General features: G+C 28.2%; 1 protein-coding gene across 2 annotated transcripts; it reads left to right on the top strand.

The window, feature by feature from the left end:
- The first annotated feature begins 36057 nt into the window (after positions 1 to 36057).
- Positions 36058 to 105837, top strand: LOC122512865. 2 transcript variants are annotated; one of them, XM_043628969.1, is made up of 6 exons: positions 36058 to 36363; positions 48096 to 48684; positions 96003 to 96146; positions 99664 to 99995; positions 100566 to 100840; positions 104443 to 105837. In XM_043628969.1, exons 2-6 carry the CDS (start codon positions 48372 to 48374, stop codon positions 105191 to 105193), a joined length of 1815 nt encoding a protein of 604 aa, XP_043484904.1. In that variant the 5' UTR covers positions 36058 to 36363; positions 48096 to 48371; the 3' UTR covers positions 105194 to 105837. The 2 variants fall into 2 exon arrangements, with proteins under 2 accessions (XP_043484904.1, XP_043484903.1); XM_043628968.1 differs by having other exon boundaries at positions 36059 to 36363; positions 104440 to 105837.
- The last annotated feature ends 19744 nt before the right edge of the window (positions 105838 to 125581 follow it).

The raw sequence follows: 125581 nt of genomic DNA on the forward strand, positions 1-125581 counted from the left end.
CTTTCTCGAGGCTATCTCAAGGCTATCTCAATTCTACCTTAAGCCTCACTTTAGGCTCAAGGCTCACTAAAGGCTCAAGACTTTGTTTTTGAAGCTAAAAACTCTTTTAAAACTTGAGACTAAACTTAGACAAAAGGCTCGCTCAAAGCTCACTTAAGGCTCAAAATTTTGATGCTACAAAATTGTCTATAACTTAGAATTTAATTTTTTGACATAAGGCTCGCTTAAGGCTCAAGAGCCACTTAAGGCTCAAGGCTTCTTTGAAACTCAAAACTTGTTTAAAACTTAGGACTAAACTTAACCCTTTCGTGCCCCCGGGGAATCCAGCGGTTGGATTTGCTTCCAAATTGGTACTCGGGGGTTTTCGGGGTCGCTGATTACGAATCCGATAAGAGTTTTAAAAAATAAAAAATGGCGGATCCAATATGGCGGACAAGATTTTTAAAAAATGCTTGAATTTGCTACAATATTGCAACTCGTGGGTTTTTGGGGTCGCTGATTACGAATCCGATGTCAGTTTTTCAAAATTCAAAATGGCGGATCTAATATGGCGGACAAGATTTTAAAAAATTACTTGAATTTGCGTCAATGTTGTTACTTGGCAGTTTTCGGGGTCGCTGATTGCGAATCAGAAGTCAAAATTAAAAATTTTTCAAAAATCAAAATGGCGGATCCAGTATGGCGGACAAGATTTCAAAAAATTGCCTGAATTTGCTTGAATATTGTTAATCGGGGGTTTTCGGGGTCGCTGATTACGAATCCGATGTCAGTTTTTCAAAATTCAAAATGGCTGATCCAATATGGCGGACAAGATTTTAAAAAATTGCTTGAACTTGCGTCAATATTGTTATTTAGGGGTTTTCGGGGTCGCTGATTGCGAATCAGAAGTCAAAATTAAAAAATTTTCAAAAATCCAAATGGCGGATCCAGTATGGCGGACAAGATTTCAAAAAATTTCTAGAATTTGATTCAATATTGTTACTTGGGCGTTTTCGGGTCCGCTGATTACGAATCCGATGTCAGTTCGATACCTCAGTGTGATACAATCCTATCTTCTGGTAATACTTTAAACTGTCGTGATGTATTGTACCGTGCTATCTCTAATTTGACAGATTGTGGTATGAATAAAAAAAATAAATTACGGTACTTAAAATATTGATTGCATTCAAAACAATAATTTTTTTATATTTTAAGAGATACTTTTTATCATAATATATAAAAATTTAGTGTGAATTAATAAAATTCAACCACTTTAATGCATTTAGAAAACAGCTAATACATTAACCCTACTTTTTGACAGCACGATACAAAGTATCACCTGAAGATAGGACTGTACAAAATATTACCAGAAGATAGGACTGTCTTACACTGAAGTATCGAGTTTTTCAAAATCCAAAATGGCGGATCCAATATGGCGGACGAGATTTTCAAAACTTTGTTTGAATTTGCTTTAAAACCGGTACTTGGGGGTTTTAAGGGTCACTGATTACGAATCTAATTTCAGTTTTTTAAAATCAAAATGTCGGATCAAATATAAAAGTTTTTGAGGTCGTTAAGTACGGAGAGAATTTTAGATTCAAATTTTATTAATATTTCAGATCCTAATTTTTATATAAAAAATAAATTATATAAAAAATTTAGAATAAAAATATGATTTGAAATTAGTTACAAAATTATACAAATGAATTTCGATACACCAGAATAGTGTACAATGGTACAAATAAAGAGTTTTATTAAAAATTATGAAAATTAATCTTTTCACTTGGCAATTTTTTGTGGATTTAAAAACATATTTTTTACAAAATTGAGCATGGATTATTTTGTTTCTACTATTTTATCAATAAAACTTAAACTGACATCAGATTCGTAATCAGCGACTCTAAAAACCCGCGAGTAGCAGTCTTGAAGCAAATAGAAGCAATTTTTAGAATCTTGTCCGTCATATTGGATCAGACATTTTCAATTTAAAAATTTTTTAAATCTAACGTCTGATTCGTAATCAGCGACCCTTAAAACCCCCAAGTAACGATATTGACGCAAATTCAAGCAATTTTTTAAAATCTCATCCGCCATATTGGATCCGCCATTTTGAATTTTGTAAAACTGACATCGGATTCGTAATCAGCGACCCCGAAAACCCCCGAGTAACAATATTGAAGCAAATTTACGGAATTTTTTAAAATCTTTTCCGCCATATTGGATCCGCCATTTTTAATTTTTAAAATTTTTTAAATCTGACTTCCGATTTGCAATTAGCGACCCCGAAAACCACCCAAGTAACAATATGGACCCAAATTCAAGCAATTTTTTAAAATCTTGTCCGCCATATTGGATTCGTCATTTTAAATTTTGAAAAACTGACATCGGATTCGTAATCAGTGACCCTGAAAATCCCCGAGTAACAATTTGGAAGCAATTTTGATAAAATTTAAAAATATTTGAAATTTGTTTAAAAATTTGTCAGCCATATTAGATCCACCATTTTGAAATTTTTAAATCTGACTTAAGATTCGTAATCAACGACCCCAAAAACATAAAAAACAAAGTGTTGTTAAAAATTATTCACTAAATGTTAATGAAATGTATAGTTTGTTACATCACTGTTTTTTTAAACAGTCAATGTTTATTCTATTGTTTAAAATAAATATTACAACATTTTGTAATTTACTATTTTTTTAATTGTAGCCACATCCATTCGGAATAGAAAGCAATTTAGTGCAAATTAATTGGTTAATTTTTAAAAGAATTACATAAAATGTTCTAAGTGGTACATATATGTACCGGAGGCACGAAAGGGTTAAAAATAAGGCTCGCTTAGGCTCAAGGCTCACTTAGATATCATGTTTTGTTTGAAGCTAAAAACCCGTCTAAAACTTAAGACATAAGGCTCGATTACGGCTCAAGGCTCACTTAAGGCTCAAGACTTGTTTGAAGCTCAAAACTCGTCTAAAACGTAGGACTGAACATGAGGCTTGCTTAAGGCTCACCTAAGGCTCAACTCTTATTTGACGCTAAAAACTTGTCTAAAACTTAAAACTTAATTTAGGCTTAAGCCTCACTTAAGGCTCAAGGCGCACTTAAGGCTTAAGACTTGTTTGTAGCAAAAAACCCGTCTAAAACTTAAGACATAAGGCTCGATTACGGCTCAAAGCTCACTTAAGGCTCAAGACTTGTTTGAAGCTCAAAACTCGTCTAAAACGTAGGACTGAACATGAGGCTCGCTTAAGGCTCAAGGCTCATCTAAGGCTCAACTCTTATTTGAAGCTAAAAACTTGTCTAAAACTTAAAACTTAATTTAGGCTTAAGCCTCACTTAAGGCTCAAGGCGCACTTAAGGCTTAAGACTTGTTTGTAGCAAAAAACTCGTCTAAAACTTAGGACTTTACTTAGACATAAGGCTCGCTTAAGGCTCAAGGGTCACTAAAGGCTCAAAACTTGTTTGAACCCTTAAGTGACCCTTGAGCCTTAAGCGAGCCTTATGCCTAAGTACAGTCCTAAGTTTTAGACGAGTTTTTAGCTACAAACAAGTCTAAACTAAACTAAAGACAAAAAACTAAACTAAAAAAAACTAAACTTAGACATAAGGTTAGATTAAGGCTCAAGGCTCACTGGAAGCTCAAGACTTGTTTGAAGCTAAAAACTCATCTAAGACTTAAGACTGAACTAAAAGATGAGGCTCGCTTAAGGCTCACTTAAGGCTGAATATTTTTTGGACAAGTTTTTAGCTGCAAACAAGTCTTGAGCCTTAAGTGAGCCTTATTTCTAAGTTTAGTCCTAAGTTTTAGACGAATTCTGAGCTTCAAATAAGTCTTGATCCTTAAGTGAGCCTTAAATGAGCCTTGGGCGACCTTTATGTCTAAGTTCTGTCCAAAGTTTTAGACGAGTTTGAGCCTTAAGTGAGCCATAATTCTTCTTCTTTATTTATTTATTTTAGTTAAAAACACTTATAAAAAACATTTAATTTTGATGACGCTATAAACATTTTATTAAAATTCATCGAAAAAATTCAATTATTTAAAAATTTGTTGTTAAAATTCTTTATGAGTATTCAACTTTAAGAAACATTGAATTATTCAAAAAATTATTTATTTTTGAATTTAAATTATTAAATTCTTGTAGAATTTTCTATTATAAAAAATGATTACCAATTAATTTTAGTTAAAATTTAGATAAAAATTGAATATTACAAGCATTATAACATTAATTTTTAGAAATAATGTAATTTTGAATAGATTTCAAATTGAAATCTTTGAAAATTTAAAATTCTTCGCAAAAATTCAATTATGTTTAAAAGTATAAAAAAAATTCGTCAAAATAACTGCAATTTTTTAATAAAATTGAATTGTAAACAAATGGATTTGAAAATTATCAAAGAACTTTTTCAAAAAATATTTAATAATAATTGATTTAGAGAAAAATATTATTTAAAAATTGTAGAAAATAATAATTAAATTAAAATTATGAAAATAAATATGCAGAATTTACAGTAACAACATTTTTATAATATGAAAAAATAATTATTTTATCACTCTGTCATCTTTAGTAATTATTATAAAAAATAAAAAAATTGATTTAAAAAAGGTTTAAATTTGAAATTTTTGAAAATCTTAATTTCTATGGAAAAATAATAATAATTAAATGTTTATTCAAAAAAGAAGGTATTGATGTTTACGAATAATTTTACAATTAAAGACATTCGTTAGTAAATGTAATAGATCTTTTTTTTGAGTAGCTAATGATGATTAGAGTGAATCAGAATATTCTTTAGGGTCAGAAAAAAAGTCAAAATTTTTTCTTTAAATCAGGGAAAAGTCAGAAAAAATCAAAATTAAATTCAATTAAAAATGGAAAGACTAAGTTTGTCGACGATTATCTCAAAAACCACGAAAAGCTCTTTGGGCAGTGGAAAATTTTCCGAAAATATATTTAAGCTAGAACAAATTGCTCCATATTAGCCCTAGTTTTACTGACACTTGTCCTCGAAAATTAGTTTTGACTATCGAATTATGCAAAAAATAGTCATTCAACGGCAGGACGATTTCAAACCAATGAAACTAGGGCTAAAAGGAGCTTTTGACTCATAATAATAATTCCCTTTGGAAAATTCGCGTCCCCTTACAAAGCTCTTTGTATTTTGCGAGAAAATCATCAACAAACTCAGTTTTAAAGTTTAAATTCTATTCTACTTTTGTTATTTTTAGGTTTTTTTTTATTTTTTGACAAAAACAAACTTTTTCTTTAGTAATTCTTGTTACGGATTAAAAATCGTCATATAAAATTAAGTATTTCAGCTTTTTTGGTTTTTACAAGTGTCATTAAAATCGATTTTCGAGTGACTGTATGAACAAAACTAAGGCTAAGTAGGAGCATTTGACTTGTCATAATAATGTCCTTTGGAAAATTATCGTTTTCTTGTAAAGCTCTTTGAATTTTGGGAGAAAATCATCAACAAACATAGTTTTAAAGATTAAATTCTACTCTAATTTGTTACTTTTATGCTTTTTCCTTTATTTTTTGCCAAAAAGAAACTTTTTCTGTAGTAATTCTTGTTACGGATTAAAAAATGGTCATATAAAATTAAGTATTTGAGCTTTTTAGTTTTTACATGTGTCTTAAAAATCGATTTTCGAGTGACAGTATGAACAAAACTAAGGCTAACTAAGGCTTTTGACTTGTCATAAAAATATCCTTTGGAAAATTGTCGATTCCTTCTAAATCTCTTTGTACTTTAGGAGAAAATCGTCAACAAAGTTAGTTTTGCATATTCAGATTTATTCTACTTTAGTGATTTTTTGTCCTAAAATGAAGTATTTCAGCATTTCTCTCATAACTACTGATTTTCTAGTGACAGTATCAACAAAACTAGGGCTAACTAGGAGATTTTTGTTAATTATTAAAATTTCCTTCAGAATTGAAGCTATTTAGTAAGTTTTGAAATAAATAAACAAAAATTTCTATAATTACGATTCTCATGAAGAAGAAAAAAAAATTGTGGGTGCAAATTATGCATTCTCAACTGTGCCACTGTAACAGAGAAGAAGGAGTGTAAGTACAGTTATAAAAGGGCTCTCTCGCGTGCCGCCGCATTTAACGAACGTTAATAAACATATCTGCAAATCGGTGTCGGCATTTCTTCCGCGTGCGCAAGCATTCGATATATATTTACACGGGTAGTTTATGAGCCTAGGCACGTTCGTTACACTATAATAATCGCCCGCCTAATTATCTCTTCCATTAACCCCAACTGCACTTTGAGTGTGACTCCAATTTATTTCGATTCAGAAGAAAATGTTTGCGATTGTCGCCTCTAGATTTCCATTTTAGATGGGCGGTTTAATTTATACGAAACAGAGTGATAAAATAGTTAATGCCGTGAGAAATTCCTGATGGAAATTCAGTTTAGATGTTGTACGATATTATCGAAAGGTGAAATCAAATGTTAATAAAGAAGAGCTGCTGAAGTTTATTTTTGCATAATGAAAAATTGTTCAATTTACCGAAAATTCGAACTTAAATTATTTAGTTTTGTAGGAGTTCAAGTACAGGATTCGCACTCATCTACTAATATCTACTATTTGGGTACTTTTTTAGATTTCAGCCACATTTCAATTATCTTTATAAATGAAATACAAAACTCTTCGACAAAATTAAATTATTTTCAGGAATTTTAATAAAATTTATTGACAAATTTCAATTCTCATAAAAAAAATATTTAGTTATATAAAAAAAAAACCCTTGTATAATATTGTTATAATTTTTTCTGGTTAATCTCTATACAGTAAAGAAGGGTGAAGGATTATACTTTTTTGCAAAAAAACAAAAAAATTGTACAAAAGGAAGACGAATGAAGAATAATTTAATCGCGTACATGATAAATAAAGTATCGATGAAAAGTAGAAGATGACAGGAGAGGTTGATGCGAAGGAAAGATCATGATTTGAATGCGTGGCAAACGAGATCCCATCCACTGGCTTTTGCACGCATTGATGCCTCCCAACAGCCAGGGGGCATTTCACGCTCAAAGAATCGGATCCGTTAAAGTGATTCGGTCCTAGATAAAGTTTCCTGCCGGCAATGTCGATAATTATCCCGATAGTCAATCGCTCTCTCTCTCGCTCTATTTTTCTCTCTCTTTCCTTCTCGCTTTATCTTTCTTTTTCCCTCTCTTTCTGTATTTTTCTATATATATTTTCCTCAGTTTTCTTCAAATTGAAATTGATTTTAAACTTTAAAACTGAATTTGTTGACGATTTTCTCAAAAAAAATTAAAAGTTTTTTAGGAGGCCGAGAATTCTCCGAAGGATATTTCTGTGACAAGTCAAAAGCTCCTAGTTAGCCCTAGTTTTGTGCATACTGTCACTAGGAAATCGATTTTAATAACACTTGTAAAAACCAAAAAAGCAGAAAAACTTAATTGTAAATGACGATTTTTCAATCCGTAACAAGAATTATTACAAAAAAGTAAAAATGGTCAGTTTTTGGCAAAAAATAAGAGAAAAAACCTAAAAATAACAAAACTAGAATAGAATTTAATCTTTAAAACTGAGTTTGTTGATGATTTTCTCGCAAAATATAAAGAGCTTTGTAAGGGGATGCGAGTTTTCTGAAGGGAATGATTATTGTGAGTCAAAAGCTCCTTTTAGCCCTAGTTTCATTGGCTTGAAATCGTCCTGTCGTTGAATTACTATTTTTTTGCACAATTACGATAGTAAAAACTGATTTTCGAGGACAAGTGTCAATAAAACTAGGGCTAATATAGAGCAATTTTTTCTGGCTTAAATATATTTTCGGAAAATTTTCCAGCTCCCAAAGAGAAATTTGTAGTTTTTAAGATAATCGTCGACAAACTTAGTCTTTCGATTAGTACAACGAAAATTACTACAGAAAACATAAAAGTGGTTTGTTTTTTGCAAAAATAAAAGGAAAGGGCTAAAAATCTTAAAAGTAGAATAAATTTGAATTTTCCAAGTTAACTTTGATGACGATTTTCTCGTAAAATACAAAAAGTTTTACAAGGAATCGACAATTTTCCAAAGGATTTTTTTGTGTCAAGTTAAAAGCTCCTAGTTAGCCCTAGTTTTGTTTTAACTGTCACTCGAAAATCATTAGTAATGACAAAAGAGCTGAAATGCTTCATTTTAGGATAATTCTTTTGACTAGAACGAAAATTACTACAGAAAACATAAAAGTGGTTTGTTTTTTGCAAAAATAAAAGAAAAAGCTGAAAAATCACAAAAGTAGAATAAATCTGAATATGCAAAAGTAACTTTGTTGACGATTTTCTCGTAAAATACAAAGAGCTTTACAAGGAATCGACAATTTGCCAAAGGATATATTTGTGGCAAGTCAAAAGCTCCTAGTCAGCCCCAGTTTTGTTGATACTGTCACTCGAAAATCGATTTTAATAACACTTATAAAAACAAAAAAAGCTGATATTCTTAATTTTATATGACGATTCTTTAATCCATAACAAGAACTTCTACAGAAAAAGTTTGTTTTTGGCACAAATAAAGGTAAAACCTTAAAATAGAAAACTAGAATAGAATTTAATCTTTAAAACTGAGTTTATTGACGATTTTCTCGCAAAATACAAAGAGCTTTGTAAGGGGACGCGAATTTTCTGAAGGAAATTTTTATTATGAGTCGAAAGCTCCTTTTAGCCCTAGTTTCATTGGCTTAAAATCGTCCTGCCGTTGAATTACTATTTTTTTGCCTAATTATGATAGTAAAAACTGATTTTCGAGGACAAGTGTCAGTAAAACTAGGGCTAATATGGAGCATTTTCTTCTGGCTTAAATATATTTTAGGAAAATTTTCCAGCCCCCAAAGAGCCCTTTGTAGTTTTTGAGATAATCGTCGAAAAAATTAATCTTTCGATAAAGTTTTAACTGAAATTTATATTTAAATCCATTTTTATTAAAAAATTTTGCGAGAATTCAATAATTTAAATGCAAAAATAAATAATTTATTGCATAATTGAATGTTTTTTAAAAATTAATTATCATACAGAATTTTAACAACGAATTTTTATATAATTAAATTCTTTCGACGAATTTTAATAAAAATTTTATGAACAATTACATTTTTTAAGAACTTGTTAAAAAATGAAAAACAATTAAAATTCTGCAATGAGTTTTATTACTTATGAAAATAATTGAATTAAATTAATGCAAGGAAATGTATCAAAAAAAACTTGAAAATAATAGTTTAAAAATTGTTCGTGTAGAATTTTATCAAAAATTATTTTTTAAATAATTGAATTCTTCTAGAAAATTTTATTAAAATAATAATTATTGACAATCATTCAATTGAAGAAAATTTTTGAAAATAATTAAAATTTTACCAAGAATTTTATTAAAATTTTTAAAAATAATTGAATTTCAGAGAAGAATTTTGTTACTTTCAAAAATAATTGAAATTTTGACAAGAATTTTTGTTTTAAATTTTTTAACATAATTGAATTTTTTTAATATTTAATTATAATCCAAAATTTTACCTAAACATTTTTTCAAGTCATTTTTTATTAGAAAATTCTACAAGAATTCAGTTATTTAAAAGCAGAAGTAAAAAATTTATTGAATAATTGAATCTTTTCAAAGATGTAATTCTCATAAAGAGTTTTATCGACAAATTATTAAATAATTGAATACCTTCGACAAATTCTAATAAAATTTATAAGAATAATTATATTTTTTGAGAAATTCGATTAAGATTATATTGAAAATAATTGAAATTCTGCGATGAGTTTTATTACTATAAGAAAAATTATTAAATTCCTAAAAAATTACTTCTTATTTATGAAAATAATTAAATCTCTGTAAAAATTCATTATTCATGAAAATAATTAAATTATTGCTAAGAATTTTATTACGTTTGAAAATAATTGAATTGAAAAAATTGAAAAGTTGACTCCTAGCCCTAGTTTCAGCGAGAATTTTTGGTGAAAATCATTATTTAGTTACTAAAATTGACAATTTTAATGCAAAATTGTTATTTTTTGTTAATTTTTGCTAAACTTAACAAAAGTATTAGTGTTTCTATGATTTCAAAACCAAAAAAATATTCTACTAGGACTTTCGCGACGATTTTTGCGAATTTTTTCCGATAAATCTAAGGCTAACTAGAAGCTTTCAATTACTGGGTTAACATAAAATAACAGTAGCTAAATAGCCCTAGTTCCAGTTAAAATTTTTCTCTAAAATCATCAGGAAGTGACTAAAATGTAAAATATTGAGGTAAAAAGCAAATTTCTTTGTAAATTTTTGCAAGTACAATAAATTTAAATTTAAATTTAATGTAAATCGAAACAAAAGTTGACCTCCTAGCCCTAGTTTCAACGAGGATTTTTTGTCAAAATCATCATTCAATTACTAAAATTGCCAATTTTAATATATAAAATTATTATTTTTTGTTAATTATTGCAAAATGAAACAAACGTTTTAGTGTTTCTATAATTTTAAAACCAGAAATATTTTACTAGGTTTTTTGCGACGATTTTTGCAAATTTTTACCGATAAAACTAAGGCTAACTAGGAGCTCTCGATTGCTGGGCTAACAGAAAATTACAGTAGCCAAATAGCCCTAGTTCCAGTTAAAACTTTTCTCTAAAATCATCAAGAAAGAGAGAGGGAGAGTGAAGAATAGAAAAAGATAGGAAAATGGTACACGCCCAGGAAAATATAGAGAGGGACAGAGAGAAAAAAAATTAGAAAGAGAAAAATAAAGAAACAGAGGAAAAGAGAGAGAGAGAAGAGAGTGGAAAATGTAGAGAGAGACAGAGGAAGAGATCGCGATTGGTCGCAAGGGCTGCAAACAGGGGCTGCAGAGAGGGGGATAAAATCGTTTTGTTTTGCAACGGGACACATCACATCGTGAGGACCTTGCGTTAAGTGACCGGACATCGGTCTCGTGATGAAGACATCCTAGTGCACCAAGTGAGTGTGGGTAATTTGCTCGACTTGGCTCTCGACTTGCTAGACCACTTGTTTTGCCAAGTGTGCAAGCAAGATGGAAGAGGAGATTCTTCAAAGAGAATGACACCATCAAAGAAAACCAGACACACACTCAGACCATCGAAGATCGATGGCAATTATGATCTCTGATAATTATAGACGATTAATCAAACTCTAGGCCTGGGGTATTGAGGACTTTTTTTGTTTACCAACTTTCAAATGGAGGATGTGTCCATCTTTTGTCCACTGGAGCAAGTTATTTTTGTTCTGAAAAATGCTAATAATATATAATATTAATTCGACGGTGGCTGGCTTTCTACTGCATTCAACTCGCGTTCAAACAATTAACTTGCCTCGACGATTCTGAAGAGACGGACATCTCTCTTTCTTTCTTTCTTTATCTCTTTGTCTCTCTTTATTGCTCTGAAGGGGATTAGAAACGAGCGGTTAATGAGACTCTTTTTCCCTCGATTCTGGAGAAATCGAGATGAGGAGTTTTGCGAGAAGCTGACGTGCAGGTGTTAAGGTTTTTTGTTACGCTCTTTCGAAGGTTGATACAGTTTGCTATAGTTGTTCGTTATTTTTAAAACCATATTTTCGTTTATTTTCACCTTCCTCCCTTCATTTTTACCTCAATATTTGACATTTCAGTAATTTCTTAATGATTTTAGAGAAAAGTTTTAACTGGAACTAGGGCTATTTGCCTACTGTAATTTTCTGTTATCCCAGCAATTGAAAGCTCCTAGTTAGCCTTAGTTTTATAGAGGAAAATTCGCGAAAATCGTAATTAAAAAAATCGTGAAATAAAATATAAAGACCACAAATTCTAAAAAAAACCTTAAATTTTTTCTATTTTTGACATTAATTTTATTTAAACAACTTAATTCTATTGAAGAACTACCATAAAGTTATTACTTATAAATCAACGAATGAATTCAATTTTATAAAATAAATAAAATTTAATTAATTAAAATAATATTCAATTATTTGCAAAAACTAATAAAATTATTCACATCAATTCAATTATTTTCAAAATTTATTAAAATTATTTGCAAGAATTCAATTAGCTTCAAATATTAATAAAATTCTTCGTAAGAATTAAATTGTATTCAAAAATTTTAATGAAATTCTTCTCAGGAATTCAATTATTTTCAAAAAACAATATAATTCTTCCCAGAAATTCAATTATTTTAAAAAAATTAATAAATACTTCACAGGAATGTAATTTTATAAAAAAATTATTAAAATTCTTAGAAGGAATTCAATTATTTAAAAGTTTGCTTATAGAATTATGTATAAAAAATTAAACTTTAAGAAAAATTCTATTATTTAATAAATTATCTCCATCTGCATTTAAATAATTGAATTCTTGTAGAATTTTCTAGTAAAAATTTTGTTTAAAAATGAATTTTACTTAAAATTTTAGATGATAGTTGGATGTTGGAGAAGTTACTAATAATTGCAATGTTTAGATATAGTTAAATTTTGTAAAGGTGTCAAATTAAAATCTTTGAAAATCTGAATTTTACATACTTTTAATTAAAAATTCTATGGAACTAATTTTTTTCAAAAAGCTTAATCGTAATTTTTGAAAATTATTTCAAGTTTTTATTTTCTAATGTATATTTAATTGAAGAATCCCAAATAATCTTAATTCCTATAGACAAATGATGATTAATATTTATTTAAAAATGAAGTTATTGATGTTTTTGAATAATTTTCCAATTAAAAAAATTCGTAAATAAATGTAATAGTACATTTTTCTGAATATCTAATCATTTTTATAGTGAATCAGAATATTCTTTATTCGGTTAAGGAAAAAGTCAAAATTTTGTCTGGAAATCAGGGAAAAGTCAAGAGAAAACAAAATTAAAATCGATTAAAAATCGAAAAACTATGTTTGTCGACGATTATCTCAAAAACTACAAAGAGATTTTTGGGAGCTGGAAAATTTTCCGAAAATATATTTAAGCTAGAAAAAAATGCTCCATATTAGCCCTAGTTTTATTGACACTTGTCTTCGAAAATCAGTTTTTGCTATCGTAATTATGTAAAAAAATAGTTTTTCAACGGCAGGACGATTTCAAAGCAATGAAACTAGGGCTAAAAAGAGCTTCTGACTCATATTAAAAATTTCCTACAGAAAAGTCGCGTCCTCTTACAAAGCTCTTTGTATTTTGCGAGAAAATCATCAACAAACTCAGTTTTAAAGATTAAAGTTTATTCCAGTTTTGTTATTTTTAGGTTTTTTCCTTTATTTATTGCCAAAAACAAACTTTTTCTGTAGTAATTCTTGTGACGGATTTTCAAGTGACAGTATCAACAAAACTAGGGCTAACTAGGAGCTTTTTGTTAATTATCAAAATTTCCTTTAGAATATCCTTGATTTATTACTTAGCTCTTTGTATTCATTGAGAAAATCACCAAGAAACTTAGTTTTAAAGTTGAAAATCTATTCAAAGTTTTCTCATCTTAGTTTTTGTTTTTATTTTCTCAAAAAATGAAATCTTTTTTGTATTTAACTATAACAGAAATTTTTAATTTTGAATAAGTTAAAGAATTTGTTAAATATTAAAAACTTATTAAAAATATTTAACTATAACTAAAAACTGTAACTAAAGAACTATTATAAGGTAAATTTTCGATAACTCTCAAGAATCACTGTGATAAATGTAGCAATTGTGAGTAATGTCAAAAGAAAATGTCATTTATTTTCAAAGGGAGTTCATTAATAATTTGAAAAATAATATTACACACACGAGTGTAATTTTCAAGTCTCTCTCGAGGTGAAAATAAAGTTTCGAGCACGTTTTGACGCCACACGCCACGAGAGAAGTGAAGCAATTTCAAGCGACAGCATAAATCTTGATCACTATCGGAGATAGGATAAATTGTGTATTATGAAAAGCCAAAGCGACCCATGTATGTTGACCTATTTCAACACAACCCAGAGGAAACAATGCTCTCTCCGCGAGATTCAAATTCAAATCCCACTTTTCTTCATATTCAAATTATTCAAAAAAAGAAGAAGAAGAAGAAAATAATTCCAACGCGAAAAGAATTAAATTCATGAAAAAAATAAAACTAGTAGGAAAAAATAATTGCACTTATTTATCTAGTAATTATGATTTATTATCAAAAACTATTCAATCAAAAAAAAAAAATTTTAAATTAAAAAAAAATTTATTCTTACTCATAAGAAAAATGAAACTAATAGGAAAAAATAGTTGCATTTATTTATCTAATCATGGCAATTATCTAATTGCAGTCGCGAGTATTTTTATGCACATTGGATAAAAAAAATTCCTCGGATTAAATAGAGAATAAATTATAAATTACCCGAGAGATAAAATGTGATGGAAAAAAATATCCAGCGAGAAATACAGATTGAAATTGTGTATATATGACTTATAAAACTATAATGTACTGCCAGCCGGAAATGTTGCAAATAATTCTTCTGTAACGCTATATAATAGAAAATTCCATATTATTCGACTGACCGATTCCTATAAGAGAAAGCATCGTGTAATACGTTACGCATGCTTATAATATTATATTAAATTTTCTCAACTGGTCAATTGCTTTTAGTATAACATAAAGAATATATGTAAAAATTATTAATATAATTTAGATTTTCTTTTTTCAACCAGACGGAAAGAAGGAATTTAATCCGTAGAGGAATTGAAAGTAAATTCAAAAAATCATTTTCCTTGATAAAAATATTTAAAAATTGATTTGTTTACAGATTATGATTTTTACTCAAAAAATTAAACAGTTTCCAAGGAGCTTTAGTATTTTCCTACTGAAAATAACCCCAGGTATTGAAAGCTCTTAGTTAGCCGTAGTTTTACCGGAAAAAATTAGCGAAAATCGTCGTCAAAGTCGCTGCAAGAAGGGCTTCAAAGAAAAATAGGAAAAATTTTTAATGTTTTACAATTTTTCTGAAGAAAAAATATAAGCTGCTTGGAAAAATATTTTTCTTTACAAATTTTGGTAATTTTTACAATTTGTCAAATTTAACCGAAAATATTTGCAATTTTTTATGTCTAGTACAGTTTTATTTCGGAAATATATATTCATTCAACTGTTCAATTGCTTTCAGTTTCATAAGAATGTAAAAATTATGAATATAACTGAATCCTGAAGGAAAGAATTTTAAATCAGAAAAATTGAAACTAAATTTGAAAACTACTATTTTTTAAGAAAATTTGAAAAAAAACGAAATTGTGATTTTCGCCAAGGGAACTAAACAATTTCCAAGGAGCTTCAGTATTTTCCTACTGGAAATAACCCTGAGTATTGAAAGCTCCTAGTTAGCCGTAGTTTCAGCGGAATAAATTCGCGAAAATCGTCGCAAAACTCGTAGCAAGAATGACTTCTTTTAAAAAATTGGAAAATTATACATTTTTATGCAGTTTTTACTAATGTAAAAATGTCTGCTTGGAAAACTGGCAAATCTTGTTCCTAGTAACATCTTTTTGATAAAAAATGTTATAAATAAAATTTCAACTTTTTTTCTATTTGCAAAAATTAACAAAGAAACTTTTTCTCAACACGAAAAGTTTAGTCATTTATTTATTATTTTGAAAATAAATTTTTTCTAAACTTAAGACTAACTGAATATTTTTAGTTTCTAGTTAAATATTTTTGGGAGAAAAAGTCTTAAAAATATTAAAAATTATCATATTTGGAAATATTTATAACAAAATTTCTTTTTTATCTAAAAATTTGATATTTTATCAACTTGTTGAAGATTTTGAGGAAAAATTTAATAAGCATTTATTTTTTTCTTCCTAGTAGAACATTTTTTATTATAAAACCATAGAAACACTAAAATTTTTGTTTCATTTTGCAAATTTAACTAAATATAATAATAATAATTATTATTCTGCATTAAAATTGTCAATTTTAGTAACTAAATGATGATTTTGGCAAACAATTCTTGCTGAAACTAAGGCTAGGAGTCAATTTTTGTATTAAGTTACATTAATTTTGGTAGAAAGTTTATAGAAAAACTTCACAACTTTAAAGTATTTGCAAAAATTTACAAAGAGAAAGATATTTACCACAATACTTGACTATTTAGTAACTTCTTAACGATTTTAAAGAAAAGTTTTAACTGAAACTAAGGCTATTTGGCTACTGTAATTTTCTGTTAGCCCAGCAATGGAAAGCTCCTAGTTAGCCTTAGTTTTGTCGGGAAAAATTCGCAAAAATCGACCCATAAGTTGATGAAAAAACGTTTTTTTAAACTACAAAAAATCAAATTATACACTTTTGTGCAATATTTATAAGAATAAAAAATTCTTACGGGAAAATATTTCTTTCTACAAATTTAGCTAATTTTCGAGCCAATTTAACAAAAAACTATTATTCTAATAAAAAATTCTAATTTTAAAATTAAAATTACCTTGTATAAAAATCCAAGTTTCTTTCATATTCCACCTAAAAAAGGAACTAAAGCAACCGGAAGTAAACTGCAATTCAAGATTAAGAGCGTGGATGTGTATATAAACTATATTGGTTCCCCTCTGAATATATATTTTCTCTCTCGAGGAGAGAAGTTGGAGAACAAGTTTGCTAATTCAATCGAGGAGAATTTAAACAAATATGAAACAGGTTCACCGAAGCATGTAATTTTCGGCGTACTTCCCTTTATTACGCAGAGAAGGTACTTGATTATTCTGTTTCCTTGATGCGTCACGCAAACGCATCTCAACGTTATAAAAATAAAAAAACATCAAAAAAGTAGAAAAAAGAGTCAAGAAAAAACTAGTATAAAAAAAGTGCAGAAAATAAATTAGTCAGAAAAAAATAGTGAACTTCATAGTTTAAGAAGGAAAGAAAAAAGACAAAAATTCGGAATTTTCTTATGAATTCTAAAAATTTAATTTTTTTTAGTACTTTTCATAAAAATCCCTGACTTTGTCTTTAACTTAAAAAAAAAATAAATTTAGGCAAAGAAAAAAATGCGAGAATGTTATTTTTGTTGAAGCTGGAAAAGGATGTAAATTTCTCGAAAGGAAAATGAGAGGAACTTTACTGATAGCAGGTTTATATATTCAATATGTGTACGCAGAATAGGGTTGTGTGGTTATTGCAGCCTTGGGCCTGCCAAGGCACGTAACTCACGCTCGGCGTTCTAAAATACGCGAGGTCAACGCGTACATACACACTAGGATCTAAATTTCTTATGACAGTTTTTACCTCCGCCAACTATTGTTTCAAGAAAAAAAATTTTTTCCCGCCAATAAAAATATTTCTCTCTCTCTCTGTCGAAAAGATAGTTCTTTTTTTCAGTGGAATATGAAGAAAATTTGAATTTTTTTACAATGTAATTTTAATTTTAAAATTCGAATTTTTTATTTGAATTATATTTTTTTTATGAATTTGTCTCAAAAATTAGATGAATTTGTAGAGAAATTTTTTTTCCGAAACGATCTTTTTTTTTATTGTACAAAAGTGTATAATTTTATTCTCTGTAGTTTAAACATTTTTTTCGGTGACTTTCGCGACGATTTTTGCGAATTTTTCCCGATAAGACTAAGGCTAACTAGGAGCTTTCAATTTCTGGGCTGGCAGACAATCACAGTAGCTAAATAGCCCTAGTTCCAGTTAAAACTTTTCTCTAAAATCATCAAGAAGTGACTGAAATATGAAATTTTGAGGTAAAACTCAAATTTTGTTATAAATTTTTTCAGATAACTTAATTTTTAATGTTCTTATGACTTTTTCTTCCAAAAATATTTAACTTGGAACTAAAAACATCCATTTGGTTCTAGTTTTAAGGGGCCGTACACATAATACGTCACGCGATTTTTGACCATTTTAGACCCCCCCTCCCCCCATGTCACACACTGTCCCATACATTAGCGCCATTTTTTCTATAGGTCGTCACAAATGTCTTGACCCCCCCTCCCCCTGTTCGCGTGACGTATTATGTGTACGGCCCCTAAACAAAATTTTTTTTTTAAATTATGAATAAATGACTCAACCTTTGGGGTTGAAAAAAGTTTCTTTGTTAATTTTTGCAAATGCGATAAAAATGTATAATTTTCCATTTTTTTAAAAGTCTTTCTTGCTGTGAGTTTTGCAACGATTTTCGCGAATTGTTCCCGCTAAAACTACGGCTAACTGGAGCTCTAAATACCTTGTGTTATTTCTAACAGGCAAATACTAAAGCTCCTTGGAAATTGTTTACTTCCCTTTGTGAAAATCAGAATTTCGTTTTTTCAAATTTCCTATTATTACATATTAATTTTTTTTCACTATCTTTTCTTTTTTCATAAAGTTGTATTTTTTTCCAAGGACCATATTATTTATAAACGGACATAATAATACAAAAGTTGCGTAAATATCACTTTAAGATTTGAATCTAGAAGTTTTTTTCCATCAATAAATATTCCTGCTCGATATTTTAGCTCTCTTATAAATGTACACCTATATAATAATTCAATAATTTTATCGATCAAACGTTTATAAAGTGACTAGAATTTTTTACCCATTAAATCCGGAAGTGTAATAAATTTTCTCTTTCTCTCTCTCTTTCTCTCTTGTTTTAACTTTCAATTCTATAGCGGTGCGAAGAAGCTTGCGTTTAATTACTACGATTGATTTAAATCCGATCAGAAAAGATTTAAGAGCCTCATCTTTGGTCTCTGGCGAGAAGTTAGGTTTGCATGATGCATTAGTGAGAATAATTTATCAAAAGACGACTGTTTTATTTCCGTCATTCTTTCTTCTTTTTGTTGAGTATTTTCTACTAGTTTTTCTTTACTATTATTTACTAGTTGTTTTTACTGTTATTTACTATTCATACTAATTCCCATTTGCTACTATTTTTTACTAGAATAGTAGTTTTATTATTCAAATTCAAATTCTTCTGAAATTGGTTACATTTTTTTAATAACTATTTAATTAATTATTACAAATAATCGATTTATAGAATCAAGGAAAAAGTGAAAATTTTGTCTGAAAATCAGGGAAAAGTTAGGGAAAAACAAAATTAAAATCGATTAAAAATCGAAAGACTAAGTTTATCGACGATTATCTCAAAAACTACAAAGGGCTCTTTAGGAGCTGGAAAATTTTCCGAAAATATATTTAAGCCAGATAAAAATGCTCCATATTAGCCCTAGTTTTACTGACACTTGTCCTCGAAAATCAGTTTTTATTATCGTAATTAAAAAAAAATAGTTATTCAACGGCGGGACGATTTCAAAGCAATGAAACTAAGGCTAAAAGGAGTGTTTGACTTATAATACAAATTTCCTTCAGAAAATTCTCGCCCCCTTACAAAGCTCTTTGTATTTTGCGAGAAAATCGTCAACAAACTTAGTTTTAAAGATTAAATTTTATTCCAGTTTTGTTATTTTCATGTTTTTTTCTTTTTTTTGCCAAAAACAAACTTTTTCTGTAGTAATTCTTGTTACGGATTAAAAAATCGTCATATATAATTAAGAGTTTCAGCTTTTTTGGTTTTTACAAGTGTTATTAAAATCGATTTTCGAGTGACAGTATGAACAAAACTAGGGCTAACTAGGAGCTTTTGACTTGTCACAAAAATATTGGAAATATTTTTCTTTGGAAAATTTTCGATTCCTTGTAAAGCTCTTTGTATTTTACGAGAAAATCGTTAACAAAGTTAGTTTTGCATATTAAGATTTATTCTACTTTTGTGATTTTTATGCTTTTTCTTTTATTTTTGCAAAAAACAAACCACTTTTATGTTTTCTGTAGTAATTTTCGTTCTAAACAAAAGAATTATCCTAAAATGAAGCATTTCAGCTTTTTTATCATTAGTACTGATTTTCGAGTGACAGTATGAACCAAACTAGGGCTAACTAGGAGCATTTGACTTGACACAAAAGTATCCTTCGGAAAATTGTCGATTTTTTTGTAAAGCTCTTTGTATTTGATGAGAAAATCGTCGACAAAGTTAACTTGGAAAATTCAAATTTATTCTACTTTTAAGATTTTTAGGCCTTTCCTTTTATTTTTGCAAAAAACAAACCACTTTTATGTTTTCTGTAGTAATTTTCGTTGTAGACAAAAATAATTGTCTTAAAATGAAGTATTTTAGCTTTTTTGTCATTACTATTGATTTTCGAGTGACAGTATCAACAAGACTAGGGCTAACTAGGAGCTTTTTGTAAATTATCAAAATTTCCTCCAGAATATTCTTGATTTATTACTTAGCTCTTTGTATTGCTTGAGAAAATCATCAGGAAACTTAGTTTTGTTACAGAGATTTTTGTTACAAAAAAGTTTTGTTATAGAAAAAAGCATATAATGAACAAAATAGGTATATTTTTCATTCGTTAATCATAATTTTTAAAAAATTTTCTAATTTCAACTATTATTTCATTATAAATCATGAAAAAATACCTGTATATTTTCGATTTGTAAAACAATATTTTTTTAAAACGACAAGTACAAATGTAATGTGAAAAACGGACTTTTTGGACGAAATAAGCTAAATTTATTCTACCGCGAAAAAAATTCGTTTCTATTCATAAATAATTTAATTTAGCACCATTCGAATACTCATCAATATGCAAAAAATTGAAAATTGTAGAGTTTCTACACACAATTTTTTTTAATGACTTCATTTATGTGCTTATTTATGGTAAAACTCTTTTTTTCGAATCTATTTGGAAATAGAAATGCAGTTATTAGAATATGAATGTAATTTACGTGGCAGTGAGCGAACATATCTCGTTTAAGACGCCCACAAAATCTATTATATACACATAGTGAAACTTGTGAATGCAGACAGACAGAAACACACACACACACAGACTCACTCGCAAACTGTTTGTATGTATTTGCCAAACGAAAGCGAAATTGCACCACCAGATTGGCTACTGTTGCCTTGCGAAATGCGTTCTACCGGGGCGAGATTTTATGAGATGCAACACGTTGCGTTGCTTTTTGCCTTCAGCAATCGTAAATGCGCGCGAAAACCATCAAAACTCGCACCGATGTTTTAAAACTCTCCCCATCATTTATTTGACACACACACATACACACTTACACACACTGGGCGTTAAATCATTAATATTTATAAAAATAATAATTTATTCTCTTCAATAAATGAACAAAGAAATTTTGAAGGTGCTTTTTTTAAAATACACTCTCTTAATTTGAATCAGTTAAAAATCATGATTTTTACTGACGATCAGTGACTGACTTTTTGCTTCTGAATCAGTTAAAAATAACTGTTTTTCAGTAAAAAAAATAACAGATTTTTAGTAAAAAATAACTGAATTTCCACTATTTTAAATTCGCTAATACTAGAAATCAAAAAACTATTCTCAAAAAATGTTATCAAATTCCTTAAAACGGTTCAATTATTTTCAAAAAATATTCGAAATTCAAGTATTTTCATAAAATTTCGCAACAGAATTCAATTATTTAAAAAAAATTAATGAAATTCATCCAAAATTCAATTATTTTCACAAATAAAATATTTTAAAATATTTTTTAAATACAATTTTACAGTAATTGCTCAAAAAATGTAATTATTCTTAAGAATTTAATTTCAAATCATCGAAAAATTCAATTTAAAAAAAATGTTTTTTAAAAATTTTTTGGAAGAATTGAATTATTTACAAAAATATTAGAATTTTTCACAGAAATTTAATTATTTTCAAAAAGTTTAATAAAATTTTCGAACAAAATCAATTATTTTAAATACAATTCAATTTTTTTGAAAGAATTCAATTATTTATAAAAATAATTTTTTGAAAGAATTCAATTATGTCAAAAAATAACAAAATTATTCCCGAAAATTCAATTATTTTGAGACATTTTAATCAAATTCTTTGCAAAATTCAATTATTTTCATAAATAACAATAATTATTACAAGAATTCAATTATTTTTAAAAATAATAAATTTCTTCTTGAAAGTTCGATTATATTAAAAAATTATAATAAAATCGTTCGCAAGAATTCAATTATTTTCAAAAATAATAAAATTCTTCACAGAAATTCAATTCTTTTTAAACAATTTAATAAAATTTTTAACCATAATTTAATTTTTTTCATAAATAACAAAATTCTTCTCAGGTATTCAATTATTTTAAAAAATGTTTTTTTTAAGGAATAATTCAATTATTTTCAAATATTTTAAATAAAATTGATCGAAAGGAATTAATTATTTTTAATATAATTTCGACTAAATTTTTTGAGATATGTAATTCAATTATTTTATTAGATTTTAATAAAATTCTTTGCAAAATACAATTATTTTCATAAATGACAATAATTATCAAAAGAATTAATTTATTTTTAAAAATAATAAATTTCTTTTTGGAAATTCAATTATTTCAAAAAAATTCTAATAAATTTAATTTTTTTTTTAAATAATAAAATGTTTCACGGAAATTCAATTCTTTTTAAACATTTTAATAAAATTTTTCCCAATAATTAAATTATTTTCATAAATAATAAAATTCTTCTCAGAAATTCAATGATTTTTGAAAATTTTAATCAAATTCTTTCCAAGAATTCAATTATTTACATAAATAATTCTTCGAAGGAATTCAAGTACTAATTTATTAAAGATAAATAACAAAATTATTCCCAAAAATTCAATTTTTTTAAGCATTTCAATAAAATTCTTTGCAAAATTAAATTATTTTTATAAATAACAATATTCATCGCAAGATTTCAATTATTTTTAAAAGAAATAAATTTCTTCTTGGAAATTCAATTATTTAAAAAAATTCTAATAAAATTATCACGAAAATTCAATTTTTTTCTTAAATAATAAAATGCTTTTTAGGAATTCAAATATTTTTAAAAATTATTCTCAAAAATTTTAATAGAATTCTTTGTAAAATTTGATTATTTAAAAAAAATTTTCGCAATTCAATGATTTTAAATATTTACTATTTTAATAAAATTTTCCAAAAGAATTCAATTACTTAAAAAAAATTTTGTAAAAATCTTCTTAAGACTTCAATTCTTTTTATGAATAATAATAATTTCTTAGGAGTTCAATTATTTAAATTAGAATTTGCACTAAAATTAGTCGAAAGATATGAATTATTTAAAATTTTTAATAAAATTCTTCGCAAGAATTAAATAATTTTTATAAATATTTTAATTCTTTGATGAATAATAAAATTCGTTGCAGGTATTTAATTTATTATCAGGATAAGAAAGAAGTAAATATTTTTGATAAAAATTAGGAAAAAAAAGTCAGGAATATAAAATATAGAATAGAATTTTTGTCAGTTTTGTAAAGTGTCTAAAACTATTTTTTTTGTCGTGAAGTTTAATTTTTCGATAGCTACTTTTTTACTACTTCTTTTAATTTGAAAATTAATTATCGAGTGAGAAATCTGTAATCAGGTCAATTTTTTTTTTTTTTTTTTTTTTTTTTTTTTTTTTTGCAAAATATTATTTTGAGTATTGTCTGAAACATTTCTTAAGGAGTCCGCTTGAACCTCTACAAAACTAAATAATTTGGGTTAGATTCAATTATTTTGAGTACTGATTACCATGAAAGTGGAAAATTAATTAAATGTGAGAATCTAAGAATTAAAAAAAAAATCAATAAAAATGGTGGAAATTTAGTTCAATATCGCCGATAAATACCTTTACGTTTATAGATTTGGATTTATTGGAAAAATCTGAGACAGTTTCAATGAGAAATCTCGGGCAGATATAAATTGTTTTTTTCTGCAATTTCATAAAAAAGAAGATATTGAGAGTGCGTTACGAAATCGTGAGATCGTCTCTCGGTTGAATTTAACACGACCTGCATATGCATGTACAAGCTTGGTCAGATGCAACTATATACATATATATACACGATGCGCTGGATTCATCATCGGATTGCTCAACACAAGAGGAACCCAACATGGCCCGAACATGGCCCAGAGAAATTGAGAGTTCAATATTTATGAACGTGGCAGGAAAAGAGAGAAAAAGAGAGAAAAAGAGAGACAGAGAGAAACAGAGACGAGCAAGGAGAACATCGTACAAGGTACTTATAAATACTTTGTCCTCATGCACCTCTCTCGCAAGGACGTTGCAACAAACTTTCGATTTCTACAAAAGAGCACATTTTTCACCCATAACCGCATGCCCCTTTTCCGACGGCGACGATTTATAGCATACGAGGAGCAAAAAAAAAATAAATAAAAAAAAAAATTCAAGTACCAAGTATGGAAAATTTGGTTCTGCATTTCGTCAATAACTCGTTTTGTCTCTTCTTTTTTTTCTCTCCCCTTTCGTTTAAAGGCCGTAAATAATCACATTGACACCTTCCAATATAGAGATTACCAGCGCAGTACTGCACCGAAAAATTGTGTCAAGGATTGTTTTTCTCCCAGGGAAAATAATTTATTTTTCGCGAAAAGTTGACGATGAAACTTGGGTTAAGTAGGATCTTTTGATTTCTTGTGTGATTTTCCACTGAAAACATCTGCCAGTTGTAACTAAAATTTTAGATAAGGTCGAGTTTTTGACTACTAATCTCTAATCTCATTGTAGAAAACATTTAATTTATGGAATTTACTGCTCGTTAGCAAACATTAATCAGAAAAGTATAAAAAAAAACTTAATGACGATTTTGTCGAACACTTTCGTCGACGATTTTCTCAAAGAATACAAAGAGCTACGTAATAAATCAAATGTATTCTGAAGGAAATTTTGATAATTAACAAAAAGCTCCTAGTTAGCCCTAGTTTTGTTGATACTGTCACTCCAAAATCAATAGTAAAGACAAGAAAAGCCAAAATACTTTATAACAGGACGATTTTTTGCCTTCAACAAAAATTACTGCAGAAAAAGTAAGTGGTTTGTTTTTTATAAAAATAAAAAGAAAAGCTTAAAAATCACAAAAGTAGAGTAAAATTTAAATTTTCCAAGTTAACTTTGTTGACGATTTTCTCGTAAAATACAAAGAGCTTTACAAAGAAACAACAATTTTCCAAAGGATTTTTTTGTGACAAGTCAAAAGCTCCTACTTAGCCCTAGTTTTGTTGATACGCTCACTCGAAAATCAGTAGTAAAGACAAAAAAGCTAAAATACTTCATTTTAGGATAATTCTTTTGTTTAGAACAAAAATTACTACAGAAAACATAAAAGTGGTTTGCTTTTTGCAAAAATAAAAGAAAAAACCTAAACATCACAAAAGCAGAATAAATCTGAATATGCAAAACTAACTTTGTTGACAATTTTCTCGTAAAATATAAAGAGCTTTAGAAGGAATCGACAATTTTCCAAAGGATATTTTTGTGACAAGTCAAAAGCTCCTAGTTAGCCCTAGTTTTGTTCATACTCTCACTCGAAAATCAATTTTAATAACATTTGTAAAAACCAAGAAAGCTGAAATACTTAATTTTATATGACAATTTTTTAATCCGTAACAAGAATTACTACAGAAAAAGTTTGTTTTTGGCAAAAAATAAAGGAAAAAACATAAAAATTACAAAACTAGAATAGAATTTAATCTTCAAAAGTGAATTTTTTTCTGGCTTAAATATATTTTCGGAAAATTTTCCTCCTCCCAGAAAGTCCTTTGTAGTTTTTGAGATAATCGTCGATAAACTTAGTCTTTCGATTTTTAATCAATTTTAATTTTGTTTTTCCCTGACTTTTGACTATAAATAAATTTTATTATTTATGGAAATTTATTAAATGTTTGCATAAGATTTTATTAAATTTTTTTTAAATAAACGAATTCTTTTGGTTAATTTTATTAAAATAGTAGATATTGAAAATCATTGAAATAAGGAAAATTTTTGAAAATAATTGAAATTTTGTTAAGAATTTTATTAAAATTTTTGAAAAAAATTGTATTTCGAAGAAAAATTTTATTATTTATAAAGATAATTTGGAATTTTACAAGATTTTTTAAAATTTTGAATATAATTGAACTTGTAACTTCTTCAAAATTATTTTCATCATTTCTATTCAATTATTATTGTCTAGAATTTTAAACTGAAATTCTTCTTTAAATCAATTATTTTTAGTAATTTTTAAAAAATTTCTTTGAGAATTTTCAAATCCATTTGCTTACAATTCAATTTTACGTGAAATTTCGAATTTTGAATTTTGATATTAGCAATTTTTTTTCATTTTTAGTAAAATAATTTTGTTTTCCAACTTATTATTGTTATTATGGGAAGATGGGGCCAAATGATAATCAAATCACATTTTTTATTTAAATTGAATATAATATCCTAATTGTTTGAAAACTATTTTGAATAATATTCTACACGCTCCTCTTTTATATCATTTCGTGTCATCAACTTTTTAAAATTACAATTCTTCAAAGCAAAAAAAAAAAAAGAAAAAAAGAAAAAAAGAAAAGAAAAAGAAGATGAAAAAAAATTTCCCTCTCGAAATATACAATTTCCATTTGAAAAACCGGTTGTTGCGTTTAATTAAAATAATGACAAGATAACTATCACAGCGATATTGTTGCATTTAAAGGAAACTAAATTTAGTTCATATTTGCAATGTTAGTGATAAAGTTTTCTACATGATTACCTTGTTGGTTTTTAGCATCTTGCTTATAATTTAAAACCAGGTGCAATTTCAGTTATAACAAAGTCATTGCTGCAATGAAGTCAAGTTTTTACTCCGATTGTCAATTTTCATTTTATGCAAAACTCTCTCACTCTTTCTCTTGTGTTTTTCCTTTTTGTCAAGTATAAAACACGTTTTTATATTTATTATGAAAAATAAAGAAAGCAAAAGAAAAAAGAAGAAGAAAAAAAAATAGAAAAAGTAAAATTCCTTTTAAAATAAATTATCTTGAAAAATAATCAGTTTTCCATAAATATATTCGAAATGGTGTTAAAAGATTCACAAAAGCAAAAGAGAGAATGAAGAAAAATAAGAAATGGAATAAAATAACGCGAAGTTATTGAATCGTCTGTGTTTGTGAAATTGAGTATAAAATAAAACGTACGTTCTTCTTCTTCTCTGCATAATTTATTATTTTTTTATTATTAATTATTTACAATTTATTTATTTATTCTTCACTTTAATTATGTTTTTATTTATTTTTTTATTTATTTCTTACTAAACGAAACTAAATTTAATTAAATAAATTTACTTATTTATTAATTTTTTTTAATTTACGATTTATTTATTATTCGACTCTGCATTATAATTTTGTATTCAATATTTGTTTATACTATTTTATTTCAATTCGATAAAACCAATTGAATTTTATTAAATATTAAATTTAACCCAAAAATGTGATTTTTACTCTTTTTCTTTTATAAATCTTGATTTTATCCTAATTTCTTTATTAAAATTAGGGCAAACATGGAGCTTTCGATCACCAAGTTTAATATCATTGAGAAAATTATTTTGTTCCTTCAATATCATTCCCTGTTTTTTGTAAAATTGTCATTAAATATGAATTTTGACCTAAAAATGTGATTTTTAGCCTTTTTTCTTAATAAATCTTGATTAGCACCTAATTTATTAATTAAAACTAAGGCTAGCATGGAGCTTCCGATTACCAAGCTTATTATGATTGAGAAAATTCTTCAGCTCCTGCAATATCTTCCTCTACTTTTCGCAAAATCATCATGAAATATGAATTTTAACCCAAAATTGTGATTTTTACTTTTTTCCTACTTTCGCTTAATTTCCTTACGATCAGAAAGCTTAATTTCTTTGTGAAAATTATCCTGCTCCTTTAATATCATTTCCTATTTTTTGCAAAATTGGCATGAAATATGAATTTTGACGTAAAAATGTGATTTTTAGCTTTTTTTCTTAATAAATCTCGATTTTCGCCTAATTTCTCTATTAAAACTAGGGCTAATGTGGAGCTTTCGATCACAAAGCTTAATACCATTTAGAAAATTCTTCAGCTCCTGCAATATCTTCCCCTACTTTTCGCAAAATCATCATGAAATATGAATTTTGACCTAAAAATGTCATTTTTAGCCTTTTTTCTTGAATAAATCTCAATTTTCGGCTAATTTCTCCATTTAAACTACGGCTAACATAGAGCTTTCCATCAGCAAGCTTAATTTCTTTGAGAAAATTCTTAATTTATTTTATTTTTTACTTTATTTTATTTTTTTATTTATTTCTTTTTTATTAAACGAAACTAAATTTAATTAAATAAATATACTTATTATTTATTAATTTATTTTCCTTATTTACTATTTATTTATTATTCAATTTTGCTTTATAATTTTTTGTATTCAATATTTGCTTATACTATTTTATTTCAATTCGATAAAACCAATGGAATTTGATTCGTGCAGTTTTTCTGAGAAACTTCTCTCTTTTCTTTTCGCCTCCTTAGACAAATACAATTCCATGTACGAATCGATTATAAAGGCTGAAAAAAAAGAAAAGAACAATATTGCATCAAAAACCTTTAGAGAGACAAAATGACGAGATTTTTTGTAATTTACGATAATGATGATGATGATTTTGAAATCAATTTGCCGTTTAATGTCGTTTTTATTTTATATAAACAATTATTTTTTCTTTATCAATTATTCTTATAAATATATTTTCAAGAAATAAATTTTATTTTCAAGGTTAATGTCATTATTGTAATATTAAAAAGTCATTATTTATAAAGTTATTATTATTATTATTATTATTATTACTATTATTATTACTATTGCAATTTCATCATTTTTATATTCACCGGCTTTTATGATTCGACATGAAATCATTTCCATAATCACAGACTCGCTTTGGTTTTTCTTTATTTATTAACTTATTAAATAAAGATTCAATTTTTTTTCTATTTTTATTTTTTAATTTCTATTTTATATTTCAGTTTCAATTTTAAATAATTTTTTCATTAAAAATAATTAGTAATTACAAAATTGGTAAAAAATTAGTAATTAGGTAATTAATAATTAAATATCTAGTAATTAAAATTATTTTGTAGTTAATAATTAAACAGCTAGTAATTAGAAATTAAACAAATAGTAATTAAAAATTAAATAATTAGTAATTAAGTAAATAGTAATTAAATATTTAGTAATTAGTAATTAAGCAACTAGTAATTAAGTATTTAGTAATTAAAAATTAAATAATTAGTAATTAAGTAAATAGTAATTAAATATTTAGTAATTAATTAAATTTAGTAATCAATTAATTAGTAATTAGTAATTAAATATTTAGTAATTAGTAATTACAAAATAATTTATTTTAATTTGAAAATCAGATTAAGATTAGCTAATTTCCATTATCTAATTTAAATAATTCCGATTAATTTTCAAGAAAGCCGAGTGTTTTTACCCTTAACATGAAAACACGCACACATGAATTACAAAAAAAACAATATATCCGGCGTGTGTGCATTTTAGAGAGACCCACGTGATTGAAATAGGAACTTTCACATTCTTTTTCAGCGCGTCGGCATTAGCTAATAATTAGACTGAGATGCAGGAATATTAATGTCAGTATTTAGTAAAAATGTTGCCACGAGTGTCATTGTCTTCGTAGTATAATTGCAAGTTTTCCGTTTACCATTATATTGACTTGAAACGATATAATTAAGGTAAAAAGAGAGAAAAAAACTATTGTCCTACGCTTAAGAACGCATTATACAGTCTTTTAATCGTTATACCTTGTCTTTTTAATATCTCAGGTCAAGGATCATGATGAAAGAAAAAAAAACAAAAAAAGTGTCCTTCCAAAGCTATAAGTATATTAAAAACCTGATTTTTATATTTCTTTACTCTTGTCGCTTCAATTTATGCTCTATTTTAACTGTAAACGGATTAAATTTTAATTCAGTTGAGACTTTTTTTCTGAATTACTTTTTTTAATAAGTATTTTAATCTAAGTTTATTAAACAAAACCGCTAAAAATCAAATTTTTGGGATAAATTTCAAATATTATGTCGATTTTGCGAAAAGCGAGGAGAGATATTGAAGGAGCTAAACAATTTTCTCATTGATATTAAGCTCGGTTATCAAAAGCTCCATATTAGCCTTAGTTTTAACAGAGAAATTAAACAAAAATCGATATTAATTTTAAAAACAGCTATAAATCACGTTTTTGGGTCAAATTTCACATTTTATGATGATTATGCGAAAAGAAAGAAGAGATATTGAAGGAGCTAAAGAGTCTTTTTAATGATACTAATCTTTGCAATCGAAAGCTTCATGTTTGCCCTAGTTTTAATGGAAAAATAAAGCGAAAATCAAGATTTATTAACAAAAATGGCTAAAAATCACATTTTTAGATCAAAATTCATATTTTATGACGATTTTGCAAAAAGTAGGAAAAGATATTCAAGGAGATGAAAAATTTTCTCAAAAAAATTAAGCTTGGCAATCGAAAGCCCCATGTTAACCCAAATTTTAGGGGAGAAATTAAACGAAAATCGAAATTTGTTAATAGAATACTGCTGAAAATAATTGTCTAGCGTCATATTTTACGTTCTTTTCAAGATTGAAACAAATAAAAAACAATTTTTTTAAGATTTGAAGAATTTTTTTTGGAAAAATTAATTGCTTGAAAGCTCCATTCAAGAAAATGGATAAAAATCACATTTTTGGGTCAAATTTCACATTTTATGGCAATTTTGTAAGAAATAGGAAAAAATTTTGATGAATATAAAGAAATTTCTTAAAGGTAATATGTTTTATAATAAAGAGCTCCATGTTAGCCTTAGTTTTAAAGGGGAAATTCAGCGAAAGTAGAAAAAAGTAAAAATCACAATTTTGGGTTAAATTTCAAATTTTATGTCGATTTTGCGAAAAGCAAGGAGAGATATTGAAGAAGCTAAAGAATTTCCTCAATCATAATAAGCTTGGTAATCGGAAGTTCCATGTTAGCCTTAGTTTCAATTAAGAAATTAAGCGAAAATCGAAATTTATTGAAGAAAAAGGCTAAAAATCACAGTTTTAGATCAAAATTCATATTTTACGACGATTTTGCGTAAAGCAAGGAGAGATACTGAAGGAGCTGAAGAATTTTCTTAAAGAAATTAAGCTTGGTAATCGAAGGCTCCATGTTAGCCTTCGTTTAAATTAAGAAATTAAGCGAAAATCGAAATTTATTGAAGAAAAAGGCTAACAATCACAGTTTTAGGTCAAAATTTATATTTTACGACGATTTTGCGTAAAGCAAGGAGAGATATTGAAGGAGCTAAAGAATTTTCTTAATCATAATAAGCTTGGTAATCGGAAGCTCCATGTTAGCCTTAGTTTGAATTAAGAAATTAAGCAAAAATCGAAATTTTTTGAAGAAAAAGGCTAAAAATCACAGTTTTAGGTAAAAATTCATATTTAACGACGATTTTGCGTAAAGCAAGGAGAGATACTGAAGGAGCTGAAGAATTTTCTTAAAGAAATTAAGCTTGGTAATCGAAGGTTCCATGTTAGCCTTAGTTTTAATGGAGAAATTTAAGCGAAAATCGAGATTTATTAATAAAAAAAGATAAAATATCACTTTTTAGGGTCAAATTTTAAATTCCTTTTAATTGTCAAAGAAATAGAAAATAATGTTGAGGGGATTGAAGAATTTTTTTAGAGAAAATATGTTTGTTGATTAAAAGTCTCCTTTTAACTTTAGTTTAGTAAGTATTTGGCAAAAATTAATTAATTGTCTTGTAAAATTGATAACTTGGTAACATTATTGAATTATTTGATAAAATTAATTAATTACATAGTAGAATTAATAATTTTTGTAAAAATAATTAATTATTTAGAGGAAGGTAGTCAAGGTTCAACCTTAATGATAGTTAGATTATTATTATTATTACAATAATTTGACGATATTCTTGTTCTAATAAAAGATACATAAAAAATAAAAATTTGTAGAAGAAAAAAATTTTTTTTTTCAAAATTTAATTCTTCAAGATTTCTCTATGTATAATTAGAAAAGAAAAATCGATTGATAGGTAGAATTAATTTGTAATTGGTAAAACTACAGTTATTATCTCGTTCTATAATCAGAAACAGTAATTCTCTTACAATAAAAACACGAGAATGTTGATTGGTATTATTGCTATTATTAACACACAATATTCTATTAATGTTTCTTTAACGGAAGCTGCGCATTTTAACGACAGGTATCGATAATTTGTCGCATTAATTTTTAAATTATAGATTCAAATCATTTTCTATAATACATCCATCATTATACAAACAAATTTTTATTATTGTTATTATTATTATCATTAATTATTGGTTAGGAAAATTATTTTATTACCTGGGAAATGTAATTATTATTAATTAGCCATCTAGAAAATTAGTAAATTAATTAATATTTAGAAAAAAAGTGGGAAAATTATTACTTAATGGAGGCAAGAAATTGGAAAATTAATTATTAATTAGGAAAATTAGTATTAAAACTATTTATTTATTAAGAAAATTATTTAGGGAAATGTTTATTAATTTTAATTGTAAAATTTATTAGCTAATTAATTATTCATTGGGAAAATTATAAGCTAATTAATTATCAATTAGGAAAATTATTGGCTAACTAATTAAAAAAATTATTAACTGATTAATTAATAATTAAAAAAATTATTAATATTATTAGCGAACATTATTTAGTAAAATATTAATTAATTAACGAAAATTAATTATCAAAGTTTTGTATCAATTGAGGAAAATTAAATAAAAAACTATTAAATAATTAGCGAGATTAATTAACAAACTATTAATAATTTAGCGAAAATTAATTAGCAAATTATAAATCAATTAGCCAAATTTAATTAGGAAATTAGTAATTAATTATTTTTAATTAAAAAATTAAAAATGTTGTGAAACTGGAAAGAATAATAATTATTAACATCGTCTATAAAATAATTGTTTAGTGGACAATTAATAACGCAAACAATTTAAGATTCTCCATTCTAAACATAAACAATAACAATTACAAAATGATAATTGTGTTATATCATTGCAGGCATTATGTTACATAACAATAGCCTTGGATTAATGATCATCACCGTCATTGTATATGGAACTATGCATTCTCCTCGAAACAGAAATGTAAAAATAATCTTCATAAAAATGGATTTTATTTATGTTTCATTTATGTTTTCTTATTTTTATTTAATTATAATTGCAAACACTATTCATTAGCTGTATTAACATTGTCTAGGTGGGAAATTGAAAAATTTAAATAAAATTAATATTTTACTTTTATTATTTGAGTAATTTTAATTTTATGAGGGGAAACATAGTTAATATATGTTTCTCTAATATTAATAACAATAATAATAATAATAATTAAAAAAGTTAAATTAACTTACAAAAAACGAAAAAATAATTTTTAAGATTTTACGTTTAGCCCTTTGCCATAAGTAAATCTAGATTTTCGCTTAATTTCTCTATGAAAATTAGGGCTAACATGGAGCTTTCGATTACCAAGCTTGTCGTGATTGAAAAAAATTTTCAGCTCCTTCAATATCTTTTCCTACTTTTCGCAAATCGTCGTGAAATGTGAAATTTGACATAAAAATGTGATTTTTAGCCTTTTTCTTGAATAAATTTTGATTTTCGCTTAATTTCTCCATAAAAACTACGGCTAACATGGAGCTTTCAATTACCAAGCCTTATACAATTCAGAAAATTCTTCAGCTCCTGAAATATCTTCACTTACATTTCGCAAAATCATCGTAAAATTTTTAATTTGACACAAAAATCTGATTTTTAACCTTTTCCTTGAATAAATCTCAATTTTCGCTTAATTTCTTAATGAAAACTAAGGCTAGCATGGTGCTTTTGATCAACAATCTTATTTTCTGTAAGAAAATTTTCCAAATCCTTAAAAAAAATTTTACGTTTCTTTCAAAACTAACAAGAACGTAAAATTTGACACTTAAAAGTGACTTTCAGCTTAATTTCTTCATTAAAACTAGGGCTAACTTAAAGCTTTCGATGACCAAGCTTATTATGATTGAGAAAATTCTTCAGCATCTTCAATACCTTTTTCTACTCTTCGCAAAATCGTCGTAAAATGTGACATTACACGCAAAATTGTGTTTATAACTATTTTTCTTCAATAAATTTCGATTTTTGGTAAATTTCTCTATTAAAACTAAGGCTAACATGGAGATGTCGATTATCAAGCTTAATACTATTCAGAAAATTCTTCAGCTTCTGCAATATCTTCGTCTAATTTTCGCAAAATCGTCGAAAATTTTGAATTTTCCCACAAAAATCTGATTTTTAACCTTTCTTTTGAATAATTCACGATTTTCGATTAATTTCTCCATTAAATCTAAGGCTAACATAAAGCTTTCGATTACGAAGCTGATTATCATTGAGAAAAATTCTCAGATTCCTTAAAATTCTTTAAAATCATTCACGATTTTTTGAAAATTGCAGTAAAAAGTGAAATTCGACCCAAAAATGTGATTTTTAGTCATTTTCTTGAATAAATCTTAACTTTTGCTTAATAACTCCTTGTAAACTAAGGCTAGCATGAAGCTTTCAATTAACAATTTTATTTTCTCTATGAAAATTCTTCAAATCGTTAAAACTTATTTTCTACTTTTTTTCTTAAATTGAAAATAACGTAAAATTCTACACTAAAAAATCGTTTTCAGCCCTTTTATACTGATAAATTTTGATTTTTACTCAATGTCTCTATTAAAACTAGGGCTAACGTGGAGCTTTTTATAACCAGACTTGTTATCTTTCTTGTTATCTTTATAAAATTTTTCAGATTTTTTAAAATCTTTTCCTAATTCTTGCAAAATCGACATAAAATTTCCAATTTGACCAAAAATTCTCCTACAAAACACGAACTAAAATGGAGCTATCGACCACCAAGGTTAATTTATTTGAGAAAATTCTTCAGCTCCTTCAATATCTCTCCTTGCTTTTCGCAAAATCGACATTAAATTTAAAATTTAACCCAAAAATATGATTTTCAGTTTTTTTCTTTTATAAATCTCGACTTTCCTCTAATTTCTTCATTAAAACTAAGGTTAACATGGAGCTTTCGATCGCTAAGCTTAGTTTCTTTAAGAAAATTTTTCAGCTCCTTTAATACCTCTCCTTGCTTTTCGCAAAATCGACATTAAATTTGAAATTGAATCCAAAAATGTGATTTTTAGTCTTTTTCTTTTATAAATCTGGATTTTCGGTTAATTTCTTCATTAAAACTACGGCTAACATGGAGCTTTCGATCGCTAAGCTTAGTTTCTTTAAGAAAATTTTTCAGCTCCTTTAATACCTCTCCTTGCTTTTCGCAAAATTGACATTAAATTTGAAATTTATCCCAAAAATGTGATTTTTACTCTTTTTCTTTTATAAATCTGGATTTTCGGTTAATTTCTCCATTAAAACTACGGCTAACATGGAGCTTTCGATCGTCAAGTTTAGTTTCTTTGTGAAAATGCTTTAATTCCCCCCAGATCTTTTCCTTTTTTTCGCAAAATCGACATAAAAAATGAATTATAATAATAAAAAGTACCGTTTTTCTCTCTTTCTTTCTATTTCCAAGAATTTTTTTTCCAATTTTGTTTTCATTCTTTACAATTGAATAAGAAAATGATTATTTCCTCTTATCTAACACATTATAATTACTGAAACGAGAGTGAAATAATTTCAATTATTCAAGATTTCACACGAAGAATTTGAGAATTTTTTGAACGAGAGAAACAAGTGCGAGAATAATAGTGCTGTGTGTTCATCATGAGAAAAATAACAATAACAATAACAATGATGATGAAATAATAATGAAAATGAAAATTTAGAAGAGAATGAATCTTGTCGCGAGAGAAACTGATATAGTTTTATATTCGTATATTAGATTAGGGGGAGGGGGGAGAGAGAGAAAATCGGCTGAGTGTACTCTCTCGCATCTACGATTGTGTGTGGTTAGTCCGGTCAGTCTCACGATCTCGACCGAAGAGTCGAGTCGTTTCTTACGACGCGCTATACGTGAATTATTTTACATACATACAAATACACACACACATATATATCTATATATATATATATAATAAAAATAAACAACCACTTTATGAATCATATTTTTTTCCATCTAAAATTTTTTTTCACATTTATAAATTGTAAAACAAGAATGTAAAAATTATGCAAAAACAATTATAATTTTTTTTTACTTACACATTTAAAAAAAATTATTGAAAGACAATTATAATATTTTTACTTCGAAATTGAAAAAAAAATTCTGTTGACATTATAATAAATTTTGCTCCTATATTTATTGCTTTTAATTAATTTTTTTTGTTTATTTATTTTTATTTGACAAAGGATTAAAAAAGACGTTTTTCTGAATATTGGACATTTTTGTTTGTTTGTATTAATATTTTTACGTCGAAAAAATATTGAAGGAGATTTTTTCGAAAAATTTTATTTGTTTACAAAATCAGTTCAGTGTTGTAAGTGTCGAATGTGAAAAAAAATTGACAGGGATATTTAAAGAGATACTCGAAGTATTTATAATAGACAAAAAAACGGGGTAAGTTTGCATTCATTTTGAAATTGTTAATTAATTTGAAAATGTTGTTTATTTATTATTGAAATAATTAATTTGAAAAAGTTGTTTATTTATTTTTTAAAATAATTTGACTGCGAATTTCTTATTATTAAAAATATATTTAGTGGGAATTTTACTTTATTATTATTATACAAATAATTTAACGGGACTGTTTTTATTATACGAATAATTTTACCGGACAGTTTTTATTATTAAAAATAATTTTACTGAAAATTTTTAAGTATTAAAAATAATTTTTCTGATAAATTTTAAGTTTCAAAAATAATTTTTACTGAAACTTTTTATCACTATTCATAACAATTTTAGCGAAAAGTTTTCATTATTCATGTTTTATTAAAAATAAATTAAAAAGAAATGTTATTACTGAATATAATGTTTCATTATTAAAAACTATTTACAAATAAATTTTTTTACAAAAACTAAACTTACCGAAAATTTTCTTCTTACCAAAAATAATTTTCCTATTATTTTTTTACTGAAAATAATTTTCCTAGTAATTTTTTTTTACTAGAAATAACTTTTCTAGTATTTTTTTTTACTAAAAATAATTTTTCTACTGATTTTTTTTTGTTATTGTATTTATTACTTTTCTATTAAAACTAATTTTACCGGCAGTTTTTTTTTGTTATCAAAAGATAATTTTCCCGGAAATTTTTTGATTATCAAAAAGTAATTTTACAGAAAATTCGTTCTTATTTTTTAAAAAATAATTTTACTTAAAATTTTAATAGTTGAAAAAAATTGGATAAAGAAATTAATTGTCGCACACTTACTGATTAATTAATTATTAATTAAAATTTCTGATTAAGTGACATCTGTAGTATATTAATTGAATATTGATGGTCCATCTGAAAAGTAAGAGCGCGAATTTTTTTACTCATAAATGAATCAAGCAAAATCATACTCAATTTTAATCGGTCTAATTGCGAGTTAACTTTCTCTGTTGACGATAAATCGAAGAAACTCCACTTTTTTCTATTATTGTTATTACTATTATTATTATTATTATTATTATTTTTATTATTATCTTTATTTTTATTATTTACTTCTCTCTATTTTATATTATTGTTATATTTATTTTTATAATTAGAAAATATTTTTTTTGCTATGTTTATAAGTAATAAAAATAATAATAATTATAATAATTTTTTTATAATATAAAAAATAATAATAATGATTATTATTATTGTTATTATTATTATTATTTTTTACTTTCATTTATTTTAAAGTAATGAAAATAATAATCAAATCAATTGACAAAAAACGGAAAAATAAATTTTAAGTTTTTAAAAAGCCCGCGCAAAAATTTATTACCAGAGGGCGCCTTTGCCTTTCTCACAAGTGGTAATATCTTGCATAGAATTATTGTAATAATAATTGAAGTAATAATAAAAATGTGATAATAATAATAAAAATAATAATAATAATAATAAAATAATAATAAAAACAATATTAATGACAATAATTATTATTAATAAAAATAATGATAGTAATTAATAATTATTAATTATTTTTATTATATTATATTTAGAGTCAGAATGTATAAATAAATAGAATAAATAAAATAAAATTTTTATTATTATTATTATTATTATTATAATTATTTTAATTAACATAAAATAAAATTTTAGTTATCGAGTTTCCCGATTATTATTTTGATATCAAAAATTGCGAGCGATTAATTTTTAAGGATTCAGGTACTCTCCACGCTCGAAGGATTAAAGTTACGTTACATGTGGCGCACGAAAGTGAAATCCTGTGCGTTCCTGGTTAACACGATGATTGAATTAGATAATGAAAAAAAAAGAACTTGGTTAATTATAAAAACCAATCTCTCCTCAAGTGAAATCGCAATTTTTTTTTCTCTCTATTTTGTATAATATATATTGCAATCATAAGGAATTAACTATATTTGAAAAAATTTTCAAGTCCCAGCTTTATTAAAAATTATTTATTAATTAATTTTTCCAGAAATAAAAAGAATTGAAAGTGAACTGGATAGAAGAATATTAGGTAATTTTTGTTATAGTTTTAACGGAAATGAATTCGAAATTTTTGTGTGAATAAAGAATTTTATTTTTAAATAAAAAAAAAAATTAATGGTAGAAATTTTGGAATTCAGTATTTTAGTAAAATTAATTAATTATATAGGAGAATATAGTCAAGGTTGGACCCCCACAATTATTATTTTATAATACATATTAATATTATTATTATTATAATTATTTGATCTAAAATATTACCACTTGCGAGAAAGCCAATGGCGCCCTCTGGAAAATATTTGTAACGCGGGCTTTTTAAATTTTCAAATTTATTTTTTCGTTTTCAGTAAATTAATTTAACTTTTTTAATTACTATTATTATTATTTATTATTATTAGGAAAATATAGTCAAGGTTGGACCTCCTTTAACTATAAATATTCAAACAAAATAAATTAAATTACAAATTAATGAAATAATTTTTCTAAAATACTTCATTTAATTCTATCTAATACTATTAATTAATTTATATTAAATGATTCCAAAAATCAGAATTAAAATACAAAAATGTTTAAAACAAAAGGAAGAAAATAGAAAACTAACAAATTTTCCTATTTTTGATTTTATTGAAAATTATTTTTCCTTCTTTTCATTATTATTTATAATTATTTACACATTTTTACAAGGAAGAAATAACGAGTATAATATATAAATTTTTTTTTCTTTTGTTTATATTTGTTTTATTTCAAGAAATATAAAAAGAAATTTTTTTATAAAAAATAAAAACAACTCTATTTTTCTATGATTGGCGATATTAAATTCAAAGCACGATTTCCTTTGGCGATCATTGAAAACTTATTACCCTAAAAAAACCATGAGTTCCAGTCTGATTAGCTCACACGTATCGTTAAGACAGCAATTAGATTTCGCATTCGTGTCACGAGAGTCTATATATTTTAATGAATAATCAACTGGTATGTTGATTTTTATATTAATAAAAATAAAACAAACACACACACTTATATATATATATATATAAAATTTAAAAATAGAGAAAAAATAAATATATAAATAAAAAGAACTAGAAAACAAATTCCTTCGAAAGAGAATTTAATATGAAAGTTATAGCGTGTTATAAAGCAATAAAACTATAATTATAAATAAGATTATATCATTTTTATATAAAAATGAAAAATTTTACACAACATGTAAATTGGAAATAATAAATTTATAGTTAATGGAAAAATTAATCACGCTTACTTGGTTTGGAAATATGCTAAAGTTACGGTAAAAAGAATGTAAGGAAGTCTAAATTTAAGCTAGATTGACGCTATTATGACGCTTTAATGGTGCTAAAATCACGCTAATATTCCGCTAAAATGACGCTTTTTTACTTTAAATAATATTATAAATTATAATAATCACGCTGAACTATTTTAGAAACACGCTAAATTCACTTTAAGATTCTGTAAGAGACGCTAAATTGACGCTAAATAGACTCCAAATGAATACTATATTGACGCTGAAATTAATCTAAATTGACTCTAAATTGACTCAAATGATCAAAATTTATGCTATATTGACGCTAAATCGACTCTAATTTGACGCTAAATGAACTTATTTGAAAATTGAAATTGAACCTAAATTAACGCTAAATTAACACTAAATTGACTCAAATTTAACGCTAAATCGACTCAAAATTAATGCTATATTGACGCTTAATCGACACTAATTTGACGCTAAACGGACTCATTTCAAACTTTAATTGAAAGCTTAATTAACGCTAAATCAACATTAAATTGATGCTACATTGACGCTAAATTGACTTAAATTTAACGTTAAATCGTCTCAAACTTGATGCTATATTGACACTAAATCGACTCTAATTTGACACTAAATGTACTCAAAGTTGACGCTATATTGGCTGTAAATTGACACTAAATTGATATTATATTGACGCTAAGTGGAATCTAAATTGACTCAAATTTAATGCTATATTGAAGCTTAATTGACTCTAATTTAACGCTAAATAAACTCAAAATTGATAAAACATTGACCCTAAAAGGAATAAAAAATGACGAAAAATTGACTGATTATAAATCACGCTAAATTATTTTAGAAACACGCTAAAGTTCCTCTAAGATTTTGAAAGATTAACGCTAAATTATTCACGCTAAATTGTTGTATAACACGCTAAAATCATTCAAAAGACGCTTTAATTGACGCTTTAAATTTACTTTAAATGACACTAATTGTATGTTTGAAAAAAATCAAGTTTAGATAATTGTACAATCATTTTTCACTCAGAAAACGCTAAATTACTCTAAAATCACGCTTTTAACGGACTTTTTAAGATTTTTATTTCATTTAACGGTTGTTTCAATTTCTAAGGTCAGGCAAAGTTGCTCTAAAAGCACGCTAAATTAAATCCACGGTACTTAAGATTTGTAGAGTCAGGCTAAAATTTTCAAAAATCACGCTAAATTAATCTTACAGTGTTTTATTTCTCTAATGTTTCACTAAGTAACTCTAAAATAACGCTAAATTAACTTTTCCATTAGTTCTTCAAGGTCGCGCTAAATTACTCTATAATCACGCTAAATTAACCCTTCGGTCCTTTTTCCATTTAGAGGTCGTTAAGTTATTCTAAAATCACGTTATATTTATTCCTAAACGACGCTAATTTACTCTAAATTGACGCTTAATTATACTAAGATCATTCTAACATACTTTAATCTAACACTAAGTCACTCTAAACTCACTCTAATTTACTCTAAAATCACGCTAAATTAATCTTTCGGTCCATTAGTTCTCCAAGATAACGCTAAATTACTCTAGAATCACGCTAAACAAACTCTTCGGTCCTTTTTTCGTTCAGGGGACGCTGTGTTACTCTAAAATCACACTATATTCTAAAACGACGCTAATTTACTCTAAGTTGACGCTAAATCTTACAGCGTTAATTAATCTTACAGTGTTTTAGTTCTCTAATGTTTCACCAAGTTCCTCTAAACTTACACTAAATTAACCTTTCAGTTTATTAGTGCTTCAAGGTCACGCTTGATAATTCCGGAATAACGAAAAATTGATCCTTCGGTCTTTTTTTATTAAGGATACGCTAAGTTACACTTAACTAGCATTATTTTAATTATAAGACGACGCTAATTCACTCTAAATTGACGCTAAATTATAGTAAGATCGTTCTATGCTAAACTAAGTTAACACTAAGTCACACTAAGTCACTCTAAACACACTCTAAGGTACTCTAAACCATTCGGTCCTTTTTTCATTCAGGGGAAGTTAAAGTCACACTGAAATAGGGCTATATTAATTCTAAAAGGACAGTAATTTACTTTAAGTTGACACTAATTGAATCACTCTTAATACACGCTAAATTACTCTAAACACACGCTAAATTACTCTTAACTCACGCTAAATTAATCTTTCGGTCCATTAGTTCTTCAAGATCACGCTAAATAATTCCAGAATCACGCAAAATTTATCAATCGGTCCTTTTTCCACTCAGGGGACGCTAAAAACACGTTAAATTAAATCGACGCTACTTACGACTTCTAGGGTCACGCTCAAATTTTCAAAAATCACGCTTAATTAATCATAAAGTGTTTTAGCTTTCTAATGTTGCAGTATGTTACTCTAAACTCACGCTAAGTTGCCTTTACGGTCCATTAGTTCTCTAAAGTCACGCTAAATCACTCTAGAATCACGTTAAAATAGCCCCTTGGTCCCTTTCTCATTCAAGGGACGCTAAATTACTCTAAAATCGCGCTATATTCTAAAAAGACGCTAATTTACTCTAATTTGACGCTAAATGTCACTAAGAACACTTTAAGTTACTTGTTTAACACTAAGACACACTAAACAAACGCTAAGTTACTCTAAATTACTCTAACTTAACACTAAGTCACTCTAAACACACGCTAAATTACTCTAAAATCACGCTAAATAATTTTTCATCACATTTATAATTTTTCCTTTCTCATTCAAATGGACAAAGAAAAATGAATAATTTAAATTTTTTAATTTTTTTAAATTTTAAATGAAGAAAATTGAAAAAAAGGAAAGAAAAGAAAACAGAGAGAGAAAGATTCATATATGTCCGAAGAATGCAGACATTCCACACGTCACACAGGTTGTGTGTATCTTTTGCAATCTTTTGCACATATGGATTATTAATATTCTCATCTTTCGTGTATACGTATGTATATATGCCATGTTCGTAATAAGTTGTAATGTGTAAAAGCGTGACCGTGACACGTCATATGCAAGTCACTCTATGTATAGAGAGACAAAAGCCACTTTGCTGCGCATGCAAAAGTAACAAGACTCTCTTTCTCCATAGCATGGAAAAACTGATTGTAAACACTGGTTAATGGACCTTCAATACTTCTCTAAGTTAAACGAGTTGTTTTTCATTTTAATGGCTCACTGAAAAAGTGGTCTTGAATTACATTATATAGCCAGTATTTGAGGAAATTGGATGGAAATTTGATGGTCTTTTTTTTCTCCACAGACACTTGGCTATATTGTGCTTCAAATGGATCGTTAACAATGATTTTTATGTTCAAAACTATTATATTTTTACGATAATTTCATTATCGAATTTGTTTCTAGATTATGGTTTTTAAATTTTATTCTTTTAACCTATTTAATTTTAATTGTTTTTAAACTTGAATTCTAAATTTCAATTTTCTTAACTTCAATTTTTTTAAATTCAATTTATTTAATTTTTTCAATTTCAATTTATTCAATTTTTTAAATTTTAATTCTGATTTCTATTCAATTTCACCAAATGATTGCGATTTTGCAAGAAATAAAAAATTTTCTAGAAGAAATTAAGCTTGGTAATTGAAAGCTTAATGTTAGCCGCAATTTTATCGGAGAAATTAACCAAAAATCGAGATTTTAAATTACCAAATTTCATTTTTTTACGATTTTGAAAAAAATTATTAATTCTTTTGATAAATCGAAACCACTTTTTCAAAGCTTATAAGTTTAGTAATTGAATGCTCCAGGTTAGCCCTAGTTTTATAGAAGTAAGTAAGCGAAAATCAAGATTTTCATTATTAATTATAATTTTCTCTTGCGATTTTGCAAAAGTTAAAGAAAAATTTTAAAGGATCTGAAGAATATTCTTAATAAAGATAACAAGTTTATTAAGTAAAAGCTCCATGTAAGCCCTAGTTTTAATATAGAAATTAGGCGAAAATCGAGATTAATTACAGAAATAGGCTAAAAATCACGTTTTAGGATGAAATTTCGAATTTTATGGCAATTTTGCGAAAAATATGGAATGATATTCAAGGAGCTGAAGAATTTTTTTAATGATATTAAGCTTGGTGATCGAAAGCTCCATGTTAGCCTTAATTTTAATGGAGAAATTAACCAAAAATCGAGATTTTCAATTACCAAATTTATTTTTTTACGATTTAAAAAAAAAAATTAATTATTTTGATAAATTTAAACCATTTTTTTAAAGCTTATAAGCTTAGTAATTGAATGTTCCATGTTAGCCTTAGTTTTTTAGAAGTAATTAGACATAAATCAAGATTTTCATTATTAATTATTATTTTTTATTGCGATTTTGCAAGAAGTAAAGAAAATTTTTGAAGGAGCTGAAGAATATTCTTAAAGATAACAAGTTTATCAAGTAAAAGCTTCATGGTAGCCTTAGTTTTAATAGAGAAAATAGGCGAAAATCGAGATTAATTACCGAAATAGGCTAAAAATCACGTTTTTGGGTGAAATTTCGAATATTATGGTAATTTTGCGAAAAGATAGGAATGATATTCAAGGAGCTGAAGAATTTTCTCAATGATATTGAGCTTGGTGATCGAAAGCTCTTTGTTAGCCTTAGTTCTAATGGAGAAACTAAGCGAAAATCGAGATTTATTTAAAAAAAAGAGTAAAAAGCACATTTTTGGGTCAAATTTCACATTTTACGACGATTTTGCAAAAAGTAGAGAATGATATTAAAGGAGCTGAAGAATTTTCTTAATCATAATCAGCTTGGTAATCGAAAGCTCTATGTTAGCCTTAATTTTAACAGAGAAACTAAGCGAAAATCGAGATTTATTAAAGAAAAAGAGTAAAAAGCACATTTTTGGGTCAAATTTCACATTTTATGGTAATTTGACAAATGTGAAGTTGAGCTGAAGAATTTGCTCAATGATATTAAGCTTGGTAATCGAAAGCTCCATATTAGCTCTAGTTTTATTGAAACACTAAAACTAAGGCTAATATGGAGCTTTTCTTTTAAAACAAAATTTTTCTTCGTAAACAAATAAAAGACTAGGGCTAACCTGGAGCTTTTAGCCCTTCATGAAATTTTACCCAAAAAGCAATGGTTCCTCCTTTAGTTCCTCTTAATTTTTAGCAAAAATATACCATCCAATCTCCTGGGGGATTTTTTTATGCAAAGTAAAAAAATTACGGAATTCATCAGCAAAAATTATTTTATTCTCAGAAATTATAAACTTAAGAAAATGATGTAAAGAGAAATTTAAAAAAAATTATATATGGAAATAATATACCATGGGAGGGAATTAAATTTTTTGATTATCATTAGGTTCATTATTGTCATGTTTAGAATGTAAGGATCGACATTATGATTAGTAATTTTTATCAGTAGCCTATACTCATCAGCTTCTTGGTTCATTTTGCTGTCACTATTATTAATAATAAGGTCTCCAAGATCATCACCATCATCATTATTATTATTATTAACCCCCGGTATCATTACAACGATGGTCAAAAGGACATTAAGAACATCACTATGATTATTAATATCATCATCGTTTCTAATAGCATCATCATCTTTATTGCCTCCTTTATCAAACTTTGTCCTTAATAGACACTTTAGAATATTGTTCCTCATTCCTTTTTTCCTCCACTTTTGTTTTTATTTATATTTTCTTTTTTATTTCCTTTTTCTATTTTCTAGAAATTTGCTTTACATTTCTTTTCTTAATTTTCTACTTTACTTTCTATTTTTTTTCTCTAGAAACTTCCATTCTATTTTATTCTATTTTTGAGAAAATAATACCTATATATTTACCAAAAATATATTTTTTTACTGACGATTTTCGCAAAATGAACTAAGAGCCTAGGAAGAGCGGTAATTGTTTCCAGAACAAAATTTCGCAATTAAAAGAAAGCTCCTACTTAGCCCTAGTTTTACTAAATATATTTCATGAAAATTGCAACCAAAAAAATAACTTAAAAGAACAGTTTTAGTTATTGATAGGATGTAGAAAAGTATGTAAACAATAAAAAAAAGAATAATAAACTAAATAATGTTGTAATAAATGCATATATTATTTTGTAAAACATTAAAATTCTTTTGAAGCTACATCATTGTGAAAAAAAATTGCAATTATTTCATCAGCTAATTTCAACATTATGTATATTACAATGAAGAAAAAAGAAATAAAATGCAAAACAGGGAACGCAATTCTTTTCGCTTCTTTGAATGACGAATTCCTTCTCTGGTCGTTCAACCTTCCTCCACTTCCCTCTCCCCTTTTTTCCTTCTATTTACCTTTCTGAATACATAATTTTGTCACATATATACATGCATCTGCATTTTGTCTTCCGTCATGCCGTCAAAGCATTCCAAAAGAATATATTATTAGTGATGCACCGACTGTAATGTGTTGGAGTTAAAGGCTCTTGAAGGCTCACTAGAAGTTGTGGAGATTTTCTTAGCAAGGAACGTAAGCTGGACAGAAAGCTCCTGTTTAGCCCTAGTTTTACTGAATCTGCTTTTTGAAAATTGAGTAAGTTTAGAGAATTATTCGGAAAAATTGTCAGGGTGGACAAAAAGCTCCAGTTTAGCCCTAGTTTTTCAATGGTTTCGGAATCAAAAATTAGTTTTGAAAGAAAGGCTCCACATTAGCCGTAGTTTTAGTGATTTAGAAAAACTAAAGATGGTATGGAGCTTTTTTTTAAGTACTCAATTTTTATATGGAAACAAGTACAAACTAGGACTAAACTACAGCTGTTTTTGAAAAACGAAATTTCGATTCGAAAACAATTGAAAAAGTAGGGCTACACTGGAACATTTTGTCCACCCTCATTTTTTACATTTTTTTCTTTAATTGCACTTAATTATCATAAAGAAAGTTAAGTAAAACTAGGGCTAACCTAGAGCTTTTCTTTCAACTCTAATTTTTGATTCAGGAACAATTGAAAACTAGGGCTGATCTGAAGCTTTTTATCTAATATGATGGTTTTTGCCTTTTCTGTCTATTTAATCTTAATTTAAAAGAAATAGGTTTAGTAAAACTAGGGCTAATATGGAGCATGTCTTTCAAAAATAAATTTTTATTTAGATCCCATATAAAACTAGGACTAATTTCTAACTTTTTGTCCACTCTGTTGATTTTTAAGCACAATTCTCTAATTAAACTTGATTTTTATGAACAAGTTTCAGTAAAACTAGGGCTCAAGTAGAGCTTTTCTTTCAATACTAATTTTTTATTTAGAAGCAATTAAAAAACTAGGGATAAACTGAAGCTTTTGTACACCTTGACGATTTTCACGTATATTTCTTTTTTTCAAATCGATTTTTTCGAAACAGATTCAGTAAAACTAGGGCTATTGTGGAGCTTTGTCTTAAAAAACTTGTTATTTTTAAAAAAAAATTTCAGCTTCTTCAAAATTTTTTATTATCTCTTGCAAAATTGCAAAACAAATTATAATTAATGAGAAAATTGTAATAAAACTAAGGCTAACTAGAAGCATTCATTTACTAAACATACTAGCATTAAGAAACTGATTTAGATTTGTCAACATAATTTTTTGTTTCTTTTAAAATCTGAAAACAAATAAAATTTAGTAACTTAAATTCATTTTTAAATCAATTTTTATTAGAAAATTCTACGAGAATTTAATTATTTATATATACAAATAAATATTACTTCTAGAAAATTTTTCAGCTCCTTTAAAATTTTTCTTTATTTCTTGCAAAATCTCAATAAAAAATTTAAATTAATAATAAAAATCTTGATTCTTGCTTAATAACTCCAACAAAATTAGGGCTAACATGGAGCTTACGATTACTAAACATATTAACTTTGAAAAAATGCTTTGAACCTCTTGATATAACTCTGTGTTTCTTTCAAAATAGTGAAAGAATCTTAATTTTTGCAAAATTTGAGTATGAATAAAATTTTTTAATAGAAATCACATTTTTTAAATAAAATTCTTCTCCTTGAATATCATTCCATGCTTCTCGCAAAATTACCATAAAATGTGAAATTTGACCCAAAAATGGGCTTTTTGCACTTTTTCTTTAACAAATCTCGATTTTCGCTTAGTTTCTACATCAAAACTAAGGCTAACATGGAGCTTTCGATCACCAAGCTTAATATCATTAAGAAAATTCTTAAGCTTCTTGATATCATTCCATGTTTTTCTCTAAATCACCCTAAATTGTGAAATTTGACCCAAAAACGTGATTTTTAGCTTTTTTCTGAAATAAATAAATATCGATTTTCGACTAATTTCTCAACTAAAACTAGGGCTAACATGGAGCTTTCGATTACCAGGCTTAATATGATTAAGAAAATTCTTCAGCTCCTTCAAAAACCAAAATAATAATTCTTCCCCTGCTTAAGAAAAACATTTCCCCCACATAAAAGCAAAGTACATCAAGGAAGTAATAAAAATGAATTTCATTCCTTTTTTTGCAGATGACAGTTTGACATTGGCATTTCGCTTGAGATGGGAAACCTCGCCAAGGATTGTGATAAAAAGAAAAAGTAAACGATTGTTATGTGGAAAACGGTAAAAAGGAAAGGACGTAAATTGATGTTACGATGTGTCCCAGTGAACCATTGCGGTGGCCCTTTGGATAGTTTTACCATTAAAGAATTTACCAAGAACTGAGAAATTTTAAACGTTTCGAGTGAATAATAATAATAATTTAGAGAGAAAAAAAAAGAAGTGTGTGTTGTTTTCGTTTTGTCATGTCATCGAGTGGTGAATTCTCAACGCTCTCGAGCGGCGACGCTACCGGAACTGGCGAAGATTCCTTGCCAAGTTCACGTGAGGCAACGGCAGACGTTGCGAGTTCTGGCGTTGGTTTTATGCCACTACGTGAATTCCTGGACAGATTTTCCCTGCCGCGAGTCGTGCGAGTCGAAGGCGGCGGTGGCAGGCCTATTTTGCTCTATAAACAACAGCAAAGGTCACTCAGGGTCACTGCAACATTGCTGATGCACCGTTACAGGCACGACATTAAAGTTGGACCCGAAATCGTTATTCCCGAGGGATATCCTGGTGAGTGGTCAAGATTTTTACTATTTTTTGCTCATTTTTTTGGATTTTCCAATTTATTTACGATTTTCACTATTTTTTAAATACTTTTTAAAATATTTTTTCTACTTCTTATTATATGTTAACATTTTCTTTACTAAATTATGTAGTTTTTTACTCTTTGATACTTTATTGGGAACCAGAATTAGTAAAACTAGGGCTAATTAGGAGCTTTTTGTAAATTATGAAATTCTGATTCGAAAACAAGTACTGCTTCTTTAAAAGACTTATTTTCCTCTACGAAAATCGTAATCAAAATAAATTCTCAAACTGTAATTCAACAATTTTTTCACTAATTTTATGCAAATTTTGATAGAAACTAATAAATTTGATCGATATTAATAAATAATGGTTGAAAATTATATTCAGTTACTTTTGTTTGAATTTCTAAATATTGTGAACTAGTATGAGTGAAACTAGGGCTTAACTGGAGCTTTCGACAAGGCAGGACATTCCTGTTCGGAAACAACTGTTGCTCCTTTAAAATACTTATTTTCTTTTGCAAAAATCGTGAGAAAATTAAGTTCTCATAATGTAAACTTAAAATTTTTTCACTCTTTCTAAGCAAATTTGAAAGAAATCAATAAATAGTAGTTAAAAATGATTAATATTTAATGTAATCTCTTCTTTGGAGACGATTTTCATCTACTAGAACAAGTAAAACTAGGGCTAACTAGGAGCTTTTTGTAAATTATGAAATTCTGGTTAGAAAATAATTGTTGCTTCTTTAAAATACTTAATTATTTCTGTGAAAATCATAAGAAAACTAAGTCCTCGCACTGAAAATTAATTATGTTTTCACTCCCTTTAATAAAATTTAACTACAGTTAATAAATCTGCGACCAAAACTAATAAATTATTAAAAATTATCAATTATGGTTGCTTTTTAAAATTTTTTAATTTATGCCAATCAGCACTAGTAAAACTAGGGCTAACATGGAGCTTATTACAAACAATTATCTCTTTGTCCAAATAGAATAACATTTCCTCCTTGGCTCCTATTTTTTTCCTCAAAAATCGCACAAAAAATTAGTTTTCAAAAAAAAATTAAAATTCGATGATCTTTTAATAAATGTTTCTTGAAAAAATTAGGAAAAAAGTAGAAAAAGTTTGAAAAAAATTTGCAAAAAATTAACAAAAAAATTCTACCTGTGTAGTAAATCTTTGGTGGAGAGGAACAAATGGTAGATATAACTCGTACCTACACGTGTATATTTATATTTCTACGTATAATATAATCTCCATCTGTATATAGGTAGATACACTCGTGTTGCGACGTTGTAGTAGGCATCGCAGTAATTTAACTCGAGTTCATAGAAAGAAAGTAACTGATGATTGTGGGTGGCACTGACCAGTTAACAATGAAGCCAACTTTGTATGTATAAGAGAAACACACACTCAGCATCACTCTCTCGAAGCTTCTATTATTCAACATTATCTGCGTCATTATCAAAAAATAAAAGTTGCATAATGAAAAATTTTCTTTTCACTATCAAATCGTTCTTTTTTCATCCTTTTGATAAAAGTCCCGATAAACTTGTTTGAATATTTTAATACTATTACAATGCTCCTATCAGTACTTTAATCTGTTTGAAAATTTATTTTCTTTGCAGTGATATTATATAGTTTACTTTTACTCTACTTATTAAGAAGCTGTGTTCTTATTGAACGGTGTTCTTTGTCAAACTATCCGCGTGGACTCGTTTTGTTCACCAAATTTAGCTTCAGTTTTCTATTGTTTCTGAATCAAAATTTAGTGATGAAAGAGAAGCTCCAGGTTAGCCCTAGTTTTATAGGTATTGCTTCGTGAAAATTTGGTCTTATTTGAGAATTATATGTAAAATTGTCAGGGTGGACAAAAATTTTTAGTTTAGCCCTAGTTTTTTAATTGTTTCTAAATCAAAATTTAATTTTGAAAGAAAAGCTCCACATTAGCCGTAGTTTTACTGAACGTGTTTCATAAAAATCGGGTTCAATTAGAGAATTATGCACAAAAATTGCCATTCTGGACTAAAAGCTCTAGTTTAGCCCTAGTTTTTGAATTGTTTCTAAATCAAAAATTAGTGTTGAAAGAAAAGCTTCACATTAGCCGTAGTTTTACTGAATCTTCTTCGTCAAAATCTGTTCCAATTAGAGAATTGTGCATAAAAATCATCATTCTTGACAAAAAGCTCTAGTTTAGCCCTAGTTTTTAAATTGTTTCTAAATCAAAATTTAATTTTGAAAGAAAAGCTCCACATTAGCCGTAACCTTCTTCGTGACAATACTTCCAAATTACAATTATTTCCAAAAACCTAAAAATTATTTTAAACCCTAAGGATTGGAGGAGGAAAATTGTGAACTGAAAAAAACAACTGTGAGAATAAAGCTTGAGATTGTGAATAGAACCTAAGTTGTTTATAAATAGCAAAAGGAGAGAAGCAAACACAATTTAATATTATTTACGAACATAATATCCTCCAGAAATGTATAAGTGCCTGAGTTGCTATTGTATATTATACGGGAGCTCATTTTAAACCTTTGGAAATGCAACTCATGTATGAATTTATAAGTCCTCCCTTCACCCCTACCCTCCCAGCGAAAGGATTATGACGGTGTAATAATCGCGAATACGGTATCTATTATTCAAGCTCAGCTTATGGTCAGTGACATACGACGCCAGATAATCCACGGAGTGTATTACCATAACGAATTATACATTTGAATGAATAGAAAATGAAAAGAAAATGAATTATAAACTGTATATATGTTCGATTGTGAAGAGATGAAATAATTTAATTTCTTCCTTATTGTTTCTGACGACGAAAATATTGTTTCCTGCACGAATAATTGAATTTGGCACTTTTTTTTATTGTTTTTTGAAATTGACGATTGATTTTCAATTGCGGAGTTGGGTAAAACTAAGGCTAAACTGGAGCTTTTTGTGAAGGAGGTTATTCTGATTTGGAAACAACTGTTGCTACTTAGGAATTTTTATTTCTAGGTCAAAAAAGTCATTGGTTTTTTACTTTTTGATGAAATTTCTTCTTTTGAGACGATTTTCGTTGACCGGAATGAGTAAAACTAGGGCTAACCAGGAGCTTTCCGTAAATTATGAACTTCCTGTTAGGAAGCAATTCATGCTCCTTTGAAATTCTTATTTTCTGCTGCGAAAATCGTAAGTAAATTAAGTTCTCATTGTAAATTAGCAATTTCATTTAATCTTTTTAAATAAAATTTGATCGACATTAATAAATAATAGTTAAAAATAATAAATTGATTAATATTTGATGTAATTTCTTTTTAAAAGATGATTTTCGTCTACCAGAATAAGTAAAACTAGGGCTGACTAGGAGCTTTGCGTAAATTATGAAATTCTGGTTGGGAAATAATTCATGCTCCCTTGAAATTCTTTTTTTTCTGCGAAAATCGTAAGCAAACAATGTTCTCATCAGTTGGTCGCAATTTTCATGCAGTTAGTTCGGTAAAATTATGTCCAAAAATTTTGCATAAGTACATTCACAAACTATTCTTCAGAAAATACTATTTTTTGCAAAAAAAATATTGTTTAAAGAACCTTTTCTTGTCGGGAATGTTTCATTTAACTGATTTCGATTCTCTAATTAAGAATACATATTGAAATTTCCAACTATTTTCCTAATTGGCGGATAATTGCTCTAGGTTTGCAACATGCATTACACCAGTTCGCATTGTCAGCAATAATAACGAGCTGCTCACGGATTAGCAAGAACAATTTGGAGCGGGTTAAAAATACTTGTTTTCTTATCAAGATCAAAAGGGGAGGCCTTACGTCAGAGAAATGGAAGACGATTGTAGTGCACGATATTTATAAAGTTTTAGGTTGAGCAAGTGTTGTGTGCACGCTCTCTTCATTCCCTACTCTTTCGATGGTTAGCGCGATAATTAAAGAACCTCGGGTAATAGTGACATAACTCGAGTGCGCTGATCTTTAGAACTGAGCATCCGACCGTTCGAGAAATGAGATAAATACTTTCTCCGCTCCAGTCTCTCTGGACCGCGACCTTGTCTCGAACACGCCTTTCTTGTTGAGCTACTTTTCGATTCTTCCGGAGAAACCAATACACCTATTACTCCACCAGACGTCAATATTCTTTTATCCTCACGGTTATATATTTATTTCGTATTATATGTACTTTCACGGGTATAGACAGATGGACTCTATGATAATGGCTTGTATAACAAATGTTTCTCGATCTCTGACAGCCACAAATGTCAAGTCGTCAAAAGTTGGAGAGAAAATAATTTGACCCGATTTTTTTATTTTTGTTTCACTCTCCATTATTTCAATTCATTTTCGAATAAAAAAAATAAATAAAAACACTTTTTTTCGAAAGTGTTTTTAACAAAATTGTCTGAGTAAAACTAAGGCTAATATGGAGCCTTTTCTTCCCCGTTGAATTCCCTTCGGGAAAAAACAATTGCTCCTACAAAACCCCTGATATTTTTCTAGATAATCGTCATTAAAGAAATCATTCGTTTACTAAAATCGATGATGAAACACTTCAAAAGGGAATAAACAACAAGTGTATGAATTCGAGGAGAATAGAACATTGTATAGAATGGGAGAAGATTGTAGGAACAAATGAAGAACCTAGGGGAAAAATTATCAGGACCCTGAAACTGGTGTGGAACGTAAAGTCCACGATTTCAGGAATCTAGTTGAAACATTTCCATTCTGCAATGTGGATGTAAAGATCTTGCTTGCTGGATTCTGCAAAGAATGACAAGACTTTGGAATTCTTGGAGAATCTCGGAAATCTCAGCGCAGAAGCTCAAAAAGGTATAGAGAGAGAGAGAGAAAGATACCTTAAAGAATGTATTTTCATTCTAAAGGAAAATGTAAATGGAAGTGTAATTTTTGCCATAGTTCCGATTGCAATTAGACTCGTTTGATTTCCTGTAGATTTTCATCCTAGGGAAGAGGTTTCTCAAAAAAATGACAGTTATTTGCAGACCACAGGTAGTTTTTTGAAAAAAGGCTCCATGTTAGCCCAAGTTTTATTGATTCTGGTAGACGAAAATTGTTATCAAATGTTCAAATTACACAACAGTAACCAAATTGTACTTTTTAACCATTATTTATTAGATTAATAATCAAAACTTTATAGAAAGAGTGAAGAACCATAAATTTACGTTATTCGAACCCAGTTTGTTTATGATTTTCGCAGAAGAAAAAATGAATTTCGAGGGAGCATGAATTGTTTCCTAACCGGAAGTTTATAATTTACGGAAAGCTCCTAGATAGCCTTAGTTTTACTCATTCCGGTCGACGAAAATCGTCTCGAAAGAAGATGATACAACAAAAATTAAACAACTAGTGATTTTTTCGCAGTACAAAATAAAATGATCAGTTGGTTATTTTTGCGAATCAGAATCAGTAAAACTGGAGCAAATCTGGAGCTTTTTGTGAATCACGTAATTCTGGTTGAAATAAATTTGATGGTTAAAAATGACGAATTTTGTATTTTGTTGTAATTTTCAAATTATTACGAACCAGGATTTGTAAAACTAGGGCTAATTAGGAGCTTTTTGTTAATTATGAAATTCTGTTTCGGTAACAACTGTTGCTCCTTCGGGATTCTCTTTTTTCTTTGCGAAAATCGTAAGCAAACCAAGAAGTAAAATTGTAAGACATCTCATTTTTAATCAAATTACTAAAAAACGAACATTTCATTAATTTAAAACACTATTTACTTCCACTAAGATGCATTTCTTTATTTGGACTCAATTTTCAAGAAGAAAGTTCACCAAAAACTAACGTTAAATAGGATCATTTTCTCAATCTAAAAATTTTATTCAAAAAACAATCGCTGCACCTTCGAAAGTCTCAGTTTCCGCAACGAAAATCGAATTTATTCTAAACAATACAGAAAAAGCATTGTCAGTTTATCGAATCGTCGATAGAAAATCGATGAATATGTAAATGTCTGTAAGGAAAACGATTTGGAGGATTGTCGAGACACGCACACGACATAAACTTTCAACAAGGAGAAACAACATGATATGTGAAGTAAATCAGAATTTTTCTTTTGTTTTTTTTCATTTTGCATTTGTAAAAAGAGGAACTCCAGTATTGTGTACAACGCCCACTATAAGCTGCCGTGTAACCAACGGCGTTTCAAACAGACAAGCTGTTCATTTGAAATATCCCTCCTGCTTGAATAGACTCTCTTGCTTGAGCAAGTCTTGTAACTGTTTTTAAAAAACAAATAATGAAAGAAAATTTACTTTCGTAACTGCAAAATTTTTTTTTCCACTTCATAGAACATTATTAAACACCTTGTCTGTGAATGTTTAGCAAACTTGTTTACAGATATCGAGTTAGTGATAGTTTCAACGATAATTTAATTGGAATTCTCCATTTAAGGCGAAATTAAGAATAATTCGTTCAATTTGTTTTTATTTTTTAATTAAGTATTTCAAAATAAATATTTAAAGTTGAATAAATAAATGAATAAATAAATGAAATAAAAAAAAATTAATAAAAATTATTTACCAAGAAGGGGAAAATTAGATAAAAATTATAAGTTTAGATATTTATATGAATTTCGCGAAATGGGTTCAGTAAAACTACGGCTAAAGTGGAACTTTTCAAAGTGCGTGAAATATTCTGATTTAGGAACAATAATTGCTCCTCTGGGGCCTTTGATTTCCTTCGTGAAAATCGCACTTGAGTGGAAAAATATTTTTCCCGTTTTTCTTAAACAAAAGCATCTTTTGTCCGAATTGAGCCAAATTTTCGCGAAAATTCCTCGATGAAACTAGGGCTAATATAAAATTTTTCTTAAATGATTAAACGCCGGAGGTTAAAAACCTGGGCCTCCGTAAAAATATTTTATTCCCGAGAAGAAAATCATGAGTTAATGAACATATCCAGTTTGTGAGATCAATTATCCGGAAAATTCGACTTTCCTTTTTAGTGTTTAACAATGATGAAATGTGACCTAAAGATCAGGAGCTCAAGTTTCAAGTAATGGAACAACAATATTGTTATCGGAGGCGCATTGGACGCGTGAGCGTGAAATCGATCTCGTTCCAAGAAGGTTTGCCATCGCATAATAACGGGTGCAGCGCTGAATGTCCGGCAGCGCATTGTTAGTGTGCTGGCCACAACGAGAGAAGAGTTTGTTGTGTTCGCTTTCAAAAGGAATGTGCCCAGAGCCGATTTACGTTGAGCGAAGGTGTTGTAACGCCGCTTTTACAATGCAGAATCTCGCCAAGTTAGAGAAGTCCTCGTGACTTGACGCTTCAAGGCAGTTGAAATAGGATCTTCCTCCCCAGGAAGGGCGAAAGTGGCATGACCTTGTGATCAGCCAGTAATAACGTTCACACACGAACCCCGTGTCACGATAGACCCACCAACAAGTCATACAAGTTTCCTTCTAACACTTCCTGGTTCAAAGTCGCGAGACGAAAAAATAGTTAAATAGTTACTAAACAAAATTCGCAAAAGAAACCATCAGGATTTGTTTTAAGAAAAATATTTTAAAAAAAAAATGATTTTACAAGATGGATTTGGTTGAAACTAGGGCTAAACTGGAGCTTTTTGTAGAGCACGAAATTCCGAGTCGGAAACAATTGTCGCTTCTTTCAAATTATTTGTTTCTTCAGCAAAAATCGATGAAAAGTACGTTTTTTGTTGCAATTTCTTCTTAGGCCATAACTTTCTCCTACTAGAGTGAGTAAAACTGAGGCTAACTAGAAGCTTTTTGTAAAGCAGGTAATTCCGATTCTGAAACGACTGCTGCTCCTTCAGAATTCTTATTTTCCTCGGAAAAAATCTCAAGCAAACTTAGTCCCAATGACGTAAATTAAGAATTTTTCATCAAAGAATATTTTCTAAAAATAACTTTGTTCGAAATTAATAACTTGTGGTAAAAGATTATCAATTGGTTACTTCCTGTTGTAATTTCTCCGTTTAGAAACAATTGTAGATCCTTCGAAAATTTTATTTCTATGACGAAAAAATGATTGATTTTTTTATTTTTGTGGTAATTTCTTCTTTAGAGACGATTTTCGTCTACCAGAATGGGCAAAACTAAGGCTAACCAGGAGCTTTTTGTAAATTATGAACTTCCGGTTAAGAAACAATTCATGCTCCTACGGAACACTTATTTTCCTTTGCAAAAATCGCAAAATACCAACTTTTTACATCTTTTTTGTACTTTTTTCGGCTTTTCCAGACTAAAAATGAGGCTAACCTGGAGCTTTTTATTCAATATGAAATTCTGGTTCAGAAACAATTGCTGCTCCAACGAAACTCATATTTTCCTTTGCGAAAATCACAAAATACCAATGTTTACCTCTTTTTGTACTTTGTTCGGCTTTTTTAGACTAAAACTAAGGCTAACCTGGAGCTTTTTATTCAATATGAAATTCTGGTTCAGAAACAATTGCCGCTTTAACAGACTTTTTATTTTCCTCTCCAAACATCCCAAGGAAACCAGTTTCAACTAATAGAATTTAAGACTTTTTTACTTCTAACAAATCTGGTCAAAACAAATTTTGATCAAAACGAATAAATTACTCTTTAAAAACCAAAAACCTTTCCGTTTTTTTGTTGATAAAAAAATCATTTTACAACTGCGAGAGAAACTTGGTTTCACCAAACTGGTTTTCAATAATATTTTCTTCGCTATACGAACTCCTTAATAATATAGTTGCTTCATTATAACATTAGATCATTACTTGTTTATTTATAATTCGTCCCCTGAGGGAATACAAGCCTTCTATTATGTTACTTCTATCTAATTACTGTCATCTTTCTAACTTATCCTATCTTGTTATCTATTCTTATTTCTACTTCTTACATGTATTAATATTAATGAATGTTTATATACGACTTCCGTTTTATTCTCATCTACCTCTCTTTCCTTCTATTTCAATTCCTTCTTATTTCTTCCTTTCATTCCACCTTCATTTGCCTCCTGAGTTCACGAAATAAAAAATGAAAAACAATTTCCACTCTTTGCGTGAGGAAACAATTTTTTACTGAAAAGTATTCTTGAATTGCTTTGAAAAAGCCTGTAAAAATTCCTATTTTCAATTTTTGTTTTTTTTAAATTTAATGTTAATTTTTGAGAATCGATTTTCACGAAGCGGGAAGGGTAAAACTAGGGCTAATTAGGAGCTTTTTGTCAAGCGTCGAATTTTCTTTCGGAAACAGTTGTCACTCCGTTTGGTTCATTGTTTCATTTTGCAAAAATCGTAAAAAACTGACAAAATTTTTAATTTTCTGTAAGAAAATCGACTTTATCTGCGATTTTCACCGAGGAAAATAAAAATTCCAATGGAGCAACAATTGTTTCCGAACTGAAATTACCTGCATCACAAAAAGCTCCAGGTTAGCCGTAGTTTTAACAAATCCGACTCCATAACTCTGTCAAAGTTTCTCATATACACGTTCATTTCTGTCAAGAGAAAAAAATTCGCAAAGGATGGGACATGAATAACAAGAAGATTATGGTTCGTGGAATAAAAAGCCTTATAAAATGGACATTACTAACAGGAAGTAAAATAGTAATAGCAATCGTGAAGAGGATTTTGTGTCTTATGTTAATTGCACACAGCATATAGAATTTGTAGAATAGTTCCTGATTTTCTAGCGACCACTAATTTACTCCGTTGGCTGGGGGGCCGAGTTTTTTTCTTCCCTCTTCTTTTTTTCTTTTTTTTTACTTTTGTCATTAACTCAACGTCTGCTTTGAAAATAGTGTATGTATGTGTGTACGTGCCTGGAAGTGACAAGGTACGCGCTTTGCAACGGCTCATTAGGATCGCTGTATGATTAGAGTTTATTTATCCGACTGAATATGATCTCTCGTCGGAGTAGAGAAAACTTGAGGTGCTCCGGCATCATGCCAAGCGATTATGACGCCAGCTACGTGACGCACCTTCATTCTGATATACACTTTGTTGCCAATCCAATAGCAACAATTATCTTTCTTCCCTCTTAATATCCCCCCTCCGTGAGAGAGCAGCATTAAAAATGATAAACCAAGTATCATTAATGTTACAAAGTTATATTTAATCTAATAATACCACCGCAATTATTGCGGAACTTTAATTAATAAAAGGTATAATGATATCGTAACGTATATATCTTGTCTTCAATCATGAAAACTATTTTTTAAAAAGACAGTTGAAAAATAATTGAAAGAAAATATATGAAAACATAATTTTTTCATTGAATTCGATAATTTAGTGGACAATTTTCGCAACAGAAAATAAGGATCTGGCAAAAGGAAAAGTTGTTTCTGAATCAAAATTTAGTGAGGAATATAAAGCTCCTGGTTAGCCGTAGTTTTATCGAAACCAATTCGAAAAAATCGTGTTTAATTATAATAATCTAATAAAATAAAAAAAAAACAAGTCATCCGAGTTATGGAATCGGAATTTTCATCCAAGAATTTCGCATTCCAACGAAGGTGAGGTAGCTTCCCGTGATGCCTCGGTTAAGAATACCTTGATGGTAGTAGGTGGTCCTTGGAGAGGGGGTCAGTGGGAGTCACACTATAATTCTGCTCGAGTTCCTACAAAACCGAGTATAGTTCTTAGTTCCAAGGGACTGGCTATAATTTAATCGAGTCTGAAAGACGTACATCAAGAAATTCCTCAGCCAGTAGCATTTTACTCACTAGACCAAAGGATCTAACGTAATAATCATTTTCTCCAACATTATTTCCAAGGAAAACCAATTGCCATACTATCAAAATCCATAAACGTATTTTTATAATCGAAAAGAAAAAAAAGAATTAATATTTCCTTCTAATATTTCTTTCCTCTTCATAATCAATAATTTTTTCCACTTTTCGAATATAAAAATACATTTTATAAAAAGAAAGAAGAATTCAAAAGTGCCAATTTCCAGAATCAACAAATACAAAATCCAGGAATCATTTTAAAACAAAAATGTCACTGAGAAACCTTGAATTCAATCGTATTTGCTATTCTGATCGTGAAATTTACGAGCGATGATAAATCGACGGGGTTCTTGGTGCGAGTAAACTCCCAATGGAGCATCCATTAAAAAAAAGAAATACCTACCTGGATATTAGTTTAGCAAAAATAAAATTTGATATCTTGGAAGAAGAGAGCGAGAGAGAGACAAATAAATAAGAAATTATCCTTCATTTCGAGGAAGCGAAAGGCGTGAACTGAATAATTTGCAGGATGAGAGTAATCTCCTATATAAGAGGAAGGTCGAGTGTGGGTAGCTTTGATATAGTTGAATTGTAAAAAAAGTGAAATACGAGAGCAAAAGAGAAAGAGTGATCGTCGCTTAATGGAAGCGACCTGGCAGAATCATGCGCACTAGCATCCCCGGTGAGGATTAACATAAACACGATGCATTATCGTAACACCAAAGTGCTGTTAAGCGCGGATCCCAAGTCGCTTATTTTTTATCCGCGTAACTGTTTTTATTTTTTACTGTATAGTATCGTAGTTTCTTCCCCTTTTTCCTCTTATTACCTTCTTGTCAATTTTTTCAAGTTTATCTCATTTTTCCCGTCTGTTTTTCCACTTTTACCTCTTTTTCCATTTCTTTCCCCTTTTCCCCTTCCCTTTTCTTTATTCTATTCCCACTTCTCCCTTCTTTTTTCTTTTATTTCCCCTACGTTTCCCTTTCCCCTTATTTCCCTTCTGACTTTCCTTTCCATTTTCCCCTTTCTTTTACGTTTTCTTCTTTTTATATTTATTTCCTTTCATTCCATTTTCCCTCTTCATTCCCCTTTTTCTCATTCAGTATTTTCCCTTTTTTCACCTTCTCTTCACACTTTCCCTACTCTCCTTCCTTTTGTATGCTCTCTTTTTTCCTTTTTATCATTCTTTCCTTTATTTCCCTATTCTTCACTTATTTTCCCATCCCCCTTTCTTATCCCATTTATTTCCCCTTTTCCCTTTCCCTTTTCTTTATTCTATTCCCCTTTCCCAATTCTATCTTCTTTTCTCCTTGCTTTCCCCGACCTTCCCCTTATTGTCCCTTTTTTCCCCTTTTCGCCCTTCTGACTTTCCTTTCCATTTTCCCCTTTCCTTTTCATTTTCTTCTTTTTATATTTATTTCCTTTCATTCAGTAGGAAAGAAACGGAAAAATAAGGAGAAAAGGGAAAAGAAGGGAAAAAGAAAGAATGAGAAAAGGGGGATAGTAGGAAAGAAGAAGAAAAAGGGGAAAAGGGAAATGAGGCAAAAAAAGGGAAAATTGAGAAAAAGAGGGAGAAGAAGAGGGCAAAGGGGAATCGCCAAAAAAAAGAAGATAATTGAACTGAAAAAACGAGAAAATTTGAACAGATCGTCACAACAGCGTCTAAAATTTCAAATACTTAGACCACCACGAAGTTCCGTATGTACATATACACCATTTCACCAACTATATTTATCTTGAGGAGTAAAAATTGTCAAGGCCCCCACTAAGATCTCTCTGTTAGTTGTCATTCGCAGTATGTTCGAATCCCCCTTCGTTCATTGTTGTGTTCATCGAGAATGGCATCTTGTATATATTTGAACCACGTGGCGAAACGTATATAGCTTTCAAAAACAAAAAATTTTCGTGCAAATCCACGATTTCCAATTATGAATAATTCATGCGGAAGTTTCAGCCAATAGATTCGCACGATTAAGAATTGTAAACGATTGTCATTAATACGAGATAGTCGCCTTTTTTTGCTCAAGACAAGGACGTCTGCTTTTTTCTTTAATCCCCGAATACATAATAAGAGGCGGAGGAACATGTTGAAAAAAAATTCGAAAAAGGAATAATTGTTTCTGAACGAAAATAATTGTTTCTAAAGAAAAATTTTATGATTCTAAAAAAGCTCCTGGTTAGCCCTAGTTTTACTAATTCTGGTAAGAAAAAATCGTTTTCAAACGGAGAAATTACAACAAAAAGCTAGCAAATGACGATTTTTAATTATAATTTACGAGCTTCGATTAAATTTGATTTCCAGGAGCGGAATACTATTAAATTCGGTTCCATGGAACCTAGTTTACTTTTGATTTTCGCAGAGGAATTTGAGAATATCGAAGGAGCAACAATTGTTTCTAAAGTAAAAATTCATGATTAACAAAAAGCTCCTGGTGAGCCTTAGTTTTATCCATTCTGGTAAACGAAAATCGTCTCTAAAGAAGAAATTACAGAAAAATAAAAAAACAATGATTTTTTCGTCATAGAATTAAAATTTCCGAAAGATCTACAATTGTTTCCAAACAAGAATTTCATATTTTTCGAAAAGCTCCTACTTAGCCCTAGTTTTACTCATTTTTGGCAGCGAAAATTGATTATAAATTTACGAATTACAAGAAAAAGTAACAAAATGAAGATTTTTAACCATGTTATTAATTTCGTTTAAATTCGCTTTACGAGAGAAGAAAATAATTAATTTCAATTCATGGAACGTAGTTTGCTTTCGATTTTCGCAGAGGTGAATAAGAATAGCAAAGGAGCAACAATTTTTTCTAAAGTAGAAATTCGCGATTAACAAGAAGCTCCTAGTTAGCCTTAGTTTTACTCAAATCCGACAGATAAATTCATCAGAAAAATGGAATTCCATCAAAGTTTGGTCCAAACTGCAATAATATTCTCCATTTGAGTAAATAAACGTTTTTGCCTATAAATCCCGCAAGTTGAAAGTTATTCATGTCCCGGAAGGAGACTTTTAGAGTGGAGAATTAAGTTTACAAGTGGCTAGCCTTGCATCGAGGGGGGAATTTTTGTCGAACTTTGACTGCACTTTGCAGGAAGGTCAGTTACTAACGATCGTCGTGGTGCGATGTCCAGTCGGGGCACGTTCATGGGAAACGATGTTTAATGGTTTCGAGACCAGGTGATCGAGTGCCATCACGTACAAGGTGAATATATACATATACACATACGTACATACACAAACAAGTCTTCTTCTCCCGTTGGTCGGGGAGAGCTTCGAAGAAGCAGGTGTCCTTCCCTACGTGAGTAGATTCACACAGGGGACTCTAGGTCAACTTCTCAGGTTCAAATCGTGGTCCAGATATCTCTGCATCGGCTCCAAAGAGTCTCCCGAGCGTGACTCCACCTTAAGGGTTCACCCTCCTCCTCCTTCTCCAATCTCTGGAATTTATATCTTCAATGCTTTTAGGAATATTTTTCAACTGTCACTATATTTGCGAGATTACTTTTTTCTATTTTTTCAGAGTTGCCACAGGTCAGGAAAAAGTAATGGATTTTTATTACAAATACTGGACAAAATTTAATTTTTAAAACTCATGTGAATTCAATTATTTAAAAAAAATTTTCGATAAAGAAAATAAAAATATCTTTGAAGCAACAGTTGTTTCTGAATCAAAATTGAGTGAGGAAGAAAAGGCTCCTAGTTAGCCTTAGTTTTATAGAAACCGTTTAGTGAAAATCGTGCCTGAAAACGCAATTATGACACAAAGAGCCAAAAACGCATAAATTTTCGCTCAAGAAAACAAAAAATTCTTTGAAGGAAAAGTCGTTTCTGAATCGAAATCAAATGAGGAAGAAAAGGCTCCTTGTTAGCCTTAGTTTTATGAAAATTGTTTCCTGAATATCGCGTCTGAATTTGCAATTATGAGACAAAGAGCCGAAAACACAGATTATTGTTTCCACAACGATTTTCGCCAAGGAAAATAAAAACTTCGTTGAAGTAATAATCATTTCTGAATCAAAATTGGGCGAGGAAGAAAAGGCTCCTAGTTAGCCTCAGTTTTATGGAATCCGGTTCTCGAAAATCGCGTCTTATTACGGAATTACAACTTAATGGAGCCGAAAACGTATAGATTATTTATTAATTGTTATTAGTTAATGGTTATTAATGGTTTGCCTTCGCCCTAAAATCTATTTCGGTGATAGAACTTAAAAGCCCGATCAGCATTCACACACACTCACACAGTCGATTTTGTCAAGATGGCCGAAGGCACGAAACGATTTGTCGGACGGTCGTAAACGATAGTGGATCTCGGTCGTGATTACGAGTTGCCTCTTTTTTTATGCCCGTCTGCGTGGCCTCGACGAGGGCCTTCGCGTCAACTCGTTTTCTCGCATACCGAGAGAGCATTATCACTGTACATACACCCAGGGGAGAGTTGTCTATCAGGTGCGCTCGGGCTGACTTTATGCGCTCGGACCTCTTCGAAGAGGCCTATCTTTATAGTCCGTTGAGATATACCCCCGCATCGCGGCTAAGACCGTGCGCCGCACTCTCCAACTCCAAGTCGTTCTCTACCGGTACTCCAGAAATAAACCCGCGAGACCATTACCTCCATAAATTATCGGTCCGCATTATTACATGCACACGCACGCACACATAAGCAAACCTCTTTACCTATCGACGAAATTGCCAATGAAGCGTCTCTTAATTTAGAATTCCTAATGGAACGGGCAGGCATTTTTAATAGGCAAGAGAGAGGCCCTAACTGCAAATCTCCCCTGACATTTTCATGAGTCTCGGAATTTTCAAAGGACGGATAAATGAGCCGTTTAATGACGTGATTAATTCCGATAATCAACTTTTCCTCCTGGAAAATAAATTTTGTCGAAAGGAAAAAGTGGAGAGAAAGAAAATTTCAGGGTTGCTACAAAAGTCTTGTTTTTCCCGTAATTGCGTATTAAGACGCGATTTTCACGAAACTGTTTCAGTAAAACTAAGGCTAACTAAGAGCCTTTTCTTCCTCACTCAATTTTGATTCAGAAATGACTGTGACTTTGTCAAAGTTTCTATTCCCTTTTACGAAAATCGTCATGGAAACAATAATCTGTGTTTTCGTTTTTTATATTTTTCTAATCAGACTCGATTTTTCCGAACGAGTTCCAGTAAAATTAGGGCTAACTATGAGCTTTTGTTTCCCTACTATATTTTGATTGAGCAACAACTCTTGCCTCCGCGAAGCTTTTATTTTCTTTTGGGAAAATCTTCATTAAAAATGATGATAAAAAAAGAGGTAAAAAGAGATTAAAAATTATAGAAAAATGATAAAAAAGATAATGAGAGGTAAAAAATGATAGAAAACTGATGAAAAAAAAGAATAAAAAATCGCAAGAGCTAATTAATTCGAGAAAAAGAGTAAACTACCTTGAAAATTGTTTACCGAATCTACTGAAGCGTAAACGAATGATGTTCAAGGTTTAGCAATATATTGCGAAAGTTTACTTATTAGGAATGAAGCGTTAGGCGCGTCCTCTTTAACATCGATACATATGAATAAATGCGGGAGGCAATTAAAAACAAGACTTACTCAACTACTCTCTCTCTCACTCTTTCTCTTTCTCCCACTAACAACTGGGTATTGCTTGCTCAGCTAATTGCCTGAGCACCTGTGCCGAGTGGCATCTATATAATTAACGCGACCCTGATCATTATACAGAAACGAAATGGGTAGCTGAATGATGAAATGAGAAGCAAACACTCGATTTCTTTGTTTGTCATCTTCTTGCAATCTTGTTTAAACCTTCCTCCACCTTTAATATTATCCTTTCAGGTAAATAAGCGTTTCGACTATAAATCCCAAGATGAAAGTTATTCATGTTCCGGAAGATGACTTTTAGAGTGGAGAATTAAGTCTACAAGTTGATAGCCTTGCGAACATCCACCTTGCGAAGGGGAATTTTTATCTGGGATTGCCTCCACTTTTGCGGGTAAAATTATTTAAAGGGTGTAATTAAAATGGAATTTTCAAGGATGAGATTTATTAAAACTAAGGCTAAGTAGGAGCTTTTAAACAGACGTGAAATTTTAGTTTGGAAATAATTGCTACCTTGGAGAAATGTTTACGTTTCCTTCTTGAAAATTATAGATTAAGAGGCTTTTTATGCTTATACTAATCAGGGCTAATTATGCTTTAGAAACAATTGTTCTTTTGGAATTCTAATTTTCTTTTTCGAAAATCCAATGCTAATCAGTTTTTAACCCCTTTTTGTTATACTTTCTTCCTTAGAGGAGATTTTTACAAACATTTCCCAGTAAAACTAGGGCTTACCTGGAGCTTTTTATGTATCTTCAACTACTGTTTCAGAAAGTGGTAATGCTCCTTCGAACTATATATTTTCTTCTGTGAAAATCACAGGAAAAGTGGAGTAAATTAATAGAGTCAGGGAAAAAGTCAAAATTTTGTCTGTAAATCAGGAAAAAGTCAGGTAAAAATAAAATAGAATTTTTGTGTCAAACTTGATGAGGATTTTCGCAAAGGGAAATAAATACTTCGTCGAAGCAACAGTTGTTTCTCAATCGAAATTTAGTGAGGAAGGAAAAGCTCCTAGTTAGCCGTAGTTTTACCGGAACTACTTTGTGAAAATCGCGTCTATTTACTATAATCACCAATAAACTCGGAGGAAAATAGCGAAAATTTGCAAAATTTCGAGTGCAGGAGACTTTTTAGAAAAAAAGCAAATCCGTGTGATCATCGTCTTTACGCGAATACGAACAACAAACTTCCAGCAGTAAATCAACGGTTTATGCACCAGAGACAGCCATTCGACTTCCGCACCCCGATGCTTATACATACACTCGGTTTTCACCCACGATTCCTGTTTTTCTTAAGACTGCACAGCCTCGAGGGCAATTTATAAACGATTTCGAAAAGAAGAAAAAAGGAGGAAAAAAATTTTCATCGAACAAATGAAATTGATTCAGTGGAAAAAACAGTACTTTAGACAGTTTTATGGTGTTTGATTTTGTGAACAGTTAATTCCACGTTCCGTGAGGGAAAGAGAGAGAGATTGCATACTCTGGAAATTTAGTGAAAAATTTGTTACTATTTTTATGAACAAGATGGACTGTTATTGTACTGTTTGAAGTAAAATATTACTGTTGATTTCGATCTTAGAGTGCGATTTTCGCAAGCGGAATTCGACCTTCGGAAGGAATTGCAGAGTTTTCTTGATCGAAATTCCACAAGTAATGAAAAGCTCCTAGTTGGCCCTAGTTTTACTAAAATTATTTAGAGAAAATCGTGTCAAATTAAAAAATTAGGATAGAAAGTAGTCAAAACCGCATAAATTACAGTTTCTACAACGATTTTCGAGATGGTAAATAAAAATTTCTTTAAAGCAATAGTTGTTTCTTAATCAAAATAAAGTGGGAAAAAAGAAGCTCCTAGTTAGCCGTAGTTTTATGAAAACTGGTTCGAGAAAATCGCGTTCGATTACGAAATTACAATTTAAAAATGGAATTTTTTTGTAAAAAATTGTAAAAATGTTGAAAAAAGTCTTCTAGTCTTCTACAAAAAAGCTATTTTTAAAGAGAAATCGTTTTTGCAAATAAATGGTTTCTGTAATGTTTTTTTTCAAAATTTCTTTCTTTGTAAAATCAAGTCCCCTTTTTCAGTTGTTACATTAATTATTAAATTTCGCAGAAAAAAGACTCGTTTTCTTCCGGCTAGATTAGGAGGAGAAATTATTACATGGGAAAAGGGCAGGGAAGGGGTGGGCAAAAAGTGAACGATACAAGACACGTTATTCATTGGGGGATTGGTCAAGTCGTGATGTTTCTCTCCAGACACTTTATGCGGGTCTCCTGGTCTCTGACCCGTTACTCAAGCGCGACGAAGATTCCGAACCGTGGTGCCGAGCTTGAAAACCGGGACATAATCACGATAAGAAGTCCTTGTTGCTACCATTTGATATACATTAATGCACTAGTCCGACGGGCTTTACCCACATTATACAGTTATCGCGGTACGGTTTTTTCCCCTATTAACATGAAATTACAGACTTTTGTCTCTCTGCCACTCGGTCACTCGTTCCATTTCTGGTCAAATTTCTCTCTCTCTCTCTTTCTCCCTTGTTCTCTCTTTTGCTCTCTCTTTCTCTCTACTCTCTCCTCACTCTTCAAATCGTTGCTAATTTCGGATTCAAATTTCACCCCGATTTATACAAACAGCTATTTATACAAAAGATAAATTGTCTCTTGTCAGTCCAAGAGGGCCGAAGGATTCCGAAAAGTGCTCAAGGCTTTTTCTCGCGAAGAATATCGTGACTAATTTTTTTCCCCTTTACGCCTAGGACCGTTTGACAAAACTTTTAAATAAGAAAACTGAAAAACTGAGGAAAAATCATTATTTTGTTGTTTTTTTCTCGTTATTTTGCGAATTAGCCCTAATTTTCGGGAGCAAGATTGAATAAAACTAGGGCTAATTAGGAGGCTTTTTTCCTCACTAATTGTTTATAAAGAAACGATAGATGCTTCAAAGAATTTTTTGCTTTTTTTAATGAAAATCGTCATAAAAACTATAACCTATGTCTTAATTGCGTTTTCAAACACGATTTTCACTAAACGGTTTCCATAAAACTAAGGCTAACTAGGAGCCTTTTCTTCCTCACTCAATATTGGTTTAGAAACGAATATTGCTTCAAGAATTTTTTGTTTTCCTTACCGAAAATCGTCATAGAAACTATAATCTATGCGTTTTTTGCTCCATTGTATGGTAATTTCGTAATTAGACACGATTTTCGCAAAACGGCTTCCACAAAACTAAGGCTAACTAGGAGCTTCTTTTTCCCTGCTTAATTGTGATTCAGAAATGACTGTGCCTTCAAAGAAATTTTTATTTTCCTTTACGAAAATCGTCGTGGAAACTGTAATTTATGTACTTTTTGCTCCTTTTTGTCTTAATTTCTTTATCAGACGCGATTTTCTCTACAAAATTTGAATAAAACTAAGGCTAACTAAGAGTCTTTTTTTCTTTACTTAATTTTAATTAAGAATCGACTATTGCTTCACGTAATTTTTTGTTTTTTTTAGCGAAAATCGTAAAAAAAACTATAACCTATGCGTTTTTGGATCGCTTATGTCGTAATTTTTTGCAAAAAAATATGAAATTCGAAGGAGCTGCATTTGTTTCTGTAAATTATAAACTAACACCCATAAATTATGAAATGCGATTAAACGATCTCAAATGATAAAGTTGATGTACTCGAAAAGGTTATATAAGATTTGACACAATTCAATGATCATTATATTGGATTTATGGTCGAGAAATTTTTGGGCTTGGCATAACGCCATAAACGAGTCGCAATTGGTCATATCGATGAGTCTCTTTATACTTCCGTGACAACATGACTTGACTAAATAAGGTCTCTCCTCACTCTTTAGAAAAAAAACCCTCCAAATATTTTGATTCACAACATAATTGCTTATTCATTTTACAATCCTCTTTATCCTTCTCTTGTATTCTATTTTTTGTATTCAATCCAAAATTTAAAAAAAAATGCAGAATTAAACAATTTTTTTTGTATAAAAAATACAGAAATTCAGAAGTAAAAGGCCGTTTTTTAAGTCACGTTTGATTTTGTCTTCCGGGATTTATTATTCATAATATAAATCAAAATTTTCAATGTGGTTGCGAAACGTGAGTCTTTTGTTCGAAATGTAAATTTGAATGTATAAATAAATAATTTTCATAAAGATATTAGTTTCGTAATAAAAAAGGGAGAGAAATATTTTAGATAATTGAAGGAGAAATCAAGTCGTGAGAGATCGTTGGCTTTTGGTGGCAGATCACTTGAGAGCGATCTTGGAATTATTTAACAGGGCGGAACATCTTGTCGCACACGTTGATCGACGATCGTGCTAATAATTACGATGAGGTTTCTCAATAAAACCCATTCCCAACATTCAAAAATTCAAGATTCTCTGCACTTGATAACAAATTTTTTTCTTCTTACTCTTTTCTTTTGTAATTTTTCGTAACTGACAAATTATTCCCCTGATGATTTTTTAGAGATTCCGAAACTTAAATTTAATCACTTTTAATTAGAAGTAAATCTTCTTGAAAAATAATCTCGCCGCAAAAAAGGAGTCAAAGGATGATTTTATTTTATTTTTATTTTATTTTTTTATGCAAATTAAAAAATGAAAAAAATTGTATGTTGAGAAACAATTGCTGCTTCTTCGAATTTTTTATTTTCTTTTGTAAAACTCGAAAGCACTAAATATGAACCGAAATTAATAAATTTTTATTCTTTTAAAATAAATTTGGTTCGAAACTAATAACTTATATAGGTAAAAATCCTCATTTGATATTTTCCATGACGATTTTCGTGATGGGAAATAAAAATTTATTTGAAGCAAGAGTGGTTTCTGAATTAAAATTAAGTGAGGAAAAAAAGGCTCCTAATTAGCCTTAGTTTTGTGGAAACCGTTTCGCGAAAATCATGTCTGATTACAGAATTACTACACAAAGATCCAAAAATTCATAGATTTTTGTTTCCATGACGATTTTCGCAAAGGGAAAAAAAGCTTCTTTGAACAAAAAATAATTTCTGAATGAAAATTGAGCGAGGAAAAAAAGGCTCCTAGTTAGCCCTAGTTTTACTGAAACCACTTCGTGAAAATCGTGTCTAATTAAAAAAATATGCAAAAAGCTCAAAAGACCTCTATTTTCATGTCGATTTTTGCCAAAGAAAATAAGAATTTCAAAGGAGCAACAATTGTTTCTTAAGCAGACGTTCATAATTCACAGAAAGCTCCGCATTAGCCGTAGTTTTATCGAACACACTTCTCGAAAATCGTGTTCAATTAAAAAAAAAATTCGACAAATATTGCAAATTTTGTAATAATTTCCAAATAAAGAAAATTTTTACCGCAAGATTTGAACGTACTATTTGGACATGAATGAGAAAAGAAACAAGAATATAAAGAAAGAATGAAAAGAGGTGTTAAGAAGCAAAAAAAAAGAAAAATACCTGTTCTAAGGCGTTGACGTAACGGTCTTTGATATATTAACACGTCAGTCCCGACAGATACCTGTCACAATGGAAATTAATTCACCCAAGTCACAAATTGTCTGTTTCAATATTTCTCATTTTTGCTTTCGACTGACGACATTAATAACTTCAACGAAATAAAATTTTCAACAATACACTTACACACATATACAAATATATATTTTTTTATTAAAAAAATTTCTCCCGATGTTTCATCGTTGATGATTAATAACAGCGAAAGTGGGTTCGTTTCTAAATTTTATTTTGTAATTCTAATAATAAATCAATTTTAAATTGAAAAATTCATTTTTCCTTAAATAGTAATAATAGTAGTGAACAAATGAAGAAAAAAATAATAATTAAAAAAAGTACTAAAAATTGGTAAATAAAAAGTAAGTAAATAAAAAAATACTAAAAATATATTTTTAATTTAAATTTAAACAATTATTTTTTTATTTCAATAAAAAAGATTATTTTTTTATCCCAATGGAGACTATTTTTTTAATTCACTTAAAAAATAACTTTATTTTTAATGAAAATAAAATATTTTTTATTTATATTATTTTTTTATACAAAAATAATAATAATGATAATAATTTTCTTAAATAGTATAATTTATTGTTTTAAAAAATTTTTTTTTATCAGATTTAAAAGAATTTCTTTTAAAAAGTAATTATAACAAAAATTTTTTTATTTCAATATAAAAGAAAAAAATCAGTTTTAAAAACAATAAAGATAAAGAAGAAAAAAACTAAAGTAAAAATAAAAAAAAACTGTTCTAAATGGAATTTAAAAAAAACACGGTGTTTATTTGTTGATGGTTACTTGAAAGATGCTCTGGATGAGATAACAGTTGGGTTTTATGGTTTACCTTCGTGTATTTGTGGATTGAAAGAGGAGGCCGGTTTTACGTTTCGTAACATGAGACACGTGAATGACTTGAGTCTATTAATCAAGAGGTGCCTCGAAACATTTTTTCTCCCCCCCCCCTCCCCCACTTCCCCTTTCACCCTTTTTAACAATTAGCTGTTCATTCATCATAATATACTTTTATTCTCTGGAAAAAATTTATTCTCGAAAAAATATTATTCAATACCATAAAAAAAATTTTTATATATTCATTTTCAATTTAATACCTACTAAGATATATGAAACGGAACTTTTTATTATTCAATTTATTCCGGAAAAAATTTTTATTGAATAAAAATAGAAAAAAGACCAACTATTTATCAAATTCATAAACGGATTTTTGTATACACATATATTAAAATTAATTTTTTTTCAATTTACTTGATTTAGTGGTTTTTTTTATTGAATTTTATTATTGAGAAAAGTGTTTGGAAAAATTTTCAGAAAACTATTTTAAGATTAGAATTTGTTTTTTTCTACTTTATTGTTGAAATTAAATTTTCTAATTTAATTCTAATTTAATTTTTTCTAAATTTATTAATATTTAACGAGTTAATTAGACGATAAATTCTTTATTTTATTTTGTAAAAAATATATTTTAGTCCCAAGTGAATAATTTTTTATTCTATTTCCGTAAAAAGGAATTTTTTCTGTATTTAAAATAGGATAAATAAAAATATTAGTATAGTGAACATAAATAATTATATGTATTTATTTTTATTTATTTTTTATTTTAATTGTTTTCTTCTTTAATTTAGTTATTTATTGATTTTTATTATTTTATTTATTTATTGTTTCTTTTAGTACTGTTTTGATAATTTATTATTTTTTTAAATTATTTTATATCTAGGAGAATATTCAACTATACTTACAATGATTGAAAATTTGTTTCAAAATTTAATTATTTTTTAATATTAATAAAACGCAACTTTTTAAAAATCCAATTATTTACGAAAATTAAAAACACACCTCTTTGAAAAATCAATTATTTATAAAAAAAGGAACAAATGTCTTCAAAAATTCAATTATTTAAAAAAAATTAAAGCAAAATTCATCCAAAATTGACGTTTAGTTAGTGGACGCCACCACCAGGTGGGCTTCGTGAGGCCTAAAAAGCGCGCGCTTTTTTGAAATTATTTCTTTTGAAATAAAAACATTTCTGATATCAAATTTCTTTTCTCACAAGAGAAAATATTTCTAATAATTACTCTTAATTTTCGATAATACATTTTGAATTAAATTTATAATTTTTCATATAGTAAATTTTAAACTAAAATTATAATTTTTTATTTTCTGAATTTTATGCTAAATCTAAATTCTTTTACACTAAATTCTATACTAAACTAAAATAAAAATTTCGCTCACTTATTTCTTTTTCTCAGCACCATCACCTCTCATTTTGCGGTTAAACCTAAATGTTAATTTCCAAACAAAAACAAAAAAAAATTTTTTTTCCAGAAAACAAGAATATATATATACGAAACCTCGGGAAATATTTTGTTCCGAGGTCAAGAGATCGGTATTAATTTTTTTTCTCCCTCGAGAGATCTTTACCATATTTGGTTATGTGCAAAACGTTGCAATGCGTGCACCTAACAACTTTTAAAGTTACGTACAGAGAAAGAGAGAGAGAGAGAGAGAGAGAGAGAGAGAGAGAGAAAAGGTTTAAAAACCGTCAGACATATTCGGACTCTAAGAAAATAAGGAGAGTATATACATATATATTATTTCCTCTCTTTCTCTCTCTATCCTTCATCTATATATATATAGGAAAAGGATTCAAAGAAGAAGTAAAGAGAGATTCTCGCAGGAGGAAAATATTACGAAAAGCAGAAGAAGGGAGGAAAAGAAGAAGAAGAAGAAGGAGAAGAAGAAGGGGAATGGAGGAGGATTCTAAAGAATTCGAGTGGCCGCCATGCAATTTGCCGATAATCATTATTTATAGTGATCCCCACTTTTTTTCCTCCGTTTTTTTACCGAGAATTTGCATGTGAAATTGATAGTGCCATAAGCGTGTGCAGAACATTGCACGAAGAACAAGATTCTGTGTTAGGAGAGAGGAAGAGAGCGAAAAAGAGAGGGAAAGGGAGAAAAAGGGAGAGAAAAGGAGAGAGAGAGAGAGAGGGAAAGAGGGAGAAAAAGAGAGAAAAGGAGAGAAAGAGAGGAAAAAAGAGAAAAATAGAGATAGAGGGAGAAAGAGAGAACAAAAAAGGGAGAGATAGAGAGAAAGAGAGGGAAAAATTAAGAAAGAGAACGAAAAAGAGAGAAAAGAAGAGAGAAAGAGGGAGAAAAAGAGAGAAAAAGAAAGGGAAAAAGAGAGAAAGAGGACGAAAAAGGGAGGGAGAGAGAAACAGAGAGAAAAGGACAGGGAGAGGGAGGGGGAAGAAAAAGAGACAAATTATTAATTTCGGTTCCTTCGCTTCAATTTTTGCAAAAGAAAATACTAAATTCGAAGTAGCAGCAATTGTTTCTGAATCAAAATGTCACGATTCACAAAGAGCTCCAGGTTAGCCCTAGTTTTATAAACACTGTTTAGCAAAAATCGTCTTCAAATATAAATATTACAACAATATAATTACAAAGTAATGATTTTCAACCGCATAAGTTATTAGTTTTAATTAAATTTGTATTAAGAGAGCGACAGATTATTAATTTCGGTACCTGCAACTAAATTTCCTTTCGGTTGTTGACGGTTGTTTCACTGGATTTTTTGTTTTCTTCAGCAAAAATCGTCATGAAAACTATAATCTATGCGTTTTTGGCTCTTTGTGTCGTAATTGCATTTTCAGACACGATTTTCACTAAACGCTTTCCATGAAACTAAGGCTAACTAGGAGCCTTTTTTTCTTCACTTAATTTTGATTCAGAAACGATTGTTGCTTCAAAGAATATTTTATTTTCTCTGTCAAAAATCGTCATGAAAACTAGTCTATGCGTTTTTGGCTCATTTTGTGTTGATAAAACCATAAAAACGACTGTTGCTTCAAAATATTTTTTGTTCTCTTTAGCGAAAATCTATGCTTTTTTGGCTCTTTGTGTCGTAATTGTGTTTTCAAACACGATTTTCACTAAACAGTTTCCATAAAACTAAGGCTAACTAGGAGCCTTTTCTTTCTGACTCAATTTTGATTCAAAAATAATTATTACTCCAACGAAGTTTTTAGTTTCCTTGGCGAAAATCGTCATAAAAACTAATTTAATTAAAACTAATTAAACTAATTTAATTTAATTAGTAATAAAAACTAATTTATACGTTTTTAGTGCAATTGTGTCGTAATTCCGTAATTAGACGCGATTTTCACTAAATTGTTTCCATGAAACTAAGGCTAACTAGGAGCCTTATTTTCTTCACTAAATTTTGATTCAGAAACGATTGTTGCTTCAATGAATATTTTATTTTCTCTGTCAAAAATCGTCATGAAAACTAGTCTATACGTTTTTGGGTCATTTTGTGTTGATAAAACGATAAAAACGACTTTTCCTTCAAAGAATTTTTTGTTTTCCTTAGCGAAAATCTATGATTTTTTGGGTCTTTGTGTCGTAATTTCGTTTTCAAACACGATTTTCACTAAACGGTTTTCTTAAAACTAAGGCTAACAAGGAGCCTTTTTTTCTTTACTTAATTTTGATTCAGAAACGACTGTTGATTCAACGAATTTTTTATTTTTTTTAGCGAAAATCGTCATAAAAGGTATAATCTCTGCCGAAAATCGTCATAAAAACGTCGTTCAAGAAAACGAGGCCTAATTAAGAACATTTTTTCTCACTTAAGTTTGATTCATAAAATCGACTGTTGCTTCAAAGAATTTTTTGTTTTCATTAGCGAAAATCTATGCGTTTTTGGCTCTTTGTGTCGTAATTGCGTTTTTAGAAGCGAAGTTTACGAAACGGTTTCCATAAAACTAGGGCTAACTATGAGCCTTTTTTTCCTTATTTAATTCTGATTCAAAAACGACTGTTGATTCAACGAATTTCTTATTTCATTTAGCGAAAATCGTCATGAAAAGTATAATCTATGCGTTTTTTGCTCCATTGCATCGTAATTTCGTAATCAGACGCGATTTTTGAGAAATTCTTTCCACAGAACTAAGGCTAACTAGGAGCTTATTTTGCCTCATTCAATTTTGATTTAGAAACGACCGTTGCTTTAAAGAATATTTTATTTTCTCTGGCGAAAATCGTCATTTTTGTCGTAATATCGTTATATAAAAGCTATTTTCATGAAACAGTTTTAGTAAAACTAAGGTTAACCTGGAGCCTTTAATTACCAGTAATTAAATGTTGCAGAAACATTTCCTACTTTTTCAAAAATACGTTAAATTTACTTTCATTTACTTACTGTTACTTACTATTATTTACAACTTAGATTGCTTTTGATTTTTGCAAGAAAAAACGATAAAGAGGGAAAAGGAGAGCGAAAGAGAACGAAGAAGGGCGGAAGAGAGAGAAACAGAGAGAAAAGGAGAGAGATATAGAGAAAAAAAGAGAGAAAAAGTGGGAGAGAGAAAAATACAGAAAAGAAGAGGTAGAGAAAAAAGTAAGAAAGAAGGGGCAAGAAGAAAGGGGGACGATGGGTTAATACGAACCATGGAAAAAAAAGAAGAAGCGCAAGGAAAGCAGCTTATGCAACTGAAGGACGTACGGTGGGCAAGGTATTCTCTGCCCGATGTTGACACGTAGCGTTTATATATCATGTCCGTGAAAAAAACAACTCAAGAGAAAGGAGAGAAAAAAAATAAACAGTTTCCAATTTACATGATGTGAATCAGCCAAAGGAATGACGAAAATTGCCTTATTTGAGAGTGAAATGCGGCAAAAACCAAAAAAAAAAAATTGCTTCAGAGTTTTTTGAACTCTTGGCAGATTTAATGATGATGGCTCTGAATTGTGTGTTGTCGAGCACAGATGATTGTAGGGATCAGCCAAAAATTGATGGAGTGTTTAATTTGCAAAATTGGATCGGTTAATAGAAAATAAAGAAGCGGCGGGTTACGCGCAGAAGTATAGGTGTTTTATCAGAGCTGTTGGATCAGAAACTTTTGCAAATAAAAATCCTAGAATAAAATTCATTGAAAAAATTAATTTTTCCATATCAATTTTTCTGAATTTGAAATTTTGAATTCAGCATAGGAAACAAATTTTGGAGAAGAAATTTTTGAAGCATCAACTACTTCTGAACCAAAATTTCTCAATTCATAAGATGCTGTTTCAAAATTCAATTATTTTTAAAAATAAAAATCGCAACTTTAATTCCAAATTAAATTATTTTTTCATTTTTCGAGTAAAATTATTCTCTATAAATAATTAATAAATATAAGAATAAGAAAATTTTTCAAAAAATATTCATTATTTGATATAGCAAATATATTTATCTGCATGACAACAACTATTTTTGAACTTTTAAAATTCGCTTAAGGCTCAAGGCTCACTTCAGGCTCAATACTTGTTTTAAGCTGAATATTCGTCTTAGACAATGTTTTAGCTGCAATCAAGTCTTGAGCCTAAAGTGAGCCTTAAAAGCCTTAGGCCAATCTTATGACTTAGACTAGTTTTTAGCTTCGAACTACTTTTGAGCCTCAAGTGAGCCTTGAGCCTTAAGCGAATTTTAAAAGTCTTAGGCTTGCGTAAAAAAAAAGTTGATTACCTTAAGGCTCATTTAAGGCTCTCTCAAGGCTCGCTTAAGACTCAAGATTTGTTTGAAGCTGAAAATTTGTCTAAGTCATAAGATTTTTCTAATACTTTTAAGAATCCTTGAGCCTGTAAGGCTCAAGGCTCTCTTTAGGCTCAAGATTTGTTTGAAGCTAAAAATTAGCCTAAGACTTAAAATAGGTTTAAGACTTAATACTTGTTGATTAGGGCTCAAGGCTCAAGACTTGAATGAAGCTAAAACCTTGTCCAAGACGAATTTTTAACTTCAATTAAGTCTTGAGCCTCAAAACTCACTTTAGCCTAAAGTGAGCCTTGAGGCTCAAGCGAATCTTAAAAGTCTTAGGCCAATCTTATGACTTAGGCGAGTTTTTAGCTTGAAACAATACATGGGCCTAAGGTGAGCCTAAATTGAGCCTTGAGGGGGCCAAAAATATTTTACGCTGGTTTTTAGGGGCAAAATCATTATTTCCTGCTCCTTTGGGACATAACTCTCTCCAGCTTCGTTTAGGGCTCGAATGGACATTCCCCCCTCCCCTCAGCTGGAGATGTAAATACCCGGGAGGGTTGCGGGAGCCCCCACGGTATTAAATATACGTTCTCCTGTACTCCTCGACAAATTGCTCGCATGAACTAGAATAATTAGCATCGCGCTGCTCGCAACCTTCATGCCCTACGGAGAGTTCCTTCTCCTTTTTCTCTTCCCATTTTTTTTCTCCTTGTCAATTTTTTTTTCTTGTTTTTTTTTGCTAACTCTTTACATCTCCTCCTTATTCTCTCTTGCTGTGTTTTTTTCACTATCTTTCTCGTCTTTTCCAAGAGAGCTCGGAACTCGAGGCACGCTCTCTCGTGTATATATACATGTATAGAGGTACATATCCTTCTCTCTCATTGTGCTGCTCGACTGGGCTGCGTTTAATCAAGCGAGCTGACTCGATGTGCCAGCTTGCTGGCTGCTTAAGAATGTAATTTAATATATGCAACCTTACCATGCTCGACGTCATATTTATAGATATTTATTCATAAGCCCTATGAGCGCGCGCTCGCACACTACACTCAAGACACCGTCGCAGGTGTGCGTAATGTGAGATAATTGAAATTACTGGACTTCCTTCAGGCACCAGAAATTTACTACCCTTTAGTATCTATTATTAGATAGTTAACTTGTTTCACGCATTTTGCACATTTTTTTTTCCTTTTTTTTTATTCTGCTTTTCTCTGGTATTCACCTTCAAGGCCCTACTGGGGTCCTACTGTAATTCTGTTTCTTTTTTCATCAGGAAAACATTCCAGAAATTATTTTTCCTTAAACCTTCTTCTTTTGAAAATTTAATAAGTCTGGGCTACTATTCGAATATACAGTTAAAATAATAATAGAATAAAATTACGAATAGTTTTAAAGACAATTTTTGCAAAAGAAACTAAACCGCATGGCTTCACAGTCTGTCCCCCATTTCCCTAAAAGTCCACTTTTCAATTTTGGCCCCTAAACGTACTCTATTTTGAAAATTTCCCCTATTTTTTTCGTCGCAGGAAATCAATTATTTTCAATAATTTTTAATTAATTCTGCAAAAGAATTCAATTATCTTGATAACCAACAGAACCAGCAAAAATTGTCATGAAAACTATAATCTATGCGTCTTTGGCTCTTTGTGCCGTAATTGAATTTTCAGACACGATTTTCACTGAACGCTTTCCATAAAACTAAGGCTAACTAGGAGCCTTTTCTTCCTCACTCAAGTATGATTCAGAAATGATTATTCCTCCAACGAAGTTTTTATTTTCCTTGGCGAAAATCGTCATAAAAACTATAATTTATACGTTTTTAGTGCGATTGTGTCGTAATTCCGTAATTAGACGCGATTTTCACTAAATTTTTTTTTATGAAACTTAGGCTAACTAGAAGCTTTTTTTTCTTCACTTAATTTTGATTCAGAAACGATTGTTGCTTCAAAGAATATTTTATTTTCTCTGTCAAAAATCTTCATGAAAACTATAATCTATGCGTTTTTGGCTCTTTATGCCGTAATTGAATTTTCAGACACGATTTTCACTGAACGCTTTCCATAAAACTAAGGCTAACTAGGAGCCTTTTCTTCCTCACTCATTTATGATTCAGAAATGATTATTCCTCTAACGAAGTTTTTATTTTCTTTGGCGAAAATCGTCATAAAAACTATAATTTATACGTTTTTAGTGCCACTGTGTCGTTATTCCGTAATTAGACGCGATTTTCACTAAATTGTTTTCATGAAACTAAGGCTATCTAGGAGCCTTTTTTTCTTCACTTAATTTTGATTCAGAAACGATTGTTGCTTCAATGAATATTTTATTTTCTCTGTCAAAAATAGTCATGAAAACTAGTCTATACGTTTTTGGCTCATTTTGTGTTGATAAAACGATAAAAATGACTGTTGCTTCAAAGAATTTTTTGTTTTTCTTAGCTAAAATCTATGATTTTTTGAGTCTTTGTGTCGTAATTTCGTTTTCAAACACGATTTTTACTAAACGGTTTCCTTAAAACTAAGGCTAACAAGGAGCCTTTTCTTCCTCACTCAATTTTGATTCAGAAACGACTGTTGATTCAACGAATTTTTTATTTCCTTTAGCGAAAATCGTCATAAAAAAAAAATTCCCCAATTTTTTTCGTCGCAGGAAATCAATTATTTTCAATAATTTCTAATTAATTCTACAAAAGAATTCAATTATCTTGATAATCAACAAAAATCTCCCCATAAAATCAATTATTTTAAGGATTTTTAATGAAATTTTTTTCCAAAATTCAATTATTTTGATAAATTTATCAAAATTCTTCTTAAGAATATTCAATTATTGTCAAAAATTTTAATTAAATTCTTGTCAAAATTTCAATTATTTAAACAAAATTTAATAAAATACTTTGCACGAATTCAATTATTTTTTATAAATTTTAATGAATATCTCGGTCAAGAATTCAATTATTTTTATAAATAGAAAAATTTTTCGCCAAAAATTCAATTATTTTCTCAAAAATTTAAATAAAATTCTTTGCAACATTTCAATTATTTTTAAAAGTTTTTCGCAATTCAATGTTTTGTAAATATTTGCAATTTTCATAAAATTTATCAACAGATTTAATTATAGAAAAAACTTTTGTTGATACTATTCTACGAAAAGTATTAAATTATTTTTATAAATAATAAAATTTCATTTACGAATTCAATTATTTTCATCGCAGAATTTCAAATTAATATTTTTAATACAATTTTAAATAAATTCCTTGAAAAATGCAATTATTATTATAAATTTTATTGAAACTTGAGGAAAGAATTCAATTTTAAGAAACATTCAATAAATTATTCAATGAAACAAAAAAAAAATTCGTTTGCAATAATTCAAATATTTTCATAAATGACATTTAATTCGTTGTAGAAAATCAATTATTTTCAAAAATTTTTAAGTAATTTTGCAAAAGAATCCAATGATCCTGATAAACAACAAAATCGCATAAATTCTTCCTATAAAATCAATTATTCTATGCAATTTTAATAAAATTCTTTTCCAAAATTCAATTATTTTGATAAACATCAATATTTATCAGAAGAATTCAATTCTTTTGAAAAGTATAATAAAATACTTTGCAGAAATTAAATTATTTTCAGAATTTTTTAAAACTTCTCGTCAAAAATTAAATTATCTTTATAAATAGATAGGGAAATTCTTCTCGAGAATTAAATTATTTTCAACATTTTTTTTTAAATTCTTCTCAAGAAGTCAATTATTTTCAAAAATTTTAATAAAATTCTTCTTATGAATTCAATTGTTTTCAAAAATTATTATTTAAATTCTTCTCAGGAATTTAATTATTTTTAAAAAGTTGAATAAAATTCTTCAAAAAAGTTTTCAATTATTTTCAAAAATTGTTATAAAATTGTTTTTAAAAATAATTGAATTTCGAATATAATAATTGAATTCCAAAATAGTTTACTTTTTAATTCTTTAAATTATTGAACTTTAATAGATTTATTTTTTTTAATTTTTTTTCTATTTTTAAAAATAATAATTGAATTTTAAAAGTGATTAAATTTTGAAAAATATTGCTTTCCGGAATTTTCAAATATTATAATTTAGTTTTGGAGAACATTCGTTTCATTTTTTTTTAAATAATTGATTTTTGAAAGAGATAAATTTTCAAATATTCTAAATAATGAAATTTTGAATTGTGGCTTCATTTTAAAAATAATTGAATTTTGGGTATGATAAAATTTCAAATATTATAAATAATTGAATTTTGAAACAGTTGCGTTTAAAATTTTTGAAAAAAATTAATTTTTGATGAATTTTGTTTTTATTTTTATAAATAATTGAATTTTGAACTATGAGTTGCGTTGTTAATTTTTAAAGATAATTGAATTTTGGAAGAGCAAAATTTTTACACTTTATAAATAATTGAATTTTAAAAGACATTTTGATTAATCTTTTATAAATAATTGAATGTTGAACGAGATGCGTTATTAATTTTTAAAAGTAATTGAATTTTAAAAAAGATAAATTTTTAAATATTATAAGTAATTGAATTTTGAAACAGTTACATTTACGAATTTTTAAAATAATTGAATTTTGGAAGAATTTCGTTTCAATTTTTATGAATAATTGAATTTTCAATTAATAGCGAAGGTAATATTAAAAATAATTGAATTTTGGAGGAGAAACATTGTCAAATAGTATAAATAATTTTTTATTTTTATTTTTTAAAAGTAATTGAATTTTGAAACAGCTGCATTTAAAAAATTTTAGAATAATTAAATTTTCGATGAATTTCGTTAAAAATTTTTATAAATAATTGAATTTTGAATTACTAAAATTGTTAATTGTTAAAAATAATTTAATTTTGAAGGGGCAAAAACTTTCAAATATTATAAATTATTAAATTTTTGAAAAATATCGCGTCATTTTCTATAAATAATTGAATTTTGGAAGGTGTTTGTTACATTTTTTATAAATAATTGAATTATGAATGAATTGTGTTGTTAACTTTTAAAAATAATTGAACTTTGGATTGAAAAAATTTTCAAATATTATAAATAATTGAATTTTGTTTAAATTTTTATTAATACTCTAATTTTAAATGTGTTAATGTAAAAATAAAATTTTGGAAGACATTCGTTTTATTTTTTATAAATAATTGAATTTTGAATGAATTTTGTTTCAATTTTTATAAGTAATTGAATTTTGAATTATTTGCTTGTTAATTTTTTAAAATAATTGAATAATAATAAATACTTGGTGGTTATTATTCCGTTCGGCGAAAATCACAATCAATTATCGTCATTATCAGGAAAGAATTCATCGATAGGGGAGAAAAAATGATCCACTGATTATTGCGGTTAACGAGAGGTTAATGAGAATGTTCCCACACGTCGTTAAGATATATTATTGGAGATATATAATATATGCAAGCTAATGCCGGGTAACATCGAGTTTCCTTCAGTTGTTCGTTAAAAGAATGATTATGTCGAAGCATAGAAGCGAAAGGTGCGGCTCTGAAGATTGTGCAAGACTACACGAACTTGTTACAGCTACTTAGACATCTCGTCTATAAGACAGAGAGTGACTCGCATTATTGGACAGATACTGTTCTTAAAAGGGACCTTTCACAATTACCGCATTTTTTATTTTCCCGGAATCCATTCATTTTTTTTCCATTTTCTTTTCAATTTAGTTTTTATAATTCTATATTCGATTCCGTTTTCAATTCAATTCTCAATTTTATTTTTCATTCAATTTTCAATTTTATTTTCAAATTCAATTCTCAATTCAATTCTATTTTCAATTCAATTTTCAATTCTATTTTCAATTTAGTTTTTATAATTCTATATTCGATTCCGTTTTCAATTCAATTCTCAATATTATTTTTCATTCAATTTTCAATTTTATTTTCAAATTCAATTCTATTTTCAATTCAATTCTATTTTCAATTTTCAATTCTATTTTCAATTTAGTTTTTATAATTCTATATTCGATTCCGTTTTCAATTCAATTCTCAAATTTATTTTCAATTTATCTTTTAATTCAATATTCGATTCATTTTTAATTCAATTCTCCATTTCATTTTCCATTCAATTCTCAATTCAATTTTATTTTCCATTTAATTTTCATTTTAATATTCGATTCAATTTTCAATTCAATTCTCAATATTATTTTCCATTTAATTTTCATTTCAATATTCGATTCAATTTTGAATTTAATTCTTAATTTTATTTTCAACTTTTTCAAGTTACTTTTCAATTCAATTGTCAAATTACTTTTCAATTCAATTCTCAATTTTATTTTCAATTTTTCTTTAATTTTATTTTTGAAATTCAATTCTCCATTTTATTTTCCATTCAATTTTCAATTCAATATTCGATTCAATTTTGAATTTAATTCTCAATATTATTTTGAATTCAAATCTGAATTTTATTTTCAATTCTTTTAATTTACTTTTTAATTCAATACTAAATTTAATTTTAAATTCAATTTTTAAATTTATTTTCAATTCAATTTTCAATTTTATTTTCATTTAACTTTCAATTTAATTTTCAATTGAATACTCAAGTTTATTTTCAATTTTACTTTCAATTCAATTCTCAATTTTATTTTCAATTCAATTCTCAATTTCATTTTCAATTTAGTTTCTAATTCTGTGTTCGATTCAACTTTTAATTCAATTTGTAATTCCTTTTTCAATTCAATTTTCAATTCCATTTACAATACAATTTTCAATTTTATTTTCCATTTAATTTTCATTTTAATATTCGATTCAATTTTGAATTCAATTCTCAATTTTATTTTAAATTCAAATCTGAATTATATTTTCAATTCTTTCAATTTACTTTTCAATTCAATTCACTTTTCAATTCAATTTTAAATTTTATTTTCAGTTCAAATCTCAATTTTAATTTCAATTCAATTTTCAATTTTATTTTCAATTCAATTTTAATTTCATTTTCAATTCAATACTCAATTTTATTTTCAATTTAATTCTCAATTTTATCTTCAATTCATTTTCAATTTCACTTTCAATTTAGTTTTTAATCCTGTATTCGATTCAACTTTCAATTCAATTTGTAATAACTTTTTCAATTCAATTTTCAATTCCATTTACAATACAATTTTCAATTTTATTTCCCATTCAATTTTTAATTTTATTTTCAATTTAGTTTTCAATTTTATATTTGATTCAACTTTCAATTCAGTTTTGAATTCCATTTACTATACAATTTTCTATTCAATTTTTATTTTTAATTTACAACTCAATTGTCAATATCTTTGTCAATTCAGTGTCAAATTGAAAATTGAATTGGTAACTAAATTAGAAATTCAATTTCGAATTTAATTGCCAATTCATTGTTTAATTAAATTTCTGTATTCAATTTTCAATTTTAAAGTATCAATTTTCAATTTTAAAGTATCAATTTTGAATTTAATTGACAATTTATTGTTTAATTGAATTTCTGTATTCAATTTTCAATTAAAGTGTCAATTTAATTATTAATATAGTTTTCAATTCAGTTTTCAATTGAAAATTGAATTAAAAACTAAAATTAAAAAATAAATGTTCAATTTAATTTTTCAATTCAATTTTCAGTTCAACTTTCAATTTAGTTTCTATTTTCAGTTTTTCAGTAATCCCTGGATATAAATAAGAGAAGAAACATCGAAATAATCCGAGAATTACGAGAAATTAATCAGAATTAATCAGTTGATCTTTAAGAGTAATTATACATGAGGCGTTTTGCTATTTTTTTGCTGCTGATGATTTACAAGCGCGAATGATCATGTGATAAATGATAAGATAAAGAATGATACTAAGTAGCTGCATGGAAATAGTGTAGGACAAGATCATAAACAAATAAAAGAATTCGATAAAATCTTATTAAATTGATAGGATGGAAAAAGTAACTTCTATCATTTGATTTTTATATTTTTTCTCGTGCAGAATTTTCGAAAAAAGCCTTTTTTCAAAAAAGGGTTTTTTTTGCAAAAATTCTTTTTTTCAAAAAAGGTTTTTTTTTTGCAAAAATTCTTTTTTTCAAAAAAGAGTTTTTTTGCAAAAAATTCTTTTTTGAAAAAAAGATTTTCTTTTGCAAAAAATTCTTTTGTTCAAAAAAAGATTTTTGTCAAAAAAAAAATGCTTTTTTGAAAAAGATTTTTTTTTCAAGAAATAAATTACTTTCAAATAAAATTTCTAAAATATTTTTAAAAGAATGAGATTATTTTCTTTTCGAGAAAGTCGTTTCGTTGTATGTCAATATTTAATTTTGCCATATAGTGTAAATGTGAATGCCCTCTGGAGTAATTTAATTAAAATAAATTACAACTAGAAGGAAATCAGAGCGAATCCTTTTTCAAGGTTGTAAGGCTAACGACTTGCTAAGATTCCCGTCATTCTCGAGATCCACACACAAGACTGATATATAAACAAGCTTTTCGATTCACTTTGCTTTCGTGTCGGAACCTCTGTCCCTCTCTCTCTTTCGTTTCCATAATAATAATTAACTATTTCAGAACCAAAATTTCTCAATTCATAAAAGGATGTTTCAATTATTTACAAAAAATATCCAACAAATCTCTTCCGACATTGAATTATTTATACTATTTAACAATTTTCCTCCTCCGAAATTCAATTATTTAAAAGAATTGAACTTAAATTTTTTCCAAAATTCAATTGTTTTTAAAAATTATTAACGCAAGTCTACAAAATTCATTTATTTAAAAGAATTGAACTTAAATTTTTTTCAAAATTCAATTATTTTTAAAAATTATTAACACAAGTCTACAAAATTCAATTATTTTAAAAAAAATGAATATCTTCCAAAATTCAATTATTTTAAAAATTAAAAACGCAATTCATTCAAAATTCAATTATTTATAAAAATTAAAATGTAATTCTTCAAAAATTCAATTATTTAAAGTAGTTTTTAATATAACTGTTTAAAAATTCAATTATATTTATTAAAATTAACAACGAAACTGATTCAAAATTCAATTAATTTTTAAGATTGAATAAAAAATTCATCTAAAATTAAACTATTTTAAAAATTTATAACTTTAACTGTTTAATTAATCAATTATTTATAAAAAATGAAACAAATATCTTTAAAAATTAAATAATTCTTAAGAATTCACAACGCAACTCATTCAAAATTTAATTATTCTGAAAAATTTTTTAAATGCAACTATTTCAAAATTCAATTATTTATAAAAAATAAAAGGAACGTATTAAAAAATTGAATTATTCTTAAAATTTGACAACGCAAATCATTCAATATTCAATTATATTTAAAAATGTTGGAACAAAATTCATTCAAAATTAAATTATTCTGAAAATTTGTAAATGTAACTATTTCAACATTCAATTGTTTATAAAAATTTTTAAATGCAACTTTTTTTAAAATTTAATTATTCATAAAAATTAACAACACGACTGATTCAAAATTCAATTATTTTTTAAGATTGAAACAAAAATTCATCTAAAATTAAAGTATTTTAAAAACTTATAACTTTAACTGTTTAATCATTCAATTATTTATAAAGAATGAAACAAATATCTTAAAAAATTCAATTATTTTTAAACATTCAAAAACGCAACAGATTCAAAATTCAATTATTTATAAAAATTGAAGCGAAATTCATTCAAAAATCAATTGTTTTAAAAGTTTATAAATGCAAATGTTTCAAAATTTAATTATTTACAAAAATAAAAAAGTTATTCTTCCAAAACTCAATTAATCTTAAAATTTAAATCGTTCAAAATTCAATTATTTATAAAAATTAAAACAAAATTCATTTAAGATTCAATTATTTTGAAAATTGAAACAAAATTCATTCAAAATTCAAATCATTCAAAATTCAATTAATTATAAAAATTGAAACAAAATTCATTCAAAATTCAATTATTTTGAAAATTTGAAAATGCATAAAATTCAATTATTTACAAAATGAAAAAGTTATTCTTCCAAAACTCAATTATTTTAAAAATTTATATCATTCAAAATTCAATTATTTATAAAAATTGAAACAAAATTCAATTATTTAAAAAAAAAATTTAATTGATTCAAATAACCGATTAATTGACTATTATCAATTAAATATTTACTTGTATTAAATAATATTTATTGGAGTCAATTAAATGGTATTTGCTTCAAATACTGAAATTTTTGGTTCAAATACCATTTAATTAACTCCAATAAATGTTATTTGATTCAATTAAATATTTAATTGATAATAGTCAATTAATCGGTTATTTGAATCAAATAATTTTTTTTTTCAGTGCAAAAATAAAAAAGTTATTCTTCCAAAACTCCATTTTTTAAAAAATTTAAATTATTCAAAATTCAATTATTTATAAAAATTGAAACAAAATTCATTCAAAATTCAATTATTTTGAATATTTGTAAATGCAACTATTTCAAAATTCAATTATTTACAAAAATGAAAAAGTTATTGTTCCAAAACTTAATTATTTTAAAAATTTTAAGCATTCAAAATTCAATTATTTATAAAAATTGAAACAAAATTCATTCAAAATTCAAGTATTTCTAAAAATTATCAACAAAATTAATTCAAAAATCAATAATCAATAAAAATTGAAACAAGAAAATTATAGACAGTTGAAGGAGCATCAACTATTTCAAATCAAAAATTTCTCATTTCATAAAAAGCGCTTTCAAAATTCAATTTTATTTATCACGATATTTCTAAAAAGGTCCACCTCAGCCTTATTAGTTTTATCAAAATCATTTCTTGCCAAAATTCAAATTCTCCATCAATTTGACATATTTTTTCCTATTTTAGGTTTAGGTAATACAACAATTAATTAAATCGATGAATTCAATTTTTTTCCTTTTTTCCCAAAAAAAAGAACCAGGGGCAAAGTGACATTTTGCCCGTATATATATTGAAATCGATAAGAAAACGATGGAAAAAAGAGATAATATGTATACCGTAAAGGCGACGACAGTCTTTGTTTCGTTTTGAATTGATATAAGAATGATCCGCCTATCCGTGGGCGCTTACGTTACCGATCCTTATATATATGAAAACATTGCCGATCGTGGGCCGCCATCAATGCAATAAGTTTAAATTAATAATTTATCGTCGATTCGTTGGGCGCAAGTTTTCATACGCATCACTTGTGTGTGTATATATATATATCTATATATATATTCGTCGGGGATAATTTACAGTCGAATGTAAACATCCGTTTCTCCAAGTCACTATTTACAAGGGGAGGCGTATAACTCTAAAGACCGATTAGCAAAAGCGGCTCTCTCTCTCTCTCTCTCTCTCTCTCCCGCGGCATACGCGATATCTCCGCCATCTTGGATTGATTTACAACGAGGTCCGGACTCGCGGTTACCGATGATACTTTTATTGGCGTCTAAAGAAGCGGGGTGAGTGAGAAAGAAAGAGAAAAATAGAGAGAATGAAAAAGAAAAATATATGGAAAGAGAGAGAAGTAGAAAAATATAAAGAGAGAGAAAGAGAAAAATAGAGAGAGAGAGAGAAAACTTTTGAGAAATTTATTGAGAAGCTGAGGGTGTACGATGAGCAATAATACCCCAGGAGGAAAAGTCGGACGAATGTCGGATTATACAACCGCCTGGGATCCGCGCCCGTACGGACCGCCAGCACCGATGGTCTGTACCGATTCGGATCCTAAAATGCAACCGGCGCGGAACAGATTAGGCTCCGACTTTTGGATCCGCCTTTCTACTTTCGTCAGTACTGGCGCGGTACTGGATTTGTTCCGCCTGCAGATTTCATTCTTCTACGCGCGTCGGAAGAATGACGGATGTTAGGTCTGTACTGGCTCGGTGCTGGGGCGGATCCGACTGCGGATCTCGTCATTTATTGTTATAGTTTACATTATCAGTATAATCATAAATTAATTTTATTATTATAATTAATTATTACAATAACTAATTGCATTTATTATAATATTATTATTAGTTAACCAATAAATAAATTAATAGTATTCATGCAAAGGAAGAATATAAGAAACTTAATTTTTTCATTATATATATATATATAAATCCAACTTTATTAATGTGCAATTAAATAAATAATTTTTAATAAATAATAATATTAACTTGAAAGAAAATGTGATCAATATATTATAATGCCTACAATAAATAACATATTAAATACAATATATAAAAAAGAGATTATTATTAATTAATTAATAATCTCTTTTTAATTTAAACAATATATTAAGTAATTATTTATTGACACTTTTCTGCAAATTAAATAATTAAAAAAATGTGTTGTGTATTCAAATTTCATTCAATTTAATACTATTACTTATGTGTTATAAATTGTTTTGCAGTGAAGTTATGTTCATATTATTCGATATATTATGTAATAAAATATTAAAAAAAAAATAATAAAAATATAACATTTTTTTTTAAACGAAATATTGAAATATTCATAAATACACATTCAGTAAAGTATTGAAAATATACCGGTATTACATCAGTCCGTATTTCCAAATTGCCTATTGCCGCGTAGTAATTTTACAATTTTTATTTCAGCTAGTGAGACTTGAAAGCATTTAAGGTTTGAGAGTTCCATGCGAGCGTAGCATAGTGGTTAGCGTGCGTGATTTCGGTGCGTAAATATTCGGTTAGGCGTAGGTTCGTACCCCCAAGCGTTAGGATTTTTCAAATGTGAATATAAAAAAATACCGTTAAGTGTATAAAAAAATGTGTAAAGTGAACTATCAATAAATTGTTATCAGTATTTATCTTTTGCAATTAATTATTATTTTTTTATTGATATTTGTTGAAATTATTATTTTGATCCGAGCCGGTTGTCAGGCGGTAGAATGCCAGCATTGCCAGCGCACATCTGGCTAGGAAATGAAAGATCCGCAGTCGGTACAGTGCCGGGTCCCAGCCGGTTGAATTATACACGGAACGGCTCTTCGCGGCCGGTTACCGGGCGGTAGAATGCCAGTTCCGAGACGGATGGCCAGCCAGCTCCTGGCCAAGTCATCTTTTGGAAGAATACCAGTTATCGGGCGGTACGCAGACGGTTCCCAGCCAGTACCGCTACTCCGGCGTCGGTACAGGCGAGGATCCGCGCCGGTTGCAAATTTCCCACTGGGACAATGTCAGGATTGCCACATACACTCTAAATCTGAATTTTCACTGATTCAGATTTAGAGTGTATATTTAATTTTGCATTTCTCTGACTTATTTCCCTGATTTCCAGACAAAATTTTCACTTTTTCCCTGTAACTTAAAGAATATTCTGATTCCCTCTAAAAATTATTAGATACCTACTAAAAAAATGTTCTATTGTACATTTATTTACGAATTTCCTTAATTATAAAAATAATACCTGAATGGAATAAATTATGTAATCTGCAACAATTTAATCCAGCCTCTAGGATTAAATTAATATCAGAAAGGATTAAAATAATCCAATTTGTTGTTATTTTTTACTATAAATGAAATTATACTTTAAATTACCACCCTGGCTTCACCAGGGACAATAATTAGTAATAGTAAGTTAGTTGGTAAATAAATAATAAATAATAATAATAATAATAAATAATCCAATTTGTTGTTATTTTTTACTATAAATGAAATTTTACTTTAAATCACCACCCTGGCTTCACCAGGGACAATTAATAGTTAGTAATAGTTAGTAAGTTAGTAACTAACTTACTAACTAACGAGTTAACTTAATGACTAATAACTTAATTAACTTACTAACTAACTTATTAAATTACTAACTTGGTTACTAACTAGCTTAGTAAGGTAGTAAGTGACTAAGTTATTTAGTTAGTAAGTTAGTTCGTTACTGAGTTAACTAGTTAGTTAGTTAGTAACTATGTTAAGTAAGTTAGTTAGTAAGTATGTAAGTAAGTTAGTTAGTTAGTTAATTCGTAACTAAGTCAATAAGTTAGTTAGTTCGTAACTAAGTCAATTAATTAGTTAGTTAGTTAGTTAGTTAGTTAGTTAGTTAGTTAGTTAGTTAGTACGTAACTAAGTCAATTAGTTGGTAACTAAGTCAATTAGTTAGTTTGTTAGTTAGTTAGTTAGTTACTAATAGTTGACTTGGTTTTGATTTCAAATAAATAAAATTTCATATGGGAACAAAGATTTCCAAAAACTTCAAATTCAAACTTTTTGAAATTCATTAATTTATAAAAATATTTATTATAAAACATAAAAATAGCGTAACTCCTTCAAAATTATTTTTATCATTTCAATTCAATTATTTCAATTTTTAACTAAAATTAATTATTTTTAACTTAATTAATTAATTAATTATTTACTTTATTAATTAATTAATTATTTACTTAATTTTTGAAAAACTTCTTCTTTGAGAATATTTAAATTAATTTGTTTGCAATTAAATTTTAAGTGAAATTCTAATAATTTGGAAATTATTCAATTAAATATACATTAGAAGATAAAAACTTGAAATAATTTTGCAAAAAATTCTTTCGACGAATTTTCATAATTATTGAAAATAATTAAATTCCTGTGATGATTTTATTAATTTTTAAAAATAATTGAATTTCTGAGAAAAATTAAGAATTTCATTAAAAGAATTGAATATAATTTAATTTTTACGAAGAATTTTATTCATTTTTAAATAATTGAATTCTTTCGACGAATTTCAATCAAATTTATAAGAATAATTACATTTTTTGGGGAATTCGATTAAAATTGTATTAAAAATAATTGAAATTCTGCAATGAGTGTTATTATTTATGAAAATAATTGAATTATTGCAAAGAATTTTATAAAAAAGTTTCAAACAATTGATTTTTTTCGAAAAATTTATGCAAATTCTATTTTTAATTCAAAATAATTGAATTCCTATGAAATTTTTATTATTTTTGAAAATAATTAAATATTCATGTAGAACTTTGTCAAAATTGTTTTTAAATAATTGAATTACTGTGAAGAATTTTGATGCCAAATTTTAAAACATTTGATTTTTTTAAAAAAATTTACCTAAATTCTATTTTAAATAATTGAATTCCTATGGAATTTTTATTGTATTGGAAGAAAATTGAATGTTCGTGTAGAATATTATCAAAATTTTTGTTTCACAATTGAATTATTTTGGAAAAATTTATTCAAATAGTAGAATATTAAAAATCATTGAATTAAAGAAAAATTTTGAAAGTAATTGTAATTTTCCCATGAATTTTAATACAATTTTTAAAAATAATTGAATTTTATTACTTTTGAAAATAATTGACTTCTTGTGATGAATACTAATATTTATGAAAATAATTGAAATTTGCAATGAATATTATAAAAATTCCAGTAAATAATTGAATTTTGTCAAAGGATTTTATTAATTTTGAAAGTAATTGAATTCTTATTTCTTGTGATGAATATTGTTATTTATGAAAATAAATGAATTTTGTAATGAATTTTATAAAAATTCCTAAAAATAATTGAATTTTATTACTTTTGAAAATAATTGACTTCTTGTGATGAATATTAATATTTATGAAAAAAAATTGAAATTTGCAATGAATATTATAAAAATTCCAGTAAATAATTTAATTTTACAATGAATTTTATAAAATTTCCTGAATATAATTGAATTCCGATGAAGAATTATACTATTTATAAAGATAATTGAAATGTTGACGAGAATTTTAAAAAAAAATTTGAAAATAATTGAATTTCTGGAAAGAATTTTAATAATTTAATTTTAATTTCAACAGAATTGAAATTAAAATTTTCCATAAAAATACTTCATTAAATGATTTATAAGTAATAACTTTATGGTAGTTTTTTAATATAGAATTAAGATATTGAAAATAAATTATTGTCAGAAATAGAAAAAATTAAAGTTTTTTTAGAATTGTTGGTAATTTCATAGTTAATGAGCCAAACAAAAAGACACAAAAATTCACAATTTTCTTCTAAATTCTAAACATTTAATTTTTTTCCAGTACCTTTAATAAAAATTCCTGACTTTTCAATGATTTTACTGACGAATTCTACTTTCTCTAACTTATCCCAGAATTTCCCGATTTCCCTGACCTGTGGCAACCCTGAATATATGCGCGTTTTTAAAATACCCTCAATGCTTCAACCGTTTTTCCGCACTTTGAATATAAAAAAGAATCAACAATAATCCTATAATTCAAAGGTAATTTGATGGTAAAAATGGCTATTTTCCGCCTCTCCGTTCTTTTTTGTCAAAGTTCTTTTTCTGTCTAATGGAATTTTAGAATTACTGTATATGTGAAGCATGTTTATAAAGAGACGCCGATTCATCTGGCTTCCGCGATTTTAATTAAGACATTTTACTTATAAGGTTCGTTTATATAGTATTCCTGCGATAAATCGAGGGAAGGGCTTAGGAAAATAGTGCACATAAAAGGAATCTGTCTGAGCGAGTCTACACCTATGCCGTATGTATGTTGCTGGTCCAGGGAGATAATTGTCCCTGATAATGGAAACACGGTTGCCGAATACTCGATAACAGTTCCAATTATTTGCACAGTGTTGCGCTAATCGGCTACTGATATAATTGGCTGTTTCCGACTCTTTTTTTTTTTTTTTTTTTTTTTTTTTTGGCTAAAGCATTAAATACTCACGAAAGGGGGTTGAGAGTCGAGATAAATTACTTCTTTTACCGATTTCTTTTAAGTTTTTAGATTTTTTTAGGAAAAATTACAAAAAAATTTAATTTTCTTTTTTAAAATCGTCTTTTAAGTCGATTTTCGCAGAAGAAAGTTGAAATTTCGAAGGGGCATCAATTGTTTTAAAATCAAAATTTTATGATTTGTAAAAAACTCCAGGTTAGCCCTAATTTTATCAAAACTATTTTAAGAGAATTCTATAATAATAAGTAAGCACATTTTTTTTTACTAAAAAAGTGTGAATATATGTTTCTTCGCATGCGATTTCCGCGAAATAAAAATTAGAAACGAATGTCTTTCAAAATTAAATTATTTACAAAAATTAAAAATTTTTCTCATTTAAAATTCAATTATTTTTAAAAATCCACTACGCAACTAATTCAAAATTCAATTATTTATGAAAATTAACAACGCATCTCATTCAAAATTCAATTATTTAAAAAAATTGAAGCAAAATTCTTCCAAAATTCAATTATTTTAGAAATTTAAAAATGCATCTGTTTCAAAATTCAATACTTTACAAATATTAACCATGAATCTTATTTAAAATTCAATTATTTATAAGAATTGAAACTAAATTCTTGCAAAATTCAATTATTTTAATAATTTTTAAATGAAACTGTTTCAAAATTCAATTATTTATAAATAAATTAAATTATTTATAAAAAATCAAAGGAATGTATTCAAAAAATCAATTATTTTTAAAAATTCACAACGCAACTCATTCAAAATTCAATTATTTATAAAAATTGAAGCGAAATTCTTTCAAATTAAATTATTTTAGAAATTTAAAATTGCATCTGTTTCAAAATTCAATTATTTATAAGAATTAAAACTATATTCTTTCGAAATTCAATTATTTTAAAAATTTTTAAATGAAAGTTTTTAAAAATTCAATTATTTATAAAAAAAATGAAACCAATGTCTTCAAGAATTCAATTGTTTTTAAAAATTCACAACGTAACACATTCAAAATTCATTTATTCTGCAAATTTTTAAACGCAACTGATTCAAAATTCAATTATTTATAAAAAGTAAAACGAATATATTTGAAATTCAATTATTTCTAAAAATTCACAACGCAACTTATTCATAATTCAAATATTTATAAAAATTGAAACGAAAATCATCCTAAATTCAATTATTCGGAAAAATGTTTAAATGCAACTGTTTCAAAATTCAATTATTTATCAAAAATAAAATGACTGTCTTTAAAAATTCAATTATTTATAATTTTAAAAAATTTTTCTAATCAAAATTCAATTATTTTTTAAAATTAACAACGCATCTCTTACGAAATTCAATTATTTATAAGAATTGAAACTAAATTCTTGCAAAATTCAATTATTAAAAAAATTTGTAAATGAAACTGATCAAAAATTCAATTATTTATTAAAAAAATGAAACCAATGTCTTCCAAAATTCAATTATTTTTAAAAATTAACAACGCATCTCATTCAAAATTCGAATATTCATAAAAGAATTGAAACAAAATTCTTCCAGAATTCAATTATTTAAAAAAATTAATAACGTAACTTATTTAGTATTAAAATTTTTTTTTAAATTAAAAAGAAATTCATCTAAATTCAATTATTTAAAAAAATTCCTAATACAACTGTTTCAAAATTCAATTATTTATAAAAAAATAAAACAAATTTCTTCAAAAATCCAATTATTTATAACATTAGAAAATTTTGTTTCTTCTAAAATTCAATTATTCTTAAAAAATGAAAGAAATATCTTCAAAAATTTAATTATTTTTAAAAATTTAGAACGCATTTCAAATGAAATTTAATTATTTATTCGAATTGAAACTAAATTCTTTTATAATTCAATTATTTTATAAATTTTCAAATGAAAAAGTTTCAAAATTCAATTATTTATAAAAAAAATGAAAACAATGTCTTCCAAAGTTTAATTGTTTTTAAAAATTAACAACGCATCTTATTTAAAATTTAATTATTTATAAAGAAATTGAAACAAAATTCTTTCGGAATTCAATTATTTTATAAAATTAATAACGCAACTTATTAAAAATTCAATTATTCATAATAATTGAAACAAAATTCATCCAAAGTTGAATTATTTAAAAAAATTTTAAATGCAACTGTTTTAAAATTTATTTATTTGTAAAAAGTGGAACGAATGTCTTCAAAAATTAATTTATTATATATTGAATATTTTGCTCTACTTAAATTCAATTATTTATAAAAATTAAAAAAAAAAATTTGTTTGATACGATTTTCTAAAAAAAATAATGAAAGTTTCACTTTAGAGGTCATTTTCATAGAAGAAAGTAAAAAAAAATAATTTTTTTCCCCTGAATTTAATCGAAAATTAAATTTTTCTGTTACAGGATGGTTCTCGATAGTGTCGAGTAACAATGGAACAGGAAGTGCGCGTGTCTATCGAAGAGTAGGTGCTCTGGTCAAGGCTGGAGTTCCGGCTTTTTTGCTCACCAAACCATTGCGAGCCTATACATTGACACATTCAAAAATGGGTAAGTTATTTTCGCCTTCAAAAAATTTGCCACCAATAAAAAATGTGTGTACATATAAAAAAAATAATTATTCACTTAAAGCAAAATGAATAAAATGTGGGGGGAGGGAATTCTGGGTGCAGCGAATGGCCATGACTTGGATGTCAATTTATATCGGCTCTTTTGTCACCATGGCTCGTGGGCGAGGAACGTGTAACGCAATAGTCACGCGGTGAAAGCCAAACAGTCGACTACTGTGCGAATTTTTCATCAATACACTTTTAAATTTTTTTTATGGGGGGGGGGGCTCAGTACACACCGGTCCCTTAGAGAACAATACACGTCCATTTTGAATTTTTTAACCCCATTTGAATATATGAAAATCTATGGCCGAACTAGGGCGAAATTTTTTTGGTCCCCTTCTAAAGAGCCGCTGAAAAGTATGAATTTTTAAGTAGTAGGGGTCTTTATGAAACTAGGGGCTATTAATCACCTACTAGGAGCTAGGGGCTACTAACTCTCTGCTAGGAACTAGAGGCTTTACTAGGAGCTAATAGTAATTTTATTAAGAGTCTCTAGGAACTAGGGGCTTTTAGAAAGTATGCTATTAACTCCCTACTAGAAGCTGCCTAGTAGACATAATAACCTACTAGTGAAAATTACTAGTGAAACCTCCCTACTAGGTTTTTACTAGGAATTAATAGTATTTTTATTAAGGATTTCTAGAACATGGGATCTTTTAAAAACTAGATGCTATTAACTCCCTACTAGGAGCTGCCTAGTAGAAGTAAAAACTACTAGTAAAAATTACTAGTAAAACCTAGTAGGGAGGTTTTACTAGTAATTTTTACTAGGAGCTACTAGAAGCTACTAGGAGCTGCCTAATAGAAGTAAAAAATACTACTAAAAATTACTGGTTAAACCTCCCTACTAGGTTTTACTAGGAACTAATGGTAGTTTTATTATGGATTTCTAGAAAATAGGATCTTTTGAAAACTAGATGCTATTAACTCCCTACTAGGAGCTGTCTAGTAGAAGTAAAACTACTAGTAAAAATTACTAGTTAAACCTCCCTACTAGGTTTTTACTAGGAATTAATAGTATTTTTATTAAGGATTTCTAGAAAATAGGATCTTTTTAAAACTAGATGCTATTAACTCCCTACTAGGAGCTGCCTAGTAGAAGTAAAAACTACTAGTAAAAATTACTAGTAAAACATAGTAGGGAGGTTTTACTAGTAATTTTTACTAGGAGCTACTAAGAGCTGCCTAGTAGAAGTAAAAACTACTAGTAAAATTACTAGTTAAACCTCCCTACTAGGTTTTACTAGGAACTAATGTTAGTTTTATTAAGGATTTCTAGAAAATAGGATCTTTTAAAAACTAGATGCTTTTAACTCCCTACTAGAAGCTGCCTAGTAGAAGTAAATACTACTAGTAAAATTACTAGTTAAACCTCCCTACTAAGTTTTACTAGTCCCTTATAGTAGAAGTTAAACCTACTAGTGGAAACTACTATCAAAACCTCCCTACTAGGTTTCACTAGGAACTAATGGTAGTTTTCTCAAGGGTCTCTCGAAAATAGGGTCTTTTAGAAAATTGGGGGTTTGAACAAAGACTTACCTATTAGAAGAAATCTCCCTAACAGGTTCTAATAGGAGATAATGTCAGTGTCTAGAAATTAGCGTCTTTTGGAAAGTAGGCGATATTAACTCCCTACTGGGAGCTCCCTAACAGGACTAAAATCTCTTTACTAGATTTTACTTTTAATTTAGAGCTCTTATTATAGGAGTCAGCTAATTGAAATTTTATACTAAATTCCTTTTAGAAACAAGGGGTCCTACAAGGATTTACAGGTTATTCAACTAGGAACTTCTAAAAATTAAGGGTCTTACTAGTAGCTAACAATCTTGCCAGGAGCCAGTAATCTTTTAACAGGAGGCAGTCAAAATTTAGAGGTCTTACTAGGAGTCAGTGGTTTACTAGGAGCCAGATATCCTTTCAACTAGGAGCTCCTAGTAAATAGGGGCCAAACTAGGAGCCAGACGTTAAACTAGGAACTAGTTGTCCTTGAAATTTAAGATTCGCAAAATTATTGAATTTTCCTAGAAACTAGGAATTCACTAGGAACTACAAATTCACTAGGTACTAGTAGTTATTCACCTGCGGTTGGGACCTGACCTTCTAAAAATAATGTCCTAACTACGTTTTCTGGGCTTAGTTAACGGATATTTATCTTTTATTTAGGATTATTTTAAAAACTAGGGATTTCCTAGGAACTAGATATTCACCAGATACTAGTAGTTTTTAACCTGAGAGTTGTAGAAACTAAGTTCTAACTACGTTCTTCGGCTTCATTAAGGGCTATTCATCTCTTAATTAGGACTCTTCAAAAAACTAGTGGTATACTAGAAACTAGAGTTTTACTAGGGACTCAGGATTCACTAGGTATTATTAGTTTTTAACATGAGGCTTCTAGAAATAAGGTTCTAACTACCGTTTTTGGTTTTTAATAGGACATATTAATTTCTTTATTGAGACTTTTTTGAAAACTATGGAGTCTACTAGGAACTAGAGATTTACTAGGTAGTAGAAGTTTTTACTACTGTTTTCCTATAATTCAGTTTTTTTTTTCATTAAGGAATGTTCATCTTTTTATTATGACTCTTTAAAACCAGGGGTCAACTAGGAACTAGATATTTACTATGAAAACTATGGAGTCTACTAGAAACTAGAGATTCACTAGGTAGTAGAAGTTTTTACTACTGTTTTCCTATAATTCAGTTTTTTTTCATTAAGGAATGTTCATCTTTTTATTATGACTCTTTAAAACCAGGGGTCAACTAGGAACTAGATATTTACTAGATACTAGTAGTATTTAACCTGAGGCTTCTAGAAACTAGGTCCTAATTGTGTTTTTTAAGTTTTATTAGGGGATATTAATTTTTTTATTAGGACTCTTCAAAAAACGATAAGGTCCACTAGTAACTAGAGATCTACTAGTTACTAGTAGTTCACTAGGTACTAGTTTTTACTAGTTTTTTCTAACGACGTTTTTTGGTCTTGATAGGGGATATTAATCACTTAATTAGCCAGGGGTCTACTAGGAACTAGAGATTCACTAGGTACTAGTAGTTTTTAACCAGCGGCTTTTAGAAACAAGCCCGTAACTACGATTTTTAGGTTTTATTAGTGCCTATTCATCTCTTAATTACGACTCGTCTAAAAACTAGGTTTCTACTAGGAGCTAGGGACTTTACTAGGAATACCTCTTTTTTAGAAGCTAGGCCTCTGATTTCAAAGCCAAGCAATCATTATTACCTCATTCGAGCATTCCCGCTTCAGTCAAACACTAAACACCTTTTGATAGGTCAAGGAAATTACACTCTCCAAGGGGCATGACGTAGATCCTATCCTCTATATATATATATATACAAAAAAAGACCCGTATATCGACAAAACTGGTTTTGTAATTTCCCTCCATTTTTTTGTAATATTTCTTTTAAACAGAAAGAAATGTTATTTTTTTTTTGTCACAGAAAACGGTAATCTGAGAGCTCATTACACGAAGACGACGGTCAGGGCCGGTGAAGTTCTACGCCTCACTGCCGTTTTTCAAGACACGCGACGAGCCCCCACAACATCGGGTATTTCCGGTGTTTCAACTGGAATTGCGGAAGGCAAGAGTTCAAGGTCATCGGAAAGAGATCAGTACGCCCAATGTTTGGATTCACATGGGCACGAGCTCTTTGCTCCACTCACAACGAGAGGGGAATTCTATGCCACCTGTCAAAGCGGAACACTCGACACTGGAAGTGACGCGGTTCTTTACAGGGTTCATCAACTCGCAAGGAGGGATCTTCCCCTTAGGGTGAGAGACTGCAAAAATATTTTTCCGCTTATTAATTCTAAATTGCATGTCATTTAACGTAATTTTTAGATGTTATGATTGTTGAATAATTTTAATTTCATTTCTTGCGTTTAATTTTAATTATTATTATTAATATTATAGCTAGGGTCCAACCTTGACTGTGTTGCCCTAATAATAATAATTAACTATGTTCAATTAATTTACTAAAAGCGAAAAATAATTTTGAAATTATAATTATAATAGCGGGGATCCTACTTTGACTAAGGTCCAACCTTGACTATGTTCCCCTCATGATAATAATTAAAAATATTAAATTAGTTTACTAAAAACAAAAAAAAATATATTTTAAGATTTGAAAAAGCTTGCGTTAAAATTAGTTACCAGAGGGCGCCATTAACTTTCTCGCAAGTGGTAGAGTTTCTAATAGGAGAACCGAAAAAGCGCGCACCAATGAGACGACAGTTGCGCGCGCAGCTGGCGTCTGATTGGAGGGCTAGTGTGCGCTGTGACTTTAGTTACCAGGCAGGGACGGACGACGTGATATGATCGGGAAATAAATTCTACTTTCAGGTTCGTCTGGTGGCAGGTCCACTTCCGATACCTCTTCCCAGGGACTACAGCGGTCTGATGCAGCTGGAAACTGCGAATAGAGGACCAATAGTCCTCGGCTGTGCCGTACCCCTGGTGCCGGAGAGACCCCTTCCCCACACTGCTATCCCGGAGCTTTTGGAATTGGTCGTCACTGGACCCACGGCTCCACGAGTCAAAAGAGCTCGTTTGGGATGTCCCTCTGAATCGCGTCTGTTATCCTCGCCCAAAATGCAAAGACTACTCTCGGCATGCAGGTAATTTTATTTTGTAATATCTTTTTCAGAAAACTAGAACTAGAGAGGAAAAAAGGGGGGTTGAAGATTAGTTTAAGACTAGTCTAAAGGTAGTTTAAACTTAGTTTAAAACTAATTTAAAACTAGTTAGAGTCTTGTTTAAGGCGAGTTGAAACCTAATTTAAAACTAGTTCAAGACTAGTTTAATATTAGTTTACAACTAGTTCAAAGCTAGTTTAAGGCTAGTATAAAACTAGTTCAAGACTAGTTTAATACTTGTTTACAACTAGTTCAAAGCTAGTTTAATACTAGTTTAAAACTGGTTCAAAGATAGTTTAAGGTTAGTTTAAAACTAGTTCAAGACTATTTTAAGGCGATTTTAAACCTAGATTAAAACTAGTTTAAAAATTGATTAAACCTATTTTAAGGCTAGTTTAACAGTTAATAAAACTACTTTAAAGACTGTATAAATCTAGTTTAGCTTCAGCTTACAGAAAACAATAACTAGCTTTAAAATTGCCTTAATCAGATGTAAACTATTCTCAAACTATACTTGAGTTAGTTTTAAACTAATTTTAAACTAGCCCTAACTATCCTTAAACTACTTTTAAGTTAGGACTAAACAAGCTATAAACTAGCCTTGAGTTGGCAGTCTTTAATTATTGATAATTAAAGATAATTAAAGTCTTTAGTTATTGATTTCCTTAAGCTGCAACTTAAGGCAACTTTAAGAGTAGTTGAATAATGCTAAAAAATAAAAACAAAACTACGTTACAACTAGTTTTAAAATGGTCTTAAACAAGCCTAGAATTTAAAATTAGAATATACCTAGTTAAATACTAGTTTAAGCATACTTTAATACTAGGATATAGCTAGTTTAATCCTAGTTAAATACTAGTTTAAACCAATTTTGATACTAAACTTGCTTAAGGCTACTTTAGTACTACTTTCAAGCTAGTTAAAAACTATTTGAAGGCTAGTTCAATATTAGTTTAAAACTAGTTTGATGCTAGTTTAATACTAGTTTAATGCTGTTTTAATAATATAAAATTTAAGAATTCATAATAATTTTAATAATTAAAACTAGTTTATTGTTAAACTTGCATAATACTAGTTTAGGACTAGTTTAATACTAGCTTCAAACTAGTCTAAAACTAGTTTAAACCTAGTTTAATAATAGTTTAATACTAGTTTGATGCTGTTTTAATAATACTTTAAGTCTAGTTTTATACTAGTTTAAAGCTAGTTTATTGTTAAACTTGCATAATACTAGATTAGGACTGGTTTAATACTAGCTTCAAACTAGTCTAAAACTAGTTTAAACCTAGTTTAATAATAGTTTAATACTAGCTTAAACCTAGTTTAATAATAGTTTAATACTAGTTTGATGCTGTTTTAATAATACTTTAAGTCTAATTTTATACTAGTTTAAAGCTAGTTTAATGATAGTTTAATACTACTTTGATGGTAGTTTAATGATAGTTTAATACTACTTTGATGGTAGTTTATTAATAATTAACGTCTGGTTTGATACTAGTATAAAACTAGTTTAATGTCAAACTTGTTTAATGCTAGTTTAGGACTGGTTTAATGCTGGCTTAAAACTAGTTTAATCTTACTTTAATCTTACTTTAATACTAGTTTATCGCTAGTTTAATACTAGTATAAACCTTTTTTAATACTAAAATGCCATAAGGCTACTTTAGGCCTAGTTTCAAACTAGTTTAATGCTAGCTCACAACTAGTTTAAAACTAGTTTAATGCTAGCTCACAACTAGTTTAAAACTAGTTTAATGCTACTTTAATACTACTTTGATGCTAATTTAGTAATACTTTAAGTCTAGTTTGATACTAGTTTAAAATTATTTTAATGATAAACTTGCTTAATGCTAGTTTAGCACTTGTTTAAAACTAGTAAGAAGCTACTTATAAACTATTTTAAGTTGAGTTTAATTTTTCATAATTTAAAGATATACTTACCATTAAGAAGCATCAACTAGTGTTACATTTACCGTAAATTAGTCTTGAGTTGATTTTAATACTAAAGGAAATTAGCCTAAAACTTGTTCTTTACTAGCCATAAACAAGCCTAGCATGCAAATAGTCCTAATCTAACCTTAAGCAAGTATAATATTAAACTAGCAATACACTCGCTTTAAACTAATCTTAAACTTTTTTTAAACTAGTTTTAAAGAAGCCTATGATTAAAATTGTTTTAATTTATTGTTAAACCTAATTTTCAAACTACTTTAGTTTAATACTAGTTTAGAACTAGTTTAACGGTGTTTTAAGACTAGAGTAAAACAATTTTAATGTTAGGCTTCTTTACGACTAGTTTAAAACTAGTTTAATAGAGTTAGCTTTGAGAATATAAAAAAATTTTTATTTTGGCTTAAGCGAACTATAAACTAGCCTTGAGTTGGCCTTAACGTAACTCTAAAAACCATTCTATAGCTAGCTTTATAGTACTGTAAACTATCCCTAAATTACTTTTAAACTTGCCATTTGGTAGCCTATAGCAAATTTGAAACAAGTATGAAACTATTTTGAAACTAGCTTTAAAGCAGTTTGAAAATAGCTTTAAACTAGTTTGAAACTACTTTAAAACTATTTTTAAACTATCTTATATTTTTAATACTAGTATAAAAATAGTTTAATACTAGTATGAAAACTGGAACTAGTTTAAGGATTGTTTAAAACTAGTTTAAGACTAGTTTAAGACTAGTTTAAAACAAACTTAAGGTTAGTTAAAGATTAGTTTAAAAGTAGTTTAAAACTTCTTTAAGGCTAGTATGAAACTATTTTATAGGTAGTTCAGCCTTAAACAAGACTACCTGACACCAAGTTTTAAACTGGTCTTCATCAAGCCTAGAATTAAACTAGTTTAATACTAAACTTGCTTAAAGCCACTTTATGACTAGTTTAAAACTAGTTTAAGGCTAGTTTAGGACTAGTTTAAAACGAGTTTAAAACTATTTTAACTAACGTTAAATTTTTTGTAATTTAAAGAAATACTAATCTTAAAAAAGTATCAACTAGCTTTATATATATATATTATATTTTTAATGCTAGTATGAAACTCGTTTAGTACTAGTGTGAAATTGGATTAATACTAGTATAAAACTAGTTTAATACTAGTTTAATACTAGTATACAACTAGTTTAATACTAGTGTGAAATTGGTTTAATACTAGTATAAAACTGTATTCATACTAGTTTAAAACTGGTTTATAACTAATTTTATACTATAGGTTAAACCTACTTTAATATTGCACTTGCTTAAAGCTAGTTTAAAACTAGTTTAAACCGAGTTTAATTCTAGATTAAAACTAGCTTGCTTATGGTTATTTTAGGACTACTTTAATGGTGATTTAAAACTAGTTTAAGGCTAGCTTAAAACTAGTTTAAAACTAGTTTAAGCCTAGCTTAAGACTAGTTTAAAACTAGTATATTACTATGTTTCTTTAAGACTAGTTTAGGACTATTTTGTAGCTAGTTTAATGTTATGCTTGTTAACGACTAGTTTATAACTAGTTTAAAGCTAGTTTTAGGCATAAAAATATATTTCCCTCTACCATCACACATAAAAAAAAACTCTTTTCAAAATTATTCTGTTTCCAGAAGAGCACTAGATCAAAGAGCAACCGAACCAAGAGTCGCGACACCCCAAGCCTCCTGCGGCCAACAACTCAAGGAACTTCATCTCAAGGAAATAAAATCAAAACCCGAAACAAAACCCCTCTTACAAAGTCTCCGCGAAAGTTTAGAGCACATCAAAAAATCAACAATTCGCGATCGTAATCGTCCCACCACAAATCACACCACCGGTTTCCTCGAGAAAATCACAAGAATCGCTCACAGCGGTAAAAATCGTAATCCAGCAAAAAAATCCGCCTCCTTTACATTCGCCGTACGTCCCGAAATTGCCATGCGATGTCCCGAAAGATACGCCAGTCTCGAATCGGAAGCAAATTCCCTAATTCCAATCACCAACAATGGTTCATCATCCTCATCCTCCTCCTCATCAAAGAATCATCATCATCATCATCATCATAATCATCATCATCAGGTGCAAAGGTCAGTGTCCACCAGCGTCCTTGAGGTGCATGCCTCATGCCTCCAATCGTCCGATCTGGATCCGCCTTATTCCAAGGTCAGAGATAGTCTCACCCCACAGCCACGAACACCACAGCCAACAACAGCCGCAACAACACAAACAACAAAACCAGAGGCGATCTATGCCGAGATCTGTGAGGATTCACGCTACTTGAAAAACGCCAAGGAAAAGGATCGTGGTTACGCTTCACATTCCGAAATATCTGACCTCTCCGGTAGCCTTGACGATGAGGAAGGAATTTACAACACTGTGTGTTAAAAAAAAAAAATCATCACCAAAAAAAAAGATTTGGCACAATTTTTTTTATTAGATTTGTGTAAAAGATTTTCCAGAGACTGAAATTCCAGAGAAGGTGTGTGGTTCCCTTTTGCGCCGCCACCTGTTTATATAAGGTCCCCCCTCTCCCCCTTCGTCGAGGGGGGAGGGAGACTTCTTGGTATGCAGGAAGGGCACCGGGCGTCCTTTGGGGTGTGTTTCTATGGGGTCAAGGTTAGACCTCCTCGGTTTACAAAGAGTGCAAAAGGGGACTTGAATATAAACTTGTTTGAATGTCGAGTGGGGGGAGGAAGGGGGATTAATCATTGAATTCGTCACGATCCAAAGGATTTCTGAGGGCTTTTTGATCCGCTACTTGCGTGTCAGTTTTGTGCGAGTTGGTTTGCGTGATGTTTACGGTTGACTCTAAGCGTGTGATTACTCTCCTGGGATCAAATCATTCTTGGAAAATATATACACACACACGTATATATAGATACTAGGGGGGGGGCTTCTTTCACGGAAAGAAAAATACCATCGAGAAAATTTCTTTTGCAGATTGGGAATAGGGAGAAAAAGGCAAAAATGTACATAATTGTTACTATAAATTCGTCTCATGTAAGAATAATAAAAAGAAATTTACATAATTTCAGTTTTTATTTAAAGATTCTTGTTCCTTATTGTCTTCCTTGTTCCTTTCCAAAAAGGGAGATTTAATTTATTGAATTTTACTTTTGGATTTTCGCTGAAAAAAATTAGTAAACTAGTTTAGGGATAGTTTAAAACTACATAGTTTGAAGCTAGTTTGAAACTAAGCTTGTTTAAGGCTAGTTTAGGACTGGTTTTAAACTACTTAAAAACTAGTTTAAGGCTAGATTAATAATAGTTCAAAACTAGTTTAATAATAATAAGGTTATTTAAAACAAGTTATGTTCTAGTTCAATTCTAGTTTCAAACAACTTTAAAACTACTTTAAACCAAGTTGAAAACTAGTTAAATACTAATTTAAACCTACTTAAATACTAGTTAAATACAAGTTTAAACCTACTTAAATACTAGTTAACTACTAGTTTAAACCTACTTAAATACTAGTTAACTACTAGTTTAAACCTACTTAAATACTAGTTTAAAACAAATTTAATACTTGTTTAAACCTATTTAAATACTTGTTTGAACCTAGTTTCAACCTACTTAATCTCTTTTTTATGACTAATTTGAACATAGTTGGAAACTAGTTTTATAATAGTTTCAACCTTGTTCAATACCAGTTTAAAGCAAGATTTATACTAGTTTGGTTCTATAGTTAAATTCTATTTTGATACTAGTTCAAAACTAGTTTAATAATAGTTTAAACCTAGTTCAATACGAGTTTAATAATAGTTTGAAACTAATTTCAAACTAGTTTAATACTAACTTTATTCTAAACTAGTTTTGTTCTAGTTTAATTCTAGTTTTAAACTACTTTAAAACTACTTCAGACCTAGTTAAAAACTATTTCAATACTAGTTTATTTCAAGTTTAATAATATTTTAACACAAATTTAAACCTAGTTGAAAACTAGTTTAATAATAGTTTAAACCTATTTCAATACTAGTTTGGTTTTTGTTTAATTCTACTTTAACACTAATTTAAACCTGGTTCAAAACTAGTTTAATAATTGTTAAAACCTAGTTTAATACGAGTTTAAACCTTGTTTAATACTAGTTTAATTGTAGTTTAAAACTAATTTAAAACTAATTTAATACTAATGTTATTCAAAACTAGTTTTGTTCTAGTTTAATTCTAGTTTAAAACTGCTTTAAAACTACTTTAAACCTAGTTAAAAACTAGTTCAATACTAGTTTAAACCTAGTTGAAAACTAGTTTAATAATAGTTTAAAACTAATTTCAAACTAGTTTATATAGTTTATATTTGAACCAAAAGTTAAAGTTAAATTCAAAGTCACAGTGAAAATAAAAGTTTAAGATAGTTTAACCTTGAAGTAGGTTCTACTAGCTTGGGACTAGTTTAAAACACCTGAAATTTACTTTAAGGCTTTAAAAATAGTTTAAGAATAGTTTAAGACCAGTCTAAGGTTACCTCAAAGTTTACTTAAAACTTGTTTAAGGATAAGTAGGGCTAGTGCAAAGCTACTTTAACATCAGTTTAGAGCCAAGTCGAAATTAGTTTAAAGCTAGTTCTAGAATAATTAAGGTAGTTTAACCTAGGTTAGAGCTAGTTATAAAAAACTTGAAATTAGTTTATAGCTGGTTTAAATTTAACTTAAAGCTAGTTTAAAGATAGTTTAAGAAAACTTAAACTAACTTAAGGCTAGTTTAAAACTAGTTCAAAGCTAGATTCAAACTACTTTATCTCTAGGCTTATTTAAGGCTACATTTAAAGTATCTTAAACTACTTTCAAACTAGCCTTAAGTTAGTTTAAATTATTTTTAAACTATCTTTAAACTAGCTTTAAACTACTTTACTGTTACCTTATGGCTAATTTCAGGCTAGGTTAAAACTACTTCAAAACTATTTCAAGGGTCGTTTAACAGTAGTTTTAAACTAATTAAAAGCTAGTTTAATAATAATCTTATTTATGGGTAGTTCAATGTTAGTTAAAACCTAGTTTAATGCTGGTTTACACCTAGTGTATGACTAGTTTAAACCTGGTTTAATACTAGTTTGAAACTAGCTTGCTTAAGACTAGTTTAGGACTAGTTTAATGTAAGTTTAAAAATACTTTAAGGATAGTTTAAAAGTAGTTTAATGCTAGTTTAAAGCTACTTTAAGAATAGTTTAAAACTAGTTTACAGTTAGTTTTAAACTAGTTTCAAATTAGCTAAAATAGTTTAAGGGAAATTCAAAACTTGTTTTATAGTTTCTTTAAGGCTAATTCAAAGCTTCTTTTTAGGCGAATTACGATATTTTTTTGCCTAGTTTGAAGTTTAAACGTAGTTTAAAACATGTTTTAAATAGTTTTAAATGTTTTAAAGTAGGTTTTAGACTAGTTTAAAAGTAGTTTTACGCTGGTTACTGCTATCTTTTTGAGACTAGTTTAATACAAATATTGTGTAAGGCTAGTTTAGGACAAGTTTGAAGCTAGTTTAACCCTAGTTTAAAGCTAGTTCAGGACTAGTTTAAAGCAAACATAAAATTAGTCATTAGTTCGTTCGAATTTAACTCTAAGCTTGTTTCCGAATAGTGGAAACTAGTTAAAGGCTAGTTTAACCGTAGTCTAAACTAATTTAAAGCTACTTTACAAATAGTTTAAACTATTTTAAAACTAGTTTAAGAACACAAAGCTACTTTAAGAATAGTTAGAACTAGTTTAAAACTAGTTGAAGACTAATAAAGACTAAAACAAAACTTTTAAGGGTAGTTAAAAGCTGTTTTCAGGATAGTTAGGACTAGTTTAAAACTAGTTTAAAGCTCGCCTAAAGGCAACTATCGACTAATTTAAGGCTAGTTATAAACTAGTCTAAACCTAGGCAAAGGCTAGTTTCAACTAGTTTAAGCCTTATAGAAGGTTCCTAATTGCTTTAAGGCAAACTAAAGGTTACATCCACTGTAGTTTACGGCTTGTTAAGAAATAGTTTTAACTTGTTTAAGAGAACCTCACGCCAAGTTTAAAACTAGATTCAGGATAGTTATGATATTTTAAAGCTAGTTTCACAGTTTTCTTGAAAGTATCTAATTAATACCAAATTAAACTGAAAACTAGTTTAAGACTAGTTTAATGTAGTTTAAACTAACTCAAGCTATAAACTATTAAAGTTTAACGCTTGTTTAGAGATCGTTTAAGATTTACACAAGGCTAAAACTACTTTAGAGCTAGGTAGAGAGGATAAAGATAGTTAAAGATTGTTCAAGGATGAATAGAGCTAGTTTAAAGATAGTTTAAAATTTTACTTAGTACCAGATTAAAACTAGTTTAAGGCTAGTTTCAGAATAGTTAAGATAGAGGCTAGTTAATAAATACATTAAATTCGATATTTTAATAACAAATACGAAAGATTAAAAGAATGCTTCTTGCTTAATTTAATTATTTGTTTTATAACTGCAAATCTTTAAATGGTCATTAACAAGGGCTCCTAACTGGAACCAGGCTGGAATTGAATCATAAAACATTTTAGGACCCATATAGAATGCCAATTCAGGAGCTTATTAATAAAAGAGAAAATTTGGTTTGACCTACGTAGGATAGAGATAATTGAAAAATAAACAGTAAAATAAATATGAAAATAAACAATAAAATAAATTTTTAAATAAATATTAAAATTAATAATAAAATAGATATTTAAGAAGAAAAATAAAATAAATAGTAAGAAATAAATAACAAGCATTTTGTAATATGCATAAATCTTCAGACATCGAGGAAGGGGAAGGAAGGACTAAAAACCAAGAAAGGAGAAAAAAAGGAAAATCAAGAGAAGGAAAAAAAGGTGAGGATGACCGTCATCAAAAGACTAGACTTTAATCCAGCTCAATTCCCTCGACTACAACGAATCTCAATTCTCCATAATCTTCTCGACATCAACAGAATGCAAAAATAAATCTCTCAACGCGTTTGATTTTTTCCATTTTCGACGTCTTCCGGGTATCTTCTCGTTAACTTTTTTAAATTAATTTTCAAATTTCAACACGCAGAGAAAAAGAAGACGAAGACAACGGCGAAGAAGAAGAAGAATGCTAAATTTCAAGAGAGAAAACAAAGAAACAAAAAAATTAATTGAATATTTGTGTATAGCTAAAAAGAAAATGAGAATATGGTAGAAAAAGGGAGTTAATTTGAATTTGTATTTTGTTACTGAGCAGCAACAGACTATTATAACTGCTGCAAAGTTAAATCTAAAATTTCTGTTCTCGAAATTTTAATTACAGTTTTTCTATGGATATCCACTTGAGACAAAAAACGAATCAAAATTATTGTTACGCAACACTTTTGATTCATTTTTTGTCTCAATTTTATAATAATAATATTTATTTATAATATAATAATATTTATGTCAAAATATTTATATTAGTCAACATTTTTACTAATTCAAATTAATTACTAACTTTTTGCTTTTAAATTAGTAGGAATCACTATTTAAACAAGAATTTAGCTACGTTCAAACAAGCTTAGATTTAAACGAGTTTTAAACTAGTATTGAACTAAATTTATACAAGATTTCCTTGTTTTAACCTAGTTTAACTAGGTTTTAATACGCATAGATGTAAACTAATATAGAAATAGGATTAAACTACTTTTAAACTAGGTTAAAACTAGTATTAAACTAGGTTCAAACTATTGAACTAGGTTAAAACTAGTACTGAACTAGGTTTAAACTAGTACTGAACTAGGTTTAAACTAGTATTAAACAAGGTTCAAAATAGCATTTAACTAAGTTTAAACAACTATTAATCTACCTTTAAACAAGTATTAAAGTAGGTTTAAAATAGATTTTAACTAGAATTTAACTAGGTTTAAACAAGCTTATGTTTAAAAGAGTTTTAAACTAGTATTAAACTAGGTTTATAATAGGATTCCCTGTTTTCACCTAGTTCAAATAGTTTTTAACACCCATATGTGTAAACTAGTATGGAACTAGGTTTAAAATAGGTTTAAAGTAGGTTTAAACTAGAATTTAACTTGGTTTAAACAAGCTTAGGTTGAAACGAGTTTTAAACCAGTATACAACTAGGTTTAACGTACTATTAAACTAGGTTAAAACTAGTACTAAAGTAGGTTTAAACTAACATTTAACTACGTTTAAACTAGTATTTAAGTACGTTTAAACTAGTAATAAACTAGGTTTAAACAAGCTTTAAACTAGGTTTAAACTAGAATTAGAGTAGCATTAAACTAGTGTAAACAAGCTTATGTTTAAACTAGTATAGAAGCAGGTTTAAACTAGTATAAAACTATAAGTTAAACTAGCATTTAAGTAGGTTTAAACTAATATTTAACTAGATTCAACCAAGCTTAGGTTGAACTAGCATTTAACTAGGTTTAAACTAGTATTCAACTAGATTTAAAGAAGCTCAAGTTTAAAGTGTATTAAACTAGGTTTAAACTACTAGTAAACTAGGTTAAAACTAGTATTGAACTAGGTTTAAACCAGTATTAAACTAGGTTCAAACTATTGAACTAGGTTAAAACTAGTACTGAACTGGGTTCAACCTATCATTCAACTATGTTTAAACTAGTATTTAACTAGGTTCAAACTATTGAACTAGGTTAAAACTAGTACTGAACTGGGTTTAACCTATCATTCAACTATGTTTAAACTAGTATTTAACTAGGTTCAAACTATTGAACTAGGTTAAAACTAGTACTGAACTGGGTTTAACCTATCATTCAACTATGTTTAAACTAGTATTTAACTATGTTTAAACTAGTATTTAATTACGTTTAAACTAGTATTTAACTAGGTTCAAACTATTGAACTAGGTTAAAACTAGTACTGAACTAGGTGTAAACTAGTATGGAACTAGGTTTAAACTAGGTTTAAAGTAGGTTTAAACTAGAATTTAACTTGGTTTAAACAAGCTTAGGTTGAAACGAGTTTTAAACCAGTATAGAACTAGGTTTAACGTACTATTAAACTAGGTTAAAACTGGTACTGAAGTAGGTTTAAAGTAGCATTCAACTACGTTTAAATTAGTATTTAAGTACGTTTAAACTAGTAATAAGCTAGGCCTAAATTAGTATTAAACTAGTATTATACTAGGTTTAAACAAGCTTTAAACTAGGTTTAAACTAGAATTAAAGTAGCATTAAACTAGTGTAAACAAGCTTATGTTTAAACTAGTATAGAAGCAGGTTTAAACTAGTATTAAACTATAAGTTAAACTAGCATTTAACTAGGTTTAAACTAGTATTTAACTAGATTTTAAGAAGCTTAGGTTTAAAGTGTATTAAACTAGGTTTAAACTACTAGTAAACTAGGTTATGCAAGTATTAAACTAGTTCAAATTAATTACTAACTTTTTGCTTTGAAATTAGTAGGAATTACTATTTATTAGTAAAATTTACCTATAAATTAGTTAAAATTACTATTTAGACAGTTTACTCATTCAAATGCATTTTTGACATATTTATTATTGTAATTCAATACCAAAGAAACAAAAAAGTGACATTTTTGGAAAAATTAAAATTTTTAAAAATGCTTAAAGTAGTTCAAACCTTGGTCTGTTTTTTAAATTGGACTTCATTTAGTTATCAAGAAGCAGCAGCTTCCTAATGTTGATAATACTTTCATTTTAAGTATAATATTGTTAGCTACGTAATTTTTAATTAGTATAGTAGATTGTTAATAATATTATTCATTTGGTTTTTATGCAGCAGCTTCTCAATAATCATTTTTAACTTGTTCTGAAGCAACTTGTGCTTTATCATTTTTTAAACCTTTTTTTAAAGCAGCAGCTTCTGAATAATTTGTGTCATCTTGTCTTTAAGCAGAAGCTTCTGAATAATATTTTGTCATCTTATTTTTAAGCAGAAGCTTTTTAATAATTTTTGTCATTTTGTTCAATAGCAGCAGCTTCTTAATAATTTTTATCATGTTGCTTTTCAGCAGCAGCTTTTTAATATTTTTTGTCACTTTGTTTATAAGCAGTAGCAGCTTCTTAATAATTTTTGTCATCTTGCTTCTTAATAATCATTTATACCTTGTTCTTAAGCAACAGCTTCTTAATCATTATTCCTACCTTGTTTTGAAGCATCAGCTTTTTAATAATGTTTATCATCTTGCTTTTAAGGAACAGCTTTGTAACAATTTTTGGCACTTTTTTTTACAAGTAGTAGCTGCTTTTTAATGATCATCCTTACCTTCTTTTTAAACAGCAGCTTCTTAATAATTTTTGTCATCTGGTTTTTAAGCAGAAGCTTTCTAATTATCATTTTTTACTTGTTCTTAAGTAGAAGCTTCTTAATATTTTTTGTCATCTTGTTTTTAAGCAGAAGCTTCTTAATAATTTTTGTCATCTTGTTTTTAAGCAGAAGCTTTTTAATATTTTTTGTCACATTGTTTATAAGTAGTAGTAGCTTCTTAAAAATCATTCTTACCTTCTTTTTAAGCATCATCTTCTTGTTGTTCTAAAGTTGGAGATTCTAAATGTTGACAGTAATTCGGTTTATAAGCAACAAGTTTTAATCCCAGATGGTAATTTTTCTCTTTAAACAGTAGTAGTTTTTTAAAAACAAAATACGAATCATCATTAAAAAACTGCTACTTAACAGACGAATAAGAATCATCATCATCATTAGCAAGCAGATGATAAACATAATTCAAAAACTGCTACTGACTTTAAAACTTAAGTACCATCATCATCATTTTAAAAAATCTATTGTTACTTAACAGTAGACATAGTTAAAAATCCGATATTAAAAAAAAATGATAATTTTTTTTTTAATATCAGATTTTTAATTATGTCTACAACCCTATTGCTAAATCACCAAATCCTGATTTATGCAACATAAAAATATGACTCTCGCGAGACGAGAAATTTTTTTTTGCGAAACGTATCGAATCATCGCTTCCAGTACCTGGAGGCTGATAATGAAAATGATCGCAGATGTATTAATTTTTAGTGCGTGCATTTATAAGACAGAGAGTGAGAGAGAGAGAGAGGGGGGAGAGAAAGAATTTACATTTTAATTTGCATATTAAAACATAGCTATAGAGCCGATCACAGGAGGACCGGGCTTGCGAAATATGATAGTTGACTGCATACACATACTCTATACGTATATAGTCGTCGTATTACGGTTGTAAATGTGAGTTACAAGACCGCAAGGCAACCCGATGGCCATGAAATCGTTCACGCATGCCGATCTTGAAATATGCACCCGTGGACCAAGAATTACCAACAACCAATAGATAACGTTGTCCCGATAATTCGAGGCATTCATTTATAAAACTAACATGCTCCGCAACATTTGCCGATATTTGTCATTTTTGACCTATTAAACACTAAACCGAACATTTTTTTTCACAACAAAATAATTTTCAGGTTTTATTTCTTTTTATCTTTATCTGTGAAACCCAACCATTAAATATTATTAAAACTTGTTACTCAGGAGTTTTTGGGGTAGCTAATTACGAATCTAAAGTCGGATTTTCAAAATTCAAAATGGCGGATCCAATATGGTGGACATGAAAATTGAAAATCGACTGAATTCGATTGAAACTCGTTACTCGGGGGTTTTTGGGATCGCTGATTACGAATCTGACGTCAGATTTAAAAAAATTCAAAATTGTGACCTCGAAAACAGCCGAATAACAAGTATCAAGCGAATTAGGGCAGAACAATACATAGAGGAAATAAAGAAAAAAATTTCTAAAAAATAAAGCAGAAAAAATAATCGAAAACACTAGATTAGGATAATCATATAGGCAGGCGTTCATAGAGCAGCGAATTGCAAGCGAAGAGTGAAGAAGACGAAGAAGATGGACTCAAGGGTGTGTGTGTGTGTGTGTGTGGATGGTGAAGAAACCATCGAGGAAAACACCTCTCTCTCTCTCTCTCTCTCTCTCTCTCTCTCTCTCTCGCTTCCCCATAGTTCTCCGTTATTATCGTTGTTTAAGCCGTTAATATTAATGGACGTAAAGCGCGTACGGCACACCAAGGTATATCTTCTATAATCCCGCCTCATCGCTATATACGTGTAATTGAATAAACGCGCAGCTGTGCATATACGACCAGCCACACACAAATACCGCGCACAAACATATATATCCAATCTTTATTTTTCTTTTTCTATTTTTACATTTTATGTACTTCGAATATAACGATATCTTATAATAATAATTGATAAAATCGTTTCTTCGCGATTATAGATGTAAACTAAAATTGTACATTTTATCATTTAAAAACGAAAGAAAAAAAAACAGAACAGGGCAATGGAATTTTTTGTGGGAGAAAATTTTTTGCTGTAAGGTGAAACTTGCTGTAAACTTACTATAGGACGAGCTTTTTAGGTGATTTTGATTTAAGCTTGTCGCACAAGCTTGGGGAAAGGTTGCAGCAAAATTGCATAATATGTCTGCAGTAAAATTTTCAGGATAGTTAAAGTAGTTTAAATTAGATTCAGGCATTTTAAAACTACCTTTAAACTAATTTTAACTAGTTTAATACTAAACTTGCTTAAAACTAGTTTAAAACTAGTTTAAAACCAAACTTGTTTAGGAATTGTATAATACTAGTGCAAAACTAGTTTAACACTAGTTTAAACATAATTCAAAGTTCGTTTAATGCAAGTTTAAAGCTACTTTAATACTAAGATTGTTTAAAACAAGTTTAAAATTAATTTAAACCTACTTCAAGCCTAATCTTGTTTAAAACCTAGTTTAAACCTAAGATTCTTTAAACCTATTTCAAAACTAGTTTAAAACTAGTTTAATACTATTTTAAAACTAGTTTAATACTATTTTAAAACTAGTTCAATACTATTTTAAAACTAGTTCAATATTATTTTAAAACTAGTTTAATACTATTTTAAAACTAGTTTGATACCAAATCTGTTTCACGTTTGTTTTGGACTAGTTTAAACATAGATTAATACTAGATTAAACCTAGTTTATTACTAAGTTTGTTTAAGACAAGTTTCAACTAGTTTAATACTAGTTTAAAAATTGTATAAAACTACTTTAATATTAGTTCAAACCTACTTTAATACTAATGAGAACCAAGTTTAATGATAGTTTACTACTATATTAAATCTAGTGCACACCTAACATTGTTTAAACTTATTTTAAACCTAATATTGTTTGATATTAGTTAAAACATAATTTAATTCTAGTTTAAACCTAGTTCAAAGCTGATTTGAGTTTATTTATGAAAAGGTTAAACTACTTTAAACCTAGTTTAATGCTAGTTTAAACATCGTTTAAACCAAGTTTAATACTAGTTTAGTACTAGTTTAATACTAGTTTAGTGTTAGTTTTAAGACAAGGTTAGACTAGTTTAATACTAGTTTAAACCAAAGATTGTTTAATACTAGTTTAAACATAGTTTAATTCCAGTCTAAATCTAGTTTAATACTAGTTTAAACATAGCTGAAAACTAGATTAATACTAGTTAAAACATGGTTTAGTACTAGTATAAACCTAGTTCAAAGCTACTTCGAGGTCGTGTTAGACACAGTTAAACCTTATTAATACTAGCTTAAACCTTGGTTAAATCTACTTTAATACGAGTTTAAACATAGTTTAATACTAGATTAAACCTAATTTATTACTAAGTTTGTTTAAGACAAGTTTTAACTAGATTAATACTAGTTTAAACCTTGTTTAAAACTACTTTAATATTAGTTTAAACCTACTTTAATACTAATGAAAAAAAAGTTTAATAATAGTTTACTACTAGTTAAAACTAAGTTTAAACCTAGTTCAATACTACTTTCAACATAGCTTAAATATATTATATATTATATTAGTTTAAACCAAATATTGTTTAAAACTAGTTTATCTTGTTTGAACCTAGTTTAAACCTGAGATTGCTGAAACCTAGTTTAATTCTAGTTTCATTCTAGTTTAAACTTAAGATTGTTTAAACCTAGTTTAAAACTAGGTTAAAACTATTTTAGACCTAGTTTCAGGATAGTTAAAATATAGTTTAACCCATTTTCAAGCTAGTTTAAGATAAACTCAAGACTGGTTTACATTTGGTTTAAATGTAACTCACAGCTAGCTTAAAGCTGGTTTAAGAAGAGTTGAAACTAGTTTAAAGTTTAGGAATTATTTAAATTTGTTCAAATCAAGTTTAAGGTTAGTCTAACGCTAGCTGTAAGTTTACTTAAATCTTATTTAAGGATCTTAGTAGGGCTAGCTTAAAGCTACTTTAAAACTTGTTTAAAGACAGTTTAAAAATAGATTGAACTAGATTAAAGACAGTTTTAGGCTATATCAAAGCTAGTTTCAGAATAGGTTTAACTAGATTTAAGCTAGTTTAAGGCTAGTCTTAGGCTAGCTCAAAGTTAGCTTAAAAATAGTTGAAGTACAATTAGGGCTACTTTGAAGCAACTTTAAATCTAGTTTAGGGCTAGGTTAAAATTAGTTTAAAGCTAATTTCAAAGTAGTTAATGTAGTTTAAGCTAGTTTAATCTTGTTTAACATAGTTTAACCTAGTTTAATGTTAGTTTAACCTAGTTTCAAGCTATTTTAAGGCAAAAATTGAAATTAATTTATAGTTCCTTAACATTTATCTTAATGCTATAGTTTAAAAATAATATAATGTAGTTTAGGCTAGTTTGAATCTAGTTTAAAGCTGATTTGAAACTAGTTTACTGCTACAGCAAGCATTATTTAAGGCTATATTCAAACTAGTTTAAACCAAGTCTGAAACTTCATTTGTTACCTCATGGCTAATTTAAAAGTTAGGTTAAAACTAGTTTAAATCTAGGTGATGCTATTTTACAGCTAGTTTATTGTTAACTTTAAGCTTATTTGAGGCTAGTTTAAGGCTAGTTGAAAGATAGTTATGTAAGTACAAATTTAAAGCCAGCTTTATGCTAATAAAGGCTAGAATAAGTCTAATGTAGTACAGTTTTAAAGTTAGGTTAAAGCCAGTTTATGGCTAGTTAAGTACAAGTTTAAAGCATGTTTAAAGCCAATTTAAGGCTAATCAAGATTAGACTAAGCCTAGTTGACTACGAGTTTAAAGCTAGTTTAAAATCAGTTTAAGGCTAGTTTAAGGCTAACAAGGCTAGAGTAAAGTTAGCTTGAGGCTAGTTTCAGGCTAGTTTTAGGCTAATTAAGTAGAAGTTTAAAGCTAGTTCAAACCAGTTTATGACTAGTTAGATACGAGTTCAAAACTAGTTTAAAGCCAGTTTATGCCTAGTTTATGACTTTGATCGTGACATTTAGAGTCAAAATGGAAGTCAAAAACCGAAAGTCAAAGTTAAAGTAAAATTAAAATTAAAAAATAAATAACCTGTTATAATTTAAAAAAATGTTAGTTTTTGAATAAAAAAATTTTAATTTGTTAAAAAAATAATTATGAAAACGAGTGAGAGAGGGAGAAATGAGAGAAAAGGGAGTAAAAAGAGAGTAAAAAGAGAGTAAAGAGAGAGAGAATGTCTTGTTGATGACTGTATCGAAACGAAACTAGACGAAGATGAGAGATAGAATTGAGAGTGACTCTCTTTCCACTCGCACTCCTCAGCTGTTGCATTGAGATACTAGTTGCGTAGGTTCAACATAGAATGCCTGCATAAGGATATTCAGTAGCCCCACTTTTTTTACAGCCCTTTTTTTTCTTTCTTCCACTACTCAACCGTATAAGCGGGCAAATCGCTCACGTGCGGGTGGTACTTGATCCTGTGTTCGGTTTCGCAGCAAAATAAATACAGTATCGATGGTTATCTCTCTCCCGCATTGCAAACATAACCTAGATACCAGAGAAGGGAAAGTAATCTCGCTTCACTTTAAATCAACCTTAGAAGTTCAGCATTTTTTATGCCTCCCTCTCTTTCTCTCTCTTTTTTTCGATTTTATTCTCTTTCTCCCTCTGCCTCACTTTTCTCTATTTTCTCTCTCTCTCTTTTTTCGATTTTTTTTCTTTCTCTCTCCTTTCGCTTTTATTTTTTTTCTTTCTCTGTCTCACTTTTCTCTATTTTCTCTATCTTTCTCTTTTTATTCGTTTTTATTCTCTTTCTTTCTCTGTCTCACTTTTTCTCTATTTTCACTATCTCTTTTCGTTTTTATTCTCTTTTTTCTCTTTCTCACTTTTTTTTCTCTATTTTCTCTCTTTTTTTCGTTTTTATTCTCCTTCTTTCTCTGTCTCACTTTTTTCTATTTTCTCTTTCTCTCACTTCTCTCTTATTTTTTTCTTTCATTTTCTTCTGTTTTCTTTTGTTTTCTTCCTCACAAATTAGAGTTATTACAAAAATTTTATTTATCTTCTAAAGTAAAAAAAAATTAAAAAACAAAAAAAAAATCAAAATCGGTTTTGTAAATGATTGCACATTATTTTTGTACACGCGAAATGATTGAATCTATATTTCTTTGCGCTGGAACTTTAATGCGGGGCAGTCGCATTAATGCCAAGGCGTATTTAAATGGATAATAAAGTTAAACGACAAAGTAATAAATACTAATGAGTATTATTTTTCATCTAATATATAATGTATATATAAATTTCTTTATGAAAATTAATTCCATTCTCGGCATAATCGAAATAACGGGGAGATTAATAAATTATTTCTATAGACAAATTATTATTAAATTCAAGAGAAAAAAAATTTAAATAATTAATAATTTAAAAAAATCGAATATACAGTCAGGGTTGGACCACAATTTTAATTAAATAAAATTTAAATTTCAATTATTATATTTTATTTACTAACTTTCAATTATTTTCAAAAATTTATTAAATTTTAAATAATTGAATTTCTGTGACATTTTAATTTTTTGGGGAAATAATTGAATCTGCGTGTAGAATATTATCAAAAATTTTGTTTAATCATTGAATTCTTTTGGAAAATTTTATTAAAATTGTAGAATATTGAAAATCATTGAATTGAAAACATTTTTTGAAAATAATAATTGAAACTTTGCCATGAATTTTATTAAAATTCCTGAAAATAATTGAATTTTGTCGAAAAATTTTGCTATTAATTTATAAAGATAATTGAAATGTTGACAACATTTTTTTTTTAGTTTTTTTGAAAATAATTGAATTTCTGCGAAGAATTTTTTATTAATTTTCAAAATAATTGAATTCTTGCGATGAATATTGTTATTTATGAAAATAATTGAATTTTATAAAAATTCCTGAATATAATTTAATTTCGGCGAAGAATTTTGCTATTTATAAAGATAATTGAAATGTTGATGAGAATTTTTTTTTTTTAATTTTGAAAATACATAATTGAATTTCTGGAAAGATATTTAATATGATAATTGAATTCTTTTAAAGAATTGAGTTAAAATTTTTTAAATTGAAACTAATTTCAACAGAATTGAAATTAAAATTTTCCAAAAATTGGAATAAGGTCCAACCCTGACTATGTTGACCTAATAATAATATTATAATAATAATTAACAAAGTTAAATTAATTGACCAAAAAACGAATAAATAAGTTCTCAGACTTGAAAATATACATAATATTATATTCTTGACACAATATGTAACGTCATATTCTGCTTGAACGATTTTTTTTTAAATTATGTTCGAAAATATTTGAAAAATAATAAAAAAGAAAAGGAAGTAAAAATAATTATTGTCTGGTAAAAGAGATATTTGATCCACTTCAAGAAATTTAAATCCATTGACAGGAGAGAAGGACAAAAGAATTATTCTTTTCTCCATGTGCGGATACATTCCTTCGCTCCATAAAGGCGTAACTAATTTTTCCCTGAATATTTAACCAATTCGCTAACGAAACTACTATTATTTTTCATGACGTAACTAAAACTATTTCAATTCTAAAAACTTTATTTTTTGTTTTTTTCCAAAAGGGAAAAATTTTTTAGAGAATTTGAAAATGAAGAAAAAGATGTCAAGAGTAGTTATTGTCATCTGACAAAGTTTAAAAAAAAAATACTTATCTGAATGAAAAGATTTTTTTGTGTGTGTGAAAATAATATAATAATGCGGGTCATTCGACAAAGGTTGGAGAAAAAACTGTCACTTTTTCTCTGTTAGCCTCTCTCACTCTCCCACTAAGGGAGAGTAAGATTCCTTTCTTTGGCAGAACTTCTTTGTTAGCTGATCATATATAGTTGACCTAGAAAAGAAAACAAAAGCAAAAAAATCTTTCAGCCCTTGGTGTTCATATAGAGAGCAGGGAAGAAAGGAGAGAAGAACGCAGATGTTGGTTGAATTAAATGCCTGAGAAGAGTTGCGACGATAAAACAACATTTCTCATATGTCAAATTTAATCATTCATCTGAAGACTCGACTGAAGATGTACTTATGATGAGGTAACGCACTCGCGGAGTGGTAAAATAAAGTTTATTATTCCCAAGTCATTAGACACGTGGAGAAAGTGTATTAGATGGATGCAGGTTAGAACTTTACTACCGCGTCTCTGTTATATATGTGTGAAAAAAATTATACTTTTTTATATATACTTCATAATCATAAACATGATAGTTAAATGCGGTGAAAATAAATTGGGGGTCAATTATTGTTTTATGAATTGTATAGTTGTGATTTACTGTAACTATGCAATACTTTGTACTATACTAAAAACTATACTACATACTATACTTAATACTGTACTATATACTATACTAAATACTATACTAAGTACTGTACTAAATACTGTACTGAATACTATACTAAATACTGTACTATATACTATACTAAATACTATACTAAATATTGTACTAAATACTGTACTGAATACTATACTAAATACTGTACTATATACTATACTAAATACTGTACTAAATACTATACTAAGTACTGTACTAAATACTATACTAAATACAATACTAAATACTGTGCTAAATACTATACTAAACACTGTACTAAATACTGTACTAAATACCCAATTATTAACAACATTTAGAATCTACAACTTTTCAATAATCAAAGCTGCTTAAAAATGCTTAAAACACAACTATCATTATGAAACTGCTGATACTTGACATCCAAAGGATTATGAACATTAAGAAGCTGCTACTACTTATAAAGAAAGTGACAAAAATTATTAAAAAGCTGCTGCTTATAAACAAGGTGATAAAAAATTTTAAGAAGTTGCTGCTACTTAGAAGCCAAATGACTAACATTATTAATAATCTGCTGTTGCTTTAAAACAAGTTTATAAAAGTTATTAAGAAGCTGTTGCTTAAAAACGAGATGACAAAAATTATTAAGAAGCTTTTACTTAAGAACAAGGTAAAAATGATTATTAAAAAGTTGCTGCTTAAAAACCAGATGACAAAAATTATTAAGAAGCTGCTGCTTAAGAAGGAGATTAGAGTTGCACGTCGATCGCTACGATCGAGAAATAACCAGCTTCAGGTGAGAGTCTCGTTAGACAAAACAAAAATCTCGTCTCACTTCATATTATAAAGCCGATCACAGAACATAAACGAGAATCTCGTATTATATTAATTACAACAATCGTGGACGAAAAACCTCATTTGTTTAGAATATGAGTTATTGGTTATTGTCGATTAATGTTAAGGATATTGAATGCAATAAATTATTTTATTTTCTGTTTTAAATGCTATTTTTGTTAAATAATTATTTAAAAAATTGAAAATAGCTACAAAATTAAAAATAAAAATATTTATTTAATCATGAAAATAAAAAACCTTCCTTTCTTTCGATGAAAAACATTTTTTACTCTTTTGGAGAAAGATGAAAAATTTGTGGCAAATATATATAGAATTATAGAAAATATTTGTGCATGAAGTCAAGCAAAAGAAAAATTAATTTTTAGCAAAGAATAATAGTTAAACAATTAATAATAAATTAATGTTTGTCAAAATAGTTACGCTACTATTAATAATATATCTGTTCTACAAATTGAAAACCATAATAATTTATTTAATCATGAAAATAAAATTAAAATGTTTATTTCTAATAAAGCAAAATAAATATTACAATGTTTGTTTACAAAATTAAAATTTTTTTTTAAATTTTCTTTTTGAATTTTTTTTAATCTTAAAGTTTATTCTTTAATCTTCTAAATGTAAACTAGTCAAAATTCCTTTTGGTGGTAAAAGAAATTAATAAAACATTATTTTAAACAAATTTTTAATTCTATATTTTTATCTTACAACACAACAAGTTAACAAAATAAAATACCAATTATAATAAAAAAAAAAAAAAAAAAGTTTGCCAAAAAAAAAAGTTTGCCTCTGCAAACTTTTTTTCAATTCAACACAAAAGAATTGATTTATTGTAGGAAATTAGCCAATTTTCTTATCATTTACTTCTCCCATAAAAGTTTTTATTTTAGGCGTTAACGAACAATTAACCCAAGAATTTAGTCCCATTAAACAACGAATTGAATGATCATTTAATCGGTTTCGATGTTTTCGAATTGTTAACGAGCTTCTTGAAAAAAGTCGTTCTGATGGAACGGATGTTCCTGGGATAGCTAGGAAATCTCTCGCCATGCGTGCCAGATTTGGATACTGTATTTCGTGCTCCTTCCACCATTTTAAGACGTCAGTATTCGCGTGTGCACGGTCTTCCAAATTATACAAAGTAATTTCTTTTTCCCAAATGTTCTCTGATGAAGTTGCAGGAGATTTTTCATTATTCTTATATAATGATAATATATCAATATCAGCATCACTTTCCATAAATTGCTCTGCTTCAGTTAAAACTGGGTTCTATATATTTTAGATATTTTACTACTTTGTACGGTAATCTTTTTTTACTTATATTCTAATTAAAAATAAATTGTAAAAAATTTTTGATTTTTAAAATTATAATGAAATTAAAAAATTAATAAATATTCAAGATAAATAAATTAGCAAAAAAATATCCAGAAAATATTTTATATTTCAAAAATATATTTATTATTATTATTATTATTATTATTATTATTATTCTTTATTTCTGCACTGATAATGACTATTTAATTTATTATATTTTAAATTTTAAGTTTAAAAATTAAGAAAATATTAAACATGATTCTAGATTACCTCTTGAACTGATCCTTCATAATATTCATGTTTGAAAATGTCCTTAAATTTTTCCAGAGAAGTTGCTTTCATTTCAATACCCCATGATGTTAAATTGAACGTTTCTATTTTGTGTCTTGGGTCCAGAATCAATACAATACTGTAGATCCAATTACTTTTTCTATAATGTTTTAATAATTTAGCTAATCCTAATTCCAGAGCCGATAAAATTTTCTCTTCTACAGAATTTCTAATTTTTTCTTTTAATTGAAAGATCGAGTTTTCTAGTTTATCAAGGAGCATGTTGAATCCTACTATTATTAAATTTAATGTTGGGTAACTTTCCCCGCAAAATACTTTTGACAAAACTTTAAAATTCCGCAAATGCCTGTGTATTTCTTGTAATAGGACCCATTCATTCTCTGAAATAAGCATCTTCTCCAAAGCGGGATTATTTTTGCACAGCAAGTTTATTGGCAATTGCATATGAATCCCTAAATGGATCATATCGCAAGTTGAATTCCACCTGGTGGACACGTCTATATTCGGTGAAAGCATTTTTATTCCGCATACTTCACAACTACTGTGCAATTTATTTTTCCAAATTTCAGAGTTTTTCAAAAGTTTAAATAATTTTCTTAATTTACAAAGCGGCGATGTCATAAGACTTCCTTGAATTTCTTCTAAAATATCAGTTTCCTCGTAATCATTTTCTAATCCTTCATCATCTTCATTTTCATAGCAAACAATATCAAGTCCTAACTGTTTTAACATATCTTGAACGGCTATGTTCAAAATATGAGAATAACATTGAAAATGCTGATTCATGTAATCAAATGGAATTAATTTTGATAACTCTTTTGTAAATTTGAAATTCACACTGGCATTATCGACTGTTATTCCTAATACTTTATTACTTATTTTAAAATTTTGAACCGTTTCATCAAAATATTTAGCAATGTCTTTCCCTGTATGATCGCCGTGAGAAGGAATAAAATCTACGACCAGGGAATGCAAATTCCACTCTTCATCAATAAAATGACCCGTGATTCCATAATACCCTTTATGTGAAATTGACGTCCACCCATCTAAGGTAAATGATATTTTTGATCCGTTGGTTTGTAAAATTCGAATTACCACTTCCTTCATTTTTATAAATCTATTTACAACAATGTCTTTCATTTTCCCTCTCAGTGGAATTTGAGCTTCTGGATTTAGGTAGTTAAATAATTTTTGAGAGTCATCGTCATCAAACAACATCAAAGGCAAGTGTTTTTTTGCTATCCAATCGACTAACAGATTTTCAAATACTTCTTGTTGAAAATTCTACAAAAAATGATATAATATTAAAAAATAAAATTTTTTAAATATTCGCTTACGTATAAAACAGTTACATTTTTTAAATAGGAGTGTGATGAAAAAAAAGAATTAAAATTTTAATTAATTTTCTCTTTTATTATTTATTAACTATAATTTTGTTTATATTTTATTTAAATAATTTATTATTTTTTCTACGAAATTAATTTTATTTATTTTAAGAAAATAAAGTTTTTATTAAGAAAAAATTAAACTTATGGGAAACTGAAATCGGAAAGAACTATTATCAGGGTGGCCACATGTCAGTAAAGTCAGGGTAACACATTTTTTGTCAGTAAAGTCAGGAAAAAATTTTTTTTCAGGGAAATTATGAAAATTGAAGCATCTTTCAACTTATTTCCAAAAATTTTGACTTTTCTCCAAACATTGCAACAAAATAACACAAGCTTTAGTAAAAGAAGTGCAATTCATTCTGATTTTTATAATGCGAAAAATAACTATAAACGAATCTTC

The sequence above is a fragment of the Leptopilina heterotoma genome, unplaced genomic scaffold (assembly GCF_015476425.1).
Source record: "Leptopilina heterotoma isolate Lh14 unplaced genomic scaffold, ASM1547642v1 Lhet_129, whole genome shotgun sequence".
Taxonomy (NCBI): Eukaryota; Metazoa; Arthropoda; class Insecta; order Hymenoptera; family Figitidae; genus Leptopilina; species Leptopilina heterotoma.

Coding starts and splice junctions, on each gene's coding strand:
- LOC122512865 (XM_043628968.1), top strand. CDS start 48,372: ATGTCATCGAGTGGTGAATTCTCAACGCTCTCGAGCGGCGACGCTACC. Junction 48,685..96,002: donor TATTCCCGAGGGATATCCTG/GTGAGTGGTCAA, acceptor TTTCTGTTACAG/GATGGTTCTCGATAGTGTCG. Junction 96,147..99,663: donor ATTGACACATTCAAAAATGG/GTAAGTTATTTT, acceptor TTTTTGTCACAG/AAAACGGTAATCTGAGAGCT.